General features: G+C 36.5%; 1 protein-coding gene across 2 annotated transcripts; it reads right to left on the reverse strand.

Moving 5' to 3' along the window:
- Nucleotides 1-16643: 16643 nt before the first annotated feature.
- MS3_00003929 (uncharacterized protein) lies at nt 16644-83111 on the reverse strand. Of its 2 annotated transcripts, none has more exons than XM_051211805.1 (24): nt 82930-83111; nt 77889-78054; nt 77138-77222; nt 76923-77028; nt 76690-76804; nt 75203-75413; nt 74008-74068; nt 73861-73904; nt 72002-72024; nt 68846-68940; nt 63562-63675; nt 62395-62514; nt 61657-61827; nt 59640-59802; nt 57489-57609; nt 51081-51176; nt 47596-47668; nt 47355-47396; nt 43131-45095; nt 38119-38240; nt 34642-34759; nt 27545-27824; nt 25752-25992; nt 16644-16955 (listed from the first exon to the last, which is right to left on the reverse strand). In XM_051211805.1, exons 1-19 carry the CDS (start codon nt 82942-82944, stop codon nt 44841-44843), a joined length of 2076 nt encoding a protein of 691 aa, XP_051071908.1. In that variant the 5' UTR covers nt 82945-83111; the 3' UTR covers nt 16644-16955; nt 25752-25992; nt 27545-27824; nt 34642-34759; nt 38119-38240; nt 43131-44840. The 2 variants fall into 2 exon arrangements, with proteins under 2 accessions (XP_051071908.1, XP_051071909.1); XM_051211806.1 differs by lacking the exon at nt 47596-47668 and adding an exon at nt 48155-48350.
- Between the last annotated feature and the right edge of the window lie 32690 nt (nt 83112-115801).

The raw sequence follows: 115801 nt of genomic DNA on the forward strand, positions 1-115801 counted from the left end.
TGGCTATGTTCCTACCTCTCTGGAAGGGAAGAGTACACTGTGTTTGGAGAAAAGTGTTCAGCGTCTCTGCTGTCTCATGAAGGTGCACCACAAGGAGCTGTTCTTTCACCTCTTCTTTTCTCTTTTTTCTGCATGACCTGCCATCTTCCACAGAAAACACTTTTGTGGAGTATGCGGATGATCTCACTGTATGTATGCCTATATCTTCCTCTTTGCATCCCATAGAAATGAATGAGTTTTGTCTCGTATTGATTGTTGGTCTGTTGGTAATGGTCTTATACTTAATCCGTCTAGATGTCAAGCTGTTAACTTTAGCATGAGACATGAACGGCATCTAAACACCATTTTGAGATCCCATAATCCTTGTGCCGTTGGAGACTCTTTGATAAACAGTGTCGAAGGTCAATTATCTTGGTGTTACCTTTTCCTCTGATCCCTCTTGGTCTTCTCACGTTTTATTGTTTTCGAAGAAGGTTTTCCGTCTGACTTACTACATAAACAGATTGCATGCTCTTCGGATTACTCGTCACTTACTCATACAATTTGTCAATTCTTGCGTATTACCTATTATTCTTTACTGTTCTCCATTATTCTTTCCCGGGTTTTTGAGAAAAGACTTTGCTGTATTGCGAAGAGTGCTGAAGGCAGTTAGCAAGATGTGTGGTGAATCTTTCGAGGTCATGAATAAAATGGTTGTGGATACACATCTAAAGTCATGCAAACTCCTGTCAGGTGTTATTTTATCAGATACTAACCATCCCCTTCACTCTTATCTTTCTCCTTGTATATCTTCTGGTAGAACGAGACGTAATTACATTAAAATTCATGCACGCAAGCAAGAGTATAAAGGTTCTATAATACCTTACCTAGCAAATATACTCTGTGACGAACAGGTTGTTAGAGTTAACCTAGTCAATAACCTGCATTCTTAAAGTGTCTCTAATTTGAGAAGTTTGTACAGTTTTTCAGTTCTTTTAAAAATTTTCTCCTTTTCTTGTCATCGTACTGTTTTTTGCGTAAGTAACTTGTTGAAATACCCTGTGTTGATAATTCTCTATTGTACAAAATATAACATTGAATAAAGCCATTAAATAAATATATAAAGAGAAAACACACAAGAACTGCTCACAAATCTTGTTCAAAAATGTCACGAAACACGTTACAGGAGAACCGAAAACATTTGATCAACTAGAAACTACTATATTGGATATTGATAATTCCATTGTACTTTGAATGTATTTGACTTATTTAACCCTCGTGCTTCTTTTTATATATCATTGACCTCCTACATCTTGGTCTCACTGTTTCTGGTAAGGTATTATGGACGTTATGCTTGGAGACCCGAAAATTGAAGGCTTGTTTTGTAATTGTTATAATTATCATAAGAACGATATACTTTGGCTAATTACTTGTAATTTACGAATATACTTTGGTACCAGGTTGGAATTCCGCTATACTGTTATTTGGTGTTGCAAGTTACGAGCAAATCAATTATCCGTGCTTCGACGACGGGCAGGAGCAGAACGTGGAGGTAGCACATGATTCTTCGACATGGTTTTTGGATCTCTTTGAACTATTGGATTTGAATCGAACATTAATTCTATTTGTTGGTTTCATTAGACTTATTCGTACTAATTTAAATTTAGCTTGGTACAGTTGCTTTGGAAAGATAGAGATATACGATGGAAATAGGGAGTGAAAGGTGAAAGGAAAATATAGGAATGGAAGGCGAGATTCTCGAAGCCGTTTATGATCTGTTTGATGTTGATGAGAATAAACCGTAGGATATAAGTGTTCATAGTACGGGTTCTCATCGGCTACTTTTTTAGGCTTAAGTTAGGTAAGGCATTATGTGGGAAAAAAACAATAAGAAAACAGACCTGAATTAGAAAGGTAGCTTAAGATGTTAGAACTTTAAGGGGAGGTTGAGCATGCTGAATTAGCATGTAAGGTTTGAAAGGGAGATAACCAGCTGCCTGTGGATAATGAGGACGTAACTACTAGGGTGGACAGATATCTAGTGGGCGGTATTGGCTGTAATATTCTTTTAGGGGTTCTATTCTGTATTCCAAAGGCAAATAGGCGGATAAGTTTGAGGATACGCTACATAGTATTGTTATTCGCATGTTTTTAACCAAAATTGATATAGTGCATTTTGATTGACAACCTAGTCTGTACAAACATTTTTTTGGTCAGTTTACTACCATTTTTGAAAGTAAATAGTCTGATAAAGATCAACTTTCATATTTTTTGTACTACAGCAAAGGAAACGCCAGGTCAGCTATTGAAACTTGCATTTCATTGCTCAATCACTTGAGTTATGACAGAGACAAAACAAATTTTGTATGATCTGTTTCTAAAGGGACACTATATTGCTCGTGAAGGAATTACGGAGTTACTTAACCATAAATCTGTTAGATGTTCAACCAATAAGCTGGCTAACTTTACGATTAAGTTACGTAATTTATGCATAACATTGAAACAAATGGGATATATGTCTCATGTGAATTTTACGGCTAACTTGGAAATGATAATAGCATGTCGACCATTGGATTTGCAGAATAAATGAGTGAAAATTGTTGATAAGATAATGATGGTAGTCAAGGAGCCGAGTTTTAAAGAATTGATGACTTTCATAGAAGAAAGTCATGTAATTGCTTGGACACTGTATGGCACATTGGCACAGTGTAATTTTAAGATTGATAAAAGTAGTTATAGAGGAACAGTTGATAAGACAGCACACTGGATTCAGACTGAAGTTAAAAGGATAGATCTGGGAGAAATATGTTCTACTCTGGTCACGAAGACGAAAATGCTCCATACACTCAGAAAGTTGCTCTGATGCTCTCCAAAGAAGCATTAGTAGTATGGGGATCTCACGTACTCAGGGTCACCAAAGCATTTTTAAAAACAAGAATCACGATGAATGTTACCCAATGTCGTGCACTTATCAATGATAGCAACGACAACAATAAAGATCAGTTCGAAGACAGGTTGTAATAAATCATGGCGAAGTGCTCGGAAAAGTAAATGACTATCCTGATAGGAGACCTAAACGACAAAGTCGGAGTGGGTAACACCGGATATGAAGATGTCATGGGGTGACATGGACTGAAAGTGATGAGAATGGTGACATATTTGAAAACTTATTCACACTCAACGAAGTAGTTATAGGTGGCACAAAATTTCCCTCATAAACGGATATATAAGGCGACATGACTCTCATCCAATCACACTACAGAGAGTATGTTTGATTTCATTTGCTTCATCACAAATTTCAGGTCAATTGAAGACGTGAGAATCAGGAGAGCGGTTGACAAGACTTCATATCACCACATTGTGTTTGCTAAGATGAAGCTGAAGCTAAGAAAGCAATAAACAACTAGACAAAAAGCACTACAAAGGTTCAATACAACCTTCCTTCTACATACTAAAAAACTCAACAAATTCATGATAACTCTCAGCCACAGGTTCCAAGCTTTAAAAGATCCACTCAAAAGAGAAGCTTCAATGGACGATGCTTGGAAAGGGGTGAAAGAAACACTCACTTCGACGTGTCGTGAGGTTCCGAGCCACAAGAAGCACCATCACAAGGAATGGATATCGATCAAAGTCCTGGAGAAATTTCAAGATAGGAAGAAAAAGAAGATAGAAATTTACAACAGTTAAACAAAAATATAGAACGTCAAGGTACAAGCTGAATACACAGTGGCAAATAAGCAAGTGAAGGGGGGTATTAGTGCCGACAAGCACAAATATGTGGTAGACCTGGAAACCACAGTATGAAAGGCTGCAAGAGAAGGAAATATGAGACAACTATATGATATAACGAAGAAACTAGCAGGGAAAGGTAGTTAACCAGGAAGGCCAGTTAAATACAAAGAAAGCAAGTCAATCAGTGGCATTGAAGAACAAAGGAAAGGATGAGTATAACAATTTGAGGAACTATTGAACAAGCCGGCTTCATTAAATCCACTGTACACTGAAGGAGCACACACAGACCTTCTTATAAATGTCACTCAACAATCGATCTAAGAAATCAGGGAGGCCATCAGACGAATCAAGTGTGGTAAAAGGTAGCAGGGTCTGACCGTATACCACCTGAAGCACTGAGATAAGACAGGAGTAACTGCAAGCATGCCTCAAGTTTGATTGAGGATGATTTGAGAGGAGGAGTAACAAGTGCCGATAGACTGCAAAGAAGAATACCCCATCAATATACCAAAGAAAGGAGATCTGTGTAAATGTGAGAACTACATATACATCACATGAATGTCAGTATCAGGAGAATTTTTCAACAGAGTGTTGCTGAATCGGATGAAAGACTCAATGGACACCCAAGTTTGAGGCCAACAAGTTGGATTCCATAAGGATCGGTTGTGCACGGATCAAATCAACACACTGCGGATCATCGATGAACAATCATTTGAATGGAAGCCGTCACTAATCATCAACTTCCCTGATTATGAGAAAGCACTTAACAGTGTGGATAGGAGAACACTATGGAAACTTCTTTGACGCTGTGGTGTACGTGAAAACATCGTCACATCATACGGAGCACATAGGACTGGCTACAGTGAAGTGTCAAACGTGGAGAAGGCCAGTATAGCAGAAGCCTTTGCATTAGTAGACCCCAACATACACATGGGAAAAAGCGAGATCCTCAAATACAACACGAAGGACATCATCCTAATCACGTATGATGGAGAAACTCTGGAAAATGTGGTCTCCTTCACGCACCTAAGTAACAGCATCATCGATGAACAAGGCGGATCTGATGCAGACATAAATGCAATGACTGGAAAAGTAAGAAGAGCATTTCCACAGTTGAGAACATATGGAAGTCAAAACAACTATCAACCAATATCGAAGTCAAAATCTTCAACAGGAACTTCAAGACAGTCCTACTCTACGGAAGTGAAACTTAGGGAACTGTCTCAATCATCACCAAAACTGTACTGGTACTTATAAACGTTTGGCTACATAGGACACTCAGTTCCTGTTGACCAAATACCATCAGCAGCAGCCTACTGTTTGAGAGAACAAACCAGCTTCCATCTAAGAAGGAAATAAGAAATAAACGCTCGAAGTCGACTGTACATACATTGCGAAAATCATCAGACCTAATCACGAGGCAAGCGGTGATTTGGAATCTTAATGGGAAAATAAGAGAGGATGACCAGAGAACAAATCGCTTTGGGAATTGGACGCAGACATGAAAAGGATGAATAGCAACTGGAAACAAGTGGAAGGGATTGCCTAGGATAGAGTTCGGTGATGAATGTGCAGTGGCATTGGGCCCTAACGACACAATCCTCAAAGCTGAACACAAGACAACTGGGAAAATATGTATTCAATATCTAACGCGGAGAAAAACCCAAGGATGGAGAAAGCGGGAAGAATGAATTGAATTGATTCGAATTCACCGGATGGCATGGCCCAGCCTTGCGGGCGTGGTCACTCTTGAGTGTTGTCGTATTTTTTTTATTCATGTTGAATGTATTGTCCTATCTCTAGCCTAAGTTTGTTCACCATCATATATTGGTCATTATTATGATGCAATGAGTTGGTGTAGACGATGATGTGACTCTTAAGTAAGATCTTATAAATTAGGCAGTTATATCATGACAAATCTACAATTTTAGGATTAGGTCTAGAATTAGAACAGTACTAATATTGAAGTAGATCATAGTTCCACAAATGCTTGTTAGCGGCCTATGCTCCTCGAGAAGGGGCAAGTAAGTAAATAAGTAATTGATTAAGTAAACAATTAAAAAATTAATTAATTACGTTATAAATTACAGTTGATATGTATGAATGCACCCAACATATGGAGTCAGCTTTGTTTACGTTTAGGCTACAATATAATTGTAAATATTCAAATTTTTACCACACCATTCTTTTATAGGTTGTTATCCAGTATTCAGTTATATTTTAACATTCTATACCTTTAATCTGTCACCATTTTAAAATTAATCTGTGTTAAATTATACAATATTATATGATCTACTGAATATATTACCTCAGTGTTTATTTCAATTCAACAAGATTTGGTCTTAGTTTCTTTTCAGATGAATATCGCTAACAAATATATATTGAATTTGTTGTCAATTAAGTGGTGAAAATTTCAAAATTGTTATTTAAGTTGGATAATGTTAATTATGACGACTTAACACAAAATAATTGTATTATTATATTATGAAAAAGAACTTGTTCATAAACAAATTTTAAACAATTTTGAAGTCCCGTCTACTAATTCAGCTTGTGCTTTGACGTTCTATATTTTTGTTTAACTGTTGTAAATTTCTATCTTCTTTTTCTTCCTATCTTGAAATTTCTCCAGGACTTTGATCGATATCCATTCCTTGTGATGGTGCTTCTTGTGGCTCGGAACCTCACGACACGTCGAAGTGAGTGTTTCTTTCACCCCTTTCCAAGCATCGTCCATTGAAGCTTCTCCTTTGAGTGGATCTTTTAAAGCTTGGAACCTGTGGCTGAGAGTTATCATGAATTTGTTGAGTTTTTTAGTATGTAGAAGGAAGGTTGTATTGAACCTTTGTAGTGCTTTTTGTCTAGTTGTTTATTGCTTTCTTAGCTTCAGCTTCATCTTGGCACCAGTTGGTAAGATATAGTAATAAATAATATATCTTTAACCGCGGAAGTTTAAAAAACCTAAATTGTGGTGAAAAGAGTCCTGGATGTAAATTAGAATAATTCATAAAAAAAGAATCAATAAATAAATCAATTAATAAAATTCCCCTTGAGGTATGTTCAGCGTATTCTTTGCGTTACGAATGGTCTTCGTCACATGTTTGTTATGCTGATCATCTGGGCTAATATTATCCTAGACAGGTAATGCTTATTCATGAACTACATTATGTTTGTGATCCTACCCGTGCTGTAAAACTTGTGTGGCTTGGTTCTATTATGTGTCATCTTTTTTCACTACCGATATATCTAGTCCAGCAACGATCTGGACAACAAACCTATATGGACTTTGGTGTCTTCCTGTTCTTCCTTTCTTTGATCCTGTCCAGTGTTTCTATAGAGATCCACTCCTTATGATGATGCTTCTTGAGGCCCAGAACCTCTTGACATATTGAAGTTAATGCTTCTTTGATACCTTCCCATTTGTCCTCCATAGTAGTTTCTTCTTCCTTCAGTAGATCCTGTAAGGCTTGGAACCTGTTTTTGAGAGCTATCTTGAATTTGTTAATTTTATTTGTATCTCGAAGGAAGGCAGTATTGAACCTTTGTACTGCTGGTCGTCCAATTTTCCAGTTCTTCTTTAGCTTCAGTTTTAAATTGGCCAGAATTAGGTGGTGATCTGAAGCTGTGTCAGCTCCTCTCTTTGTTCTCACATCTTCCAATGTCCTCCGGACGTTTTTCTTGATGCAAATATGGTCTACCTGGTTCTCTGTGGTGTGGTCCGGTGAGATCCATGTAGCTTTGTGTATACGTTTGTGTGGAAATATTATACCTCCTATGACCAATTTGTTAAATGCACATAGATTTGCAAATCTTTCCCCATTTTCGTTTCTCTCTCTCAGTCAGTCCATGTCGTCCCATGATATCTTCATATCCGGTGTTGTCCATTCCGACTTTGGCGTTTAGGTCTCCCATCAGAATGGTGAGATCCTTTCATGAGCACTTCTCCATGATTGATTGCAACCTACCGTAGAATTGAGCTTTGTCGTCGTCATTACTATCATTGGTGGGTGCATAACACTGGATAATATTCATTGTGATCCCCTCCTTCTTTGTTTTGAATGATGCTTTGGTGATTCTGGATCCGTGAGATTCCCATCCTACAAGTGCATTTCGTGCTACTTTGGGCAGCATTAGAGCAACTCCCTAAGTGTGTGGAGCATTTTCCTCTTCGTGACCGGAGTACAGCAGCAGTATTTAGCCTTTGTTGTCCAGCTTGGGTCCAGTGGGCTTTGCTGATTCTCAGTACTGCCAAGTTGTATCTCTTCATTTCGATTGCTATCTGACTTGTCTTCCGGGTCCCTCACAGTGTCTGGACGTTCCATGCACCTATAAAAATTGTTGCTCTGGTTGTTAGAAGGGGCATTGGCCTCATGGATTCCGAAGGAACTGGGCTTTCACCATGAGGCGTCATAGTTCTTCTAAATGAATACCTTCTAACTTCCAAGGCATAGTTCAAATGGTTCAAATTATTTTTTCTGGTTAGCGTTTTTTCATCGAGTTAGTTTTCTACGGGATGGCTTCTCCAACCCCATGCCAAACCCCCTTCTTTACCCGGGCTTGAAACCGGAAGTGACTCTTAAAGAGCTAGAGGAGATATTGTGTATTCATTAATGGAATCCTATCAATGAATAGAAAAACACCTAAAATTCATGCCGACTATCGAGTAATGTTGAATGCTCAGCTATTTCAACAGTATTGTAAATTACGAGAATCAAATTATTTCTCAAGAACTGATCTCAGCGATTCTTATCTGCAGATATTTCAAAATGAATTCGCACACTTCGGGTTGTGTTTCTTCTGTGATATTCCGGAAGGTTATAAATCACATTATTATCGGTCTATTTGACGCTAAGAAAATACATTTGTCCGCATAAAGAATGTCTTTTGAAATTATCCAGATGTTTTCGTTATACAAAAGTTGCTGCAAACTCATCCAAATGTTACCTTTAACCTAGTTGTGTAAAGTTTCGAGACTTCGTAGTACTAACCTCAAGGCTAAAATGTAGCTTTTTCATGCATTACATAAATACCACCTCTACGTTTAGATCCGGTTCTTGATAAATTTCTCAAGAGAACAATGGTCTAAGAAGTATTTCTGATTTTTGCAAATTACAAACCGAAAAGTAGTGCATCTTGCTATTTATTAGTAAATTATTCATATTCACAGCTTGTCGTAGTCGATGGATCGTTTGTATGGAAACATGTCCTATTTAGAAGAATTAAGCTTGGCTTCATGTTACCATAAAATATCATAAATTTACACAAAGATTCGTTGGACATATGTAATACAGCGACTAGCTATATCGGCCTGTCATAATAGTCTTACAGACCAGGTAAAAAACAGAATTAACTTAAAAATAATGAGCTTACGTGAAGTTGCTATTTTAGAGAACTGCTTAAATGAACAATCTTTACTCACACAACAAGTGAAAAGTGTTCGATGGACTTCATGGTTGTTTAACCTTTAGGTGATTCATGTCAAGGACTGGGGACCCGCTTGAGTTGGACTGGGATGGTATGACCCTCTAGATTACACCAAACTCACACCTCAAGATTAGTACGTAACATGGATTACCCTTTTGTCATATTCTGGTACTGCGGCTACTTTGATGACGGTATAGAGAAAAAACAACGATATTGCAGAAATGCTTTAGTAAGAATAGCCTCAAGAAACAGAGTGCAACTGCCGTCATACAGCCCGTTCCATGAAATGTAATAAATTGTTGCAGGTTGGCTATCCTTGACTTTGACAAAGATCAGTAAACTGTTCGATATTCAGTGAGCTGAGTGTCGGATGACCTGGTCAGGATCCAATGACATTTCACCGCCGCTTAGACTTCATTTGACAATCAAATCCGTCAGCTAACCTGTAACCCTGTACTTCGTTGTACGATTATAATATCATGATGTTATTGTTTTCCTTGTTTTTATAGGATGAAGATTGCAAGGGTTGTTGAGCACGGCGTTCCCACTCGTGATCTGGTGCAGATGCATGACCGAGCGCCTTCAGCTAGGTTAGTCCATTAAAACTAATGTGGTCAGCATCCAATGTCGAAGACTTACAGAGCTATTTATTTTTGGGATTTATTTACCGCTACAAGGGAAATATTACTTTACATTAATCTTACAGTAAACGGATACACATCCTATGTTCTACTGGTATTGTACATGCTTATTTTATTGTATCAGTGCTCGAAATAGAATACTTCTTACTTATGACCTAACATATTTGGGAGTCGTCATAAGAGTGGTATTCTAGACTGACAATGTTACGAAGTTATAAGGAGTAAAATGTATGGGACTCATTTTAGATTTAATTACGGAATAGAGCACTCAGCTACTAAACGTTACATCACAAATAGTCTACACGTATGTGACACTTCACTGGACTAAAACCATCTTCTCATCAGATGCTCCCCGCTTTCAAATAACTTCGTTAAGGTAATGGACTCCTTGTTTCAAAGTTCTGAACAGCTCCTTTCGTAGGCTCAACAAAAGCCTGATCGACTAAGCGGCTTTTGGTTTCCATGAGTTTGAATTCAATTAAGTGGCGAAAACATTTGAATGACGCTAAAGAAATATATCTTATATTTAATTTAGTGTGCATTCTATCGACTAGTCGAGTTAGCACAATGTAGACATGATAAGTTGAATACAAGTAAGACTGAGTACGAGTATAATTCATAAATAAATATTAAGAATAGACGAATGGTGAGTGAAGATAGACACGGATATTGAAATTTTGTAAAAATCATTGTGTATAGAGTGAGTCAGCTCCCATATAAAGGGAAAAGTGTGTAACTGGGACAGTACGCAAGAAAGGCCCACATAAATCAAATACACACAAAAAATCATGCGTGAAAAAAGTTCACTTGCGCGAATGACAGAATACCTGAAGGGATCTAGTCGATTTATCTGTCTGAATGTTAAAATAGGTTAACAAACGCTGTATAATACAGTCCGGTACGAATTACGGTAAACTGACGTGGAACTCTGAAAATATCTTCACCAGCCAAAAGTGAAACTACCTATTGTTTGACAATTTATGGAAGCCGTTTTACTACGTTCGAAGGTTATCCAGTTCAGTGTATCTGTATATTACTATTCCATATATTTGAAAAGTATTCCTGTTTCCCGATTTCACAATCTTGTGCTCTGATATCAATTGAATTTTCAATCAAATAAATTAAAAAATTTGGCTGACTATTCACAGTGGGTAAGTAATCCTACTTTCTGTCCTACAATTTGTTCTGAAACTTCTGTTGTTTTTTATTGAGATATTTTATAAGACCTTGGACTAGCCTCATTGTTTGAGCGGGAAAGCTCCTCAGTAAAAAAACGGGGTTGGTTTGCTTGCATTCACATTCGTTGGTATTCTTGCCAGATTTCTTTTCTCATTACGTCCTAACTCTAGCCTACTTCCATTGCAGTCTTACGAGTATAATCGACTGGCATATTTACAATATTCCGAACTGGTACCAATTTATTTTTCCTACATTACCAATAATATACTTACGTTCCTGCCTGGAGGTATTGATAATCCACTGCTATTAGACACGAAAGCCCGTTAAGCGACGGCTTCTATTCCGTCCACAACCATTTGAACGGTTAAAATTCTCTCTCCGGATGGACTGTCGTGGGCTTCGTTGATTGTCTCCAAACAAACATGGAACCGCTAATATCCAAATAAAAAGTGTATAACAGCTTTCATGTCAGCTGTCTAACTTTTTTACGTCATCGGCGGTTCAATATTGAACGAAATCCTTTTGCTTCATGACTTGGACAATTCAAGAACTACGTAATTCTTTTTTGCAATACAGTTAAGGACTGTAATTTTTTATCTGACTACTTTGTGCGACTTTTGTTGTTTGGAAGGAGAAAATGAATAGTCAATAGGACACTTTGCTCCACCTAAACTTTGTGTTTCCTTTCCCCCGCTAGTTAAAGACCCAGTAATCATCGAATACAGTGATTTAGTGGTTATTTTACGTGTCAGTTGACGTAATTCGTCTTTTTAAAGCAGAATACACATTACTCAGACCAATTTATGTACGCAGCTGTATTGCTGGGATTCGGTTTCGGATTCAACCACGTGAAACTTACCTTTTGCCGCATCTCTATAAATGTTGTCAAAGTTAGTGGACCATTCGTTACCCCCTTATGTCCTACAAAGTTTAAGTTCGAAACCTCTGCAAACAATTAAGCTTTTATTCTTACAGCTCCGTTGAAATGTAGGTTAATGGCCCCAATGGCTTACCATATATAACAGTTAAAATTTGTAATTTATTTCTAATACATAAAAGTTGGGAATAGTCATGCGAAACACCAATGTCAAATAAAGTCCTCTTGTGGATACCGGTATATAGGTGATCTTTATCATCCTTTTAAAAGTCTTGTCTAAAATTGTGGTAACCTTGCTTCGGAAGTATATTGAATGAAACTTCCTGTTTGACCATTGTTTCATCCTTCAGATTCTCAGGGGAATTTACTATTTATTTATTATTTATTTGAACACATAAATATTGGTACAAGATGACACCAAATATATACAGATTGCCTACATTTCTTCATTTTAGCAAAATGGATCCAGCCAAATTGCGGAATTTCAGAGTTGGTAGGGCTTTTAGAGCTATGGGAATCGCAACGATTGTGTCTACTGCGGTGACGGGAGTCGTCGTATACATGTATAATAAGAAAGAGATTGCAACTGCCAGGAAATTCTACCAGTATTTTTCCTCTTTTTAACTGTTCATTTTTAGGTCTTACGATCCTCAGTTGGAATGGAATGTTTTATTAAATTCTGGAATATTAAAAACTGTCAATAAAGATGGAAGTCTTGTCGATCTGCAAGACTAAAACTGTGTAGTTCTACTAGCGCATGTAATATGCATATAGACTTGTTTTTAAAAATTGTTTAGTAGACAGATGTGTCGTTTTCTATTAGATCAATCCGTCATATTCAACTTAGGACCTTGAATAAATGTGCATCTGCCCAAGTTGCCACAATACGTCACAGTGAGTGAAAAGTGAACAAGATCAAAAACAGTGAAGTTGGAATGGCATTAAATAATTAGATGTACGAAGTATGTTAGGATCTAAAATCTAGAAAAAGTAAAGCAAAAAATATATCTGGGCAATTGGAATTGATTTTGAGCCTTGTTACCTAAGGTGTTTTGCCGAAGATTGTGATTATCGCACAGAGACAAAAAAGCCTGCTCCTCTTGACGGGTACTTAATTGGTTCCCTCATTGTCAAAGACCTATTGGCTTCAAGTCACACTTTCAGTGTATAGAATGGCGGCAATATGGAGTTGTCCAACTTGGAAAAGGCAGAGGGGACGAGAAACTCACCCCATAAAGAATATTTCTAATGATGATGCTCTGGTGCGGCCGAGGGTGAGGAGAGTCCGTTCTTCCTCTCAAAATACTCTTACACTGCCATTACCAGGGATGTCCTATTCACTGCCTTCTCGCGGCGGGGTTGCTTATTAAATTGAGAGGATGAAAAGCAAACTTCCGGCCCTTTGGCCGCGTTGGTGGACACAGAGAGTCCACCTAGGGGAGTCAGAAAACCCTGATTCCAAACAATAGTGCACATGGGCTCCAGGATTGTGAGAGAACAAACCTATTGTTGGTCACCGGCATGTTTGGGATGTGATTCTCGCCCTCGAGATGCAAAAGGTTTCTTCAGGATTGGGTTGCATCGACAGGTGAACTAATGATAAGGAGTGAAGTAGTTGAGCGTGTCGACTGCTTCACTTATCTTGGGAGTCTCATCAGCCCTTGTGGTCTGGTGTGTGACGAAATCTCAGCATGGATACAGAAGGCTCGATTAGCTTTTGCCAACTTGCATCATTTATGGCGTAGGCGAGATATCTGTCTACCAACCAAAGGACGAATTTACTGCACAGCAGTTCGCTCCGTTCTACTTTATGGCAGTGAAATATGGCCGGTAAGAGTAAAGAATATTCGCAGGTTACTAGTATTCGATCATAGGTGTCTTTGAAACACTGCTCGTATATCCTGGAACCACCGAGTAGGTAATGCAGTTGTTAGAAAACGGGTACTAGGTAAGGATGGCAAATCAATTGATGGCGTAGTGAAACCTCATCAGTTGAGATGGCTGGGACACGTGTTACGTATGCCCGACTGCCTCGACGTGCGGTGTTCAGTGATATAGTAGGTTGGAAGAAAGCTAGGGGCGGCCAGACCAAAACGCGGCACAAATCCATGAAGTCACTGACAAGTGGACTGAGTCATGTTGATAGGTGTAGACTACCTGGTTGGGATCCGCGAGACGATAGCAACTGATGGTTAGAGACCTTGAATGACATGGCTCAAAATCGTTTGCAGTTGCGCAGGTGCATCCACTCTTTGTGTTCTCCCAAATTCTAATCTGGATTCTTCATGTCCTTTTTTCTCTTTCCAAATCTATTTCACTGGATTATACTCCTTGAATAATATCTTCAAACCCTAGTGTTTCCGATTACTGCTTATACTCTTACTACCTCTACCACTACGGGGTTTGAATCGACAACTGCATCTCTGTGCCAACGTGGCATGGCAACTCGAACTGATGTACGTACGTAAGAATTTCTACGTTGTTACTGACTGACTAGTCACTGGCTTATTTATTTATTTTAACACAGATATTGGTACAAGGAGGCACCAAGTACATATGCGCCACACAGGTCTCATTTGATATGTGTGAGGGCTGTGGTGCTGCCCGGGTGCCCAAACCGGCTACCGCGGGACGGCATCTCCTAGCGTTGTTCCACTGCCTTGAGAATTAGACCTCCAGATCAAAGGCTCGGGGTGTGTGTCCCCTAAGAAAACCGCCTGCTTTGGTTTGGGAAGTATTTGATGTAAATGTAGTCGATTCACTAAGTTCGTCTAATGGAACTCGCGAACTTTTCAACCTGATAAGTCCTAATAAAAACGTTTGAGTGGTAGTCGACGTGGTACACCAGGCTATTAAGCTTGGAAAGATAAGTTATAGTTAACATTAAACCATCCTATGACTCACGGAATAGCCATTTCGATACTATCCAGGTGAAACACGTTAGCTGTGCAAAACTTTTGAGTGGAGCAATATGCTATTGTTGATTCTGAGATTTAATTCGGAAAATTCGTGACAACTTTTATACGTTTAAAGATACGAGCTAATTTACGCTTGAAATCCAACAAGAGTTTTAGAAAGATCTAGGGACTAAGTATACTCATAGTGACCAATCATTTAGAAAGATTCCAGAAGTCATACATAGAATTCTGAGAGTATAGACTGGCTACTTTATGACCGATTAGTCTGTTAAGATTTCTTAATCCCGAAGTTTTAGCGGCGGAAACTATTGATCACACTGGAACTTGTAAGTTGATTGTTTGCTGGTTTTTTGTATCTTGGTGGGAAGATCCAATAATTACTGGGTGTACGTAAAGTAGATAATTAGTGTTGCAGGATTTTAGGATCCGTTTCATTATGAAGCGGGTGGACTTGTTGGTCTCTACTTGTCGATTCAACGAGACAGTCAGTCAGTAACAACGTAGAACTTCGTACGTACGTACATCAGTTCGAGTTGCCACACCACCTTAGCACAGAGATGCAGTTGTCGATTCAAAACCCGTAGTGGTAGAGGTAGCAAGAGTATAAGCAGTAATCGGGAAGATTAGGGTTTGGAGATGTTATTTAAAGAGTATAATCCAGTGAAATAAATTTGGAAAGAGGAAAAAAGGGACATGAAGAATTCAGAAGATTAGAATTTGGGAGAACACAAAGAGTGGATGCACCTGCGCCATTGCAAACGATTTTGAGCCATGTCATTCAGGGTTGCTATCATCTCGCGGTCCCCAACCAGGTAGTCTAAACTTACAAACAAGACAAAAACCCATAGAAGCTTTAGTTTTACAGAGATAAAATCCGTTTAGGTCTTATTATTTGACTTTCAAAAGTCGCACTACATATCAAATAATACATTCATTTGCGATGGATGTCGTTCGAATGGTTGTATGAACCCATTAGCAGTTGTCAGGGTACATTTTGTAGAAAATAGATAGCAGTCAGTGTTATCAGATTTGTACGTTATATAATAGCAGCTGGTTAGGTACGATAAACAAGTAGCGTTCCGATGTATTTTTTGTTTGGCATCTACATCAGTTTTTTATTCAACAACTCTGCTTTGACTATATTGTGATATTGACTAACATCATTTGAGGCTCAGTGTGATCAACTAACGAGTTATCAGCATAGTCGGTTGTTAGAATGTCCAGTATTCTGTTGCCAAGTGGTACTCATTGCAGCGTTGGGGTATTTTATAGTTAACAGCATAAAGAAGATGAGCAGATAGTTGTCCCATTCTAGTGTTGTTTTGGTGTTTTGAGCAAATGGGGCAAAGTATATAGTGATTCTTTTAACATGAGGCGACTGAAGTAGGTGGGGAAATGTTTACACGTTTCACATCCGATATTGGATGCAAATAAAGGAATACTTGTCGCTTGGAATGTGGTAAGAATTAATAGTTGTCCCAAGCCGTGAATTAATTTTCCGACTCGAGTTTGTTAGCTTCTGTAGATTATTGTCTAAACTACGAGATAGTGGGTCAGTCGATTTTATATTTCTCTATACCGACTGTGTTGTTGAGAGGATTTCTCTGTTGCCATTAGTTTGATTCATGTACAAAAGAATTGATAATATGAAATTAAGAATGCAACGATTAAATATATGTAACAAATGGCCTGTAAATAGTTTAGTAATATAAATGATCTCATTCATACGAATTTTGTTGCATGTGGTCTTCCACTAACTATATGGGAAGAAAGTATTCCACCATGATCATTGAATAAAATAACTTTAATCACTATCATTCACCTAAACTCGTCATCTAGAAACAGCTGTATTTACTCTGAGAATAATTGTAAGAAAATAGGTTGACAATTAAGGTGGAAAATGCTTTACTGTACAAAGAAAATATACAAATCAGCTGTTTTCTGTCTTGAAATATTTAAAAAGCCAATCGACTAAACCTTGGAAACTTCCAATACTATGCAAAATTAATCTATTTGTTTTGTCCAGAAATGGTTCCATCATCCAATATGCTTGTTGATGAACAGTTACAAAACTTGTGCCTCCTGTATATTGTGTAGATAAAAGTAACCAATCTTCATATAAATAGCGAAGTGAGTTTTCATCCTCGATATAATTTGGAGTAAAAAGATGTGGGAATTTCAACAAGGCCCTACCAACCATAACACCTGAAATAAGTAAATGATTTAGAACAATTCCTTAGGGGTTTCCAAATATTGATATATATTTATATATAAAGAGCTGAAATACACTACTGATAGCCTCGAGATAGGCCTCATAAATTCTGCAGTGGAGGATAACTCGCTATTATGAGCTAAGTGAAATATAGCAATGTTTGGTTCTTAAAATCCGCGAAATCGACAAAAACACCTGTCGTGCAACCAAACAGTCAACATAAGATGGTGCTCGAGCTAAATTACAAGGAAAACGCGCTCCTGGTGCAGATTGTATGATTCAGTGCACGGCTACGGATGTTTAGTGTAGCTCAACAGCAAAATCTTAGAATATACGTATTACAACTACTAAACGTATCCACTTCAAGTCAACATGTCAGAAACAGTAGTCGTGGTGGCTACAATTAACGAGTGCAGAGGTGCTATTTGTGACAAGAAGACATCACCAAGGATAATAGGGGAAACTCAGTGGAAGGCGGATTATAACTAGTTGGTGCAAGTATTAAAATTCATGGGTGGGAGAGGCTGTGGTAGAAGTATACATTAGGGGCAAGTCAATCAGAACGGAAAAGGCGCGAAAATCCAGATATTATGTACATACGATCGGTAGGATCACCTTTGAAAACTGCTCAGAATGTTCAGCAAGATGAAGAAAAATAGTTTCTTGAAACTTGTTTCTATACTATGCTCTCCTGTAAATCTGGTGATATCACTACACGTTCTCCAAACATAAGGGATTCTCCAACTGAGCGCAGAGATTACCATTGCTGGAGTAGGTGTTTTAATTCTCCTAAGGACGATGGACGTTTATTTTAAAGGTAATGAATCTCCCGTTGAAACGTTTCCCTCTTTGTAGTATCTGCTACCTGGCAAGCCGTTTTGGAAAGGGCTCTCATTGCATCCATGAGACTCGTCTGCGTAATCTGTAATAGAAATCACAGCAACAACAGAATCTTCATAAGTATTGGGGTAATTACTCATTGAGCGATAGGGCGTCCGCGTGACCGAAATCTGTCCGACGATACTGAGTGTCGAAACCATCGAACGCCCCCAAATGCCCTGGTTTGGTCGAAAGTGGGGTGGGCCCGCCCACCCTCTCGAAATGCTCTCACACGGCCACGCTTATACAGCCTCTGCCAGGGAAGTCCTACTCACTGCCTTCTCGTGGCGGGGGTGTTTACAAAATTGAGAGGACGAAAAGCGAATGTCCGGCGCTTTAACCGGACTCCAAATCAATGGTGCACATGGGCTCCAGTATCCTGCGGGAACAAATGGCGTAAGAACCAATCATTGGTCACCGGCTACCATGAGACTGCATCTCCTCACGATGCTCCACTGCCTTGTGGGTTAGACCTTTAGGTCAAAGGCTTGGGGTGTGGCTCCCCTAAGAAAACCACCTGCTTCGGTCTGGGCACCCGGGAGTATCACAGCCCTCACACAAATCGAATGATTTATGTGGTGTATATCTACTTGGTGCCTTCTTGTACCAATGTTTATGCGTTTAAATAAATAAACCACCGAACAGTGTTGTCGCCCACCTGTGAAGTCGGTTTGCGAAATGCGCCGTACAGCAGAAACAGTTGCCAATGCTTCCTTTTGATCTAACACCAGCGTTTTTCCGCCTTTGTTAGTGATCTGGATGAGTGCATTACTGTTTTTTCCATTGAAAATTTGTGTGAAACTACCACATCATATACAGATGCATCTGCTGCAACTATTAGTGGCATCGTGATGAGTTAGTAGAAGATGAGATCCAAGTAGTGCTTTCAATTCTTCAAAAGCTACTTGGCACTGTTCTGTCCGTTCCCACTTGGTATTCTTTCCAGGTATATGATTAAGTAGTGTTCGCTTTTCATGTAGGGAAGGGAAAAATGAGGAGTAATAACGAACGTAGAGTCGGCGGATCGTATGGGGCAGACATTTTCTTGGTAGTCTGGATATTTTCAGGGTCAGAGCGTTGTCGAAAGCTAACAAATATACACCTGGGGTACTTCACAGATTTTTAGTCGGTCATATAATTCTTAGGATGTTGTAACCATGAATATATCGTCTAAATAAACGACTATATTTGTAATGCCAGTTAGTTGCTGAAATATCGCTGATACCATCTTCACTCCAAAAAACAGTTGATTATAGTGAACTAAACTTCGATGTATTTATGGTCAGTAACTCACGGCATCAATAGTCGACCTCTTCATGGAGATAGGCTTCAGCTAGATCTAGTTTTGCAAAGTAGCTTCCACCGATTAAGATGGTAAAAAGATCATCCGGAATTGGTAAAAGGTTATGTTGTTTTAGAGCAGCATTTAATCCCGTCGAAAAGTCTACGCAGACCCACAATGTACCATTTTGTGTCTTGGTGACTATTATAAGGGCTGCCAAAACTGAGAATGAAACTGGTGATAGAACACCTTGTTTTTCTAGGTGTTGGAGTTCTGTGTCCACATACAGTAATGATGTATAAGGTACTGATTTTTTTGTCCGAACGCTGGATTTGCATATTTTTCCAGGTGAAGATTTACTTTTATTGTAGTGCAATTCCCCAAACCTTCTGCAAAAAGTCTATAAATTGATTTATGATTTTTGTGATATACCGCTGCTATTCTTTATTTAAAATTTTGTTGAATACGTCTCGTAATGGAGTATCTTGAAGTCCAAAACTATCGCACCAGTCTAAAACTAATAAATTTGGTACTATTTAAACTTGTGTTAATTTAATTAAGTTATTTATTTACTCTGAACAAGTGGCTTACTTTAAGTCATGAAACGTTAGAAATACAATTTTTCTACTCATCGGGATATGATAACAAATATATTTATAACTAATAAATTTAAGTTATCACCTGATATGTAACATATTCCACTTATAGTCAAATCTTTGAGTGTTACTGAGCACGATAGGACTCCGATGAGTTTCAGTTTATCACCTGCCGCGCTCACTGCAAACTGACTTGTAGGGTGCAGACTGTATTTTCCCTTTTTAGTTCACCTTTTTCTGGAAAGAATGTTTATATTTGAAGCGGTATTTAATTGTATTCTTATCAAATAGCCATTTATCAGAACTTCAATACGCCTCCTGGTCGGCCTTTTGTGCACTTGATTTACCGTAAATACAGGGAAACATTCAAATGGTTTTATATTTGATATGCACCTTCTTCGGAAATTTGACTTCCGGTAACTTTTACTGCTCGTAATAAGTCTCGATGTCCAACAATGTAACATTTCTAACAGTAATGGTTTTTAAACGGAAAGAACCTTGCGAAATGCCAAGCACCTGACGGGAAAACTTTAGGCTTCTCTTTTGATGGTTTTTCGTGTAATGATTTGGATGCTGGGGTCATGGAATTAGGACTTCATTTACTTTGTACTGCTTGAACGTCAAGTCTATTTTGATCACCGGAATGGACTAAGTTGGTGTCGTGTTTGAGGTTCGTTAATCGTTGATAACCTTCAGCAACTTCATTAAGTGTTAACGTTAGGTCCTGATGAAAACGATGTTACAGTCATGTACGAATATCCGTAAATATTTCGAGTTGTAAACTACAGGTAAGTAATTAATGATTTGAATTGGTCTTCAGAAAGAGTTTTTAATTTGAACTGCTCTCAGTCTTGATTAACTATTCCAACATGTGTGAGAAAACTGTCCTCTTTGTTCATTACTAATTTCATGTATCGATAACGAGAATTAAAAATCGACGACCGATCACCAAACAACTGACCAAGTGAAGTGATAATATCTGCAGAAGTTCTTTCACGTAGATTTCGAGACAATATAATGTTGCAACATTTGTCAAGTTCTTCTGCACCGAGCTTCCGTTAAAGAATGCGTACTTTCCAAGAAACTTCGTGATCGAACTCAACATCAAACATATCTTCGTAACGTCGAAACCAGGTGTCAAATATTACATCTGAGGATGGGTCATAATTAAATTCAGCAATATTATCGAGCTTAGATACAAATACAGGGACTGGACTAAAACCATTAGGTTTCACGGCGAGCACCAAACACACCAATTGGTCAACAATGACTATTTTTCATACAGCTTAATGATTATCCAATTCCACAAAAGAGAGAGCGCTTTACGAACGGGAAGTCCAGGCATAACTCAATTAGCATTTCTCAAATCTTTGCTGTGTTGTTACGCAACAAAAGTACCATTTTCGATCCAAAGAATGTGTCCCGATGGTAACATTCTTTTTGAATTTTATCCACGCTAAAAGTTGACTATATTTTCGCCTCAGCTTACTATTCGGTTTTTCAGTTTTTTAGGTCAAGGCTAGTTTTAGTGTATCGTAATCTTTTGCACCACCCGTTTTTACCCATTTTATCCGTTCTGAGTGTACTATTATTTGTTTTACAGTTGTAAATGTTAGCTAGAATCTATTAATCAATTCACTATAGTCGTGAAGAATCCATGAAAGTGACCAGGATGCCACGTCGCTTTCACCTTTGATATTCAGTGTGACAAATGCAAAGGTTGGTTCCACGAAACATGCACAGATCTCACAGACTTAGTAAATCGAGTCGTAGGTGGGTATGTGGTACGTGCAACATGAATGCTGAGGATTTGCTAGGCAACATCATCATTCTCTTGAAAAGGTCTACCAAAAACGTCAGCAAACCTGAAAATACGTAGTCCTAAAACGGGTAAACAAAGACGCGTAGTGAGGAAAAGAAGAGGGACCTCGACAACGTCAATATCGACAGAACATGTATCGACACTGATGACGATATCCTGAAGCTCAGCAACATCATAACATTGACAGTACTTGACTCTCTCAGCAAACTCGTACCTCCCTAAATCCAACGGTGGCCCCCAAAAACTCTGTAGACCATTGGAACCCCGTCAACAAATTTAAAAAAGATCGAGTGTCACCATCTAAAAAGTAGAGCATTCCAGGTTTTGTAGTGAAGCCAACTGGTGATTTGGCTGTACAATCTCCCCCTAAGATTATCCAACCAGTCATCAAAGAGCACGGGAATCCGAAACGCATTTCAACTACCAAGTAGAAAGGTCCCCAACCTGAACGCACCCGAAAACCTGTGAAAATGATCATGGTTCGCGATGATTCTCTCATAATCATAAACCTAAAAGAAGCTCTGACCTTCCTCTTAGTCTTCAGGAAAATGAGGACAAAATGCTTTGGGAAGAGCTAAACAGGAAGCTCAAACTTCCTAAAATAGAGCCTCTGACGGTTACACGGAAGGACTCCTTCGTGTAACGCTCAATGACACTGCCGACGTAGAGGATGTTCTGCTAGCTAGTCACTTACTGGACTCAGATGGGAATGTAAGAATACTGCCTGATATACTGTATTCTGAGCGCAATATCGTCAGGAACATTCCTGAGGAGTCTTGCGCGATGTTTTCCCGCAGAAGAAATAACATTGTGCAAGGTGTGCCAGAAAACGTGAACCCTTCCTTCTCAGACTCCGATATTCGGGATTCCAAATTCATCATTGAAGCTCATAAAGATATTTACTCGACAGTTGGTGAGACCAGCCAAGATGGACGGGGATTTTAGACTTCGGCTGATGAAAATAACCTCTCCATCTCCCCATATAGCGGCTACAACTTACGAAGCATTTCGTGCCAACGGACGCTGGTCGCCAACTGAAACCCATATACATCCGGATAGGCCAAATGATGCCAGGATCAAGTACAATAGCCAACTCAAGCTGACTATTCCGCTTGTGGGCTATCAAGATCATGAAAAAGAACAAAGAAAGGACAGTGGCTACCAACTCGGAAAACCATGTGTAGATAGGTTACCTGTTTATTCACATAAGATTCATACAGATAAACAGGACGGGGAAGCTCACGCGTTTTCAATTGAAAGTACAAACTGCTTATATATGAACGCCAGGAGTTTACCGAATAAAATGGATGAAATGCGCGAACTCAGTAATAATAACAATACTCAACTGGAAGGAATATCTGAAACATGGATATCATCTCAAATTACAAACCATGAGCTAGCAATACTCTGGATTTCTTTGTTACGCAACGACAGAAAAACAGCATTGAGGATGGAGTAGCCTTTTACCTGCGATCTTGCTTGAAAGTAGATCAAGCGCACAACTAAGAGTCTGTTAATCTTGACGAATCTGTATGATGTTCAGTAAAATTGTCTAACACCTCGAGGTGTCTAGCTGGTCCCCGAAATCTACAAGCAACCTACAGTAATCAAGAACCGCACTCTTCGATTGCTAAGTCTTAAAAGGCCCTACTGGGTGGAATATTGTAGTGAACAAGAACACGAGTGGGGACAATCTAATGCATTCGACACGAAATTACAGAGCATCTCATTAAAATCTGAGAACCATATAGTAAATAGTTAATTTGCAAAATATCAATCCATCGTCTTAAACTTGACTGTTCCTTTTTCAAATATCAGTCCATTGTCTCAGATTTCATTGTTCATGCATTTTCATACCGATTGCGTTCCGTTCCCGTTCTTTCCCTCTCGATCTTCCACTGAAATACATCCTATGCCTGACCACCGTTATATACTACTTATGTGACCCATACAACAATACAAACGAACTGGTAACAACTGTGCATACAAGCAAGGAACATATGGACAAAAGCAATAAGAGAAGACAGGCTTCGGTATCAGATAAAGCTTATCGACAAATCTGTCTCCAATCTGAAAAGCTTATTCTGTCATGCAGTTTTTCTTCGGCAAGCCGAAACCGGAGTTTCCCAACTGCTAGGTTATAATGACTCAACCAAAAACGGCAGCGACACCGCCGACCTTCTCATAGAGCGGTACTTTCGGACATTTCAACCAACCTATACTAACTATATTGATGAGAGCTTCACATACAACTCAACGGGACTCAGAAGTGAACCTGAACGCTGATTTGATGTACCGAAAACTGCAGCATCTAAAAAGAGACACTTCTCCTGGCCCTTATATGGTCCATTATGCTGAGGGGAACAGCTTCAATCTTGACAACACTGTTTAGTGTGATGTTCTCACATTCTCTAAACCGAAGCACATCACCAGGAAATTGGAAGCTGGCTCACATAACACCAATTTTCAACGGAGGTCGATGCAGCGAATCTTCGAGGTACCGGCCGATAGCACTTCTCTCTATATCCTCAAAAATTACAGAGTTTTTGATATGTGACGATTTACACGACTACTTACTATCCATAAACTTATTTCCACCCCAACAGCACGGTTTTAGGAAAGGTCACTCTTGTATAACCAACCTGCTGACCGCGGTGGACAGATGGACAAATATCCATAATTACAAGGGGAAGGTTGATGTCATATACCTTGATTTCTCAAAATCTTTTAATAGGGTCGACCATATATGTCTTATCAATAAGCTCAAACGATTAGGTATCAGATCACCTTTAGTTGATTGACTCACTTCATATCTAAAAAGTCGGCCAGGGTTAACTTCACTTTCTCTCAGGCTATGGAACTTCCCAGTGGAGTCCTCCAAGGTTCAGTACTAGGACCTATTCTTTTATTGACTTATACAAACGGTCTTCCACAGCAGGTGTCGTCTGATTCACTACTTTTCGCTGATGATGTGGAACTCTGATGGGAAGTATGCAACAAGAGGATAATCTGGCACTTCAGGAGGTTCTGACTCGAATTCATAGTTGGGCAGATGACAACTTACCTTTAACACTTCAAAGTGTAAAGTAGTCTATCTGAGACATGTTTCGGACTACAAATACAACTTAGGTAACTCCCCTCTAGGGTTATCTTAAGTTCAGAAAGAACTCGGAGTGTTGTTATCCTACGATCTGAAGTCATACGCTAACTACGACAAAAATGTCTTTCGAGCAAACCTTGCACTGGTAACGTAGAAGCGCATTTTCGACCAGTTCGACGGAAGAACTTTCCACATTATCTTCAACAGTTTTATACGACCCCGTTTAGAGTACGGAAACAGTATTTCCTTCCTCACTCCAAAATGATAAGTATACTGGAACGTACCCAACGGCGAGCCACGAAATCAGTCCGGGGACTCAAATCCAAATCGTATTAAGAGCGCCTTCAGTCACCAAACCTTTGCTCATCAGAGTGCAGGAGTCTTAGAGGTGACCTTCTAACGACTTACAGCATCTTTAATACTTTTAGGCATCCCCTTAAACACCAACCTAAGCCTATTCCCAACACAAAGCTTAAGGGTAACACCCAGAAACTAGAGACACAAAACAGCAGAATGGACTGTATGCACACCGTCTACTCCTTAAGAACAGTCAAATGTTGAAATTCGCTGCCGGCTGAGCTAGTCCAAGCGACATCCCAGGAGTCTTTTAAGAGGAAACTTGACATGTTCTTAAGGACTGAAACAGTATCTTACTATGATTCGCTAATTTTTTCCTTTTCCTCTTTTGTTGTTAACATACCTAGGTACTTACGTGGAGGAATCGGTGATCCACTGCCACTATATGAAGAAAATAGTTAAGTGAATGCTTCTATTTCGTCCAGAACCATGTGAACCATCAGTGACGACTGTCTCATTCTTTATTTGGTTAAAATACATCGGTCAAAATTTGGTGATTAAGTCGAGAAACTTCAGTGTATGAGAAAAATGTTCCAAAGACTAATTCCTAAATGATCTATCAGTGGTGCTTCGACTTGGGATAAATTTAAGAATCCCGGTAGTAAAAATTACTTAGGTCGGCGAAGCTATCTGAAAATTGGTTCATAAAGTATGTGTGAAGAATTTTAGGGGATCAGTTGTTATCACCTTGTTATAAGGAAAAGTAGTATGGTAACATTTTCTTACATATCACATTTCCAGTTAAGGACTCACCATGACAACCGGTCATTTCCTGAGCACAATATGCATCGTTTAGTACACGGACATCACCGTTCAGTATTATTGGAATATCAGTACCCAAGTAAGAATGTTTAATTTTACAGTCGACCAATTCTTGAACCACATTCCATGAAGCACAGTCCCTGCTACGTTGTTGAGGTGTTCTTGCATGTAGTGTAACCCAGTCAACACCCATTACAGATAAACGTCGGACAAGTTCAACGGTAAGTTTGATCTATAAAAAATGTATATTTTAGTTACATAGATTATTTAACACACGATACTAAACACATTAAGGACGTTCTTTTCTACTAAAGAAGAGGTAGTACATATTACTAGGATGTATTAGAAACATTTATTCATATTTGGATACAAAAAATAATTAGGAATAATATCTATAATTAATTTACACTTGATACAGTCTTTCAATCCGATAACTACAAAAGACCAGCATATAAAATCGATTGACAAAAAAGAGCTTTCTTAACTCCCATTTAGTATTTCTAGTTATTTGCTTATCGAAAAAAGGAGATGTACAATAGGAATGATATTATTAACGATATAAAATAAGATTTTGTCTAAGTACTACGGAAGTTTAGGAAATATATTGATAAAGATAAGTATTTTTCGACTTGAAACTACTACAATCAGGATTTCTAAATAAAATATCAGTTATCTCAGAGTAATTTCATAAGATATGGCGACAGTGATTTCCTCATCGATCTAAGCAAGTTGCTTTCTGATATTTTTAGTATGATATGAGGATACAATCATTAACTGTTGAGATTCCGTAGCTGTATTTAGGTTAGAGCAGATAATTTTCGAGCTAATTTCAATGAAATCATCAACATACATTTGAAAGCAGACATCTAAAGAGTCGGTTTCAAATAATTTAAAAAATGTGTACTGTTAGTCATAAAACATGTTGTTCTGAAAAGATTTGATGTAGCTTCGTTGGACGACTAGGTTAATCGGGTAAACCGAATAATGCAAGATAGATTTCCTGATATTTACAAACGAAACAGGAGAGTTTTTCTATATGAATATAGTAAATACAAAAAGAATTAAGCTTATCTTTTTTATTGACTCAATAGTTAACCTAATTTCGTAAAGTATATAATAAACTTAATAATGAAGTACAATTTAATGCATTACACTTTTTCTATGAATACTAGTGATTTTAACTGTTGCAACTTCCGTCTTATCCAAACCGAAATATATAAAGAATACCTTTGGGATTGTCAATATAAAAGCTGAATATACCCCTAATTTCTGAATTATTGAGTAAACTAGTAAAATCTTGAGGTATATATTGTTATTAAGTTATTAGGTCTATATTCCATTAATTTATATTGAACGATTCAATTTAACAGGTGAAAGTGAAGGTTTCCTCCACTAAGTCTTCGTTCACTTCAATAGTTTTATTACATCATTATGGTATTGGTGAGTAGTTCTGTTTCCTGTTAGGTGATGAGTTAATAGTTGATGTATCCACCACTTGAGTTATGGCCTTAATTTTCACAGATTATATATTCTGTCTTAGTAATTTTATAAAAACTAGTGAAATTTTATCGATGAACATTAAAATGGTACTGAGTGAGATTTTCTTTTTTTTTAAATGAATAGCCTTGATTACGCTATTAGTATTCCTTCACCAAAGTACATATAACTATATTACTACCGGATGAACGAAATAGACTATCTGAAAAAAAGACAGTTCAATAATTAAGTTATATCTAGAGCACAAATAAATGTTAAAAAACGCATGAAAATGTTTTATCACTAACTGGATCGCATGAACTTCCTTCTCCAACAGATCTATTACTTGTAGTTGGCATACGAATTTTAGCAGAAATTGAGAATGGACCATGAGATCGTGTTATAGACCTAAATTTATTTTCTGCTTTGTTATTTTTATTTGAATCCTCTATATAGTCTAACATTTTACAACTTTCCATGTGAGAATTACGCCATCGCGGAATCGTATTTCGAGCGGCATGTACAATATTGGCAACTTTTTCAGGTTCTTTTAATAGGGCTGATCCTAATCCACTACCTATCGCCCAGCTAGAATAGGAAATGATAATGATAGCATGAAAAATTTAGTTCAAGATACTTAACTAATTTTGTATTCAAACACTAATACATGAAGGAAGAATATTCTTTTCAATAGATTCTGTTCAGACTCTACAATTATATATCTAAATTAATAATACAAAGTGATCAGACTTAAGGCAAGTACATCGTTTAAAACATCCGCATGCAGCTTTTCTAGGGTTACTGCCGGTCACAAACCCGGATAAAAGAGGAGCGTTAGGTATAGGGTCACCAACCATATTTCGTAGAAAACAACCTTGCTAAAAAACGCTAACCAGAATAAACAATTTAAATCATTTGAACTCTGTTCTCCGAGTTGAAGGATCTTCATTCAGAATAATTATGATGCCTCGTGGTGAAAGCCGAGAATCTGTGGAAGTCACCAGTTCGATGCCCCTTCTAGCAACCAGAGCATTAATCAATATATGTATGTGGAATGTACGGACAATATGACAGACCGGACTAATCAAATAGGTGTGGAAATGAGGAGATACAAGTTGGCGGTTATCGGAATAAGTGAAGTCCAATGGATGCAGACTGGACAGAAAAGATTAGATTTGGGAGAGGTACTGCTGTACTCTGGGTCACGAAGAAAATGCTTCGCACACTCAGGGAGTTTCTCTGATTCTGTCCAAAAAAGCAAGTATAGGTTGCGAGTTCCATGGACCCAGGATCATCAAAGTCTAATGAAGAATCTGAACAACTCGATATTAGTCCATTTAGTGCAAATTGGTCATAGTGCCAGTATAAGCCAATCTTTCTCAATTACTTAACGAGTCAGTAATTTTCGTCAAAGTTTGTCAGATTCTAAGTCTTTCAAACGGCAGAAGCAGTAGCCATCTAGATTAAAAAACCGGAGCTGGCGGCATACCGATTCGAACAACACATATAAGCGAACAATTGTTTTCAATTAGATCGTCATCAGGCTTTACTCTAATATACATGAATATTTATACGAAAATGTAAACCAATCAAGGCAATATGGGTCAATAATCACAATGAAATAGAATAAGTCTCTACACATAATAAGTAAAATTACAAGTTGATAGTAGAAAGACAGGTATACTGATAGTAGTAAGAATAATAAAATACGATAACAAACGTCTTATCAATAGTTAAGCATTGGAAATAGAAGGTCAAACGTGGGTAAATAGACTTGGAATAGTCAACACAAAACATTTAAATCAATACGTAATAAGATGTGTGTAAATAATTAGATAGTGAAGAATACAAAGAGGCGGATAATGACAAACAAATAATGGATGTGGAAATAAGGTTAATGATAACAAAATAAAATAAAATAAATAATGATAATAATAAAATTTTTAAAAAAACATATCGTTAGTTAAGTTATAACTGGCCATGGAAGGGATAGGGGAGTCACGTATTCCTTCTGTACACATAAATTGGGGTTATATGTACGAATTCCAATGGCTTCAGCTATATGTACGAGGCGGGAAAGAACTCCGTCGGGAAATGATGGAGGTATACGATAAATAACTCGAAATGATTTCGATTTATCTACAGCATGACCACTATCAATGAGATGTGCCAAGATAGAACTGCGAATAGATTTTATCTGGCCCTTTATGTACCAAGTTGGTAGATGTTCACTCATTCGTTGGCTAAGTTGCCTGGTAGTACGCCCTATATAGCTATCTCCACAGGAGCAGCTGAATTTGTAAATGCACATAGAAGAGGTCAACTCAGGTAACTTATCCTTCGTTTGAGTAGACATCGCTAGTCGACAAGAGAAGGTCAACGCAAGATTGGCTGCGTAGAATGTCCTGGTGATTACTTTAGTTAACCTATATTTCAGAGTGTCACTTGCCACATCCCCGTTGAATTGCACTTTCATGTATAAAGGTTTCTTACGAACAGTCGAAATCTCCGACTTCTTTATTATGTCATACATGTACTTCTTAATGAAAGCACTGGGGTAGCCGATCTCGGTCAGTGAGTTGTTGATAAATTCAAGCTCCTGACTTAGAGTATCTACTGTACAGATCTGTTTTGCTCTGCTAGTGAGACATCTCACCAAATTTCTCTTATAACGGATAGGTGTGAAACTGCAGAAGTGAGTATATTGGCATGAAGAGCGGTTTCTTCTATGCACGCTTCTACTTAATGTGCCGTCACTTCGTCTGCTTAGTGTGACGTCAAGGAAGTTCAGCTTCTTATCATGCTCGCTTTCACCAGTGAAAGTGATCGTTGGGTGAACACTGTTGAATTCTTCTAGGAGTTCCTCCTTACTGGTGTTTTGATCTACGATAATGAAGGTGTCGTCAATGTAGCGGCAATATAAATCCAGTTTCTTAATAGTCTCATTGAGAGGTCCATTTTCTAGCTTTGCTAGGAAGAGATCAGCTAAAATCGGGCCTAGAGGTGAGCCCATGGCTATCCCGTATATCTGTCTATAATAAGTATCGTTGAAGACAAAATGTACATTCAGCGTGCATCTTAGCAGCAGTTCCTTTAGACTGTCGTTAGGCAAGCCAATGTTGATTTGTTTTCCTGATATTTGCTTGCATATACACTCAATAGTCTCTATAAGTGGTACGTTGGTGAACAAAGATCTTACATCCAATGAGATCATATTCTTCATACTAACATTAATATTTTCCACTTTGGAGGTGAAGTTGAAGACATCTTTTACACTATTTCTAACAACTGATTTGTGTAAAAATTCTAAGATTCGTACTAGCCACTTTGCAATTTTGTGGTAAGGAGAATTGTACATATCTAGAACTGGGCGTAGAGGAAGACCCGATTTATGTACTTTAGGCAAACCATACAGTTGTGGTGTAAATGATCCAGTCGGCTTAATTGAATCGTGAATCTCGGTCGTAATTATTCTCTTTTTCTTTAGATCTTTAAGGAAATTGGCCAATTGTCTTTCTACTTTATTATTGATGTCATAATTACTAGTAATTTTCTGAAATTTTCTAGGATCGCTAAGCATTGTTCCCATGTAATCATTTTTGTTCATGAGAACTATACCTCCTCCCTTATCTGGTTTGGTTATGGTCAGGGTTTCGTCTTTTCCTAGTTTCGTTAGAGAGTCTCGGTGCTGCTTGGTTAGTAGGTGATTTGTGGTACCCTTACTATTCTTGTACTGTTGGCAGCTATCAATTAATGTGGTTTTAAACTGAGCAAGATCCTCCAATGAGGTAGGAATCAAGTCAGTTGTTTGTGAAAATAAGTTCTCAAATTGTACATCAGTATCTAATTGGTTGATTCTATGCCTACTATCACAGAATTTAGGCCCCAGAGATAAAGCTTCTAGCTTACCGATTGACATGAATTTTTACTGACCGTATATAGCCATTTAATATCAAATAAAATGGATCATGGAAGTAACTTGGTTCAAAAAATTAAGCTACATAAAATGAATTATTATTAATCGATCACTTAGTAGTCACAGGAACATATTTTCAAGGGCAAATATTCCGACGGATTTTAATGGATTACCTAGTTGAATCTGGTTCGAAAGTCAACATTTCATATTCAATTGATTCATATTTTTATGCTGTAAGTCAATTATATGTAATTAATTTCTGACACAATTTAATTATTTTCTCTACTGTATAATTTATTCAATTCAGTGATAAAATATTTGTCAATACTAAGAGAGATGAATCAATTAAACAAATAGTGGATTATATGCTCTGTAAGATAGTCAACCTTAATAAACAGATTGAATCTGTGTTCATTCAACAAAATTTTACTAACTTCTATTATTTGTCCACCGCTATTTTAGTTTCAGTATTCCTTCATGCATAACTTTTTATCCCGTGTTCCCAAACCATATTCTAAACATTTAATCTTTTTCAATACAATTAGTACTATGATTACTTCAACTAGCTTGCTGTTCATTGTGTTAATCTCATTTTATTATGCTGATATGGTATAGGAATTAGGGCTATCACACAATTGTGACAGGCTTTGTGTTGATAATAATCGATATTTGTAGAAAAATTAGGAATGCTTCTTAGCGTTCTGTTGACCGGACCCATTTCGGTATTCTATTTCAGTAATTAATTCACAGGGACCCGGAGACGATGCAAATTTGGGAGAAAAACATCATAATAACTAACCATTCCCAAGAAGGAACGTAAAACAGATACACCTGTCGATGGAGGCATGGTCTTCATAGCCTCAACGATTGCTGGATCAGGCTTTCTTCAACAATATTGAATTTCCCTCCAGATACACTATGGGCTAACTGGGTTGTTGGGACCACCTGAGGTTTCCCAATATGCTTCCAGGTTCTTCGGTTAATGAATGTGATGTTGGAAGCAGTGTCGAGCCGCAGGTGGGTACGGTGACCGTCAACCTCGATGTACGTGTTACCATTATTTTTCTGGCTGGTGAATAAGGTTTATGTCTCCTGGAATGAAATCGCAATGAACGACGATACATCTTTTTACAGCAAGATTCTTTATGTTGACATCTAGTGTAACCATAGCCCTTATATGGGCAAAACTGTTATGACCTTGTATATCTGACTTTTCTATCACGCGACTTATCAACCAATCAGGATCCAGCTTACACAATCTTCGCACTATGCCAAACCAATGACGTTCAACAGGTGTGGGCAGTTTAGCGTCCTTATTGGTCCTATGTCCTCCTAACCCTTCCACTTGAGTCCAGAACACGATACCAGCTTCTGTAATATGAATCGAATCAGATCGAATCGTTTACTTCAGGCATACTTGGTTTATATATCAATCAGACAGACCGCAACGTACCATAAAATAGGAAATAATATTTGTACACAAATAAGCCCAAAAAGTGGCTGTGAATGTGGGAGGCAGTAGTTAATAAACTGAACATAACTTAAGAACCGTAAATCGTACAATAATAAAATATAGGTCAAAATAAAGCTTATAATAAGAGGAATATAAATATACATAGTGTAATTGTTGAGTAGTTATACAATAAGAATATTTATAGAATATTAGTCCATGAATAGTCCTTGGAAGTTACCTGTAATTTAATCTTCACCGGATATAACAAAAACGTTTCTTAGTGCCGCATAACCAGCACGAGGATGGGAGCTGTTTGTTTGAGCTGTTCTGCTTACGTACAAAAGAATCTTCTTGGTCATTTATTACCTGTACGTATGATAGCCGGCCACTGTTTTAAACCATAGAAGTGTCATGTTTTAAGCTTACCAACCTCTGACATTCAATAATCACTTCTTGTAGCGTTATATTCGGACACTTCAATTTTACTCAGAATTCTAGTTCAGATGCCGTCATCTTCAGACGACCGCAAACTGAATACAAAAACAAGGCACTTGAACTGGTCTTCTGTCATTGCTGATAATTTAAAACGCTCACATTTGCGATTTACCATGTTAGCATGTTGCACCCAGTCATCATTTCCAGTTGTTGGTACTATTAAGAGGCCGCAAAGAATCCCACTAAAGCCGAACCACGACCATGGCCAAGACCGGACGCACCTTGACAAAGAATACATGCTAATTTTTTCCGGTCCAATACAGGGTAGAAACTACTTGTTTGCTGTAGATGTTTTCACCAAATGGTCGGAAGTATATGACATGTCGAATACGACGTCAGAGAGTACAATAAGAAAATTATCAGGATTGTTTGCTTGTTTCGGGGTTCCAGAGATCTTGGTAACTGACAACGGCACTCAGTTTATGTCATCTGCTTTTAAGAAGTTTGCAGCGAAAATGGTATAACGCATCTACAGTCTCCTCCGTACCATCCTCAATCGAGTGACCAAGCAGAAAGATTTGTGAATACGATAAAAAGAGCTCTGGCCAAAGGAAGGGGAGAGGTTATTCCAGAAAAAGTGATCGGCGAATTCTTAATGTCCGACAGAGTTACCCCCGATCCGGCAGTGCCAGAAGGAAAGTTACCAGCTGAGTGTATGTTCAGAAGAAAAATTCGGACAGTGTTTCACAGTATGTTGGCGCCCGGCAAGACAAATAAACCTACGAACGAGTATCGGGCGGTCACTCACAGCTTCCAGGTGGGAGGAAGGGTACTTGTCAATGATTTCATGGACTAATGCCATATATCGGTTTGGCGTCCCTATCTTCCTTCCAGCCTATTCCCACACCACACAACATCGCCTATCGAGGTAGGCGGTGGTTAAGCATACGTAATACATGTCCAAGCCACCTCATATGATGAAGATTTACTAAATCATGAATTAATTTCCCATCCTCACCTAGTACCTTATTCCTAACCCAGGCTTTGGTTACTCATTGGTCCAAAAATACATGAGCAATGCTTTGTGGACACCTATGACCGAATATTAGTAATCTATGAATATCCTCTGTTTTTAATGGCCATGTTTCACATTCATAAAGTAGAACGGAGCGAATCGCTGCGCATTAAACTCGCTTTTTGATTGGAAGATGGATATCTCGTCTACGCCACAAGTGACGCAGGTTGGCAAAAGCCATTAGAGTCTTGTGAATGTGCGCCGAGATTTCGTCGGACATCAAACCATCAGGACTGATGAGAATGCCAAGATAAGTGAAGTAGTCAATGCATTCAATTACTGTGCTACCTACATTTAAGACATCGATGTTGCCGGTGGTTAGACATATGTAATACATATCTCAACTACTTTAGTTGACAAATGTTAACTGCCTTATAAACTGATTTGCTATCTTAACTAAGTAGCCTGTGTCTAACTTGACCTGGATCAACAGCATACGACTATGAGGAAATAGTTTTAATATGAACAAACCTAAGTAGTACATTTAAATATGGGGGAGGGTGGAAATAAGTGGAAATTAACTTACGGTTGAGGACAACCACAATTTAAGTCAATTCCATCACAATATGGTGCAAGCATTTCCGTGGCTATAGTAAATTCACATGGATCATTTGACGCAAGTTGTACAATCAACGGTCGATCATCTTAAATAGATACAACAACGAGAAGAAAAGAAAAATAAGGAATTTCAGAGGTTGCCCGTGAGACGAAATTGTTTTCAATTTCAATCATTTAAAAACAGCGAAAGAGTCAACATCATGAGAGTAAATTGTTAGGAATGAAAAAGATACGACAAGCTGTAATTAATAGCTTAGACAGTCAATCTGTGACAAGATTTTAAACTTGTTTAACGGAACAGAATGTTCAATATAAGAATGATGAGAATAAAAACGCATAGAACTGAAATAAACCCTCTCTCTCTCTCTCGAAATGCTCTCATATGCTCACGCGTATAAAGTCACTTCCAGGGACGTTCAACTTGTTGTCTTTTCGCGGCGGGGATGTTGCTTACGAAGTCGAGAGGACGAAAAGCAAACGTCTGGTGCTTAAACCGGGTGGGTACGGAGGATGCTATCTGATTCCAAACCAATGGTGGACATGGGCTCTAGGATCCTGAGTGAACAAAAGGCATATGGACTCATCCTTGGTAATCGGCTACCGTAGGAATGCATCTCCTAACGTTACTCCACTGCCTTGTGGATTAGACCTCTGGGTCAAAGGTCTAGGGAGTGACCCTTAACAAAACCACCTGTTTCGGTTTGTGCACCCGGCCAGTATCACAGCTCACACACAAACTAAATGACAATTACTTTGTGTGGCGCATATATATTTTAGTGTCCCTTCGTACCAATGTTTATATGTTTAAATAAATAAGTACTCGCTTTAAATGATTGGAAAAGACTGGAAGATGATATCATATATTTATTCTCCTGGGCAATCATACAATTTTTCCAATACTAAACTTTACAAGAGTATGTAGATTCCTGCAGCAAAAGCATGATTCAAATTGGATGGCGTTGTACAGACGGAAAAAAAATTCCAATCATGGTCTAATTGACACTATAAAGACCATAGAGTGACTGTCGTTTTATTAGTCATCATATCAAAATTTGAGATCTGTTATACTACCGAAACATTTATTACCAGGAAAAGAAATCAATTAGAAAGTATCTACAATACGATTAACAACATCTTTAGTGACGTTGAATTTACATCGAATAAGAGATTAAGGAAAAAAAACGGTAGACAAATATCAGAGAGAAGTAGCGACGAAAATGTGAAAAAATTCAATCTACATTGATTAGCTTCTTAATTATAGCAACGAAAATACAAAACGTTCTTGGGTATATTTTGAATGTGACTATGAGTGGAATTCATGACTCGTATTTCGTTTTATTTGATATTGAATGTACCTGCTTTCTAGTAGTAATATTCACATTGAGACTTGAACCGATTATCGTTCACTTTAAACAACAATGTGTTATTTACTGAACTACTAAGTTTAGATAACTACTAACATGTTCAACGGGTATAAAAGTATTTGTAAGGTTTCATAATTTCTCATTGTTGATATACATAACTGCAAACACTATTAACTCTTATTAACTCATAAACACAAAGTGAACAAGTAATTTTTTTTGTAGAATGACTAACTTGGAAAAGAAAAATCTCTCCGCAATCAAAAAATTAAGTATAAACAAAGAATGTCTAATCAATGCATGAATTATCTTCATGTTGTTTTATTGATTAAAAATAACAATTAGTTAGTTAGTTATAAATGGCTCTTTTAATATTCTTTAATTGAAGGTTTGAAAAAGGTATAAATTTCAATGATCCATTAAATGCAAACAAGATTATACTCACGAAGTTAATGAATTTATTGTTAATGACTTAGAAAATATAACAATGATCTTACAAAACAGGTTGATCAATTTCAGTTCTCAACAACAATGGAAACATTCAAATAACTAATACAAATGAATTATCTTACAAGTTATCCATCTTAAATATATTTTATGAAAAATAAACATAAATGTTTATCTAACCAAATATATTAACAAGATGATATCTTATTATAAATAATCGGTAATTTAACGTTATAATGATAATTTGGAAAATTACTGAAATGATAGAATTGATAATGTTCTCACATAGTTAATCGTGAAATCTGATATAAATAAAACACAACCACTAGGTTAGCTGACTATTTACATATGGATCAGATAAAATATGATTCGCTCAGAATATAATTCAATGATATTTATTGAGTTAACGATTACTTTATATGTGCTTTACATAAAGAAAGTTTTCGTTAGATGATTTGCATAAAGAATGATTTGATAGTTAATATTAAATAATGAATCAATCAAATGATATCTTAGTGATCACAGTCAATAATATAGACTGAGGTTGTTGTTTTTTTGTTGGATGGGGCTGATGGTGGTACAATGATGTTCTATTGGAGTTAATCGAAAGTATTGGTTAACTTGAATAAGTTTATAAAAATTGTTTTCTAGTGAAATACACTAATTGTACAGATAGTTATAATGCTTTATTCCGTAAATGAATTGTTTATTAATGAAACCAGTTATTAATATATATATATATATATATATATATATATATATATATATATATATATATATATAATGTTTGGTTATATTTCTTTGAAAAAGGTTGGATTAGATTACTGAAAGAAATAATGAATTTACTTCGAGTTAAATGGTTGAACTTTTTACAAATATAATTCTCTTCTCTTTAATGTTTTACATTAATTCAGCGCTTAATTATTATGAGACTATTTGTTTAAATTTAAACGGAAATTTCTGGAAGTTATTAATTCATTTATTATAAATGAGATTTTAGTAGTCCGTCATCTGATTCCAATTTGATCGTATGTTGATTGTCGTTATCGAAATACACATTTCACCAGTTCTCGTATATAATCATCGACTTATATCACATGTTAGTAAATAACGGAATTAAATAAGTCAAATACGAGAATCGTTGATCAAGACAAATGATTGAAGAAATGAAGCGAAGTGAAATGATGTGCAGTGGAGAAGGTATGTAAACCAACTCGATTTAATCAAGCGTTAATCGATGTTTATAGTCGAACAAAAATAAGTTACAGATACATGATGAGTCAGATAAGAAATATATATACACACACTCAAATAAAAACAGTCAAGGATAATAAGCAAATTAATTGACAAGGTCATAATGTGATGAGCATAGAGAACGAGTAATTTGGTCTGTATGAAAACTAGAATAAGCTATGAGACTTCGACATAGTGCCAGCCACTACAAGATTATGGTATAAATCAGAAAATAATATTTGATAGTGATTTATTCAGTCAGTCAGCTACAACGTAGGACCAGGCACATATATGCATAGGTCCAAGTTGCCATATCTCATTAGCACAACAAAATGATGCAATATATCGATAATAGAAACCAATAGGATGATAATAAAAATGAAATAGAATAAACATTAAATTACTTGAACAAGTTGTAAACTCAACATTTCTTGCTTTCTCTGATCGAATAAATGAATTAGCCAGTATCATGGGTGTATGAACTAAATCAACGTTATGTTTTCGAAGTAGTAAACGGAATGGTAATCTATAAATGTATATACACATATGAAAAAAATATACTGAGATAAATTGAAAAGTAAGGAAGAATGAACTGCAATGTGATAATTAATAAGGAATATACACATTAGCAATTGGTTAAGACTACTGTACTCTACATCTGCTTCGTAGAAAAAAACTAATTATTCAAAACACCGTGGCCTTGTGGAAGATTTTTTTCACAATTTGTTTTCTTTTTTTCAGAAAGAGATATGAGTCATTTGAAAATATTTTCTGTCACACACTGGTGTGTATGATACTAATTTTGGAATAAAACCATTAGCAATTATATTTGTTATACAAGGGCCCCCAAGTGTCTTAGTACGGTCGAGAGTGGGGAGAGTCAGCTCCCCCTATCGAAATGCTCTCACATGGCCACGCGTATATAGCCTCTGCCTTCTCCTGCAGGGGATGCTTTTACAAAATTGAGAGGACGAAAAGCAAATTTCTGGCGCTTTAACCGGGTTGGTGGACATGGAGAGTACACCTAGGGGAGTCCCGATCGAAGCTGCTACCTTGACGCGGTGATCGGGCTTGCCTATCGTGATGACCCAACCGAGCTATATTGGCTGGAACATATGTTCCTGCAGGTTCTACCATGCCAGGCAGGTCGATTGGCGAACGGTAAGACTAAAAGCAGCAACTCAAGGTCTGAGGGCGAAGTCGTACTGCTGACTGTAGAGAGGTGTGACAGCAGTAAGGTGTTTCCCTCGGACAACCAGCATGACAGCGATGCTGCCTTCCCACAAGGAGGGGTGGGGTTAGAAAAGGTCGGCCCTAAAAATGCACACCTCACCTTACCTCACGGATTTCCGTCTCCGGCGGTAAGGCCCCTTGAAGAACGGAGCTAACACGTCAAAAACCTTCCACAAAAGGCCGTGCGCGACCGGCCTCAAGCAGTTGTCCCTTGGGCTCTGCGGTCACGCTCCCAGGTCGTCAAGACCAACACTAATCCAATTTCCTTTTCAGGTTCCTCAAGAAATACCCTTCCACGGTGTGGGCAGCCGGGAAGTGACATCAGCCCTCATACCCGTAACAGCACAAGAGACCAAGGTGGTCACATTCAAATCCTTCCTACACCTCCTAATACTTCTCTTATCCTCCCGACTAACCCTCCTCACGTGTCTTTATCACCTCGCAACGCTAGGGCAAACGATTCGAGTACCTGGAACGCCATTCCTGGTCTCCTGAAACCACACTCTAAACTACACGTAGGAGCTTTTAACGTACGAACACTTTGCCAAATAGGACAGCAGGCTTCCTTAGCTAAAACTTTAGAATCTCGCGCCATCGATGTGTGCTGCGTCTCCGAAACGCGCATACAGGATCCAAGTAGCGTCATTCATTTGACCTCACCATGCCAAAATAAAGAACCGACTCGATTTACGCTTCGTGTATCTGGAAGCCCTGATTCTGCTTCCCGTGGCCTCGCCGGCGTAGGTATAGCATTGAGTCCTAGGGCAGAACTAGCTCTCTTAGAGTGGATCCCAATAGACAGTCGTTTGTGCGCTGTCCGACTGAACGGAACAGTAAGAATCCGGAAAGATAGGGACACTCGTCGTTGCCTCTTCGTCGTCTCTGCCTATTCTCCCACTGACTGCAGCTCAGATGATGTAAAAGATGAGTTTTACAGAAAGCTTTCGGACCTTCTCCGAAAAGCTAGGCGCTCGGATGTAGTAATAGTGGCCGGTGACTTTAATGCTCAAGTAGGCAAACTAAGTGATAAGGAAAGACACCTAGGTGGGTCCTATGGTGTCGTGGCTCAAAGAACAGATAATGGCGACCGTCTGTTGCAGCTATGCTCAGATAACCGCCTGTTCCTTGCAAATACTAACTTTAAGCATAAGGAAAAACATCTTTTAACATGGCGACCCCTAATTCGTCCCAACGTTGGACCCAACTGGATCACATCGCTATCAGCCACCGATGGAGGGGCTCGATAGAAGACTGTCGCTCATTCTGGAGCACATGCCTAGATTCAGATCATGCTCTAGTGCGAGCGCGTATTTGCTTGCGTCTTACTGGACGTAGGAAAGATCCTGCAAGGAAACCTCTTAGGGCCCTACTTAATGATAGTCAAGCTAAGAGTATATTTCAGGAACAACTAGGAAAACAGTTAGGCAGCCATGTATGTGATGCCCACCCCGATGCAGCATGGAATGATATCCGAAAAGCTGTGGAAACAGCAGTGATATCTGCTAGTAAGGTAAACCAGAAGGTTAGGGAGCAACACTGGATCTCAGCAGCATCTATCTCACTGATAGATGCTCGGAAACACATTCCACCTGGCTCTGAACATAATGAAGAGCGGAGTCAGCTTAAGCGCAAGCTGACAAGAAGTCTACGCAATGATCGCGAACAGTGGTGGGTAGCGAAAGCAAGAGAGATGGAAAAGGCAGCGGCAATAGGTAATAGCAGACAATTGTTCAGACTCGTTAAGGAAACCGGAATTAGGAACCCGACCGTTAGCGAAACAATCTCAGAGAAAGATGGACATATTATTCATTCTCAATCCAGGAGATTGGATCGATGGGCAGAACACTTTAGGGATCAGTTCAACTGGCCTTCAGCCACACTTCGGTTTCCCACGATCTCTAGTCAACCTGAATGGCAAGTTAATGTAGGTCCTCCGTCCCTTTACGAAGTTGAAAAAGCCATAGGAAATCTGAAACGAGGGAGAGCAGCAGGCCCTGACAGGTTTACTCCTGAGATTTTTAAGGTTGGTGGTCCAGTATTAGCAATGAGATTAACCGAGGTCTTAGGTAGAATTTGGGAACTGGACGTAATCCCATCTGACTGGTCTCAATCACTGATTGTGCCAGTTTTAAGAAAGGACAAAAGTCCTCTTGTGACAATCACAGAGGAATCAGTTTGACTAATATAGTGTCTAAAATATTAGCTTCAATAATACTTCGACGCCTAACTAAAGCTCGTGAAGAGCAGACTAGAGAAAACCAGGCTGGTTTTCGACCTGGACGTGGTTGTATAGATCAGATATTCACACTACGTCAGGTTCTAGAACACAGACACACATTCAGACGCCCCACAATGGTAGTATTTCTCGACCTTAAGGCGGCATTCGACTCGATTGATCGTGAGGTTCTATGGCAGTGTTTGTCACTGAAAGGAGTACCACAGAAGTACATTAACCTTATAAAGGCTCTCTACTCGAACACAACTGGTCGAGTGAGAGCTTATGGCGAACTGTCATCAGAATTGATCACCTCAAGTGGTGTTCGTCAGGGCTGTCCACTCTCCCCATTCTTGTTCAACTTTGTCATTGACGTACTTTTAGAGATAACACTCTCCTCATCTAAATATACAGGGGTTGAACTTCTACCAGGAGGTTCACTTGTTGACTTAGAATATGCTGATGACATCGTTTTATTTGGTGAAGACACTGACAAAATGCAGAGTCTTCTGGCCACTCTAAGCAACAATGCAAGCATGTTCGGGATGCGATTCGCTCCCTCGAAATGCAAAATGTTGCTTCAGGATTGGGTTACATCGACACCCGAACTAGTGATAGGGAGTGAAGTAGTTGAGTGTGTCGACCGCTTCACTTATCTTGGAAGTCTCATCAGCCCTTGTGGTTTAGTGTGTGACGAAATCTCAGCACGGATACAGAAGGCTCGACTAGCTTTTGCCAACTTGCGTCATTTATGGCGTAGGCGAGATATCCGTCTATCAACCAAAGGACGTGTTTACTGCGCAGCAGTTCGTTCCGTCCTACTTTATGGCAGTGAAACATGGCCGGTAAGAGTAGAGGATATCCGTAGGTTACTAGTATTTGATCATAGGTGTCTTCGAAACATTGCTCATATATCATGGGACCATCGAGTAAGTAACACAGTTGTTAGGAAACAGGTACTAGGTAAGGATGGCAAATCAATTGATGAAGTAGTGAAACTTCATCAGTTGAGATGGCTTGGACACGTGTTACGTATGCCCAACCACCGACTGCCTCGACGTGCTATGTTCAGTGGTATAGGAGTAGGTTGGAAGAAAGCTAGGGGCGGCCAAACCAAAACATGGCACAAGTCCATGAAGTCACTGACAAGTGAACTGAGTCATGTTGGTAGGTGTAGACTACCTGGTTGGGGACCGCGAGATGACAGCAACCGTTGGTTAGAGACCCTGAATGACATGGCTCAAAATCGTTTGCAATGGCGCAGGTGCATCCACTCTCTGTGTTCTCCCAAATTCTAATCTTCTGAATTCTTCATGTCCCTTTTTTTTTCCTCTTTCCAAATTTCTTTCACTGGATTATACTCTTTAAATAACATCTCCAAACCCTAATCTTCCCGATTACTGCTTATACTCTTGCTACCTCTACCACTACGGGATTTGAATCGACAAGTGCATCTCTGTGCTAATGTGGTGTGGCAACTCGAACTGATGTACGTACGTACGAAGTTCTACGTTGTTACTGACTGACTGACTGACTGACTGACCTAGGGGAGTTAGACAACCCTAATCCCAAACCAATAGTGCACATGGGCTTCAGTATTCTGAGGGAACAAATATCTATGTGTTGAAATAAATAAATAAATAAAAAGAAACATACTCAACAATGACAGTTTATGAAGGCCTAATGCTTTATCGTATTGAGTGTTATTTCTATGTTCAAAACTATTGATAGTTTATTTGATTACAATAGTTTTCTCTTGAATTCCATATACTATGCTGACTATTATTTGAAGAAACAGACAACTATTTAGTGTATTTAAATTATGGTGAAACGAATTTTGTTAATGGAGGTTAACGGAGGTTAAAGGATCAATGGGGAATGTTAAGTTCATGAAATATAGTGATTCATAAATATTTACATCATGAAAACGTTGATTATTGAAAGAAATATTGAAAATTATGTACTAACTTTGTATATCGAACCATAGGAGCAGAAATCCGAACAAAAGGTATATCATCTTTTTTATAGCATGAAAATATATCCATAATCCTGGAGAAATAAACAAGAAAAAATAGGTGTATTGTATGCATTCATTGACCGAAGAATGAACAATTGTTTGAAATCATCATGATTAAATTATTCCAAAGTTGATCTAGCCTGTATAGAAGTAGTTAAAAATAGCTTTTCCAGGGCATTATTTAAAATCTGCGACCAACTACAAATATCCATCACATCATAATTATTTCATGGTACACGACACCTGTTTCGATATGAAGTAGTATTACTTAAAGGCAATGGTTTTTAAGGAAGAATACAACAAATTTGATTGATAATAACGTAACCTATTCACCAAGTATGGAGACCTATCTATACGGCTTTAAGTTGAAAATACTTTTATGGTATAATAGTATTGGAAGTAGTAAAATTTCATCTTTCAAAAGGCTACATCAAAACTCATTCCCAACAATTCAGTGCTCCTTGATTTCTTAATGCTTTTCCAGACGATATCAATTCGTAATGACATTGAAAGGAGAACTATTACGCCAAAAATGAATATTTCCGAAAATATGAACTGCAAAAAATAGAGTATTGTCAATGAATTCTTTCATTTTTGCTACTCATTCGTTTTATACCTGTCAATGAATATTTGACTCTGGCTATAGCAAAAAATATTAGTTTGGAAAACTTATCATTGTAGGACATAAGATGAAAGTTGCTGAAAAGTATTATGTTGTTCAAGTACTTTTTCAAGGACATAAACGTAATAAGAAAACATTCAAACACGATCGATACCAGTATAAAATAAAAAAAAATACATTAGGCTTAAAAATATAAGTTTATTATCCACATGCATACAAGTTGTATGGATGTTTATTTTATTATTTTACTTGAAAACATAAATATTGGTACAAGGGGCACCAAATAGATATGTGCCACACAATAACAATGAGGCCGGTATCAGTTATCATTGATTTGTGTGAAGGCTGTGATACTGCCCGAGTACCCGAACTGAAGCAGGTGGTTTTCTTAGGAACCACACCCGGAGCCTTTGACTTAAAGGTCTAACCCACAAGGCAGTGGAGCAACGTTAGGACATATAGTCCCATGGTAGCCTGTGACCAACAATAGGTTCAAACGCCACTTATCCCTCAGGATCTTAGATCTCATGTGCACTATTGGTTTGGGATTAGGGTTGTCCAACTCCCCTAGGTGGACTCTCCGTGTCCACCAACCCAGTTAAAGCGCTGGAAATTCGCTTTTCGTCCTCTCAGTTTCGCAAACAACGCACTCGCCTCATTGAGTAGGACTTCCCTGGCAGTGGCCATGTGAGAGCATTTCGAGAGAAAGAGCGGACTCTCCCCACTTTCGACCGCACCAGGGCACTTGGAGGCTGTAGAAACGTATAACATAAAATAGCACAATAACGTTATGTATTTGATTAAGCATTTAATTATTGTACGGTATCAATGTAAGTTTTCAAACTATTTATTACAAAACAAAGAAAGAAAGAGAAAAATAAAAACAGAGAATTCAGTTTTATATTTTGTGGAGAAAACATTGCGAAGGAACTAAGTCTTTTTTCTTTCAAATAAAGAAACAACTAAAGTAACAAAATCAACGATAACAACGGTATGAAGATCACTATTTCGTTTATTTTAAAAAAAGGAAGTATTTTTTTTATTGACGTGTACTGTTAGTTGATGTTCCATTAAACAAATGTCGTATTCGAATTTCAAATTCTTCAACGGACAATTTAATATATTTATCACGATTTGTTGTGAATGCGATAGACATTGATTTTTCCCAGAAACCACGATATAAAGCGACTAGATCCCGTACTAATTGATGCTCTAAACTATTTTTCAATTCTCGATCAGGTATTGAAATAAGATGATGTTGTTTAGTTAAAGTACTCAGTCCATTATTAAAATCCTTAGAATACAAAGCAAGGAGAAAAAGAGATATGAGTTAATAATTGTAAATCTTAATTACAAATCAACTGTAAATAATGTAGTAGAGAAACTTATGTGAAACACAAAAATTACAGTAGTATATACGTTAATCAATTAACTGCTATTACGACATTCGTCCTGAAGCAAAATATTCATTGGAAAGCACTTTAGTAAATACATTTTTACTTTATACATATAAAGTTGAGAATGTACGGCGGCTTTCGGTATTCGATTATATCGACTCCTCAAAATGCAGAGAGTTAATATTATTTGTGAGCTAAATGAAGATCAGCATTGAAGTGGGGGCGTTTTATGTTATAACACTGAAATACATATATTTGTCATGTTCCACTACTTATCAAGAGCAAGTTTATGGTCTAATTAAACAAAACCGAAAGTTGGTCAGTTTATGATGCATAGATGAAGTGGACTTTACATATCATGTAAGTCTCATTAACACCGGTTAGTTGGTGTCTGACGAAAAATTGGCACCGATTCGGAGAGCTCAGTCGGTCTTCACCAATTTATGTCACTTATGGCGTAGGCGAGACATTCGTCTGCCAGCCAAATGAAGAGTTTACTGAGCAACAGCTCACTTAATGGCTGTGAAACGTGGCCTTCAAAAATAAAGGGTATTCAAAGGCTATTAGTATTTGATCATAGGTGTCTTTGAAGCACTGCTTGTACATTTTGGGACCATACTACGCAAGAACGACAAACTGGTTGATGAGGTAGTGAAACTTTATCGACTAAGATTTTTGGGACATGTGTTACGTATGCCCGTCCACCGACTACCTAAACGCACAACGATGACTGGTGCATGAGTAGGTAGGAAGAAAGCTAAGGGAGGCCAAACCAATACGTAGCGTCAGTTCATGAAGACACTGACCATTGAACTGAGTCGTGTAGGCAGGTATAGACTACCACGTGATTATAGTAAACAATTGTTAGAGGCTTTGAATGACACTCCTTAGAATAGTTCGCAATGGTGCAGGTGCATGCATTGCTTGTCTTACCTCATATTATTAGCTTCTGAATTCCTTTTTTATTTCACTAATTTACATTTTCTAGAGTAATACCTTTGATGTCTGATCTTTTTTATTAACACCAATACTGTTACATGTACTTTTCTCTGGAATTGCCCCCAAATGCCCTGGTATGGCCGAGAGTGGGGTGGGACCACCCTCTCTCTCGAAATGCTCTCACATGGCCACGCTTATACAGCCTCTGCCAGGGAAGTCCTGCTCACTGCCTTCTCGTGGCGGGGGTGTTTACAAAATTGAGAGGACGAAAAGCGAATTTCCGGCGCTTTAACCGGATTCCAAATCAATGGTGCACATGGGCTCCAGTATCCTGCAGGAACAAATGGTGTAAGAACCAATCATTGGTCACCGGCTACCATGGGACTGCATCTCCTCACGATGCTCCACTGCCTTGTGGGTCAGACCTTTAGGTCAAAGGCTCGGGGTGTGGCGCCCCTAAGAAAACCACCTGCTTCGGTCTGGGCACCCGGGAGTATCACAGCCCTCACACAAATCGAATGATTTATGTGGTGCATATCTACTTGGTGCCTCCCTGTACCAATGTTTATGTGTTTAAATAAATAAATAAACACTTCTCTGGAATTCGCCCTAACAATTTCATCTCTCTGTGTTAGTGGCGTAGGGCAACTTGAACTGATGTACATGTATGTGTGCCAGTTCTTACGTTATATATAACTGGCTAATTGAAGTCGAGTTTGGTAAGATTTTTATTTATCGGGACATTGTAGGTAAAACTGGAATTATCCTGTTTAGCAGTCAAGGTCATGTATTAATATTGGGATATGCCCCATCTTCGACGTCATTATTATGGATGCTGTTTTATCCAGAGCTTTGTTTTGTTTAATTTGTGACTTGTGTCTTAGTTGATCTAAATATGCTTATTTACACTAGATTTATACCATTCATGTTATTTAGTGTCAAACGGGTTGAATTCTTCTTGGTTTTTAAGTAGTATAATGTTGATGAGTTCTCATTATCAATAAAGTTAATTCATTGTTCCATAACCATAAATTACATGAAAAAGCAAACAATATGAATTAAAAATACGACAAAAATGGTACAGATACAGTCATTCGAGCATAACCTTGACTGATAGATAGGACAATAAATTTACTGAGAAACAGAAACAACAACAACAAAAAAACCCACTAATACAAAAGGTATCCAAAGTTTTAAAGTCAATCGATAAAACTCACATTCCAAAGAGATTTTAAAAAAGATCTCTCCTTTTGATCTATCTATTAAAGTAAAAGAGATAAATATAGAACAAACAAGTTACAGTTAAAAAACAATTTACTCGATAAAATGATAGATACATTCAAATAGATGATCTACTGTTAAAATAATAAGAGAATGAATGATTTACACAAACAAACATACATGCATTATGAATGATTTATACAAATATAACGATGTTATATTAGTAAATTAACTCACAGAAGAACGATTAATTAAACCAGTAATACGATTTAAAATATTACCATCTGGTAATGAAAGCATGCGTGCACACCTACAAAGAATTAGGATCAATTTCATACATAGAAACAGAAAACGAAACAAATTCAAAGAATAAAAGAATTTTGAAAACAGTTAAAAAATTATTCACAATTTCCTAGATTATTCGACATAACATGAAAAGAAAAAAAGATCCTCTAGGTAAAATAATTTAGAGACAAAATAATTAAGGTTATAGTATAGTACTATGTTATTAACATGCCAGTATAAAGTACCAATTTATGTTTGCCGCAATAATGACCATTAGTAGGAATACAAAGAGTTAAGATAAGAGTTATGATTACTACTAACTAGAAAATTGATAAATGAAAACAATCACACAATCATTATTATTCAATAATTCTTCATTATCAAATCATGATAAACAAGGCTATTGCATGCATAAACACAATATATGAAAATAAGAGAGATTTTACAGACTAGTAAGAAGTCAACTCGAAATCGATGAGATAGTACTATATTTAGCACAAAAAAAAGACACCTTGGTTAGATGTTCATCCACAGTATCTTGAGATTGCTCATTGTTAGTGATTGAATGTTTATGATGATTAGTGTTTAGATTTGGTGATAATACAGAAGCTAGTAATACAGATCCAAATTGAGAGGCTCTACGTCGACGAATACTACTTGATCCACAACTTTCAGGAAATGGTCGTAGGTGTAGTATATCAGCACAACTAATACATAATTTTTGTTTATAGAAAAAGAAAGGATTAGTTATCTAGTTCATGACTGAAGTGAAAAAAATAAGTACAACAGGAAACAGATATAATGAAATAACATATAGACCGAAGGTCCTGGGCTGGATTCCCAGTTGAGAAGTCGTGGGTGTGGGATGCTGAAGATTCCCATCCTAGGACGAAACGGACGTCTAATCCTTTCAAGTTTCTAATGGTTATTTAACTTAGAAAGGCTCTTGATCTCAATAAAATTCTGCAATCTCTAGAACTTTGTACTAATAGAAAGTATAAAGTTTGCAAAAATATTTTTCTAAAAAATATGTTGATAAACATGAAGAGTGAATACATCCAATTGATAAGCTGCATTCATGATGAGTCTAGTTGTCTGTGTTTCATGGATATCTGCCGTTTAATTAATTAATTTAACATGAGATAGATAGTTTGTGTTTATGCGCTATTCAGTCAAGAGACTGGGACAGTGCATAAAAACATTTTCACAAAGACAATTTTTATAGTGATAGGTACTGAGTTTATAACAATGCTTTCGTCGAAGGATTTCTTACAAAACAAATTATGCTAGGAATGGTTAGACAAAATAAACGATAAAGTATATAAAAAATATTGAACATTGAAACAGATTCTCTGACTCTAATTGAAGTTCAAAAAACCATAGATAATCTAAAACGAGGAAGAACAGCTGGTCCAGATGGACTTACTCCAGATGTCTTTAAAAATGGTGGTTCAGTTTTAGGTTGACTAATATTTTAGCTAAAATCCGAGAACTGGACGTAATCCTATCCAACTGGCCGCAATCATTGATCGTCCCAATATATAAAAAAGGATCCATAGGGGGAGTAGTATGACTACCATAGCATCTAAAATACTAGCCTTAATTATCGGATGCTTAACAAAGACTCACGAACAGCAAATACGAGAAAATCAGGCTGGTTTCAGATTTGGTCCTGGATAAATCGACCACATGTTCACTAATCGTCAGGTTCTAGAACACGGGCATGCTTATCGGCTTCCGACAATGGTGGCCTTTCTTGACTTAAAAGTGGAATTCGACTCTGTAGACTGAGAGGTTCTATGACAATGTCTGTCATTGAGAAGTGTACCGCAGAAGTACATAAACCTAGTGGGGGCTTTTTACTCGAACACAACCAGTCAAGTCAGAGCTTTTGGTGAACAGTCATTTGATTTTGCAACCTCAAGTGGTGACCGTCACGGCTGTCTACCATCCCCATTTCTGCTTCATCATAAACCTACAGCTGCCAGCCTGAAATATGGGGTAAGTTCATCTGGACCAGCTGTTCTTCCTCGTCTCAGACTATGGTTTTTTTAACTGCAATTAAAGTCAGGGAGTCTATTTCAATGTTCCATGTTTGGAAATGTTAGGTAGCTAAATGCTAGCTGAAATGATCATTAAAGTGTTACATCCATCGTTCAAACGTCTGGACTGAGAGGAGATAAGAGTTTCATCTTTTTCCAAGATTGTTTCACTCACACTTGAATTCCCAATTCCAGTTTCTTTCACTAGTCTGAAAAGCTGTCTTTTGTCACCTCCATCTCTTTTGCTTTCATCGCCCACCACTGCTCAAGATCGTTCCGTAAACTTTTGATTAACCTAGATCTGATTTGTTTTCGCTCGTCATTGGGTTCGGAGTCTGATGTGATAAGTTTACGAGAATCTATCATTGCAACAGATGTCACAGAAGTTCATTGGATTTTTGTAACCCTTTGGTTTAAATCATTAACACATGTCACTGTTGTTTCCACAGCTGTTTGTATATCTTCCCAAGAAACATCTGGGTCAGCCTCGCTTTCAGAACTGCATCAGCGTGGCTTCAGTTGTTCCCGGAATCCACTTTTGGCTTTCTCGTCACTGAGTTCGACTCTAACGGGTCTTCTTTGTGTGGCCTTTCTGCGTCCAGTGAGGCGCAAGCAGATGGGTGCCCATATTAGAACATGGTCGAAGTCCAAGCAGGTATTCTCGAACGAGCGACCATCTTCTATCGACCTTCTCCAACGATGATTGATGGCGATATGGTCTATTTGAGTCTATCGTTGGTTTGGTGCAGGGGGTCGCCATGTTGGTCAGCAGTACGGCTTCGCTCTCGGACCTTGGGTTTACTGTTTTTAGTCTTACTGCTTTTCAACCGACCTACGTAGCATGTCGGAACCTTGAGGAACGATTGTTCCAGCCAGTATAGCCCGATTGGTTTATCTCGATAGACGAGACCGACCACAAAGTCAAAGTAGCAGCAACCGTCAGGAGTCAGGTTTATTATCAATTAACAGATGGAAATTATCCGGAGAATCGAAGTCAGTCAGTCAGTGACAACGTAGAACTTCTTACGTACGTACGTCAGTTCGAGTTGCCATACCACATTAGCACAGAGATGCAGTTGTTGATTCAAATCCCGTAGTGGTAGAGGTAGTAAGAGTATAAGCAGTAATCGGAAACATTAGGGTTTGAAGATGTTATTCAAGAAGTATAACACAGTGAAATAAATTTGGAAAGAGGAAAAAAAGGGACATGACAAATTCAGAGGATTAGAATTTGGGAGAACACAAAATCAAAGAGTTAAACATACAATATTCAACCCATCGGGATATTAGTAATATATATTCTAACCAGTAAATAAACTGAATAAAGTTTGATTTTCCTCAAAACAAAAACGAAATAGATTGTGAACACCAAAAACGGACATTTGTTAAACATACCATCGTGTATAAAAAAGTTTACGTTCATCCAATATACTAGTAATTTTGGCAACAGCTTCACGATCTTGTGATAAAAGATAACGGTGAATATTTGTCCTAAAAATCATCCCAATTACCGACACAATGAAAAAAAGAACGTAGAAATTAAGAAAACCTGTATTATTTAGTTGTACAATGAAGAAAAACAATGATATATCCATTTATTTAAACCAAAATATGGAAAAAAGTAATTGGGAATAGATGATTAAGTATCAAAATTATAGGGATTTGTGGAGATTAATAAATATTGGTGAGATCATGAACCAACCCAAGTTAGACAACCGTCGGATACCTGGAAGCCCCGTACAACTATTTCATCCTAGTATGGGACTTGGCGTTGTCCATCCATAACCCTGCCACCTGGGGTTGAATACAGAGCCTTCGGTTTCATGGGCGCACACTTAACATTGAGACGACTGAACCGAAATTCAATGGTGTATATATCTGAATTCAATCAGCTGAAGATACGGAGCAACCATTTCCTGTGGTTGTCTGGTGCGTGGAACGAAAAGTATGAAATGACATTGAAATTTAAAATATAAAGAACATGTCTATGCAACCGTGGTCAATTTTGAGATATGTCAGCAAACGCTCCTGTCCAAGAAGTCTGGATTACCCTCCACATATCTCAGTAAAAAGGTGGATGACTTTATGGACTGATATCATGCTCTTGTCTGGCTGCCCCTTATCTCCTTACAATCTATTACTATGAATAGCAAGGTAGCAAGGTAGACGAGTAAACCATAATATTTTACTCATGAGGAATATAGGTTATACATAAGTAATAATAACAACGATATTTAATATTCATGACAAGTTTCCTTCTATTCGAAAGCAAAGTTAGTAGTTGTTTGTTAAACAATAGCACGAAATTACTTTATTATGAATGTTACAAAATATTTGTAAAGGTTTTTGTTATTTCTTACTAAGTATTAAAACTTTTTTTTAAACCAAATTTCTGATGGCTGTTTAGTAACATACATTTTGTAAATCAAGTTAGTAATTCGTAAAGTAATTTTATCACAAAATGAAACCAGTAGTAGAACAACTGAAAGTCAAGGAGGACTGGGTGAGTGTTTTGCTTTAGTTAAGAGCCCATCATGAAAAAGTGCACACTCATGACCTCATACGGACTTGAAACCACAGTTTTCGGGTCTTAAAGTGAGAAGAATATCATTCTTTAATTAACCTGAGAAGCTGTCCATGAGCTCAGTCTCGATTGAGATTGTCCATCTGTACAGTCAAGCAGTCTTAAGCTAGAATATTCAAGCGTCCTAAAGCACATCAGTAATCAACAGTTCATCAACTGGTATCAGTCAGCGATAAAAACGATTTTAGTTCGTACTAAATCTTTACGAGAATAGGTTGAAAATCCCTCCAGTGTTTTACTGGACGGTACTGTTATTTCTTTAATCTTTTGTCCTACCTTATGTTAAAATTTGCCCAGGTCTCTTGTAACTTTATCTTATTTTCGTTTCTCTTTTTTGCCCGGGTTTTTACCATTTAACTTTAGCAAAGATTTACCTTTATTTAATTTTGCTACTGCATGTTCTCAGCTCGTTCAAAATGAGGTCGTATTTGACTAAACTCAAGGTTACGGCATGGTTCGATTGATGATTGTTGACCTTTGATTACCTGCTGGAAACGGTTACGCGAATCATTGTAAATAGATATTTGATCTCATCTTCTAAGGAATAGTCTTAGTGATTCTCAGGTACAGATCACTTGTGTTTATTAACGATTCTATTGACTGTTTAGTATGCTATTTTGTGCTAGATAAACCGTCGACTATGTAGCACAGGCTATATCGTTTAAGGTATCCTGTACTTATGACATAATGGCATGGGAAAAAAGTCAGAGCCTTTCGAAGCTGCCCGTCCTTTCGTTTCAACGACCTTGAACGGCCTGACAAAACGCGATCATTCCGTATTTCAATTGCCATGGGTTTGTTAGGTTGCATGTGTATCAAGTTTTTTCATATAAGTCATCTTTCGCTGCACTAAAAAGCACAAAATAACTGCCAAAAGCATTAATTTAGCGTTCTCTGTTTTTTAGTGTACATATTGGCTCTGTTGTTGCTTCGTAACTTGATCTGTGATCCCAGCTGCTGTAGTAAATCTCAACGAAATGTCAAGTCACCGGTAAATCTTAAATATTTGTAGTACTTCCTTGGGTTATTATTGTTTCAAGGAATAACTTTTTTATAATTAATGATTTCTGTTCGTAGTGCTTCATGCTCAAGTGACATTTCAGTGGACCTTAGCGATGCTTTTCAAAGTATGATACTGAACAAGCGTTTCGCATGCTGGGATGACTTTGATAGCGCGCTAAAAGAGTTCTGAAAAGTATGGATGAATAATTTTATTCCTTCTCAGACTACCCATACTCATTACATCCACACGGAAAGCAAGTTGCTGAAGGATGTCAGGTTCAAATACCTGTTTGTTACGTTTCACTGTACATTTGGTCATAAGCGTAATTCGGAATGTTTGAAAGTGAATCAAAAACCGTGAGAACTTTAACTAATATCTGAAGTTTAAGGTGTAAATTCTTTAATTGCCAATCAAAGTTCCGTGTAAGAATGGAGGAGCAAGGATATGTCATCAAATCCTACAAGATGCTCCACAATCATCCATGTAGTAGTTCATGGATGGTTTGTGATCCATGGACAAGAAGATTGTCGTCGGAAGAGAAAGAGAATTTGAAGCCAGTCATTTTGCAGTCCCTGTCAACAGATGAAGTTATAGAAAGTGTCAAGGAGAGAACTGGTAAGGTGGTCACCGCTGCTGATGTAAAGACTATGAAAGCTAAACTCTCCACAGGTAAGTGTATAAAAATATATTTCAGATTGTTGTACTCGAAAGCAGGTAATGGATTTGCTGCGACAAAAAAGCGAAGTGAGGGAACATTTAGAAAATGGATATGTAACGAGAATATGTTTCAGTAGTTATGATCAAATACACTTGTACAATAAATATCCAGAAGTTGTGTGTATTGATTCTACTCATAATACCAATAATAAGAAGTGATTATGCTTTTCGTTGTATTACACTTTGTAGATATTCCTTATTCCAGTTGGTTGTGACGGATAATTTTGGTCGAGGACGTGAACTACTACATGGATGATTGTGGAGCATCTTGTAGGATTTGATGACATATCCTTGCTCCTCCATTCTTACACGGAACTTTGATTGGCAATTAAAGAATTTACACCTTAAACTTCAGATATTAGTTAAAGTTCTCACGGTTTTTGATTCACTTTCAAACATTCCGAATTACGCTTATGACCAAATGTACAGTGAAACGTAACAAACAGGTATTTGAACCTGACATCCTTCAGCAACTTGCTTTCCGTGTGGATGTAATGAGTATGGGTAGTCTGAGAAGGAATAAAATTATTCATCCATACTTTTCAGAACTCTTTTAGCGCGCTATCAAAGTCATCCCAGCATGCGAAACGCTTGTTCAGTATCATACTTTGAAAAGCATCGCTAAGGTCCACTGAAATGTCACTTGAGCATGAAGCACTACGAACAGAAATCATTAATTATAAAAAAGTTATTCCTTGAAACAATAATAACCCAAGGAAGTACTACAAATATTTAAGATTTACCGGTGACTTGACATTTCGTTGAGATTTACTACAGCAGCTGGGATCACAGATCAAGTTACGAAGCAACAACAGAGCCAATATGTACACTAAAAAACAGAGAACGCTAAATTAATGCTTTTGGCAGTTATTTTGTGCTTTTTAGTGCAGCGAAAGATGACTTATATGAAAAAACTTGATACACATGCAACCTAACAAACCCATGGCAATTGAAATACGGAATGATCGCGTTTTGTCAGGCCGTTCAAGGTCGTTGAAACGAAAGGACGGGCAGCTTCGAAAGGCTCTGACTTTTTTCCCGTGCCATTACGTTTATTATCAAATTAGTATCACTACCTAGGTAGACTATAATTTCATGCGATTAGTTCTGCTTATGAATTTAAATAAAACTAGAAGAAATATTGATGCAGAATAGTATGCATTCATTATATTTCGTGGTTTCTCGTCAGCTGCTTACAACCAAATATGTATTAGAATTTAACATTGAGGTATGACACAGTTGACATAACTGAATTTAAAGAATTGGAATAACGTAGGTTATCAATAATAAGTATAAACATATGTATATATGCAATAACAGGTCAGAGGTTATTTGTTGTTAGAATCAAGGAAACATTAAGGATGGGTGGTGTAATAATCGAGTGGAGTTCAGAGACAGATAAGTGGTGTGAAAATTTTATGGGTAATAAAGGATTCCGTTAATAGAAATTCATTGATTATCCTTACAACAGACACATCAGAAATTAGTGTTAATTACAATTAGGTCCAGTTACCATGCTCACAACAAACAGGCATCGTGTGACTTATGACGAAAATGTGACTGATTAATGTGGCACTTATAGTAATTTTATGCACAGTTCCTTGATTCAACCTACATTTTACAAACAGCTATGAACATCCAAGTTCAACACCACCATAATTAAGGACGTGAATGAAATGCAAATGGTTTCACAGTTCATTTTGGCATATAACTCCGATATGGGTAATTAGATTACTAACATGACCAGAACCCATAAACAATTAAAAAAGAAAGTTAGTGTCCACTCGTCAGCATAGCCGAAAGCAAAATATGCCTATGTAGTACGTGTTTGCTGTTATTAAGAATCGACCATCCATTGATGATTTGGTCTTCCAGATTAAACGTAATTTATCCCAACAGACTATCTTATACAATATTTTATTACTTTAGCTGAGTTTTGTGGCTAGAATGGAGATATTAGTGTCATAAATTTGTGTTATAGGTTGGATTCCTCGTTCAATGTTCGCCACGTATTTGGCCTGAATTACTTTGGACTTATACAAAGTCAGTCTGCAATGCAGTAGGAATTCAAGAATTAACTCATTAATATTTGTTATTTGATTCTAGTTCTTCTAGGATTGCGCCGTATCGTACACTGACAGCTTCAATTCCCCATCATATAACTATGAACGACTCACCATGTTAGTAGTTTGCTTTATACCATGTTTATGATGCCAATCGGTTAGATTAATTGCCTAAATCTACAGTTTACAAACAGCCACCAATATCCGCTTTCAACACCACCATAATTAAGGACCTGAATTATATGTAAAAGTTCTTAACGCTCATTTTTCCATAAAACTCTGATTATGGTCTATTTTTGACTTCATAAACGGTGAATTTCACTAGCCTGAATTAGTAATGTTACAAATAACCACATTAAGCTAACTAAACATTTACACAGGTTGTCAGAAACAAACACGTCAAACTACTAATAAACTGTAATAAATGTCATGTAACAAACAAAAATATTATGAAAATTATTGAGACGGAAAGAAAACCGTTTATACCTGATAAATAACGACATCCCAAAATCCTCGACAATATGTTACATGTGCGCTAAAACACATAGCGTAACAGCCTGACTGTGCCTGATGTAATGTGCTGCCTTTGTTAGATTAGGACCGATTACAAAGGGTTTGTGCTTTGATATAACCTAGTATTGATGATTTGTGGGCGAGGCTGATGATGATTGGTTGTTTTTTTGGTCAGATTAGTAGATATTCTGAGAGGTACGAGATGAGTTATATGTTCTCTTACTTTTATTGTTACTGTGACTGTTGACGGGTTGCTGTTGGGTTTTGGTGTGGAAGTATACATGCATTCTATTCGGGCTAGTCACGTGTTCTTGATCTCAGTTGTGTTGAAGGCCTTTAGAATAAACACTGGGAGGGTATCTAGTGAAGATATTCGTCTAAGGCGAATTAGAATCCAGTTCGTGTAGACGAGGAAATCAGAGCGTCATAACAATGAGTAACTCAAAAATGCTTTATATGCTATACAGAAAAAAGGAGTTTGATCTACTTTGGTTAATTAGCTCAGATCAACTATTGGACTTTTGATCGTTACAACTACTATAGTAAATGGAAGAATGGTTGGAGAAATTTCACTAGAGACAGTAATATATTTAATAGATATACTTTCAATTTCATAAGGTCTTTATCACTCAAGTTATCTGATTTTGAACATACTGATTTAGGATAACTTTTGGTTACAGGATATATACCTATTAGCAATTTGTTCATGGAGATTCAGCTAGTTAGAAACACATGACTTTTAGAGTAGTAATATCATGGATACAATAATTAATTTGCAACAACTAGATTGTAAGTTTTGCAACATTTACTTCGGTCTGAGCAGTTCGACAGAGTGTGGTTTAAAACTGAATACTTAAGTTTGTATTCCCTAAATGGACTACATGAATACTATCACATTATATAAGTTTAGAAATCACACATACTTATAAATACTTTTCAATATGTACTGAATATTATTCATTTGGAAAATCATTCGACGTATCTCTTCAGAATAAACTTCTGATTTACGTTCCAAATTTGTCATAAGAGCGAATATAGCATTAACTAAGAAGAAAAAACAATTTTCGAAAATAAAAATGGTGAAAAAATAGTCAAATGCTTATAGATCTATGTATATGTTGAGGTTAGACACAGAGTATCAGGGAATGATGGTAAATCAGTTGATAAGGTTGTAAATCTCCGTCGACTGAGATGGTTGGGTCACGTGTCACGTATGCCTGAACACCGATTACCACGATGCGCAATTCTGTCTAGTGTTGGGGATGGTTGGAGAAAGTTACAGGCGGCCAAAACAAAACGTGGCATCAGTGCTTGAAGTCACTAACTTCTAGTCTGAGCCATGTTGGTAGATGCAAACTAATTAGTTGGGATCCACGCGACTATTGTAACCAATGCTTGGAGACTGATTGACATGGCTCAGGATCAATCACAATGGCGTAGGTGTATACACTCTTTGTCTTCCCTTAAATCGTGAGATTGAAATTACTTTATACCTTTCTAATTCTTACTTCCTGTACTAGATCCTTTTACAAACTTTCTTTTATATATTACTACCATTGAAATAACTGCTTTTATGAATTTAGTGTTCATCTTGTTTTGCTAATGCGGCATGGCAACTTGGACCGATGCATATATGTGCCTGATCCTACGTTGTAGCTGACTGACCGATATGTTGCAAAATAAATTTCGAATAATTTATGACATTTATGTGGTTCCACTGAACAACCCAGAATTATGTTACATAATTTCATTCCTGGATTAAAAGGCTCCAAAAGGTGAAAGGAAAAAACAAATAAACTCTAATGAATATAGTTGTCATTGCTTCTGAGAAATATTTATTTCTGAAGCAATTAAATGCGGCTTTGGGAAGCGACCAGCAGTGTTGCAATTGTTAAGTAGTTAAAATAAAGGATTTATATGTAGTTGAAATTTTCTTGTAATGGTGATTTCAAAGCACTTTTTAGTCAATTTAAAGAGGTTTTGAGCGAGAGAACTTTTGTTTCAACAGATGTTCGGTGATGGCTAGAGGAGTAGTTCAAATAAACTTCAGGGTAGTCACTCTAACATGAACATCTGATTCAGAAAGCTAGAAAAATATTTCTTAACTAGCGTTTGGAAGCTGAAACTTCATGATCGGTCTTGGAATGTTGCGTATCGGTGACCATTGAGCAGAAACCATAGGTGATGAAACCCTGAAGTGATAAGTATCCCATATGAATTCGCTCTATTAAAATGCACAGATCAAATTTAGTATTCCATATTTATTTGTTCGCTTTGTATATTGTACTCTTAGGGAGTTTATCAAAGTCGTGATCCGAATTATGAAAGAAACACTTCGGATGCTTATGTTTTCTAATTGACTATTGTCTTCGGTGTGTAAACTACGGTTTGTTTTTGTTACGTTTCTAGATCTCCTTTATGATATAACCACATCATAGTAAATATTCAGTTGGTAATATCAACAGTTAAGCAGGGTTTTATTTTGCTATGAGAAAGAAGTAAGGCATTTTATAAGAAATAACTCATTACTTCTTTACAGAGAACTGTGCGTTATAAGACTTTTTTTTCAAGTTATCCTTAACTCTTTTGTATTACTGCAAAAACATTTCTCCAACGAATATATCAATGACCTTATAGTATGTATGTCAGATAAATTTCGGATTATTCTGAAATTGATGTGTTCACATAAAGTTGCAAATAGGATTATGTAGACTAAGATTAATGAAGTTGATAAATTGTGTAGGCCAACTAAAGTCGTTCGAAAAAAATCATTTATAAATGCCTATTTTCGACAACTTTAGTATTTCGACATTTGATTTTGCCATAAAAAACAGCAGTTGTATATTGAATAACTCATTGATCACAAACAAATGAGACTCATGCATTAAACAACAAAACTTCCAAAATGAATAGAGTGCATGTTTCGAAATAGATGTAAACAGTTCTTGCTGATCAGAATATGTACTATTTTCCCTCGAAAGATAATAAGCAACGTTTTATGAATAAACTAGTTTCAATTGTCAATAACAAACTAAAAAAGTACTTATCATACAAAAAAAGAAAAGAATCCTTACATAAATAATTCCCAAATTTATTTTCCAAAAAGGCATGATTTTGGCCAATAGTGGTAAGATATTTAAGTGTGTTAGTGGTAGCTTGTGGACCAGCTTCAGTAAATGACAAAGTAGTGCCAATAATATCAGCGAATTCTAACAAGTTTTCTAAATACATCAATGCCTAATCGATAAGGAAAAAAAACAGATATACATAGATATTTCAAGTCAGTTCAATGTGCATAACAACAATACTGATACGTATCAATTAGTAGGCACAGTATTTTATAGAGGGACTCGTTAGGTGATTAGACGTAGTCAACAGGCGATATTGGACCTAGATTTTATGATACATGGCACTCATCAACAAGACTTATATGTAATTCTGATGGAACTGATGTTTACTGTGTGATTCGAACCCATTTCACTTAGCTTCACAGTCTGAAACGTTATTACTGAGGTGCTCGAGTCGCGTCTGATCTCCTGAAGGATAGAGATGTTGATAGTTGATGATTTATTTGATTATCACCTCTTGGTGTGACGAATTGAGCCAGTGTACATTTGCCTCAGGATAGTACAATTTTTATCATTTACTTTAGGAAGTCATAAACTAAGAAAGAATTCTTAGTATTTACCTTTTAAATGTCATCTTGGAGAAATGTTACATGCAAAACGGTGATGAATAGTGATACTTTAGTCTGTTGTTTATATAGGTCACAAAAAAGTATTTTTGTGAAATGTATACTCGATGAAAGAAGAATAAGAACAGCAGTGACTAGAAAAAACCAAGAAAGTTTATTTCATCAGTTATGAATATTAACAGATTGTTATCAGATTGTTATTATTATACTGTACCGATAATCCTTAGTAAACTTTGGTGTTTTGATGATCATAGAATTGAACTTAAGATTGACTTTGTTGCACGCATACAACATAAATGACCAATAGATAGTCTGTGTTACCCTTTTCTGTTCCGAAGCAATTGTAATTTAAACATAATATTTTGCACCCTATTTTCTACTCTAGTTCCCAGCAGCTTTGGGCATAATTGTCTTTTTCCTAATTATTGTACGTTGTGGTCGGGTTAGTCACCTTCTTATTCATGTACCTTTTTACACTAATCTGGATTTCAGAAGAAAATCAGAAATCAGGATATCGGGAATAGATCAAGTAGTGTTCCAGTTGTTTTGTCTTCTCTCGTCCGCATGCTTGTCAGCCAATCAGGTGGTAAAATAGCTTTCTCCCCTCTACCCCATTTCGAACTCATGTGTACTAGCCTCAAAGTTAGGTCCGTCAGCCTATCGCGCCAAGGTCTTAAATCTGGATTAGATAAGTAACCTCAGCACCAAAAGTGGATAGACAGTCCAAGGACATAACAGTTACATACTTAAAAATACTGGGAGCGCTTCACTGCAAAAATGAAAGACTATGGTAATAATATACAGCCCCTACTACCTTGAGCTAGCTAACACAGACAGCTTGCCTTATTTGAGGTACTAATCAATGTAATTTATGATTTCCTTGATCCAATAAATGAAATAATAAATATGTGAGCTAAGGACATATATCTTTACAAACTCAATTGTCATATTAGATCGATCATCCATGCAACTAGTTATTTAGACTACATCACTTAGGTTTTCAGTTTGCTTATACAATCCGAAATTGTATTGACAGCAGCAATAGGACGACTAAAAGTGATATGACAAGGTCTGATTACACAGAATGGTGTATTTCAACAGTCAACAAAATGATGGGACAAGTGTACAGGCACAAATGAGGAGTATTTGAAAGAGGCTTGATGCAACCTAGAGAATTTTCTAAAAAAATTTCACATTACTGATTAACATTTTCACTGAACAGATCAATAATATCAAAAAAGGGTTCTTAAAAATATACCACTAATTAACAGCTTTTACAGTGTAAGTCTATTTTATTCACACATCCACCAAAGTTATGACCAATGAATGAAAAAAAAAACATATTTGTTCTTATTCTTTAAAGTTCAATACACAACTATCAATGAAATTTCACTTACATTAGTTGTAAGTTCATGTATTGTTCCATCTTCGGGTACAATATTACTATTTGAACTAGACTTTTCTGTAACTTGTTGTAAAAATTGTACATAAGTTTCTAGCGTTATTTTACTTTGACTTAATAAACGAAGAACTAATTGATTAAAATCAATTAATACATTATCAACACCCTATTTAGAAAATAAATAAAAAAGGAAAAAACAAATTAATATTAGTAGTTGTTAAGTATATACAAATTTATTACTAAAAATTGATTAATTTATCAAATAAAACAGTGCTATGGTCTCAAATGAGAGTTCATACAATCATCGTTATTTTTTTTTAAAAAGCTTATATTTACACTATTTTAATTTGGACATATCCATGATCTGATCTAAATAAGATCCAAACTAGAACATTGAAGACAAAATTTAGCAGTTACATTTTCTACCTTAATCAAACGCAGTGGTACGATATGATCACTATTTAGCGTTATTCCATATAGATGGTGGGGAAGATTTGTAGCTCAGGTGGATGATTTTGGTGGAGTTTTGTTCTCTGAGCTGGATGGTTTGGTCGACCAAACCATCCAGCTCAGAGAACAAAACTCCACCAAAGTTATTCCATATATAATACCGGATTTCAACCTTAGAGAGAATACTTGAACAAAATCTAACATTTATAAAAAGACAAATGGATGCATATGTTTCCAATAATTAATGAAGAAAATTCTCAATAATTAAAAACATTTATCTTACCTGAAGTACAGATACAAGATCATCAGAAATTTGGAAAAACTTTTTAAGTACTACTAATAATGACATAACCATATGAGATTCTGCCCGTCCTTGAGCTCGATGCATTAAACGAGTTAGTGTCTATGGTAAACATCAAAACAAAGCAAAGTCTGTGAATATGAACCAACAAAAGTGCGATGTAAATATTACTGAATCATTTATGATATTTAATGCTTATTGCACATCAATTACATTACATAATGATGGGTTAAATAGATAAGAAGTTCCTGAAGAAATATTTTGGAAACAAAATAAAAGAAAACGGAGTTTTATTAGTCTTTCGACACATGTTTAAAAAATATTGGCTACCTACCGCGTACGATGTCTACTAAAACACAGAAAAACTGGAATTGTGGTCGAACTGGAGAGAGGGATCGATTTGTCAAGTCAGTCAAGTCACTCATAATATAATGTGCATAGTGAATAATCTCCAAGAATATCCTACAATTTTCTGATTATCCAGAATTGTGAACAGGGTGAGAAAAAAATCCACAATCTTCAAGTTTCTGTGACGAATGCCCTCTTTATTTTAAACTAATCTGCACAACTGATCATCCAATAAAACTTGTGATCACCGATAACTCTGAGATGAATTTCTGAAGTTCAGGTAAAAATTTATGACCGGTGGACCTTAAACACGTTGGGGGCGAAACAGTAGTCACCAACGGAATTAGACGGTCATCATTCTGTGTAACGAACTGACTGGAGTTAAAAATGTACCATTGAATCCCAAACAATTAATGTGATGGTTAGGATCTCACCACGACAGCTGAAGGTTCTGAGTTCGATTGCTCATGAGGTCTTACTGTGCGCTGTTGGGAAATATACATTAGTTCAAAGAACAGAAATTTAGAAGTGTTCGACAGTTAAAGCCAATCAGGTAGGAAGGCCTAAGCCTAATCGATAGAACTAAATTAGCACTATGGATTAGACAAAAAGATTATAACTAGGTAACTAGATGGTGTGAATGTTAGTGTAGGGTTTTCATCATGCAAATAGCCTCCAATAAGTTGTAATGGTAATTTTGGATTCCAATAATATACTTTTAAGATACTGACTTATCATTACTGATATCAAGCATTTTAATAATATGACCTATTAAAGAGGGAGAAAAAGAAATAGACTTACTGTTCCTTCAGTTAGGATATCAGATGACCCGTTTTTAAATATATTGAACAATAACACTTGAGAATCTTGTGGACTAGCAGTCAACTGTAAACGATCCAACAAAATACATTCATTCTAAAAAATATTAAATAAAATAATGATAATAGCTAGTGGAGGATAGTTACTTTAATTTTCTAGGAAATAAAACACATCCTCGTGCACTCCTACTGAGTATTAACAAAAAACTACGGTCAAAAATCAAAAGAAAACTGAAGGTATTGATGAAGAAGGAGAATGTAGAACTTACGACTTATAATTGATAAACTAAACTACATTCAGTGGTTTACAACTGGTTAGTACCCGAACAAAATTATCGAAGGTATAAAACTTAGGAAATAATCCTATTATTGAATGATCCACCTGGCTTAATAAAAATTTGTAATGCACAATGGGATTATATTAAATAAAAAATACGCTTAATGCAACTCAGCACTTATATGCAAACCCATGTACTTCATTATTATTGGTACTAGCTGCGTATCCAAAATGAAGTATCGGTGATCAGCAGGTTTTGAACCTGTGATACAATAATCAGATAAAATTTATGATGATTCATTTACTCAATTCGGGTTTTGGAACCAGACGTTTTGTGTAAGGTTTAAAGTATGATGGATCGTTACTTGAATGACCGGAGATTTGACTCCGATTTGTATAAACGAAGGAATATGACAAACGTAAATCTGTTTAGTTCTATATATTACGTATCGATTAGCCCATTTGTGCGACGGCGGTAATAATAAGCCAAATACAGATTAAGTTGGATTGGATTTACTTTAGATTTTCATTTACTCAGATAGACATTAAGAATAAGAAGCGGGAAAGCGAAAACACTCAGAAAAGCGAAGCGTCTCAACTCTATTTGATAAAGTGTGACTCACTATTTAAAGCCAGACAAAAATAAGCTGAAGATATTTGAGGAGCGAGTAAGCGGTACACACACATGCTCATATGAAAAGTCAAGGTTACAAGCGAATAACTGACAAGGCCGAATAATGGCCCAAGAGGAACAAAATATTTGGACTCTCTGAAAGCTAGAACAACCCGTGTAGGCGTGACATAGTACTGGACATTAGAGAAGATACCAGGAGGCTGTCAGTCAGTCAGCTACAACGTAGGACCAGGCACATATGTGCATCGATCCAGGTTGCCATACCGCATCAGCACAACAAGATGAACACTGGATTCATAGCAGTGGTTAGGTCAAAGGTAGTAATATGTAGGAGAAAGATTGCATATAGAGATATAGTACAAGAAGAAAGAATTGGTTCGTAGAAAGAAAGATATGAAGCGATTTTAATCTCTTAGTTTAAGGGAAAACAGGGAGTGTATACACCGACGCCACTGTGATCGATTCTGAGCCATGTCACCAAGAGTCTCCAACCATTGGTTACGATAGTCACGCGGACACCAACCAAGTAGTCTGCATCTACCAACATGGCTCAGACTAGAAGTTAGTGACTTCAAGCACTGATGCCACGTTTTGGTTTGGCCGCCCCTAACTTTCCTCCAACCATCCCGAACACCGGTCAGCATTGCACGTCGTGGTAATCAGTGTTCAGGCATACGTAACACGTGGCCCAACCATCTCAGTCGATGAAGATTCATAACCTTATCAACTGATTTACCATCATTCCCTAATACTCTGCGTCTAACCTCACTATTACTTACCCGGTGATCCCAGCAGACGCCAGCAATATTTCTGAGGCATCTGTGGTCAAATACTAATAGCTTACGAGTATCTTTTACTCTCAATGGCCATGTTTCGCTGCCGTGAAGTAAAACAGAACGAACCGACTAGCTGTATACTCGTCATTTTATTGATAGACGGATATCTCGCCTTCGCCATAGGTGACGCAAGTTGGCAAAAGCCAATCGAGCTTTTCGAATCCGTGCTGAGATTTCGTCCGATACCAACCCATTAGGGCTGATCAGACTTCCAAGATAAGTGAAGTTGTCAACGCGTTCGACTACTTCACTCCCTATCCTTAGTTCAGGTGTTGACGCAGGCCAGTCCTGAAGCAGCAGCTTGCATTTAGAGGGAGAGAAGCGCATTCCAAACATCCTGGCATTGTTGCTCAGTGCTACCAGAAGACTCTGCATTTTGTCAGCGTCTTCACCAAACAGGACTATGTCATCTGCGTATTCTAAGTCGATAAGTGGACCTCCTGGTAGGAGATCAATACCCGAGAACTCAGTCGACGAGAAAGTTATTTCCATCAGTAGATCTATGATGAAGTTAAACAAAAATGGGGAAAGTGGACAGCCTTGACGGACACCACTTGAGGTTGCAAAAGTAGATGACAGTTCGCCATAAGCTCTGACTCGACTAGTAGTGTTCGAGTAAAGAGCCTTTACAAGGTTTATGTACTTCTGGGGTACGCCTTTCAATGACAGACACTGCCACATAATCTCGCGGTCTACCGAGTCAAATGCTGCTTTTAAGTCGAGAAAGACCACCATTGTCGGACGCCGATAAGTATGCCTGTGTTCTAGAATCTGATGAATGGTGAATATGTGGTCGATGCAGCCACGACCAGGTCTAAAGCCAGCTTGGTTCTCTCGTGTTTGCAGTTCCCGAGTCTTAGTTAGGCGTCTGATAATTATCGAGGCTAGTATTTTAGATATTATATTAGTTAAACTAATCCCTCTGTGGTTGTCACAGGATGATTTTGACCCTTTCTTATATATTGGGACGATAAGTGATTGTGACCAGTTAGATGGAATAACGTTTAACTCCCGGATTTTAGCTAAAATATTAGTCAACCTAATCGCTAAAATTGGACCACCATCCTTAAAGACCTCTGGAGCCAATCCGTCTGGACCAGCTGCCCTTCCTCGTTTCAGATTAACTATAGCCTTTTGAACTTCAGCAAGAGTTGGGGGACCTACTTCAATGTTCCATTCACACTGTCTGGGAATGGAGGGTAGTTGTAGAGTAGCTGAAGGCCAGCTGAACTGTTCTCTGAAATGTTCCGCCCATCGTTCTAAACGCCTGGACTGGGAGCAGATGAGTGTATCGTCTTTTTCCGATATAATCTCACTTACACTTGACTTATTAATTCCAGTATCTTTTATTAGTCTGTAAAGCTGTTTTGTGTTCCCTATAGTCGCCGCCTTTTCCATCTCTTTTGCTTTCGTTGCCCACCACTGCTCACGGTCGTTTCTTAGACTTTTTCTTAACCTAGATCTGATTTGTTGTCGCTCTTCATCATGTTCAGAACCTGATGGGACGAGTTTGCGAGAATCCATCAGTGTGATAGACTTTGAAGAAATCCAATGGTTCTTTGAAACTCTGTGGTTTAAGTCGCTAATAGATGTCACTGCTGCTTCCACAGCTGCTTGTATTTCATTCCAAGCAACATCTGGGTCAGCCTCGTCTTCAGAACTACCTAATCGTGACCTCAGTTGTTCCTGGAACCTACTTTTGGTTTCCTCGCTACTCAGTTCGGTTCTAATGGGTCTTTTTAATGTGGCTTTTCTGCGTCCAGTGAGGCGCAAGCAGATGCGTGCCCGTATTAGGGCGTGGTCGGAGTCCAAGCAGGTACTCCAGAATGAGCGACAATCTTCTACCGACCCTCTCCAACGATGACTGATGGCAATATAATCTATTTGAGTCCATCGTTGGTTTGGTGCAGGCGGTCGCCACGTTAGACGATGTCTCTCCTTATGCTTGAAATTTGTGTTTGCTAAAAATAAACGATTGTCTGAGCACAGTTGCAGCAGACGATCACCATTATCTGTTCGCTGTGCCGGAATGCTAAAATATCCACCTAAATGCCTTTCTGTTTGGTTTAAGCTACCTATCTGAGCATTAAAGTCACCCCCTACGAGTACTATGTCTGAGCGTTTAGCTTTCTGAAGAAGTTCGGACAGCTTTCTGTAAAATTCATCTTTCACATCATCTGAGCTGCAGTCAGTGGGAGCGTAGGCAGAAACGACGAAAAGGCAACGACGTGTGTCCCTATCCTTCCGAGTTCTTACGGAGCCGTTTAGCCGAACAGCACATAGAGGACTGTTGACGGGGATCCACTCTAGCAGTGCTTGTTCCGCCTTCATGCTTAGTGCTATGCCTACACCTACCAGTCCACGAGAACTGGCCATCGGGTCACCAGATACACGTAGGGTGTATCTCGTTGGCTCTCCGTTTTGCCGAGGTGAGGTCAAGTGAATGACCACACTGGAATCCTGTATGCGTGTTTCGGAGACACAGCATACATCAATGGAAAGAGACTCTAGGGTTTTAGCCAAGGAAGCCTGCTGACCGATTTGACATAGAGTGCGTACGTTGAAGGCTCCAATGTGTAGTTTGGAGCGAGGTTTCAGTAGACCTGGGACAGGGTTTTGAGCACTAGAATCGTTGGCTATGGTGACACTTGAGGAGGAAGCTGAAAGAGGAAGTTTAGAGTGGAAAGTCGATGTAGGAGGAATAATAGGAATTGAAGAGGAAGGTTGATTATGAATACAGTGGTCTCGAGTGCTGTTAGAGGTATGAGGGCGGTTATCACTTCCCGGTTGCCCACACCGTGGAAGGGTTCTTCTGGAGGTACCTGAAAAGGAAATTGGATTAGAGGCGGTCTCAGTGACCTGAGAGCGTGACCGCAGTGCCCAAGGGACAACTGCTTGAGGCCGGTCGCGCACGGCCTTTTCGTGGGAGGTTTTTGACGTGTTAGCTCCGTTCTTCAAAGGGCCTTACCGCCGGAGACGGAAATCCGTGAGGTAAGGTGAGGTGTGCATTTTTAGGGTCGACCTTTTCTAACCCCACCCCTCCTTGTGGGAAGGCAGCATCGCTGTCATGCTGGTTGTCTGAAGGAAACACCTTACTGCTGTCACACCTCTGTACAGTCAGCAGTACGACTTCGCCTTCGGACCTTGGGTTTGTTGCTTTTAGTCTTACCGCTCTTCAACCGACCTGTCTGACATGGTAGGACCTTGAGGAACGGTTGTTCCAGCCTGTATAGCTCGGTTCCTTCATCACGATAGGCAAGCCCGACCACCACGTCAAGGTAGCAACAACGGTCGGGTAGGAGGCTGTAGGGAGCCCGGTTCAAACCCGTGATAAATAGCTGGAAACTATGGGTTTCAACGACTAAACAATAAAGTTAATAATTGAACATCGATTGTTTTAACCACTGCGGCACTGTTCTCCGAAGATACAATCTAGAATCTCATCTTTAAAGGATGTTCAGCTAATATATATTGAGAACGATGAAAAATCAATGACGCAGTATTCAAAGTGTACACTGACTTGCATTAATTTGACAAGAACACCTAGAGCGATAGCATAGTGTTCAGAATCAAGTTCATCGGTTTCTGCTTCATTAATCAGTCGAACAGCATTTACTATAAAAAGAAAATGAAACAAAAAAAAAGAACAGTATATTTACAAGTTATACACAAAAAGAATTATAAAGTCGAATATTTCAATGAACATAAAGAAGATTTATAATTAATAGATTCACAACCTTATCTAATGATTCACCGTCATTCCGTAATACTCTGTGTCTAACCTCACTATTACTTACCCGGTGATTGCAACAATATTTCTAAGGCATATGTGGTCAAGAAAACATGTCCACGACTTTACGAAGCATAAACAGTTAGCCACAGTACCAAGAAACAACACGAAAACAGAATTTTAATCACTACTTTAACCGATGACGACACGGGAGGAAAACAGGTATTTACAGTTTTCTGAAATTTCATTTAGAGTCATATATCGAAGGTGTACACTTTAATGCGGTGAACTTAACTGGGTTCGGGTAGCTTAGAAATCTCGAAATAGGTCTAGAAAACACTCTGTCTTAGGCTGATCAAGGTTGAACTTTTGGGAAATAGTAAATCTACTGCCAACTATTTATATCCTACATGATTGCTTACACGGTATTGTTGTCGACCAATTATACATAAATACTTCTTCAAGTACATTACAGAATTAGATGAATATTGAACTGGAAAATTAGTAAACTAATGATATTAATTTTAACCACAGTATTTATGTGCTTGTTAAATAAAAAATAAAAACAATGACTGAAACTATTTTCAACTGTTCTTAGGAGGTTGACAGCTCAGTGGTTAAGATATTCACCTTACATCCACTAAGTAGCAGGTCCAAACACTGCTCAATCTATTTCACTTTGGGCAACTGATAAATATTGACAACCCTTACACTTAAAGTATGGCTAGAAGCCAAGTAAACATATCAGTGTCCGGTTATAAGTTAATAATAACTACTGTTTATTAAGCAATAACTAACTAAATTTTACTTGATATCCGTGTAATATGCAAAGATAACCTTTTTTAACTGTTCAAAGTACGCACCTTTTCCGCCTATTTTAGTTGTGATTAACATACTGCTGATTCGAGATTAAATGAACAATTCTGCATACTTTTAAATAACTAACCATCTACTTTAACTTCTCAACCATCTTATTCAGAATAATTTGCTAACTTAATAACTTGTTATTGCAATTTTCTTTTGATAACCATCATAAATTCTTAAATTTTTGAGAAGATGGTAATTCTTCTTTGCAAATACCATAAAATTAGTGTGCAACTATAATGAAAAAGTCATGAAGCAGTAATTCGCATTTAAAGGGGGAGGAGCGCATCCCAAACATTCTGGCATTGTTGCTCAGTGCAATCAATAGACTGCATTTTATCAGCGTCTTCACCAAACAGGAATATATCATCTGTGCATTCTAAGTCGATAAGTAGACCTCCTGGTAGGAGATCAAGTCCTGAAAATTCAGTCGACGAGAACGTTATTTCCAGCAGTAGGTCTATGATAAAATTAAACAAGAGAGGAGATAGTGGACAGCCTTGATGGACACCATTAGAGGTTGCAAAATCAAATGACAAATAGCCATAAGCTCTGACTCGACTAGTAGTGTTCGAGTAAAGAGCCTTCACAAAGCTTATTTACTTCTGAGGTACTCCTGTTAATGACAGACACTGACACAGAATCTCGCGGTCTATAGAGTCAAACTCTGCTTTTAAGTTTAAAAAGACCACCATTGTCGGACGCCGATGAGTATGCCCGAGTTCTACAATCTGACGAATGGTGAATATATGGTTGATGTATTCATGAGCAGGTCTCAAGCCATGTTTACTCTCTAGTTAATTCCCTCCCAGTTGTTATGTTATTAGGTTCTAGCGCTTTCCCAATGTTTATTTGTCTGAGGGCCATAATGATTTCTTCGGTCGTTGGTGTATTAACACCTATAGGAAGGTCTACGTGTGCTGCCAACAACAATAAACTAATTTAATTAGCAACAATAACGTGCTAACTAGCAACTTGTCTCGGAGTGCATTTTAAAAAGGAAGCTGTGGTATGTGAAATCAATTAGGTCGGGAGTAAGATGGAAACATATTGGTGATATTGTATGAGAAATGCTCTATGATATATGTTAACAAATATTGAAAATATAGACCACTGAAAGACTTGAAGATATCGTGTCAGATTCCGTATAGAGCACTAATGAAGAGTTCTACATAATAACTCAGTACCTAATCGAGAAATCCCATGTAGAGTATGTAATTTTTCTAGAATTTTCACATGCATTGATTTTACTTAGTTTATTACGTGATAACTATAGTTAGACTATTCTCATCTTAGAAATTTCCTCTGCTTTGTCATGTGATAATCTGATAACAGAGATGGAACATCACATCAGACAAGAAAATAATATTTCTAGATCGTAATAGAAAAAATAATTGAAACGCTCTCAGGTTACTGTTATCATAATAAAGGAAGTTGTATATTTTCAGAGCAATTTTCATAAACAAAGATTATAGAATACTTAAAATTATTGGTTCAGTTCACAAATACACGTTTTCCTTCTTATTTTAATTTAATAATCTCAAAGGTGAGGATAGCCAAAACGTTGACATTTTAACAGAATTAAAAACAAAGAATATGATTGTCAAGATTGCCAACCTACTACGAGTAACTTAAAATGTTGTAGCCTTAAAACGCTCTGTTATTGCGAAAATTGGGAGGATTTCGTTGTTATTTACGCAATGCTGTCACACAGTCACACGTTTATAGAACAGTGAGGGAAGTGCCACTCATACCGTCACATAGTTTTTCACTACGTAAGTGAGTGAGAGGACCAAAGAGAACGTCTGACATCTGAACCGGGTTGGTGAATACGGAGAGTAGACCTAGGGGAGTGGTAAAATTTTAATTTCAAACCAATGATGCACTAGGGAATCCAAGATCTAGACATTTAGGGAGCACCTCAGAACACACAATTTAGATGATGAATAATTATGATGGAATGAATCACACTGCAGTCAAATAAAGTTTATTATTAGCAAGTAAAGAAATAAAGACAGACAAATCATTCTATTTAACCTCATTATCAATAAAATGTATCGGAATCGAAATAACATCACTTACTATCCCAAACGAATCCAGGGAGGCTTAAATAAAATCAAATAAACACGGGAAAACTGGTAATAAATTGTTTAAATCCCTGAAATATCAGCAATTTGTAAAATCAATTCGTATGTAATGTCATTGAAAAGATTATCTAAAATAGGCATAAACTTTGAAAAACTGCATACTGATCATTGTGTTTAGGATAATAAATTTTTTAGACAATAAAAACCCCACAATACACCAGTAAGCTTAAAGAAAGCAACTACGCTAAAATTTTCTAACACTATTTGACAAATCCCATCTTAGTATGCATGTAATTAATTTGCATCGCCCATTCAATGACGATTCAACTTAGCATACGTTATTTATATATTCTGCCTTCACAGTATGTGTAGCGACAAAAATAACATTCATGAATTGTCACTTCGTGATCTAAAGATCTATGCGTTAAGGTTTCGAAAACATCTACTGTGCTAACAGCGTAGTTTTGTACTTGGATGATCGAATCTTAATGATATGTAGAACTTTTCTCCAGCCTTTAAACAAATGCCTGAGTCAAATATTATTGATTTATGCAACATCGGTTTATTAGAGGTGATCATAAAGCGTTTGATGTTAGTTGAAACATTAGATGAAGTGTTAACCAAAACAAAGGGTTTAACAATTATGTTCTCTTAGAATAATCAACTAGGTTTGTTTACCAACAGCGGCTCAGATCGGAAGCCATGTCAGCTTCTCTCTTAGTTCTCACATCTTCCATTGACCATCTGGATTTTTTAGCAATGCAAATATGATCTGTCTGGTTCTCTGTATCGTGATCCGGTGAAATCTATGCAACTTTTTGCATCCGTTTGTGGGGAATATAGTGCCACCTATGGCCGATTCGTTGAATGCAAATAAGTCTACAAATCTCTCGCCAATCTCATTCCTTTCTCTCAGTCAATGCTGTCCAATGGTATCTTCATATTCAGTGTTGTCTATTCCGACTTTGATGTTCATTTCTCCCATCAAGATGGTCAGGCCCTTTTCCGAGCACTTCGCCACGATCGACTGCAGCCTCTCATAAAGTTGATCTTTATCGTCGTCATTCATGGGTACATAACATTGGATAATATTCAGTGTGACTCCCTCCTTCTTTGTTTTGAAGGTCGCTTTGATGGTCCTGGGTTCATGAGATTTTCATCCTATAAGTGCTTTACATGTTTCTCTGACCAGCATCAGAGCAAATCCCTGAGTGTGTGGAGCATTTTTCTCTTCATGACCAGAGCACGGCAGTATCTCTCCCAAATCTAATCTTTTCTGTCCAGTCTGCATCCAATGGGTTTCACTTATTCTGAGAACCGCCAACTTGTATCTCCTCATTTCCACACCTATTTGATTAGTCGTCCTGGTCTCTTACGTTGTCCATACGTTTCATGTACCTATATTAATTGTTACTCTGGTTGTTAGAAGGGGCGTCGAACTGGTGACAGATTCTCGGCCTTCACCATAAGGCCTCATAATTCTTCTAAATGAAGATCCTTCAACTCGGAGGACAGAGTTTAGATAGTTTAGATTGTTCATTCTGATTAGAGTTTTTTTAAACGTTGCTTTATACGAGACATTGTTGCTGACCCTATGTCCAACCCTCCTCTTTTATCCGGGTTTGGGACCAGCATTAATCCCAGAAGGACGACAAGCGGATAAGAGATTAATTCATGAATATGAAGATGAGTATGCTTTCCAACAAAATAATTAGGTTACAATATCTGCATATGACAGCTAACAATTTATTTTTAAATTTTGTTTAGTAATTTCATATAACAGAAAAAACTAACGACATCATGATATAAAGTAGGATAATTGTACAATACTACAAGAGAAAGTTTAATACTTACCGTTTAGTGCGACCACGTACGTTTGGCGGCAGAAATCCTGGTTTCTAAAAGAATTGGAAACAAATATGCAAAAAGTGTAACATTTTTTGCAAAATCTTTATCTAATCAGGAAAATTCAGTAGAGATTAACACAATAAATAAACTTACAGATATTGTGCCAGATGATGATGATGATGGATTTTCAGCTTTTCTTAATAATTCACGTACTCTAAAAATATTCCATGTAGTGTAGGGAGATAACTGTTCGTTAAATAGTAGTATCAACAATAAAACACATGTGTAACATGTTTTTGTATCATATATTAAGCATTAAAAAATATTGCACTACAGAGTTAAACTTCAAATGAATGGCATAGTTATTACACCACACAAATCAACATCAAAACCTGATGATATGCAAAGCGAAGTCCAAGCCTGCAGCTTAACGGTTACGAACATAATATTTCGACGGCCAAGCACCTATATGACAGATGGATTAGTGACTTTGTCCAGATTTCTTCATTCATACAACGCCCCTTATGCGTGCTATATGTGGTTAATAGTTCAATATTTCACTGAGTGTTCAAGTTACACAGTTGTCTTTCCATATTTTCACTAGGTAAGGAATATAGTCTTATTATAATATGAAAATGAAACCATAATAGAATATATTTTTTACACCTTTAGATATTAAAATTTATCACGATTGATTTACCAAACACTGATCAGACCAAGCCTTATATAGGCTTGTAATCCCATATATATTAAGGCAGTCAAAAATAACACATTGAATTAAGGAGACCATGGGTATAAAATAATAAAAATTAATTAGAAAACAAAATTTAATGGATTTGTGACACAAAAGAAAGCTAGATTTTCATATTTAGATAGGTTTTATTTAATGAACCCTGACCTAAACTATGAAACAAATATTTCCCCCACTTATTTAGAAATGACTACCTCAAAACTAGCTTGGATTCCGATCGCCTACTACGTGCAGATTCTCACACTTGGCTTCCAATCACATTCTAATAGTAAGCGCTGGATATACTACCTCGTTGGCTAGACTGAAGTAGGTTGGACAGAAGATCGAACCACCAAGTTAGCGTTTAAACGTTGAACGCCTTAACTATTGAGACTGATAGGACGTACCTGAAATGTGATTATCATCTTTATTATTTTCAATGTATGATAAATCAGAAGTTGCTAAGGCCAGTTTGTCGCACGACACTAAAGCCTATTTTTCCCAGACTTGATAACTTTGATTCTATAGTGAGTTGTGTAGGGAAATCTATCAGTATGCTTTATAGACGGAATTATGTTGATCGATAAAATGAAACATACACTGTTAACATAAAATTACCTTACTAAATTTAAACGGATAAGTTCACGACGGCATTCACAATATTTTGTCAAACATCCTTGAGATATACCTTGTGGTTTGTTTACAAATGATTGATTTTCACTCATCCATTTAGCAAGAAAACGTAAACTATTCAACATATTATTTGGAATATCCTCTATTTGTTCTGTATCTTCAGTTAATGAACCATCACCTGATTCTTTGTCAGAGACTAAAATTTAAAGGTTTAATGTTGACAAAATGGATTGTGAATAAATTACTTTATGACTAAATCTAATAGCCATATATCATTAGGTCTTACAGGCAAAAGAGTATGGCTTAAAGCTGAATACATAAACCTGAACTTGCTTACCGAATTGCATTAGTAGTTTAATAATAATAGGGAAGTTTTAAGTAAATATTAAGCATATGAGCTACTTGAATTTTCAGTAAATTATAAAACTATACAACAGAAAAGTGACCATCAAACAGGAACAAACTCAAGGAGTTGGACCAATATATCTTAGAACAAATCTATATTTGGAAGTTAGTAAATCATCGGATATATCTGTATGATGTAGCAAAATAGGTGGATAGTTGGAAACGAGCCACCTGTTTAAAAGTAAAATGCATGAAAAAGTTAGACAACCCAATCAAATCGCCTATACTGAAGTAGATCGAGAGGAGTTTGTACCTGTGAAATGTTGATTAAAAACTGAGTATATCAAGTCACTAATTATACATTGTGAGCTAAAGTAACGATGGTCACCTAAATTTAATCAACTAGTGGGTGTGAGAATGATAAACGCTAAGTTCACGGTCGAAGTCTATCATTCTTAAAGAAAAACATCAAATTCAAATAAAAAAGTTAAAATTACAAAAACGCCGTTTAAATTACAAAACAATGAAAGAATGTGCACACTTCAAGTTTGTAAACAGGATTTTATGATTTATCAGAACAATACGGAAAATGATAGTGAATAAACAGTTGGAAATCCAATAACCAATAATATTAGACGTAATTATTGTAACTTCTAGTCTGGTGGTTTCATAACGAAAAACAGCATCTCCTAACTCACCGTAAATATGAATAACTTGGCAAAGATAGTTTCCAAAAATGAATCTATCTTAATTCCATCTAGAGGGAAGAAATCATTATGTTTCCGTCTAATAGTAGATGACTATTACTTGATTACATTAATAAGATACTCAAGATTATCTCTAACCTGTTATCGAAGTTAAACTGGATAGTTAGTATATCCAGAATAACAAAAAAGGTAGCCAGAAAACAACTATTTCCTGAACGAACGGAAGTGCTACATACATAATGACTGAGGCAGTCTGATAATTAGTTCAAGAGAGCACTAAATTCATAACTCTTGTCTATCCTCCCAAAATATTAACAGAATTAATGAAGAAAGAAAAACACATTTGAGGGATGGGTTATACTGAAATTCTAAATATAATAGACAAATTAGGATCTTTATTAAAAACAACTAAAAACGCACCTTTTTGATCCATTAATCTTATTAAAGTAGCATCATCTATAGGACGGAAAGTTTGTCTTAATAAACCATCGAATTCACGTTCCAAGCTTCCTAAACCAATTGAATACAATGATGTCTAGGAGCCAAAAAAATTGAAGATACGTAGACATAAATAATTAAATGCAGAAGATAAATGCAATAGAAAATAATCATCTGTACAGAAAACTGATTGATAATATTTCATATCCCCTTACCAATCGACTAAATTCAATATCTTGTGGATTATTCTCTTGAAAATAAGCCAACGCATCCTTTATACGTTCCATAGCCTTTAAAAATTTGTCAGTAAAAACTGTCGGTCTACAAGTAGAAAGAAGAGAAAATCAGATTTTTTTCTGTTATGAATTATATATATATATATATATATATATATATATATATATATATATTGTATATATTGTAAAATTACCCTTGTCTAATAGTATTTTCCAACTCACGACCGGTGCGGTGATACTCTTGCACTTGACTTAACTTTAATCGACAGGCCTCCAAATCTGTATAACGTAAAAAAATTTAAGAAACAAATTACTTAACATGTTATTTTACAGGTTGAAAAACCAAGAAGCTCAGTTACGCAGAAGCAACTTAGAATGTGACACTCTATTAATTAAGCAATACAAATCTACTATTTCTAACTCACTAAGGTGAATATTATTTTTTTTAATTTATTCACTAAAACCTGATACTCTTTCCTAAAACCTACATGTGAAAAAATATGGTATGAGGCCTCAGTAGCGGTTTAACAGTAAGACTAGCTTTTATTGAAATTTCTACTCAAACAAATCTATATTAAGGTTAGACAAAACATACGATGATGTTTGGTCAGAATTTCCGAAGAGAGATATCTTCTAGTGGGTGTATGAGAGCAAAGAAATATTTTACTCTACAGTTCGATATTTACTACCTCAACCTGGAGATTATTGATACTTAAGGTTAACAAAAAGGAATTATATAGGATAGTTCCGAATACGTGAAGACTCAGTAAATGAAGTATCTGTCTCCACTGAAAGCTGCATGTAATAGCTAGACATTTATTTAACTGGTAATTTTGGTCAACATTCATTTGTAGATAATAATAATAATAATAATAATAATAATAATATATAATAATAACTAATTGCAAGTGGAGAATAAAATTTGCGATGGAATACAAAACTAACTTCTTTGTAAAATCTGAAGTTGTTCCATATTTTTATTTAGCGGCTCCATACGCGTTTGATAAGATTGGACAGTTTGAATAATCTTTTTAAGCTTCTCACTAGATTGGCTAGAAAGGGTGTTGAATTGATCCTTTAAATTAGAAAGTTCCGCCACGTAGTTTCGTATCTAGAGATATAAAATGGGTAAATGCACAATGATGATGGTAAAAATAACAATCTTGTATGTATTGCAGTGTTGCAAGTCTGAACCTCCCTATAACTATTTGAATAGTCGGGTTTTGAATTGAACACGGTTGCTGAAGATATATTGTTCTATCATTCTTTTTATTCTTAGTTCAACTGCTATCTATAAAGTCCTAAAATTTCAGTGGTGAATTAAATAGGTCAGAAGTAGATTCAGTGATTGCCACGAAAAAGAGAACAAATTTAAATCCTTGCACGCAGATTTTCATTGCAAACCAGCGACTAATTTAGACTCGTGACTTTTAAATTATTATTTTTTAATATTTGGCGGTTCAGAACGGTTACTGTTATATGTTATCATTAAATGTAACAGTGATAACTAAATCGGTATCTTAAATATTATGTAACGAGAAATCTGAATAACCAAACGGTTTTGTACAGCATCCAGTAAAATGGATGAGGGATGTTAAATGACAGATAAATACGTATTTTATTCAAATACGTATATATTACTTGGATTTTAGATAACAGAAAGTAGTGGGAAATAAACCACACTATCCTACACCTTGGTGAATCAATAAACCAGACTGTTAAATTAGGGTTAATTGTATATAGCCACAAAGTTTGCGAAATGAGGTGAGTTCGCCTTCCATGCCAGTCGAATAAATTTATAGGAATGGACTCAAGCATATTTAATCAGCAGACACTTTCTACTACATATAAAGTTCTTAAAATACCACAGGCTAAGCGATGTGGTTTAGGTCAAAATGCATAGGAACGAACCAGGTCTAGCAAACTATATATTACTTACATTTGCTAATCTTATTTTAACTCCGCCTGTAGCTCTTTTAGAGTTACTGCCGGTCCCAATCCTGGGTAAAGGAGGAGGGTTGGGCATGGGGTTAGCGAACCCATCCCGTAGAAAACTAACTCGATGAAAAAACGCTAACCAGAAAAAATAATTTGAACCATTTGAACTATGCCTTGGAAGTTAGAAGGTATTCATTTAGAAGAACTATGACGCTTCATGGTGAAAGCCCAGTTCCTTCGGAATCCATGAGGCCAATGCCCCTTCTAACAACCAGAGCAACAATTTTTATAGGTGCATGGAACGTCCAGACAATGTGAGGGACCCGGAAGACCAGTCAGACAGCAATGGAAATGAAGAGATACAACTTGGCAGTACTGAGAATCAGCGAAACCCACTGGACCCAAGCTGGACAACAAAGGCTAAATACTGCTGCTGTACTCCGGTCACGAAGAGGAAAATGCTCCACACACTTAGGGAGTTGCTCTAATGCTGCCCAAAGTAGCACGAAATGCACTTGTAGGATGGGAATCTCACGGATCCAGAATCACCAAAGCATCATTCAAAACAAAGAAGGAGGGGATCACAATGAATATTATCCAGTGTTATGCACCCACCAATGATAGTAATGATGACGACAAAGCTCAATTCTACGATAGGTTGCAATCAATCATGGAGAAGTGCTCATGAAAGGATCTCACCATTCTGATGGGAGACCTAAACGCCAAAGTCGGAATGGACAACACCGGATATGAAGATATCATGGGACGACATGGACTGACTGAGAGAGAGAAACGAAAATGGGGGAAGATTTGCAAATCTATGTGCATTTAACAAATTGGTCATAGGAGGCATAATATTTCCACACAAACGTATACACAAAGCTACATGGATCTCACCGGACCACACCACAGAGAACCAGGTAGACCATATTTGCATCAAGAAAAACGTCCGGAGGACATTGGAAGATGTGAGAACAAAGAGAGGAGCTGACACAGCTTCAGATCACCACCTAATTCTGGCCAATTTAAAACTGAAGCTAAAGAAGAACTGGAAAATTGGACGACCAGCAGTACAAAGGTTCAATACTGGCTTCCTTCGAGATACAAATAAAACTAACAAATTCAAGATAGCTCTCAAAAACAGGTTCCAAGCCTTACAGGATCTACTGAAGGAAGAAGAAACTACTATGGAGGACAAATGGGAAGGTATCAAAGAAGCATTAACTTCAATATGTCAAGAGGTTCTGGGCCTCAAGAAGCATCATCATAAGGAGTGGATCTCTATAGAAACACTGGACAGGATCAAAGAAAGGAAGAACAAGAAGGCAGCAATTAACAACAGCCGAAAACGAGCACAGAAAGCCCAAGTACAAGCTGAGTACATAGAAGCAAACAAGCAAGTGAAGAGCGTTAGAGCCGACAAGAACTACATGGAAGAACTAGCAACGACGGCGGAAAAAGCTGCAAGAGAAGGAAATATGAAATAACTTTACGATACAACGAAGAAACTAGCAGGGAAATATAGTAAACCAGAGAGACTAGTCAAAGACAAAGGCAGGCCAATCACTGAAATTCAACAACAGCGGAATAGATGGGTAGAGTACTTCGAGGAACTCTTGGATAGGCCGGCTCCAATGAATCCACCGGACATCGAAGTAGCACACACAGATATAGATATAGATGTCAATCCACCAACGACGGGAGAAATCAGAATTGCCATCAGACAAATCAAGAGCAGGAAAGCAGCAGGATCCGACAATATACCAGCTGAAGCACTGAAGTCAGACATTGAAGTAACCATAGACATGCTTCACTTATTCAAAAAGATTTGGGAGGAGGAACAAGTGCCGATGGACTGGAAAGGACACCTCATCAATATCTCAAAGAAAGATCTGAGCAAATGCGAAAACTACAGAGGCATTACACTAATGTCAGTATCAGGGAAATTCTTTAACGGAGTATTGCTGAACCGGATGAAAGACGCAGTAGACGCCCAACTTCCAGATCAACAGGTTGGATTCCGTAAGGATTTGTTGTGCACAGACCAAAATGCGACACTACGGATAATCGCCGAACAATCAGTTGAGTGGAACTCGTCATTATACATCAACTTCATTGATTATGAAAAGGCGCTTGGCAGTGTAGATAGAACATTATGGAAAATTCTTCGACACCACGGAGTTCCTAAGATTGTGAACATTATCCGGAATTTATGCGACGGACTACAATGCAAAGTCGTGCATGGAGGACAGCTGACATACGTATTTCAGGTAAGAACCGCAGCCGGACAAGGCTGTCTACTCTCCCCCTTCCTCTTTTTTTCTGGTGGTCGACTGGATTATGAAGACCTCGACATCTGAGGGAAAACACGGCATACAATGGACAGCTCGGAACCAATTATACGATTTGGACTTTGCAGGTGACCCAGACCTCCTATCGCATACACATGAACAAATGCAGATAAAGACAGCCAATGTAGCAGCAGTCTCTGCATCAGTAGGCCTCAACATACACAAGGGGAGAATCAGGGTCTTCAAATACAACACGGAAAACAGCAATCCAATCACACTTGATGACAAAACTCTGGAAGATGTAGAATCCCTCACTTACCTGGGAAGCATCATCGATGAACAAGGAGGTTCAAATGCAGATGTAAAGGCGAGGATTGACAAAGCAATGGTCGCATTCCTACAATTGAAGAACATATGGAACTCAAAACAACTGTCAGCCAACACCAAAGTCACAATCTTCAATACCAACGTCAAGGCAGTTCTACTGTACGGAGCTGAAACTTGGAGAACTACAACAGCCACCATCAAGAAGGTACAAGTATTTATAAATGGTTGTCTACGCAAGATACTCAACATCCATTGGCCGGATACCATCAGCAACAGCCTTCTCTGGGAGAGAACAAACCAGTTTCCAGATGACGAAGAAATTAGGAAAAGACGATGGAAATGGATAGGACATACATTACGCAAATCGTCAAACTGCATCACGAGGCAAGCCCTAACTTGGAACCCTGAAGGGAAGCGAAAAAGAGGAAGGCCAAAGAACACATTGCGTCGGATAATAGAAGCAGATATGAAAACGATGAATTACAGCTGGACGGAGCTAGAAAGGATTGCCCAGGACAGGGTTGGATGGAGAATGCTGGTGAGCGGCCTATGCTCCTTCACGAGGAGTAACAGGCGTAAGTAAGTAAGTAAGCTAGGAAAAGACGATGGAAATGGATAGGACATACATCAAACTGTATCACGAGGCAAGACCTAACTTGTTATCCTGAAGGGAAGCGAAAAAGAGGAAGGCCAAAGAACACATTGCGTCGGATAATAGAAGCAGATATGAAAACGATGAATTACAGCTGGACGGAGCTAGAAAGGATTGCCCAGGACAGGGTTGGATGGAGAATGCTGGTGAGCGGCCTATGCTCCTTCACGAGGAGTAACAGGCGTAAGTAAGTAAGTAAGCTAGGAAAAGACGATGGAAATGGATAGGACATACATCAAACTGTATCACGAGGCAAGACCTAACTTGTTATCCTGAAGGGAAGCGGAAAATAGGAAAGCCACAGAACACATAATGTCGGGAATTAGAAGCAGATATGAAAAGGGTGAATAACAACTGGAAGGAGCTGAACAGGATTGCCCAGGACAGGGTTGGATGGAGAATACTGGTGAGCGGCGTATTGTCCTTTACGAGGAGTAACAGGCGTAAATAAGTAACCTTATTTTAGTGCCTTTTTATTAATTTGCAAACGATATGTCAATTCTTTATGGTGATTGAACTTAGATGCGACAGAAAATTTATTTCAGGAGTTAATTTCTAACATAACCCAACTACTAATAACTTTAGCAACCAAGTATCTGTGTATGTACTTCCCTCAAGGAAACAATTTATTTTCCGTAAACTATAGGTTGCTGGAAGTAAGTTGTCTCACTTATAAGTGATTTGTGTTATCACCATATGAAATTGTTCATAGTTTAAATATCGATCGAGAAGTAACACTTTAATTTTATTGAAGAAACAAATGACTAATTTTATTTACCTGAGTTGACGACATTATTTTTCAGTATACAGCAGATCAGGAACAGATTCTGTGCCACATAAGTAGCCTAGTTTTGTGTGAATCGACACCTAAACTAACAGAGTAATGTTGTGGAACAATGTTAGTATCGTATATCAAAAAACTCGCAACCGGCGACCTTGAGAATAAATTTTCCTCCAAAGAAGTTAACGGACACAATGTGTTATAAGTGGACAAAATTGTGTTCTTATTAACCCATGCTAAACTAAAAATACTCCATCGTAAGTACTATCTTCTTGTCTACATACTTATGACTCAAACGGATGCCAAAAATGCAACTATTTGAACGTCAGTTGGTAAAGGATAATGTACTCAGTATTCACTTGTAGGGAAAGGAGTTCTATCGACCCGTATTAACCCTTGCAGTTTGTCCAACCTCGCTCTGAATGCATCATAGGTGCTGATACTACGTGTCTTGGTAGAGAATTCCAGTACATCACTACTCGTTGTTAGAAACTGAACTCCAGACAAAAGAGTTTATCTCGGTTTTTGAATTTTATTGGAATATCCTCTCAAATAATCAGTCCTACGTAAAAGGGTAAGATATGACATGTTTACATCGGGATCATTGTTCCGATAAGTCAATAATCGACAACCCAGTAAAATAACGGAAATAGTTTGATGAATTGCAGTCTGTCTTCATAAGATATGCTAGAGAGACATTTTACCACTTCGATCTTTTGCCATCGAACTCGTTCTAGCATATCCGTCTCACACTTGAAACAAGGACTTGTTGCTTGAATCCCATATTCCAAATACTGACCTACAAAAGTCGAGTTTAGTAACCTAACCACATCCTCATCCGAGAACTGAAATGACTTACGAATAGCCCATAAGACCCTGAGGCCTTTGGTAGTGGCAGCCTTGCAGTTACCCATAGTTCAGAGTTCATTCCTTATTATGACTCCCAGATTGTCATAGTCTGCTAACTTGGGTAACAACTCCACATATTGTGTTTTGATGTGAATCGTCGCAGTTATTTAGTTACGAAAACACACACTTGTTAGAGTTAAATTCTAGTGACCACCTGCCCATCCATGCAACCAGTGAACCTAGGTCATGCAGTAATATTATTCTGACAAACTGGGTATGCGTCTTCAAATGAAAACTACATCTATCCAGTAATTTCCTGCAGATTTGTCAGTTATGACAGGCCTTTACTAAATATATGTCCCCTGGATAAAAGATTATGCCCTTCTACATATATTGAAATATCCATCTGAATAATTTTTCCCATTAGTTCTGACAGCTGGACTGGTCATACCAACAATTCGATGGTTACCAAGTCTCTGCTGCACGCCTTATAAGCATGACTGACTATTGCGTCTTTCCAGTTTCATGACAGACTAGACTGCCTCAAGGGTATTTATCATACAGTATGGTCAGGAGTTCAGAATCACATCATATAGGGCTTTCATAACCCTAGGATCAACATCGTCAGAACTAATGGACTTATCGAGTTTGAGGTTTGGAAGTAGTCGTGAATAATTGTTGGCATCCCGCCATCGCTAGTGGAAAACACTTTACTAAGATATTCTAATAAAGCTTCAAAGTTCTCAGCGTCATTTATAGCAATTCCAAATGATTTTCTTGTATCAAAGTGGAGTCATTCCATCCACTCTCTGACTTCGCCTCTTTATGTACAAGAATAGCCTTTTCAGACTATTTTCACAACTCCCAACCAGTTTTTTCATATTAGTGTCTAGGTTTACTTATCAGCGCTTTGCAAGAGTTCCTAGTTTTACGATAAGTGGATCTATACTGTTAGGAGCCTGTAGAGATCAGCATACTCCATTGCCTTTTCTAACGTCTAAGAAATTTCCTAACCTGTTCACTTATCCATAATGGACTGTTATTTGGTCTACGCTACACTAAGCATATTATAAATGGAGACGTAACCAGACTTTAATTGTAGACCATGCTTCTTCACTTGATGAGCTAGTCAGTTTTTTCAGCTTACACTTATATGCCTGATATGATTGCTCTACATGCATTTGAGTGAAGTTTAACATGGTTATATATTATGCTATAAGCTGCAAATGTGAATGATAAAACAGCATAGTCGATACTGGCCAACGGTGGTAGAATATTTAGATAGGCAATATCATTGATCGCATGAGTAATTACTAAAACTAACAAACGAGATCCTCTATTCGAACATAAACGTGTGGGTTCGGATATATGCTGTACTAAAGCATGCTCTATCACCGCCACTAAAAGCCCGCTATCAAAAGAATTTACAAGTCTTACGGCAGCCGTCTCAGTCCATCTAATAACAGATACATTAAAATCTCATGATATCAAGTATCTTATATTTTTACTCTGTTGCTGAATATATTCTAAAATAAAATCGTCAGATAAGCAGCTTGGACAATGATAAATAACATCGAGTATAAATGTAGAACGTTCAAAAGTGACTTCATAGCTAACGACTTCACAAGTTCTACTATCATGGGACTTTCAAACAGAATATCAAACATTCATATGTATATATATAACACAAAATCCCTTTCCTGAATCTATTCTTATCAATTCTTATGTACTTCGATCCGGAAAATTCTGGAGTAGCGTCAAATTCACATTTTGGTCATAGATACGATGAATGGCTTAAGTTCGTGCACAAATACGCCTAGTTCACACAATTTATTTTTTAGGATATCGGCATTTGCATATATAAATTCTGAAAAGAACGATCTATACACACAGACCTTGAGAGTACGCGCTTCCAAGACCTAACTAATATAAATGTCATTAAGCGGAGATTTTCTTCACCACCTTGTCGAAAAGTTATCAGTTCAGCTCAATGACATTACATACGAATTGATTTTACAAATTGCTGATATTTCAGGGATTTAAACAATTTATTACCAGTTTTCCCGTGTTTATTTGATTTTATTTAAGCCTCCCTGGATTCGTTTGGGATAGTAAGTGATGTTATTTCGATTCCGATACATTTTATTGATAATGAGGTTAAATAGAATGATTTGTCTGTCTTTATTTCTTTACTTGCTAATAATAAACTTTATTTGACTGCAGTGTGATTCATTCCATCATAATTATTCATCATCTAAATTGTGTGTTCTGAGGTGCTCCCTAAATGTCTAGATCTTGGATTCCCTAGTGCATCATTGGTTTGAAATTAAAATTTTACCACTCCCCTAGGTCTACTCTCCGTATTCACCAACCCGGTTCAGATGTCAGACGTTCTCTTTGGTCCTCTCACTCACTTACGTAGTGAAAAACTATGTGACGGTATGAGTGGCACTTCCCTCACTGTTCTATAAACGTGTGACTGTGTGACAGCATTGCGTAAATAACAACGAAATCCTCCCAATTTTCGCAATAACAGAGCGTTTTAAGGCTACAACATTTTAAGTTACTCGTAGTAGGTTGGCAATCTTGACAATCATATTCTTTGTTTTTAATTCTGTTAAAATGTCAACGTTTTGGCTATCCTCACCTTTGAGATTATTAAATTAAAATAAGAAGGAAAACGTGTATTTGTGAACTGAACCAATAATTTTAAGTATTCTATAATCTTTGTTTATGAAAATTGCTCTGAAAATATACAACTTCCTTTATTATGATAACAGTAACCTGAGAGCGTTTCAATTATTTTTTCTATTACGATCTAGAAATATTATTTTCTTGTCTGATGTGATGTTCCATCTCTGTTATCAGATTATCACATGACAAAGCAGAGGAAATTTCTAAGATGAGAATAGTCTAACTATAGTTATCACGTAATAAACTAAGTAAAATCAATGCATGTGAAAATTCTAGAAAAATTACATACTCTACATGGGATTTCTCGATTAGGTACTGAGTTATTATGTAGAACTCTTCATTAGTGCTCTATACGGAATCTGACACGATATCTTCAAGTCTTTCAGTGGTCTATATTTTCAATATTTGTTAACATATATCATAGAGCATTTCTCATACAATATCACCAATATGTTTCCATCTTACTCCCGACCTAATTGATTTCATATACCACAGCTTCCTTTTTAAAATGCACTCCGAGACAAGTTGCTAGTTAGCACGTTATTGTTGCTAATTAAATTAGTTTATTGTTGTTGGCAGCACACGTAGACCTTCCTATAGGTGTTAATACACCAACGACCGAAGAAATCATTATGGCCCTCAGACAAATAAACATTGGGAAAGCGCTAGAACCTAATAACATAACAACTGGGAGGGAATTAACTAGAGAGTAAACATGGCTTGAGACCTGCTCATGAATACATCAACCATATATTCACCATTCGTCAGATTGTAGAACTCGGGCATACTCATCGGCGTCCGACAATGGTGGTCTTTTTAAACTTAAAAGCAGAGTTTGACTCTATAGACCGCGAGATTCTGTGTCAGTATCTGTCATTAACAGGAGTACCTCAGAAGTAAATAAGCTTTGTGAAGGCTCTTTACTCGAACACTACTAGTCGAGTCAGAGCTTATGGCTATTTGTCATTTGATTTTGCAACCTCTAATGGTGTCCATCAAGGCTGTCCACTATCTCCTCTCTTGTTTAATTTTATCATAGACCTACTGCTGGAAATAACGTTCTCGTCGACTGAATTTTCAGGACTTGATCTCCTACCAGGAGGTCTACTTATCGACTTAGAATGCACAGATGATATATTCCTGTTTGGTGAAGACGCTGATAAAATGCAGTCTATTGATTGCACTGAGCAACAATGCCAGAATGTTTGGGATGCGCTCCTCCCCTTTAAATGCGAATTACTGCTTCATGACTTTTTCATTATAGTTGCACACTAATTTTATGGTATTTGCAAAGAAGAATTACCATCTTCTCAAAAATTTAAGAATTTATGATGGTTATCAAAAGAAAATTGCAATAACAAGTTATTAAGTTAGCAAATTATTCTGAATAAGATGGTTGAGAAGTTAAAGTAGATGGTTAGTTATTTAAAAGTATGCAGAATTGTTCATTTAATCTCGAATCAGCAGTATGTTAATCACAACTAAAATAGGCGGAAAAGGTGCGTACTTTGAACAGTTAAAAAGGTTATCTTTGCATATTACACGGATATCAAGTAAAATTTAGTTAGTTATTGCTTAATAAACAGTAGTTATTATTAACTTATAACCGGACACTGATATGTTTACTTGGCTTCTAGCCATACTTTAAGTGTAAGGGTTGTCAATATTTATCAGTTGCCCAAAGTGAAATAGATTGAGCAGTGTTTGGACCTGCTACTTAGTGGATGTAAGGTGAATATCTTAACCACTGAGCTGTCAACCTCCTAAGAACAGTTGAAAATAGTTTCAGTCATTGTTTTTATTTTTTATTTAACAAGCACATAAATACTGTGGTTAAAATTAATATCATTAGTTTACTAATTTTCCAGTTCAATATTCATCTAATTCTGTAATGTACTTGAAGAAGTATTTATGTATAATTGGTCGACAACAATACCGTGTAAGCAATCATGTAGGATATAAATAGTTGGCAGTAGATTTACTATTTCCCAAAAGTTCAACCTTGATCAGCCTAAGACAGAGTGTTTTCTAGACCTATTTCGGGATTTCTAAGCTACCCGAACCCAGTTAAGTTCACCGCATTAAAGTGTACACCTTCGATATATGACTCTAAATGAAATTTCAGAAAACTGTAAATACCTGTTTTCCTCCCGTGTCGTCATCGGTTAAAGTAGTGATTAAAATTCTGTTTTCGTGTTGTTTCTTGGTACTGTGGCTAACTGTTTATGCTTCGTAAAGTCGTGGACATGTTTTCTTGACCACATATGCCTTAGAAATATTGTTGCAATCACCGGGTAAGTAATAGTGAGGTTAGACACAGAGTATTACGGAATGACGGTGAATCAGTAGATAAGTTTGTGAATCTGCGTCGACTGAGATGGTTAGGTCACGTATTACGTATACCTGAACACCGATTACCACGACGCGCAATTCTGTCTATTGTTGGGAATGGTTGGCGAAAGTTATAGGCGGCCAAACCATAACGTGTCATCAGTGCTTGAAGTCACTAACTTCTAGTCTGAGCCATGTTGGTAGATGCAAACTAATTAGTTGGGATCCACGCGACTATTGTAACCAGTGCTTGGAGACTGAGTGACATGGCTCAATCACAGTGGCGTAGGTGTATACACTCTTTGTCTTCTCTTGAACTATGAGATTAAAATCGCTTCATATGTTCCTACGAACTAGTAAATATATCCTTATATGCAATCTTTCTTTTATATATTGCCATCATTGGATTATCTACTTCTGTGAATCCAGTGTTCATCTTGCTGTGCTAATACGGCAAGGCAACTTGGACCGATGCATATATGTGCCTGGTCCTACGTTGTAGCTGACTGACTAGACATGTTTTCTGACTAGTGTTTAGCTCTGTGAGATGTTCCACTTCCAAAAGCCTAGTAACATTAGTGATTCCCATATAATAAATTGTGTTTACAGTTTGCTAAGTAGTTTTTTAGTTTTGAGTAGTTTCGGGAAATTGGTTTATTCCAAATTCGGTGTACTTCAGGAACTGTTCTCAACTGGAGTACCAAGGTTCGATCCTTGTTGAGGTTTAAGTGAGAACTACTGCGGAGCTCCCCCTAGAACGAATGAGCTATCCAATACTCTCTGACTTCCAATAGTACCTGAGATTAAAATCGCCTCATATATTTCTTTCTACGAACTAATTCTTTCTTCCTGTATTATATCCATATGTAATTTTTATTCTTTACTTGACTACCTTTGAATTAACTACATCTATGAATTCGGTGTTCATCTTGTTGTGCTAATGAAGTATGGGATTTTGGATCTATGCATATATGTGCCTGGTCTTACATTGTAGCTGATTGAGAGATCAAACATGCTCCATGTTCTATTCAGGATGTACTGGGAGCAAAAATAAGTACCAACGACAAACTGGAAATAAGGACACCTCATCAAGATACGAAACTAAGATCTGGGCAAGTGCGAGAACTACATAGATGTTACATTGCAATCGGTACTAAACAATGTTTTCAACAGAGTGTCGCTGACCGGGATGTAAAACTCAGTAGACTTTCAACTTCGAGATCAATAGCTTATATCTCGAACGGATTGATCATGTACTAACAGAATCGTGACACTACGGACCATCGTTGAACAATCTTTTGAATGGACCTCGTCATTTTACATCAATTTCATTGACTACGAGAAAGCATTCGACGGTGTGGATAGGAAAATTTTATGGAAACTTCTTCGACACTATGGTGTACCTGAGAAAATTGTCAACATCATACGGAATACATACGACTGACTACACTGGAAAGTCGTGCATGTAGGAAATTTGACAAAAGCATTCCAAGTGAGGTCCGGAGTCAGACAAGGCTACCTGTTCTCCTCCTTCCTGTTTCTTCTGGTGGTTGACTGGATTATGGAGACCTCCACAACTGAGGGTAAACAAGGAATACAAAGGAAAGCTTGAAATCATTTAGACGATTTGGACTTCGCAGATAACCTAGCTCTTCTATCCCAAAACACACCAACGAATTCAATTCAAGACAACTAATCTAGCAGACGTCTCCGCATCAGTAGGCCTCAACATACACACGCGAAAAAGCAAGATCTTCAAATACAACACGAAGGACACCAACCCAATTTTACTTGATAGAGAAACTCTGGAAGACGTGGAATCATTCAAACACCTGGGCAGTTGCATCATCGATTAACAAGGTGGATCTGATGCAGATGTAATGCAAGGACTAGATAATTAAGGGTAGCATTTCTACATATGAAGAACATATACAACTCAAAACAACTGTCATTCAACATCAAAATCACAAACTTCAATACCAACGTCAAAACAATTATACTGTACGGAGCTGAAACTTGAAGAATTACCACAACCATCATAAAAAAGATACAAGTACTTATAAACAATTGTTTACACTGGATACTGAATGTCCATTGATCGGATACCGGACAAACCAGTGTTCAACTGAAAAGGAAATTAGGAAAAGACTTCGGAAGTGGATAGGATGTACATTAGGAAAATCATCAAACTGCATCACCACGCAAGCACTAACTTGGAATCGTGAAGGGAAAAGGAAAAGAGGAAGGTCATAGGACATACTACGCCAAGAATTGTAAGCAGACATGAAAAGGATGAATAGCAACTGAAAACAACTGCAAGGGATTGCTTAAGACAGAGTTCGGTGGAGAATGTTGGTGTGCGACCTATGCTTCTTCACGAGGGATAATAGGCGTAAGTTTTAATGGTCAGGATTGAGCAGACTAAAATAAACCCATTGTGTTTTCAAGCCGTCTCCCCTTGGTTCTATTGGATGGGGAAGACAAAGGATTTGTAGCGTGGCGTCGAGTCGCGGTTGACTACGAACACCGCTATCAAGAAACACGTGCCAAGTAAATCAGAAGGCGAAGGTTGAACGTAACCAGATTTATTTCGTTGGCGATCTCGTGGTATTGAACGAATACCAAGATCGTGTCAAGGAATGGTACAAGTGGAAGCAGGAGGAAGGAGTACGTGCGAACGGTACCAAAAACCGCGGAACAATGGTGGAAGGTAATGGAAGCACAAAATGGTTATAATTAGCACAGTTAAACAAAAGCACATTAAAACAAACACTGGTACAGTTGGTTATAATAATAATTGTTTTTATTAAACCAGTCGTGTTCTCGTGATAAATGTGAGTCACTACAGATTCATGAGTTTCCAAAGAAGTTCAAGCAGTGTCATAAATTTTAACAGAAGTCCGCTGAACACTAGCTTATACGAATTTCGAGTCGGAAGAAGTGTATCTATTTCTTGAGGTGTTTTCGCAAGTAAAATTGAAACTGTACACTTTGAGTAAAATCTTAATATTTCTGCGGATTGACAGTCGTTATTGTATTGTGCTTGTGAGTTTAGTTAGTCCAACTTGAAATTAACATTAAAGGTCTTCTGTAGTTACCAATGAGAAACAAAAGTACACAATTTATTTTTTAGTGAACGCAGAGATCTTCCGTACATGGACTGCCTCTGATCGTAGTAGAAAATACCATACACATGTTAGTATGTAAAAATGACCATTTCGTTGAATGGGCAGCCTTAATAGATGGATATATTCCTGGTCGAAACGTCTATCCCACGTTGAAAATCTGTTCATTACCTTACGTTTTGGCTCTTATGGCAAGAGTGTACTCACTCCGTCATATCCTTATTTTAAGCCTAAAGGTGTTATTGAGCCACTGGCTTGATGGCCGCTCGAACATTTGGATGAAATTGGTTGTAAAAAGTATTGTAAATATTACAAAGATATTGCCTTGTCCCGGTTGCATGATCATTATCTGAGGATAAATCGTTTTGCAAGGTGTGCTTACTTGTTATTTATCTGGTTGCAGATGAGATCTAGTGTCAACTGTCGGATAGGATTTTCAAATTCTTCTCGACAGTTTAACAGGGTGGGTTATATCGACACCAAGTAATATGTGCAATTGCGATTTGAAGAATGTAAATAATTGATCTGGGTATTCGTAAAACACAATATCAAAGAGTCCAGTATGAGGGAAACGTCACATTTTTTTATTTTCGAGAAGTCTTAGGGTTTCGACAGTTTGAACTGTCACCAAGTTTACATCTAGAGCATCAAGTGTAAACGGGTGTTGAGACTATACATAATCTAATAGCATAAATTCAGCATGGAGTTATGGGGATTGATGGGTTTCTTTGAAATCGTGAACAGGTCAGTCACACCACCATTAAAAACCTGAAAGCATTGGGAAGCTTTTTTGTCATAGTATGAGACCCTTCAGCATTGCATATCCACGATCTTGCACGAGATAGTAGAACCTAGGGTCTTCGGTCTGGCGCTCCAAGGCGTAACTGCTGGACCATTGGAGTGGCATCTTAGGGTGGTAATGTTAACTTTAATCATTCCATGGCGTTGCGCGGCCATCTTTCATTGTCTTCGATGGGTGACTTCCTCAAACATAGTGGATTGATTGAAGTTAGACATTAACGCCGTTTGATACCGCCTCAGTGATCTAGAGGTTAAGCGTTCGCGCCCGAGACAGAAGATCTGATGTTCTATTTTCATGTGCGGGATCATGGTTGTGCGCTGTACTAGAATAAAATAGCCGTCCAGTGCTTCCAGGTTTTCGATAGTAGTCCTACTTATATCGGCTTATAATCTCAAGGATAGATTTCCAGCCTAGTTTTATGGTTTTGGGAGAAATGTATGGGCTATATATTGTTAAAGTAGGGTAAAATAAAATTTCAACATTGCGGAAATAGAATTTATTAACCAGAACAATAAAATCGGCCATCTACGAGGTTTTGGATTACTAAGGATTAGATTCTATCAAAAGTGTAAGACATTATATTTCCACATGCTGGTTCTCCAGATTTGTGTGTACTTACGACATCAAATAAACTTGAAGATAAAAGGTAAAGAAGAACCAGAGCCAATATGGCCTGTAATTAGAAAGCAACAGCATGATAACTTTCAAGTATTTTATGCAATTACCCTTAATTCTACTTTGGTACTGCAATGTTTAATGAATGTAGTAATGCACTACTAAAATCAATTCTAAGGAGTCGGTTGATTGTCTTCCGTGATTTTTTTAAAAATTGCAGTAATCATACTAAAAGTTGCTTTGCTTGAGTAACATTTGTATAAAAGTGCAATTTTTGACGAAACCCACAGAACAACAAAGATATTATTAGGTGAAGAAGCTTAAGATACACCGTTTTATCATAGAATCTAGTGAAATGAATATTTTATATCCTTTTCCAAATTTCAGTTATTCACAAATCCATTCTTACTGAATACGTACATGTAAAAAACGAATCGATGAATAAAACTAACGGACCATAAATTTAAATAAAACGCTTTTAAAATCAACTGCGATGCGTGTAATATGTGTAATTCATTCACTTCGCAATAAATGAGGTAACTTTCTATCAGTTATTCCAAAATTTTACTGGCTAAGTGATCATGATCGGCCATCTAGGACAAGCTTTCGAATAAAGAGGGTACAATACAGCTCTTACTATAGATTTACTGTAGATTACTAGCCCACCTCGTCTGCACACCTTGTTTGTGTAAATTTTTCATCTTCTAATTCTGACTGCTATCTTCTTTATTTCTCTACACTCTCATTTTTATAACATTTCATATTTTAACAAATTAGTTTTCATTCTTGAGGATGTGACAATTGCTGATCTCAGCAATATTACTGTCCTAGAACAAATGCACTCGTTTATATCCTAAAATTATAAACCCCTAGATAGCTATCACATTCACTAGGATTAACTCAACGAAGTTGTTACACTATCTACAGTTGACGTTATCAAAGATGTAGAATCATACTGTAACATTAAAAAGTCAATAAGTTTATACAAGTTCATCATATATATATATATATATATATATATCGTGGGGTTCCATATGAACAAGGTTGACAGTAACTGTATACTGCACATTAATATGAAATTCATTTGTTAAATCTAGTATTGAAGGTAATAAGAAAAAAATTTAAAAAAAAAGAAAAAAAGTCGATCAAAAAGATTTGATCTTGAAACTGATAAGTAGCAGTTAGTTTACGAACAGCAATTAATTTTTGATTGATTATTTCATCATCCATGATATTTAGTTAATTCAATAAAGAAAACAAAAGAAATTTATAAACCTTTAGATTTCTGTTAGTATACTGATATTATATTTGTAAATTTGCATTTTCTTCATCATGTAATGAAAGGAAAATAAATTATTAATATAGAAATATTAAACTATATGCATTGTTCAATTATCAATAAGAATTAAAAGCTTGTTATTATCGGTTATCTTATGATAAACATAATTATCAATAGGATTAGTTAGAAATACTTATTATCAGGTATTTTAGAGTTTAATCATATCTTCTTGGTGACAAAATCGTTCAAGATTATGGTTAGGCATAAAAATAAAACAAAAAGAAAATTACTATAGAGATTATAATTCATTCACTCATTTTCTGTTGTTAATTATTCACTTATCAACTCTGACTTTTTTTATATGAGCGTATGTGTGTACACTTCTTATCCTACTCATCACATGTTTGTAGCTTATTTTTGTGTAAATATAAATATTGATTAAAGCTTGGTTAAATAGGGCTGGTTCACTCGCGTTCTCCACTGGGCGTTCTTTCGTTTCGCTTCGCTCTCTTTTCGCTTCATTCTCTGCAATTCTCTGATGGTCTGTTCCAATCAACGAGGGTACAAAATATATATATATTCAAAATCCATTCCCTTAATTGGTTTATTTAATTCCGTTATTCACTAACGCGGATTAAGTCGATAATAATGTACGAGAATAGTCAGGATGTATATTTCGACAGCAGTAATTCATACAGTCTAATTGGAGTCAGACATCGGGCCACTGAAAGTTGACCTTATGACCAGTTCGATGTTTGAACACTAGTGTCATTCGGTAATTCAACATGATATATAATAGTTTTAGGCTTGCTGTCAAGATGTCCTATTTATCATAAATGAACCTCTCTATCATAACATTTAATTAACATTCATCGTTTTTCTAATCCACTACAAAGCTCTAACGGTGATTAAACCAATAGGATTTCATAATAGGTATTAAGCTTAAATCTGTTTTACTTGCCACAGTGTGGTTAGCTAAATAGTATTGTCATTCTGTAAACGTAGAGTGTACTTCTGAATGAAATACATCATTTCATACTTTTATTGCGTACCATTTCAATAACATTCGTTCAGCTGTGTATTTTATGGGTTGCTTATGCATACTAGTAACTAGAACTTTGTAAGTAGACATGAAAATCAACGAATGGACTATTGATATTCACTAATAAATATTTTCTAATAGACGTGCATATTTTCAAACTACAAAAATTATAATTTCGAAGGATAAACATAGTAGGATTTTATCCTCAGATTACATCGCTTAATAGAATAGATATCGTTTAGTTGGGATTACTGCATTGTTTATTTTCCAGAATGGAATACCAAAACGTGTATTGAGTAACACTAGCTAGCAATACTTTGAAAAACTCAAAAATATTCAGATCCGAATAAAATTATTTCTTTCTAATGAATAAATGACACATATTACAAATGCTGAAAATATTAGGCTTTGTAAAGTAGAAATCATGTATACAAAACTATTACATCTTTTCTCTCCGAATCGACTAAGTGATTATACACCTTTCACAGAATTCCAAAAATTGCATTATATATTAGTTAAGATCAATTATAAGCTTTGAACAATAAGTTTTTTAATTTATGAAAACTGATATGTTAAATTAGTCACACTTTCCTAGTTAACGATATGAAACTGTACCACGGTGGCCTGCTTGAACATCTAGGTTACCTGTTTCTGCCTCATAGATAATTCAACAAGTTATTTGTTTTTGCTTGTTTGAAAATACCATTATATCTATTAATCGCATAGCCTATTTAGGTACGTTTATGAAAACTTTACGACCTTTCACTGTACAAGTTACAAGAAATTAGAATCAGAGACATTGTGGTGGCTAGAAATATACAGCGAAAAGAGTGTACATTATTCAGATGTCGATTCCTGGACTGCTAACTTCTAACTATACATGTCGTCTGGATCGACCAAGAAGTAAGAAACGGTAACTCTCTGATATACTTTGTGTTGAGAATTCTATATTGTGCCAACAATATAATATTGAACAAAGCCAAAAAATAAAATATAATAAATATAATATAACAGTTTTTATATAGTCATATACATATTCATTACGAAAGTGTATTTTCTCTGGTTTAAATATTTATTTCCTTATGGTGTACAGTTTAACACCGAAGTAGTTGATATCCTTGTAAACCATTTTTTTCCTCTCATAATGTTAACATAGGATATATTCCAAATTTAAGATAGAACCTTTGATTAAACAAGCAAAATAGATTACCAAAAAAATATTATCATCTACAAGACTTCTCATTCAATTTGAATACGTGTTAAGTTTGTCTTACATTGTTCCTACTCGTTACCTTTCTACTCTTTTGTATATTGACTTATACTACTTACTTACATTCAGTAAGCAGATGTATTCCCAACAATTTTCAAACTTACGTTGTAACGCAAGTTGTACTGTAACATTCTGAAATGTTCACGTATATTTGTAATGTTTATCGTACTTATCATTGTATTCATCATTTTAATTACTGTAACTTAATTACCATAGCGGTCATCCACAGTTTTGTACATTTGTTTAAACGCAACAGTTTCCATATTATTTTGCTCTTGGTTCGAGTTTCGGTTGCTCATAAACTGTTATAAAATTTAGACACAGCTACCAGCTGTCTTTCGTACAATCGTATGTCATAATTATTCTTTATGTTACTGTTACAGGAAGCTTTTTCATTTTCACACTTGAAGGACGTGTTTAAACGCCCCAGACACCTCACAAGTTGAGGTTTTGTAACTAAATTTTGTGTATAATTTAATAAAGAACAGCTATTGTGGACAAATCGTTGTTTTGGAAACTTCGGTTTTGCGTGTATCTCAATTAGGTGACTTGGACTCTTCGATAGACCTGACAATAGGTTAAGTGCTTTATGCTACATAACGACTAGTAAACAAATCAAATTTATTTACAATCATTTAACAAACACATTTTATGGAATATTACTATATTTAGTTATTGATAGTTTTTAATCTAGCTCTAAGACAATTTGTTGTTAAGGTAAAGAAAGAGGTAGGTATCAGAAAATATTTGAGTCAACTATTGAACTATTAGACAGATTACATTTATATTTAAAAGAATAAAAGGAATTTAATATAGTTATGTATGTACACATAGGGTTTGAAAACAATCTAAGAATCGAAACTGAACATTTAAAGAACAAAGTTTACAGTGTTTTGTCCTATTTCACAGAAACAATATCATATTACAATCTATGTTTTATTGCTTATTATGAATTCCTTAAAACATGCTATTCCAAACATGTAATTTCTGTAAATAAGAACTTTCGTCTAAATTTGAACGAATAGTTTCACAATATTTGGGCGCCGAGTTAATATGAGACATTAAAGAGGGAGAATGTATTTGTAAAATCTCAGCGAAAGAATTTGAAGTAAATCCAACGTTTCGCATGGCAATCTGGTTCAAGCTTTTTCAGAGAAAATTATCGAATATAAATAGGTACATGGTTCTCTGGTTTACTGTATACTGAATAAGTCATCCGATCAACGTTAACAATGTTTAAATTATGTATTTACATTAGTGTGTAAGAGATATGTGAAGTGAAACGAAAAGTGTTAAGATAACAGATTGTGTGTATACGTAAATGAGAAGAGAATATTTCATTCACTATATACTGTCTTCGGTCTGTGTCTATTAAGAAAAAACATATCATTTTGTATATGGTATGAATCAAAAATGTCACAGCATGCATAAAATGAAGATAAATAAACAAGATTAGTAAACAAGATAGAAGACTGAATTCAGAGAGGAATGTATTCGTAATTGAAAGTTTGTATTTGTGTTATTTTAACGTTCCAGTCAATTGTTTAACATATTCAGATAAGATAACTGATTTGAACTGTTAAATGCATTATCTATTGATTAGTTAATATGATATAGATAGCTAGAATGGAATAAGGAGTTCAGGTTTACTCATTAATTATTATCTGCCATGAGACAGCTAGTTGTATTCCATCTCTCCTATTAATACTGTTTGGATTAGCCCATATGTGTAGGGCTTCGGCTGTTAGTCGTTCTTCGTAAGAATTAAAGCCTTTCTGAATGATTCATGCGCCATTGAACTCAATTGTATGACACGATTCTATCAAGTGTAATGCTATAGCTGATTTGTTCTCTTACATCATCTGAGAATGTTTCTGGTTAGCGTTTTTTTAGCGAGTTGGTTTTCTACGAGATGGAGACGCTAACCCCATGCCCAACCCTCCTCCTTTATCCGGGCTTGAGACCGGCAGTAGCCCGCGGAGGGACTTCGGGCGGAGAACACATTACGCCAGGAAATGGAAACAGACATGAGAAAAATGAACAAGAATTGGATGGAACTAGAAAAGAAGGCCCAGGACAGAGTGGGTTGGAGAATGCTGGTCGGCGGCCTATGCTCCATTGGGAGTAACAGGCGTAAGTAAGTGAGTAATCATCTGAGAATTTAGGAGTGTGCTTTAAGTACAGTTTGTGTTCTTTCACCCTCACACTCAGTTGTCTTGATGTTTCACCTACATAAGTTGCATTACAGTCATTACATTTGATTTCATAAACACAATTCTGTTGTTCTTCCTTGTGAATTGCATCTTTGATTCTTACTAGTTTTGATCTTAGAGTATTGCTTGTTCAAAAGAACACTCTTATATTTTGAAGAGTTAGAATCCTTCAGATCTCTTCTGAAATACCTTTACGAAGTATACAGTAAACCAGAGAATCATGTACCTATTTATATTCGATAATTTTGTTGTTTGATTATATTTTCGTTGAAAAAGCTTGGACCAGATTACCAGGCGAGACGTTGGATTTACTTCAAATTCTTTCGCTGAGATTTTACAAATACATTCTTCCTCTTTATTGTAATTTCTGTTTCTAAATAAAAAACATAAAGATTAAAAAGTATTATTTGAAAGATGTAATTCATTTTAGTAATGTTAGTTAAGTTATGTAATCAATTATTCTGTAATAGAATTTTAACATAAACAGATATTATTATTAAATAATGTAATTAATTCCTTTTAACAAACTTTACATTAATTCACTTGGTATTGTTTGGCTTGTATCTTCCCATTGAGGTTTAAGACTACAATTGATCAGTCTGTTATTGGCATATGTGCATACTGTGCGTATACCTCGATATTACCTTAATTCACAAGCTATTTGTAAGCAATGATGGATAGTGGTTAGTAATGGAATCCAGGACGTGCGTTTCGTCCTACTTGGGACTCGTCAGCTGGATGTACCTGCATCTCAGAGTTGATTTTCACTCTGGAACTCGAAGCCAGTACTATTCGCTTCAAACGCCATCGCGTTATCCACTCACCTACTGAATCCTGATAGCCACTTGTTTGTGCAATTGGGTGAATTCGAATCCACTTGCTATTGCTTGGCTTGTATCTTCCCATTAAAAAACAAAAAACCAAAAAAATTAATTATTGTAAAATTAAAAGACACTGATTTCATTTTCAATCTTTCAAACTCTTTTACATAATTAATAATCGCAAAATTTATTATAACCTTTATTGAATACACATTACAGTATAGTTATGTAACATAAAATTAATTTTAATTATGGAGAAATAATATTGACTATTGCAAAACCAACAAAAAATAAATAAAACACTTCAGTTTATGTTACATTGATACTTGTAAATAATCATGAAAAGAAAACAAACAATCTGTATGGATGATGACGCCATAAAAATGATTAAAGTTTGAAAATGAAAACAAAGATAAACAATTTTTATAAAAAAGGGGTTTCATGGAGATTCTAGTAATTTAATGGTTGATTTCATGAGTTAATTAAAATTAGCACACCGTTGAAACCTGGAAACACAGGACAGCCGTATCGTTCTAGTATGGGACTCTTCAGCAGGAGCAGGATCTATCAGTTTTGCGCGTGAACGCTTAACCTCTAGACCACTGAATCGGAATTCAACGATGTGAATATCTAACTTCAACCAATGCACGGAATCGCGCAACCATCTTCCATTATATGAGGTAAATACCTATCTCTATCCGATATGGATTAGCCCCACTGATCATGGCTTCTCAGTAGAACATTGTTGAGTACCGGCTCAGTGGTTTATAGGTTAAGCTTCCCTGTACGAGACCGAAGGTCCTGTGCCTGAATCCTGCGAGTAAGATCGTGGATGCGCACTGCTGAGATGTCCCATACTAGGACGAAACGGCTGTCCAGTGTTTTTAGGCTTTCAGTGATGGTGTAACATCAATCTGTTCATGATCTCAATCAAAAACTTAACAGTTTCCATAACCCCATACTTATAATGATAAATCTGTAAGATCTTGATAATTAAAGAAGTGAGTTAACTGATGTTAATATAATTTGGTTATTTATAAATTCCCTAAAGAAGTGATTTATATAAAGTTATGAGAATTCGAAAAATTCGATTTTCCAAGAATTAGAAATTCATGTTTATTTTTATTATTAATAGTCTATGCATCTTACAGAAAAATCCAAGCCATGCTTTCTATTGACACTGCTGACTTTATGGAATTGTCCCTCATGAACTGAATTGAACGAGTTATAGAGAATGAACTCATCTCCCACTGTGTCGTTAAGCCAAATAATCTGTTTTTAACTCGAGCCTGACACAAGAATGCATCTCTGCCTAAACATAAGCTTAGAATATATGAGTCTGTTCGTTCGGAGTACTGTAGCATGCATGTAACTTGTATATCGATAAGAAACCTAGTAAACATTATATATGATCATATCCATTCTATGGAACGTATAGGACTTGCTCTTATTTGTTTCAAGCTTGAATATAATGTTCGGCAAACTAAACAGACCGGATCCTGGTTACTATCAAACCATCTATGCTAATGTGTAAGCTTGGAGCGCACGAGCTTTCAGCTAGTGAATTCTTAGTGTGCTTATAATATATGCCCTACCGGAAAAGAGCAACTTCCGTCATCGCTTCTGAAATTATAACGAATATAAAAAATAAGGAGTTTTTGGTGGAGTTTTGTTCTCTGAGCTGGATGGTTTGGTCATGGAGCTTTCATCGTTTTTCTGAACGACATCATAAGCACAAAGTTCAGATAGAAGTGAAGTGTTCGAATTTCTTCATATGTAAATTGGATCCAATTTAAAAACCAATCCGAAAAGTCATGCACAAATATAGGAACAAAAATCAAACCAATGGATGACACAACCGAAAAAAAGAAGTAAACAATGACAAATTTAAGGTCAATAAGAACCAATCAACATCGAGGTGCACAGAACAAATTGTGAAACACATATGGAGAAATTTGGACACTTCACTTCTATCTGAACTTGGTGCTGATGATGTCGTTCAAAAGAACGACGAAACCTCCACGACCAAACCATCCAGCTCAGAGAACAAAAACCCACCAAAATCATCCACCTGAGCTACAAATCTTCTCCACTATCTCAAAAATAAGGAGTGCGGTACATCTGTCGTCCAAAATGAGCATGTGTGCTGACATTTATACGTAAATCCTAGCCCGAATATGTGTGACTTCATGAGTTAGCAAAACATTAGCCCAGATGGACTAATCCGTTGGCTAGGTTTTACATTTCATTTTCTTTTCTAGAATTCACAAGATCACAAGTAACTTTTTTCCCAACAAAAATTGTTACGTTTCACTTTGGTCCATACAAACAAACTGAGATTTTCCACTCTAAATCTAAACTTTGAGTGCATGAATTGTTTTGTGATACTAGATCAATGTATTATAAATGTTAGTAGTATCATAAACGTCCTAATAGTCAACCTTTCATCGAATACCCACATTTGTTCTGTTATGCTTCAAAAATCACTGTTAATCATATAAGAAATTTCATTAGCAACACAACTCGATGTCTGAAGTGAAAGATGCTAGATTAAAATTCTGGGACGAACGTGATCTTAAATACGGGTTCAACCAGCTATTAGGTTCTAAATAAAACGAGACGAGCTCCCTTGGTTCCGATACTAGTCACATTCTATCTATTTAATATAAACTTATAGGATTATGGCGAAATCGAAGCAGTGAACATCAGATGCACATATCCGAGAGAAGACTGGTCGAAATTTATTCAGAATATCAATAATGAGATATATGTGTTTGTAAATAATTACTCATAGATTCCTTCGACTATTCTCCATCTATTTGGCGGTAAAACTATGGGATTACCTGACTTATTCGTCCAAATAATTCATACCATATTTTGCTTTGATTTAAAGTTTTTTCCATCAAAGTCATCGAATTTATTTATATACGCTTCCTATTCGGCTGATGATTGAGATATTCATCAGTATGGAGCACCTGGAGTACCATTATGAAACTGATAGTTTCTATGGGATTCGATTCTACGTCGCCAAGTGTCATTAATCCATGATGTTGACCATGAATCACTCTGATGGCATGTTTAACTATTTGATGAACTGAAATACAAATATCTCGAACCATTTAACATTAACGTTTACTTCCATATTAATCACTCAAATACGTAATCACACTGGAACTTGATAGCTAGCGTTTAATTCAGCACTAATGGCAAACATAACATTGATAACTACTCAGTGACCAATCAATATGAGTATTTTCAACTACATACTTCAGTGTAAATCAATAATGAAATATACAAACATTATTTTTTGCAAATATTATTTGAATTAACATTACATTAGGGTTAATATTGTTACTGTATACATACTGATGAAATTATTTAAATGAATATATGGATACAACATTATTGCTGTTAGATAAATAATCACTTACAAGGACTAGACTAAACATAGACATACACGGATACAAATGAAATAGGACATATGTTATACTAGTTAAAAGCTAGTTAGATTGTAATTATTGCTTAATTAGTTTCATATTAAAGGCGTCATACAATTAAGTAAACGTCGAATAAAATGATAGAAAAGTAATAATAAATAACTATATAAGTCATATTTAAGCTTTAAAAGTCTAGAGACTATATAAGTCTGACTCTTATCTAAATGAACACGCTTTCTATACATGTTCTTGAATTCAGTTATTAAGTGTATACATAAAAGAGGTCGTATTATTTGTTTTGAAATATAAGTTATAAATTTATCGTTTGAAAAGAACTGTGCTGTTTATTTGTTGTAAAGATAAGTTCACAAAGAAGCACTTGTGAAATAATGTTAAAATATTGATCAAGTTTACTGAATGAGTTAATATTGTGTTCAAGGGATTACGATATGATCTCGGAATGGCGAATGAAATGGAATTCAGCAACGCAATAACAAGATAAGCTAAGATATTCCTATCTGTCTCAGTACCACTAACTAGAGAGAGAAGACCAGATTCAGTCGAGAAAATATGTCATTTTACAAGCAGCTCGAATGAACGAACGAACGAACAACAAACACACAACTCATTTGTATGCATACAATAAGAAAACATCAGCTTGGAAGGCGTCACAATATAGCGTACTAAAAAAATAAACGAATGAACGACTTTTAAGGTTGTTCTAGGTGGGAAACACAAATTGAAGTAGAAATAGGCGATTACGACACGGAAATGAAAAGTCCAATTTCCCACAATTACATTACAAAACTAAAAACATTTGTCAAGTGATTTTTGGAGTGCTAGCATTGCTAATGGTTATATAAGAGCATCAGATAATTATGAAATAGATGTTTTTGATGTTGGTGGTTGAACTACAATCCGAACCGTTCTGTTGACTTAATTGATGAGTTACCGATTTTCAAAATAGAATGGTTGATAATAAATGTTCAATGTATTGTTAAATGATCCACTGACAATAATTGATGTTACATCATTCGAATGATTTTTGTATTTTTGTATGAAACGTGTTCAGTGTCTGTCATAGAATAACTTTAAGCACAATTGTGAGTACGTTATCTCCAGATAACTATGTTAACATTCTATAGTGATTATTTAGTTAAATCACACTATTGCACTATCATCATTGCACTGTTAACAGATTTTCAATAGTTTAATTTAACTCAATATATGAACTGTTTTCAAGTTAAATAATGAATAAAGTCAATTAATAATGTGAATATAGAATAATTTCACAATAGAAATTTTGAATGTGAAAGGCGATTTTCTTGAATATATGGTCAACCTGTTCCAGCCATCTAGATATTTCAACAAGTTATTTGTCATTCGTTTGTTTCAAACATCGTTATATCAATGAATTGTACAACCTATTCAGGTGAGTTTTTGAAAAGTTCACAACATTTCGCTGTTCAAGTTAAGAAAGAGGGCAATCAGAGATATTGTGGTTGATGGCAATATATATATCGAAAAGAATGTACATTAATGAGATGATGATTACTGATCTTGTAACATCTAATTGACGGTCACTTAATATTTATCATCAAGATCGATATAGAAATGCGAAAAGGAAACTTGTTGGTATACTTTGTGTTGAGAATTCTATATTATACCACTGATATGTGGAAGTCATATTTAGAGATTATTAGGTATTTTATAATTTCTACTTCACAAGCTTGTCTATTATTCAGTAGGCGATTTGTATAATAATTTCTTCACTAGATTTCTATCAGTTTAATATACTGAAATAAAATCTCATTAATTTAGACAATGTTAAAAAAGTCTAAATAAAAAGTTAACTGTTTTTCATGTTTCACTCTGTCATTTTCGGTCTATGATGAATAAAAGAACTGACTTGAATTTATGTTAACCTAAAAACAGTACACAGGTATTTCTACAGGCTTTTTTTATGTGATACAAATTAGACGCCATTTATGTTTTAATTTTGAACACAAAAAAACGATATGGATTTTCTCGATTTAGATTGGCTCATCCGTACATATTTGGTTTCATTAATTAGTTTTAAAGAATATACTTTTATTAGTATTAATTTACTAAATTACTTACTTAATTACGCATGTTACTCCCAATGGAGCATAGGCCGCCGATCAGCATTCTCCAACCCGCTCTGTCCTGGGTCTTCTTTTCTAATTCCATCCGATTCTTGTCCATTTTTCTTATGTCTATCTCCATTTCTCGGCGTAGTGTGTTCTTTGGTCTTCCTCTTTTCCTTTGACCTTCAGGATTCCATGTGAGGGCTTGTCTTGTGACGCAGTTGGGTGCTTTCCTCAATGTGTGTCCTATCCACTTCCAGCGCTTTTTCCAAAGTTCTTCCTCCGCTGGGACCTGGTTTGTTCTTTCCCACAGTTGGTTGTTGCTAATAGTGTCTGGCCAACGGATCCGAAGTATTTTGCGTAGAGAGCTGTTAATAAGCACTTGTATCTTCTGGATGATGGCTTTCGTAGTTCTCCAAGTTTCCACCTCATACAGTAGAACTGTCTTGACATTTGTATTGAAAATCCTGACCTTGGTGTTGGTTGACAGTTGCTTTGAGTTCCACATGTTCTTTAGTTGTAAATATGCTGCTCTTGCTTTACCGATCCGCTTCAAGATATCTGCATCAGATCCACCTTGTTCATCAATGATGCTGCCCAGATGTGTAAAGGTTTTCATATCATCCAAATCTTCGCCGTCAATTGTGATTGGTTGGTTCATGCTGTGTTGTATCGGAGAATCTTGCTTTTCCGTTTGTGTATATTGAGACCTACTGAGCCTAACTCCACCTGGAGTCCCTCCGGGGGCCACTGCCGGTCCCAAGCCCGGATAAAGGAGGAGGGTCGGCTATGGGGTTAGCGACCCCATCCCGTGGAAAACTAACTCACTAAAAAAACGCTAACCAGAGCTTACTGAATGCTTCAATAAATTGTGTATAATTTCATGAATAAAAATGTTACTATTGCCAAACAGGTAATTTAGATTACTATTGAATTATATCTAAAAGTTTTAATATAACCTTCCTCATCAAAACTAGGTCTAGATGCATCTTGGCCATGTACAAGCTCTGCGTTGATTTAATATTTCGATAAAATAAATTTGGTGAATTTGTAGTGTCGGTTACTATGTTAAGCCCATATAATTTATTCTAGCTTCTGGACAGGTCAATTTATTCATTCTATTTGAGTCGTGTTTTCACCTTGTTAATTATTCACTTATTAACCCTGACTGTTCTTCTATAAGCGTATGTATGTGTACATTTTATCCTATTCATCATATGTGTGTAACTTATTTTTGTTCGGCTATAAATATTGATTAACTCTTGATTAAATGGAGTTAGCTTACACGCCTTCTTCACCACGTGTCATTTCTATTCTCTCTCTTCTCTTCGCTTTCTTCGACTCGTTTCTTCACTCGCTTGTCTGGATCAACGATTGTATGAAATATGCTTTTTTTAAATCCATTCTTGTATTTGACTTATTTTAATTCCGTTATTCACTAATGCGATTTAAGTCGATGATTATATACGTAGATAACCAGGATGTATATTTCGATAGCAATCATTCGATAGCGATCAATATACGATCTAACTGAAGTCACATACTGAACCACTAAATATGTTTACTTTGGATATTAAGTTCTTTTATCTATATTTATCTTCAATTATTTATTAATAGCCTATTTATCAAGTCTCACTGAGTACTATATACATACCAAGAAATTATTGTTTCCAATACTGTCAAAAAAACGTCACATGCTTTATTATATTCACATACATCATAACTAAAACAAAAGTCCTTTATATTAACTAAAATCTTTTTTATTTTCAATGTTTGCATAGTTTAGATAATTTATGCTGACATTTCAAAAGACAACTCGTTTTCTTGTCTACTTTGACATTGTTTTCTTTTTCCGAAACAAAAAAAAAAGAAGTGATATACCATTGATTCAGATTAGAAAATTAATCATTCCGGTTTCTTACTTCTTTTTTCTTCTTCTAACAGGAAATCAATAATAATATGGGTAAAAGGTACTACTTAATTTATTCCTTTATCTTGTATTCATTATTTCTTATTTGTGACTGCTTTATATACTGTTTAAGAGAATGATATAGCACATATACTTTATTGTAATAATTTGATATGTTCATATAAACTTTATGTATTTTACATCGAAAAAAGGAGAAGAAATAGTTAAGCAAAAGATACACTGAACTCACTAGGATAAAACAATATTCTATGGTTTAAAAATATATGTATGTTATTACCGAAAGTAAGATTGATTGAGTATGAATTACGTCAGATTACCGAACAATTTATTATATATTAAATTGAAGCAAAATAAGACTCAAACATTCTGATACTTTCACATTGTCAATAAACGTATAAAAACGAAAATGTTTGTTATTTTTTTGCAAAACTATGATCACTCAAGATAAGTAATATGTTTTTATTAATTGAAAAAAACTTAGTCAAAACGATCGTAAAATTGATTAAATTGATTTTGAAGAGATTGTTTACAATTCGACATCGATTTTCATAATGATCAGATAAGAACTTGAATACTATTGAAAATCAGGAAGCACAGAACATAAATTTCGTCTACGTTCATAACTCTTTAGCAATGTGTGCGTTTCATTTCACATGGAATCGAACCTAAGACTTACAGATATTTGAACAAAAATGATAAAGTCGGGGCCCATTCAATTAAACATATAATTATTTTGAAATTATTGATCATATGTGATAATCATGAATATCTTAACAATCACTAGACGGTCGTTGCACCCTAGTTTGCGACCTGATACTAAGACGTAACTGAAAATTTATTTTATTTGTATACTTTCAAATAAAGTTTCAGTTACACACTTTTTGTATCTTTAAAATATTGCGCTACTTGGAAGCAGACATAAACTACTCAAACGAATAGTACTTTTTATTGGATCAAGATAATAAAGTCAGGTGGTTACAACTAAAGTGCGTAAACTTGAAGGTAAATCAAAGAACAGCTTATTACTCATCAAATAACAATTGACTCATGAATTAAACTATTAAATTATTACGATATCTACAAAACCCCTCTCTGATTATAATCATCATGTGCTCACTGGTGACTGTATCCAAGATAGATTTCCTGGAGTTCTAGTGAGAAGCAGTGATCAGTGAAGTTCAACTGGGTCTGTTGTGAGATAGTAGCTCACTAAAGGCAGTGATTGACAGTGGCGCAATTACTTGAAGTTAGACTCTAACACGGTCGGATGCTATCTCCGTGGTCTAGAGGGTAATGGTTCGAAACCAATATGTCCTGGGTTGGAATCTCACGAGGCGGGATCATGGATGCGCACTGCTGAGGAATCTCATACTAGAACGGAACGACAGTTCAGTGCTCTCAAGTTTTCAATGTTGATCTAGTTTCAATTGACTCATGAAATCAACTATTAAATTAATATAAATATAGTCAATTTTATAACAGTCGTTGTAAATATTTAATATCACTGGTTAAGATCATGAGTCAGTTGAAGCTAGACTACCATGGAAAACCTGGAAGCACTGAACGGTCGTTTCGTCCTATTGTGGGACTCCTCAGCAGTGCGCATCCACAACCTCGCCCCTCGTGAGATTTGAACCCAGGACATACTGGTTTCGCGCGCGAGCACTTAACCACTAGACCACTGAACCGGCCGGCATCCAACGGTGTTAATGTTTAACTTCAACTAATCCACGAAATTGAACGACACATTCACTATTGTCTTTAATGCTTCCAGGTTTTCCATGGTTTTCTAGCTTCAACTGACTCATGATCTTAACCACTGAAATTACTACAATCTCCACAAAACCCATCAAATGTTTAATAATTCCATTAAATTTAAAATATTACCCACACACACACACACACGGGTTTTATTACAATTAGATCGAATGCTGAACCAATTTGTCTGGGTTGATTGAATTATATTCTATTACCAATTCGTGTTTCGTCTCCAAAATCATGTTACTTTACATTTAGAAAAAATTTTAATCTATGAAAAAAACCTTTTCTAATTTTTCAAATATTATGGTTAATTTCTATTTTACATTTGTTACATAGTTACCATAGTTTTTCTTTTTAAAGAACAAAATGAGATCTAATCAATCCACTCAAAAAAGTTTGATATTTTTGAAACAAAAAGAAAAAAAATATGAATGTTCAATTGAAAATTCACTTCGATAATTACTAACGAAAAATTGTAACCTTTTTATTCTTTCGAAAATATTTCTTTTCATAAAACTTATAGATCAAGATTGTTGTATTCAAAGAAAAGAAAAGAGTAAAGTTTCAAAACCATTGACATTTATTACCATTAAAAGATTGTATATATATATATATATATATATATATATATATATATATATGATGAATTGTTTTCTAATAATGCGGTATAATATATCTATTTATTGCATACATCATATATTTTGTTTAAATTAATTAAGACTAAAGGTAGATTGAAATAAAGTGTTAGTATATTGCTACATTTTCCCGCAAAAAACAATTTTTTTTAAAAAAAAAGGATTATCACTAGTAACATTGTAGATATCATATTTTGTTCCAAATTCAAGGTAGGTTTTTGAAATAAAAAATTTGTTTTTCTAGATTGATATTATGAATAGATCAATGTTAGACCATGATTGAAAATTTGAAAATACTAGATGGTTGTTTCGTTCTAGTATGGAACTCCTTAACTGTGCGCATCTATGGTACTAAGATCTTTGGTTAAGCTTCAAGATGGAGTTATGGGAGTTTTAGTGGGAAGCTATGACCAGTGAAGTTCAATCATGTCTGTTGTGAGGCAGTTAATCACTGAAGACAAAGTTTTTTTTCAACAATCGAATGTATTATTGTTGATTAACATTTTAGAATTACATATATGTATCCTAATACCAGTGAGTGGTATTAGTAGTGTTTGTTCCTTAGGTAACTACAGACCATCACAAATTGACCATCAGATTTTAAAGTCAGATTGTTTTTCAGACAACCGAACATTCGCATTATATATATCAGATAATAGGTAGAATAGCTCTCGTAATCAATCACAATAATTTTAATGAGAAGATTTACTACGAAAATATTTATATTTTTCAACAAATATCCGTACAAATGGACACCAAACTAAGTACATTCATCATATAAATAAGTGAATCAAATTGTAAAGAGATCGATGAGAGTCAATATCATCAAAAAATAATAGCGAAAATAAGTAAACAAGAGTAGTATATAATGGGAGAAATCATTTGGTTACAAAAAATACAATACGAAAGAATCCTTTCAGCTAAAGAACTTTCTTTCTAATGGAAAAAGTAAATATTACAGAGATAATCTTTAGCTTCTGTTTTGATCTATGTCCGATAAATTCTTAAACCGTTAGGTTGCACTATCCCTCGGACCCTAACCAGGGAGTCATGATGAACAAACGTATGCCGGTCAGTGTTGTGTCATAAAAAGATCGCTCCTCTACTTTTCTCAGCCACTTTTGTAACCGGTAAACAATGCAAACTTTGCTTAGAAGAAAGACTGCGAAAATAAATTGCCTTCAATACAATCTGTCTACCTGAAAGTGCATATCCAGGAAATTCCGTCGAGAGGTATTCCAAAACCAATGTACGTGTTAAATACGATACAGGGGGGGGGAAAGAAAACTTGCCTCGTATATTTGCGCTTCAAAGGGGTAAAATTGATGTAATAATTGATCATTGAATAAATTCAGAGATGAAGGTTGTTAGTCCAGGAACGAAATTGAAAACTATATCTTAAATATATTGCTCACTCAAACAAATGAAAATCGACATGTTCTGTTTTCTCAGTACCTCCAATCGCATTTGTCAATTTATGTGTACGTACAAAACACATATATGTTCGCATTTTCGAAGATGTTTCAAAAACTAAGAGGCCCAACGCCTCTAAATGATGCAGTAGCTCAACATTTAATCGATGCCAGATATATAATCGACATTTCGTAATCCTTCAAAATTATCGACAAACAAGAGCCTGATGCCCCTTAGCTTTCCCGAAGCAGTAGAAATAAAAAACTCGAACCTAATTTATGTGTTCAGAAACAGACAGTAATAAGCTTATTACTACCTTGGTAAGTTTACAGCTTTGACTGATTTTATCTGCAATTATTATTTTTTTTGTTATTATTATGTTTAGCATTATATTGATATTTATTTTGTTATGTGGTCTTCGCCAAACTAATTCTTATTCTATGTACACTGAGATCATCCTTTCATTCATCAGTTTCTTTTTCATCCACTCAGTTTTTCAGCTGTTGTAGATTCTTCAAATCTCGTATAGTTATTACAGAACCATTCAGTTTTAGGCAGTCATCACACCAATGGTCCAAATCATTTCTATCTATCTTCGAGTAATTGGAGTCTCAAGTAAACTTCACTTAAACCATGAACCAATCATTGTTTAACCACCAATAAAAACCTGAAAGCACTGAACGGCCGTTTGATCTTACACGCAAACTTTTCAGCGGTATGTATCCATGGCCGTTTAGTGGATCCCGGTTTCGAGTGGTGATCTACTGCTGATCGGTTCGTGGATTGAATGAAAATCAGCACTCTCCACAGCCCTACACAAATCGTATGTAAACTCTTTACAACTCCTACAATTTATCTCATGATTTGTCTTATATATTTCCGGACTTTTTGTAATTACTGCCTCACTCCCTCTTTGTTTTTAAATTCCATTTTCAAATGACTTCACACCTGTACTTGCACATATATACACAATTATTATTGATAATCTCTCTTATTGTAATTATTTTCGTCATCATTACCACCTACGTCACATCATATCATACCTCAATGTTCAGTCAGTTAGTCAGTCAGCTAAAACGTAGGATGAGGCACATATATGCATCGGTAAAAGCTGCTATACCTCATTAGCACAACAACATGAACACCAAATTCGTAGAATTAGTCACTTCAGTGGTAGCAGTGTATAAAAGAAAGGTTGTGTATAAAGAAGGAAGAAAGAATTAGTTCGTAGAAAGAATGTTATGAGGTAATTTTAATCTCACGGTTTAAGACAAGACAAAGAGTGTACACACTGACGCCATTGTGATTGATTCTTTAATGAATATTTGTTTATAAGCGGCTGATAAAAAACATGAAATATAATGAATTCATATTATTCTGCTTTATTCTTATGTCATATACTGTTTTCTTAGAAAATACTCTAGGAAATATGTCATAATAAAACATATACGTAAGCGGAATATATGGTGTTTTGAATTTCAATGTCGGCTTACTGTTATAACAGGTTTTTTTAGTATTTTATTAACAAAACTTTGTGTCATATCCCATAACAAAATGGAATATTCCTGATTATATTATGCATGCGATGAAAGTTAAATCATCATACGATTTTTAATAATTACACTATTAATATTACATCATAGGAAATATAATTGTATTATTCCTAAAATTATGTTGGGGAATGTTGGTCGGCGACCTATGCTCCGTTGGAGGGTAACAGGGGTGAATAAGTAAGATTAGCAACTGTATCATATAGAAGAAGACTACATTCATCATAAAATTAACTGCAGACAAATGGCCAGTACTTTAATATTGACTTGTTTACTTAAGGTTTTTTCAACTATATTTATAATCCTTGAATATGTTTAGCAAGTTTTACATGATGTCTTAATAAAACTAATGGTAACATTCATACAAAATGATAGATCTATAAAAAACTGCAGTTATTATATTGAAATATACAGAAAATTTGGAAAATATCATATTTTAACCTCTCATAAGGAAGCTATTTGCGACTTATGAACCTCGAAGTTAAATAGAACCATAGAGAGCCCCCAAATGCCCTGGTATGGCCGAGAGTGGGGTGGGACCGCCCTCCCTCTCACAATGCTCTCACATGGCCACGCGTATATAGCCTCTGGCAGGGAAGTCCTATTCTCTGCCTTCTCGTGGCGGGGGTGTTGTTTACGAAAATGAGAGGACGAAAAGCGAATGTCCGGCGCTTTAACCGGATTCCAAACTAATGGTGCACATGGGCTCCAGTATCCTGCGGGAACAAATGGCGTATGAACCAATCATTGGCCACCGGCTTCCATGGGACTGCATCTCCCTACGATGCTCCACTACCTTGTGGATCAAACCTCTAGGTCATAGGCTCGGGGTGTGGCCCTCCTTAGAAAACCACCTTCTTCGGTCTGGGCACCCGGGCAGTATCACAGCCCACATAGACAAATATGGTGTGACGCATATATATTTGGTGCCCTCTTGTACCAATATGTATGTGTTCAAATAAATAATAATAATAATAATAAAAGAACCATAGAGAAATTGATATAGTTTAAATAATATATCCAAATAGAATAAAAAGGAAACCTAATTTATCTTTAATGTGTGTTTATTTCAACAGTTGAGATCATGAGTCAATTGAAGCTAGACCACCATGGAAAACCTGAAAGCACTGAACGGTCGTTTCGTCCTGTTGCGGAACTCCTCAGCAGTGCGCATCCACGACCCCTCCCCGCGGGATCCGAACCTAGGACCTACCAGTCTAGCTCCAGGCGCTTAATCAACTAGACCACTGAGCCGGCATCCAACGGTGTTAATGTCTAACTTCAACTAATCCACGAAATTGAGCGACACATCCGCCACTGTCATCAGTGAGTTACTACCTCACAACTGACCTGGTTGATCTACAACCAGTCAATGGAGAGAAAATACTGTTAGATCTACTGTATTATACGCACAATTTACCATTCAATACTCCTATGTTAAAACAAGTGGTATGATAGATGTTTTAATTGAGTTGCACAATTATAGAGTAGGGAACAGTACTTCAAAATTGATTTGTGAACAATAAGGTAACTATACAAACAAAAAAGGTAAATTGGAAAATAACATGTGAAATATTTAAAAACTCAAGAAGGAAATATGGATAAATCAAATCACACATATCTTTTTATATTCTCGATAAACGTATTGCAGTCATAATAGCTTATTTTTTATTGAAAGTCATTAGTGCTTGTTGGAAGATTAATATTTTACAGCGTACACTGCCAGCTGGAAAGACAATGGTAGACGATGAAGGCAAGGTTGTTGTAGAAATGTAACTATTAAAAAGTTATCATTCTAATCAGAATGCAGATTTGAGTAGATTGTAGTAATTTTTTAATAGTTGACTTCATGAGTCTACGTAAGGCAGGACACCATAGGAAACCTGAAATCACTGGGCGGCCGTTCTTTACTAGTGTGGGACTCTTCAGCAGTGCTTAGTCATGATCTTGCATGCGGAACTCGAACCCAGGGCCTGCGATCCCGCGCGCGAATGCTTAACCTCTAGACCACTGAACGGGCGGACTTCAGTCGATCCATGTATCGCACACAACCATTCATCCATTGTGTGAAGTAGACACCGGTCTCTATGCGACATGGACTGAACTCCACTGGTCACAACTTCTCACTGTAACTCCAGAAAATCCATCTTGAAGTCAGTCACTAATGAACATTTGATGAATGTCGTCTTCACTTCTTCGGCAATTAAAGTAATTGTATTACTTAATAAGTTTGGAAAAACGCCGAATCTTTAGGCATCTTGTTAATTGACTTGTACTTTCTTGGGTATATAATTATTTCTTATTCAGTGATTATATTTTAAATACATTTTTAATCCTAACTCATAAGATAATCAGTTGATGTGGTTTTTATTGTAAAATAAATGATGCTTTTCATTTGAGTGTTGTAATTTAGGTGCTACTAATATAATTCTTATGAAGACTAAATTGTTCTGTATGAAATATATCATCATAAAATGATATAATATGAGAAAATGGATTATATATATATATATGGTGTTTACTACTGATGTCGGCAGACATTAGTAGTATGGAAAACTAGTTAGAAGTGGAATGCCTGTTCAAGAGGAGATTAAGAAGATTGAACTAAAGAAGTTAGGATCGAAAGAATCATGAATGATGTAAAGGACATTAGATAAAAGATTTGCAAATGTAGTATTTAATGTATGACTTTTACAGTTTTACCAAAGTACTCGGTAATTTTGCATTAAACAACTCTTCGTTCACTACATATACATATATATATAACTGTGTTGCGTACTACTTATATTGATGTAAGTGGTATATGACACGCGTCAAGAACGTAATGTCTGGCAGCAGAAGATGGGGGAAGATCAAGTAAGGAAGAGTGAGAACACAATGCAATTTGTAAGGAAACGAATGAGCAATGAAATGTGAGACAATGGATTGATGTTTGCAACAGGAAAAGTCCAGGTTGATATGATGGATTGATATTTTGCAAATTAACGATTTGCT

The sequence above is a fragment of the Schistosoma haematobium genome, chromosome ZW, assembly GCF_000699445.3.
Source record: "Schistosoma haematobium chromosome ZW, whole genome shotgun sequence".
In the NCBI taxonomy this organism is placed as follows: Eukaryota; Metazoa; Platyhelminthes; class Trematoda; order Strigeidida; family Schistosomatidae; genus Schistosoma; species Schistosoma haematobium.

Bases quoted from the DNA above. Each gene is read 5' to 3' on its own strand.
- MS3_00003929 (XM_051211806.1), bottom strand. The intron at 59,803-61,656 runs GTAAGTGAAATT...CTTATCGATTAG, and splicing joins TACATGAACTTACAACTAAT to GCATTGATGTATTTAGAAAA. The intron at 51,177-57,488 runs GTATGTGTGATT...GATGATTTTTAG, and splicing joins ATATTGAAAAGTATTTATAA to GACAAATATTCACCGTTATC.